The sequence below is a fragment of the Semicossyphus pulcher genome, unplaced genomic scaffold, assembly GCF_022749685.1.
Source record: "Semicossyphus pulcher isolate SPU_LCO1_2020_fin unplaced genomic scaffold, fSemPul1.0.p SCAF_9, whole genome shotgun sequence".
In the NCBI taxonomy this organism is placed as follows: domain Eukaryota; kingdom Metazoa; phylum Chordata; class Actinopteri; order Labriformes; family Labridae; genus Semicossyphus; species Semicossyphus pulcher.
The window spans coordinates 23,446,795-23,590,973 of NW_027211770.1; the positions used below are offsets into that span (position 1 = coordinate 23,446,795).

General features: G+C 41.5%; 1 protein-coding gene across 2 annotated transcripts; it reads left to right on the forward strand.

The window, feature by feature from the left end:
• Positions 1-4,321: 4,321 nt before the first annotated feature.
• On the forward strand, positions 4,322-106,795 carry grik3 (glutamate ionotropic receptor kainate type subunit 3). 2 transcript variants are annotated; one of them, XM_069655532.1, is made up of 17 exons: positions 52,837-52,851; positions 59,988-59,994; positions 61,612-61,785; positions 62,008-62,265; positions 62,359-62,540; positions 66,872-66,925; positions 70,487-70,657; positions 72,399-72,542; positions 76,673-76,780; positions 79,671-79,784; positions 83,022-83,225; positions 90,613-90,836; positions 94,778-94,896; positions 101,631-101,848; positions 105,071-105,296; positions 105,535-105,785; positions 106,510-106,795. In XM_069655532.1, exons 1-17 carry the CDS (start codon positions 52,837-52,839, stop codon positions 106,702-106,704), a joined length of 2,664 nt encoding a protein of 887 aa, XP_069511633.1. In that variant the 3' UTR covers positions 106,705-106,795. The 2 variants fall into 2 exon arrangements, with proteins under 2 accessions (XP_069511632.1, XP_069511633.1); XM_069655531.1 differs by lacking the exons at positions 52,837-52,851; positions 59,988-59,994 and adding an exon at positions 4,322-4,732.
• The last annotated feature ends 37,384 nt before the right edge of the window (positions 106,796-144,179 follow it).

The following is a 144,179-nucleotide window of genomic DNA, read 5'->3' on the forward strand; positions in this document are numbered from 1 at the left end:
AGGCTCAATCGAAGCGCGGCAATTTTTCCAAATAATTATGAACGATCCAGCATCTTGGATTGCACATCTTCTCCAACCAATCATAGGTGTGTAAGCAAGCAGTGAAAGGCCCTATGTGGAAATTGATTGTCTTCTTTCTCCTCTCGCACAATCTTCAAAAAAATAAACAAAATGTGCTGATCAATCCAGTCAACTAAGTACACCTCTCGTCAGTGTCTGCGGCTTCACAAAGGAGGCTCGGTGTTTCTGGAGCCATTAGTTATGACCAACTCGCCAGACGAGGCATCGATCGCCGGGCCGGTTGTAAATGCAACAGCAATCATTTCACAGGGAGAAGAATAGCGCTGACTGTGACTGTCATATATGGATGTGTGACACTGCTTAAAGAGCGTGTACTTAAAGGACTTTTTAATGTACTCAAAGTAGTTATTTCTGCTGTGGGTTGATGCTGTCATTATAAACCCAGAGTCCTTTTATGGCACCACAGACCTCTATGCGACCTCTGCGACCTTGCTGAGGGATATCAAGTATTGTACATACTGTCTGTAGGTTTAAGGTACTTGTACTCTACTTGATACACATTTACATATATATATATATATATTCACATTTGATGCTATTTTTTACCTCTTCTCCACCGCAGAGAAAAACAGATATGTACACACGTATAATTTACCTTATTATCCAGCAGCTGGAGTAAATACTTTTCAGATGAAGATTTCACATTAAACATGAGATTTATAGAAATAGAAACATGCCGTTTCGTTTGTGACCCTAAAGTGGTGAAATGTGTTGTATCCCACCTTATGTTTTACTCCTGAATGATGATTCTATAATTAGTGCTTCCAAATCCCAGAGAAGGCTTCTCCTTTATGTTTGATGGCTGATAAGTTGTTATCATTAAGAAGGAAACACGGCATAAGCTCAAGATATCTCAATGGATTTTTTTGGATGGAGTTTTGTTTTTTTAATTTGTACTTTATATCAATGTGTTTATTATTATGGTTATTAAAATTCATAATTTTGTACCCATGTGTCACATAAAGAAGGGGTGAGGACTTCAAGGCTGGAGAGGCTGACACGATGTATGTATGGAAAGGCCAATATATTGTGTCGTTAACGCTAGCAATAAACGCTAACGTTAATGATCTAATTAGCATGCTAATATAAGCTAAAATTATCAATAAGCGCTAATGTTAGCGATCTAATTAGCAAGCTAATATAAGCTAACATTATCAGTAAACGCTAACGTTAGCAAACTAATTAGCATGCTAATATAAGCTAACATTATCAATAAGCGCTAACCTAATCGATCTAATTAGCATGCTAATATAAGCTAACATTATCAATAAACGCTAATGTTAGCGATCTAATTAGCATGCTTATATAAGCTAACATTATCAATAAACGCTAACGTTAGCAAACTAATTAGCATGCTAATATAAGCTAACATTATCAATAAAACGCTAACGTTACCACAATACGGAACGAGTACTAATAGCAATCGCTGTCTAACATGTCAGCTATGAAATACAGTTTTACCGACTAAATAACTAAATGTCTGAATCTAAGCCTGACCTCATCACTTGACATACGGCTGCTTGGCGCGCTCGAAGACGACATCATTGGACAACGTAGCTTCTCGGAACCTGAAGGCCACCTTAGATTCTCCTACGCGCTTGGAACGGGAGTGGGTATTCAGTGAGTTGCACTGTGCATTCTCACCGCTAGATGTCACTAAGTCTTACACACTGGCCCTTTAATTGAACCTCCATTGTTGATAATAAAACATATGAGCACATTTTTTCTACTATCTACCACACAGTGTAAAGAAGCTGAAGTGCGAGAACTTAAAATATAAATGAACGTCGTTGCCAAATGACTTCATATAATCCTGATTTTGCCCTGCACAGGAAATGTTTTATGTTTGAGTAGGCTGCAGTTATAGCGGCGCCTACGGCCGAAAAACACAAGAAGTGCCCAAGAAAAGTTTCTGAAGCTACACGTAAAAAGAGAGACTTCATTATAGTCCAATTAGAAAGTGACAGAATACCAACATGGCTAACCGCTGGTGTGGCTTACATCATTGTAGAGTGCTAAGGAAGAGAAGATTTGCGCAAATTAATAATGTAATTACTGTCACTGCCAGAAGGGGGAGACAGAAGCTCTGCACTGCAGGCTTACAGTATGCTCCACCTCCACAGCTACAACAGTAAGCGAGTAAAAATAAATTTAATTTTAGATCCCCTTTCAAATTAAGAATATAGCATGTATTGTGTAATTTTTACATTGCTGTATCAGCACTATTTTAGCACTTAAAGAATTAAAACACTTGTTCCAACACGCATCATTCAGACCTCAGCCTTGTCTCGTCTCCATCGTCTCCCTCTGCCAAAGTGCATTTGTGTTTGTTTAATTGCAGGAGATGTTGTAACAAACAGACAGAATGCTAAACTGATGGCTCCATGAAGATTTAATGCTAAGTGCTGTTAGAAACATAAACTAAACACAGTTTGCTTCTGCAGCTGCTCGAGATGTACAAATGACACTGAGATACTCCATCCTCTCATGTCCTGTGTGTGTGTGTGTCACAGTGGGGGGACTCCTCTGCTCCGGGCTCCGACTCCCTCCACTCGTCACCCTCAGGTGATTGAGAGCACAGCCCTCCATCTCTCTATAGAGGGCACCCACAGACCCAGAATGTCTTGTTTGCTCGAGCTGTGTACATTTTGTATTTGAAAGAGCAGCAAGTCAATGAATCTCGATAATGCGAGAGCCGGGCCACATAACTCACGTTGATAGTCCTTACATTGTGCCAAGAGGCGATAAATCTGCTCAGGGAGACATGAATATGCAGTGGCAGTCAGTCTGGCTTGTTCCTTGCGTGCATGCCCCCTGATGCACAGTTTATTCCTCTCCCCCATTCCAAACAGAAAAATAAAACCAATGAGCCGCAGCAACATCTCATCAACACTGTTCTATTAAGCACAAAGGGATGTAGCAGGGCGTTTTTTCAGAAGAAAACTGCAAATCATTTATGTAAAAAAACCCATCATTTTTGTGTTGGTGGCTTATTAGGAATATTAAATCTAAAATATACACTTTTATCATTATCTGTCATGCAAATGGCTTTATATCCTATCTATCTATCTATCTATCTATCTATCTATCTTTTTAGATCTTCTAAAAAGAGTAATAAATTAATCCCCACAGGCTGCTGCTTTCATCTTTCCAAACTTAATTTCAGCCTTTTGATCAGAGAACTTTCATTTTTCTCTTTTAGGCTAAATGCATAACACACTTACTATAATCAGTACCATAAACAGGTGCCTCTTTCAGCCCGGCTTTCCCTCCTCCTCTGCAGTGCTGAGAGACATGAGCAGCCCCCCTTCTCTGTGAGCTTGCATGTGTAACCTGCAGCTTGCATTTGACGGCTCTTTGTAAGGCATGAAAAATGGACAGGCAGATAGGCAGCGAGCAGTTACGGGGCTTTAATGTACTCATTGACACAGACAGAATGTCTCAAATAACAGCGATAAGAAGCCTGCTTTGTCAATGGCCCAATCCCCAGCTGACACTTATTTCCCTCATGCAAATAATTCATCCCATTCACAATCCTGCAGGCAGCCGGGGGTTTCCGTCTCTTTGCTTGAGGCAAGGAAAAAACGGCTTCTTCAGTCTCAGTGCAGTAAATAAGAAATAAATCTGCATGTGTAACATTCCTGACAACACTAAATCCTGAAATCTCATTACATCAAATTCAAAGGAATTCACGGACAGCGTAATGCACGTGTTTACAACAACTGGACAAGTAGATAACCGGGTCATCACTCGGATCCCTCTCACCTCCATAAAATACTTCTTGGACATAGTTGACAAGTGTGCGTAACGACGCGTGCCTCTAGTGGCACCGCGGAAGGAAGCAGGGTCGTCAGACGCACGCAGATGCGCGGCTTTCTGCACTACCTTTCCATCCAGCACAAACTAGAAGGTTTGGAAAATGAACACTGTGTAACAAAGAGCCTTTTTGAACAGATTTGGACCTTCTTCAATAAGCAGCCTCGCGCTATCACCGCGCGCAACTGGAGAGGAGCGTCACGGAGCTGCTTCACAAAGTACCTCTGTGTTGCACGGGCAGTTATCCTGACTGAGGTGATTAAACTGCAGTAAGCATTTTGCACTCATCGTGTAACGCTTTTCTCTGCTTGTCTCGAGTCGTTCGAGGCGACCCAAAGTTCCGCAGGCGCAGTTCTCCTCCTCCACAGCGGCGCGGGAGCCAGGCTCGGCTGTTGCCGTGGTACTCGCCAGTAGACAGATAGCATCGGCGGAAGGAGGGGATACAGAGACTCCTGCAGGCTAATTGTAGCAGCCTGTGTTCGCAGGTGTATCACTGATCCGCCTGTGAGGGGACTGGGGGGCTTCATCCTGATCGAGCTGCTCTCGGACTTGTGAGTAAAAGAAAAAAAAAACAGAGAGAGAGAATGTTGCATCAAGTACAATGAGCGCACATTTGTCGCAGACACCAAAATCCATTTATGCTCCGTCGAATTCAGTTTTGATGAGCAATTCTGAGCCGTCTTTGGAATTTTAAAAAGTGGATCCCGAGACTTTACAACCATGCGAAACACTTGGCTGTCTCCCCGGAGCGCGATTTGGGAATACTGGACCTCGCTGCTTGCATGTCTCTTTTGGATTCAGTACTCTTACGGGATGCCTAATGTTATTCGAATAGGTAAGTTCTCCACATGTACCCTGCATTTACACACACACATACACTCAGATTTGTGTTATAACCTTGAAAGTTGCTGCCTATTCCGTGCGGGTCCTCGTCGCGGGTAGTTTTGGAGCGTAAATGAGCAGTCCCTTTCATTTACCGTCCGCTTCTTCTGGCTCGTGCATGATTTTTCATTTTTCCTTAAACGAGGGGCAACCAGTAAGCAACCAGGTAGCAGTGCATTATTAAAGACGATTGCTTATAACATTGGGGTTGCAGTCTCCACTCAGCGAGCACGCAGTGAAATATTGTGGGTTAGTGTGACCTCTATGCACTCTGCTTTGTCCGCTCCATTTTTTGCAGGCAGCTTGTTGAGTCACCAGGCTCTTGGCCATTCTCAAAGGAAGTTTGAGCTTAAGAGGACAGCCTGGTAAATTAGTATGAATAAGATAACAGAAAGTTTTACGCACTTTTATCAAAGGGAGATAAGAAAAGTTTGATCTGATCTCTGCAAACAAAAAGTGCACAAAATATTTTTTGGGGTTCTAAGTTTCCTTCCTCCGTCCTTAAAACAGCAGCAGCAGCAGCAGCAGGGTTTGTGCAGCCGTTGTCACTTTTCCAATCACTCACTGAGGAACAATGTGAGAATTGTCATTCGGAGGCTGGCGATGTGATGAAACATTTTGCGCCGCCAAGAGACAAGAGCAGAATGAAGATCAATACGCTTTTTGTCACCAGGCAAATCGTTTTTGACATTTTGGCGGAGTGCCATGCAGGACAATTACTCAAAATGGCATTGGCCCACATTAACATACCACTACAACAGCTGGCGTGAAGGCAGGCAGGCAGGGAGGGAGAGCATCTTAATGGCATTGGAGCTTTTTGTCTTGGAGGTATAAATAATGAGAGGTGAAAGTGGATGGATGTAAAAAAAATTGCATATTGTATATTCCAGCAGTCTAACAGGAGTAAAATGGCCTTTCTGAACCAGTTGTCTCCTGTCTGACACATCAGCAAATCACCAACATCCCTCTCTGATTTCTAATTCATAATTCCTGTCAGGCTCAGTGGGTGGTCAGAGAACAGCTACAATAATTCAAATTAAAGTCATTAGACTCGAGCAGGATGGAGAATAATTATTCAGCTTATAACCTTGAATGAACGCTGCCAAGCCTCCTTCATATTTTTCTGTAATTTCTCGCAGACAGAATCAACAGAAAACGCACAGAATGAAGTGTGTGACTGTAGGCCTCAGGACGTCCCCGTGATTGACAGCTGCTCTCCGAGGAGCCGTGACTCCTCTGACATTGCTGTGTATGGACTTTGGTGACGTCTTAAGGAACTGCATAATTCCTTTGAAGCTCTCTTTCTTCTGAAATCGTTTGGTCAAAAGGACGTCGTCTTCTTTTCCTCCCATTTCCTTTTTCTTGTACAGTTGCAGCAGCTCAAATGAAGACTTGAAATAGACCTGACAGGCTTTGTTTTTAAAAAATGTCAAAGTGCTGAGACAAATTTACCTTGAAATGTGCCACAGTTGCACTACTGCTTTTTTTAGAACCTATCATGGCTCACGGTGCGGGGAGCCAGTCTGGTTTTTCCTTGTGTTGTTTCTGAGGTTGGATTCTGACAAGCGGAGAAGAGGGACACGCAGAAAGAGACGGTTGCTGAATTTTCGACTATTCCTAAAAATGAGAAAAAAATAAGAAAATCAAACGGCTTAAGATGATCTTCTAAAGCTGAGCGTTCACACAGAACGGGCATGCGTGTGTACCCGTGTTATATAGTCCTCTTAAAAAGGAGGCCTGTGTGAAAATAACAAGACACATGTTATAATATTGGACAGAATTACACTCAAAATTTCGTCTATTTTATTTTAAATTAACATATTTTAATAGTGGGAAAGCAAGAAGAGAGCGTGTGTATTTATTATGGCAGAAAAAACTGTTGTATCCTCTGTGAGGACGTTGAAATTCACAGTCTGTTGCTTCTTTTAGGGATGAGCGCTTTTTTGAGTGGGTGTGTAGTGCCCGTTTTTCCCCTCCTTTTATTATTTGGTACTTGGTGTGTGTGTGTCACAGCCCCCCTCCTGCTAAAACCAACAGAGGGCTCTCTTATAGTCGGTGCACGGTGGCCGACGTCGCTGCTCAGCACTGGTTCCCAACACAAACAAACCCAGTGAAAAAGAGAAACACAGAGGTGGGCGGCGGTACTCGCTCTCTGTCTGTGCTGTGTCTGCTCCTGGTGAGGTGGCCTGTGCAGCTCTTTCTCCAAGTACACCATCTGGGTAATGGTGGGCATCCAAGGTAGAGTTGTTGCCATTGATTTTAGTGCTTTTTACAGTGCGTTGCTCCAAGTTGAGGCCAGATGGTCGCTCCGTCTCATTCTGCAGCTTTTATTTGTTGGAGGGAATAAAAGCGCACTCTTCCTGTATTTGTCCTCTTACACGCTGTGCTTCTCTTCAGTCTCCCTCCGCCTGCATTTTGTCTTTTTTTCTCCCCTCTCTCTTCCTGACATGTTTTTGCAACCTCTCATCTCGTCTAGGAACCATCTCGGCTGATAATGCAATGTTGGTATAATAAAGAGGAAAGTGCGGGAGGAGGATGTTCTCGTTCGTGTGTTTGCTGACATGAAAATATGTCGTGTTTTAAAAAAAGATGAGCGTGAAGGATGCTGTACTCCATATTAATTTCCCTGCATGCATTGCTTTCTCCTCCATCAGATAGGGATTACCCAAGTTGGGAATGTGATCACATGCATGTATCTACTGATAAAGCATGCAGTAATGACAGATTATTATACATTGCATCTGCAGATTGATGAAACTAATTCATCATTTGTTGCCTCCTTTGCCTCTCACTGAGGTTATTCACTGCCTGACAGGGATTTATTGAATAATCAATTACTTTATCTACCTAATACTTAAAGCACTTAATCAGTGCCAGTTAATCAATCCGCCTCATGATTTCTTGTTGATTTCATTTCCTTACTCGTCGCTCGGCCCCTGCAACACCTGGCCGCAGCTCCGTTGCAGCCAGCCTGCAGACGTGAAGCAGCCCCGACATTTAAATGTAAGCTGACAAGATGTGCAGCACTTGAAGCTGCATGCAGTGTGACCACTCATAAGCTTCAGTGGGATAAATCGGGTTCGTTGGTCACCACTTTCGGTTGAAGTCTGCAAACACAGAGCCACTTCAGAGGCTTGTCTTTATCCCCATACCACCAGCACCAGCAGCAGCAGCAGCAGCAGAGAGAGAGCGACTGAGAAGTTTTCATGTGATTAACTCTTCCAGCGAACTAGAGAGAGAGTGCATTCTCCACTCGCAAGCTCCCGAGATCCTCCTCGCTGGGCCTTTTTTTTTTTTTTTTTTTGCAAATGTCTCATGTGAAATGACTCAGACATATTTCAAGAGAGTGCGAAAAAAGCAGTAATGGTACTTTGCGACTCTACTTTTAACAAAGCCGAACCCAGAAGGGCTGCTTGTATTGAGAATCACCCACAAGAGGATGGTAGAAGAGGAGGACGTTTAAAAAGTCTTTTTGGTGATGAAAAGGAACAATGTTGCATCAAAAGTTGCATCAAATTAAGATGGCCATCAGTTGCTGAGTGCAAATGAATATTTTATTTCCATCTAAATTTAATCTCCCCCCAGAGCGAGGGAGGAAGCAGGGCTGGTGGAGGCTCGGGGTCGGGGAGTTGTCGTGGTGGATGTGAACAAAGGCTGGTAGAGGTCACAGAAGAATTGGATACAGAGGAGATGCTTCTTTCATGTGTAATTCCATTATCTGTTAGTGAAAGCAGAGATTGAAGATTGGAGGAATACAGCGGTTGTGTTACCTGCGCTTGCTCACTCTGCGCCTCCGTCCACGCGCACAAACATGCTCTGAAAAATAAACTGCTTCAGAAACAAGACAGGGGTCTATTTCCTGCTCTCTGCATCTTCAAGTCCACGCACACACAAGCGTGGACACACACTTTATAAAGCCATACTTCATCCACTGTTTTCCAAAACATATGTCTGGTCTCGCTGGGCCTCTTGTACACAATCCAATTCCATTCTCTCTGTCAGCACACTCACGGCCCGTCATTAGCTTCAATCTCGCTGATGAGAAACGGCAGATGTTCGTTTTGTTGAGCAGAGGGCCCCCGTCTCTGAGCGTGCTGTCGTCTGTGATCCTGTGCAGACGCGTTAGAAAGAAGCATTCCACTTCCACAAACAAATACGTGCTCCGGGCCTGCGATGGGTTGTTTTCTTGCTCAAACACAGAGCCTATTTTCAAGTTAAGTCACTAAATCCAGTCAAACTGTATTAAACACACCGTCTGAGTCAGGGTGTATTAAACAAACAGGAGCGTTAATGTCTCAGAGAAGGTGTAATAAATGTGAAATGTGCTCGTAATGTGTCCGATCACTAACGCTAACAAGACTTAAGTGCGTCAAGGAAATGCAGGTACTTAGCTCCTTGTTCAGTCACACATAATAATGATCATCCAATAATCCCAGCCACTAGGGGCTAATAGAGCGGATCTCCCAACCAGTAAGATAATCCTGTGACACAGCAGGGCCCCATCGAGCCCCAGCTAGCTTAGCCTAGCTGCAGCTAACACACCAGATGGTGTTTTCATACTGTACTACAAAGTGGGTGCTCGGCAGTGAAAGGTCTGCTGCAAGCATATGCCTCTGATGCACATTGAAATAAATAAGGTGCTGAGATCCTTCTGCCTGTAAATGTCAGCTTTTTATTTCAAAAATAAATAAATGGACAAACGTCCTGATGTGTAAATGGTGGATATTTTTTTCATTGGTTGTCTTTTTTTACTATTCAGGGATGGAACTGGATCTTAACTGGGGCTTGCAAACAAACATACTCTCTTATTAGTGCTGTAGAAGCAGGAAGACGGTTTGGTTTCACGTGTTCTGCTTCCTCCTTGCACAATGGAGTTTTGCACGTGAGGCTCTAAGCGACAATTTCAGCTGTCTAAATTACACACCTGCAACAGTTTTCACAGGGACTAGCTTTTTGTAGAAAGAAGTTCTAATGGAAACTTTTTGCAGTATACTGTCATTTATTTTGTAATGCTTGAAAAAAGGAAACAATTTAATTAGTCTCTTTTATTTTGGGATGTAGAAGCATATGTCAAAAAGATTATAACTAAAGATATTATTAATTAAGCCGAAAAAAAAGAACAACAAAGGTAACAAAATGCTTCTCTGGATTTAAAATATGAGGATGCAATAGTTCAGTCTATTATAATTTGCACACCTGAATGTGCAACCACACGATATGTCCGGATGTACTTCCAAATCTACAACAATTCTACCTCGTTTATATCAATGCTCATTAGTGAGTCAGATCCATAGGTTCCTTCTTGGCTCATAAGTTCATGAAAATCAGGCCAGTAGTTTTTCTGTAGCCCTGCTGACAGATAGGACCAGAGCTCATACAATATACAAAATTATATTGACAGAAAATCAGTGCAGGAAAAAAAATGATTTAAAAAGTACAGGGAAGGAGCCAGAAAGACAAATGAACAGGCAAGAAGTAAACAACAACAAGTAAGGCTCCTCTAAACGTGTGAAAGGCCTTGAGCGAGGATGCCTTGTTATTTGGTGAGCTGGTGGGAATGTCCTCATAACGTGGCTGCAAAAAGGACATCAAGATATAAAAGAAGAGTCCCAAAAGGAGTTCGACACTGATAAATCAAACCTTGAAAAAAACAATTAGAGATATGTACAAAATAAAAACCCTTTGAACAGCTAAGTCTGCTAACTCCACTAGGGAATGTCCATCAGAAACAACTCCCTGATTGATTCGGTCCACAATCTGCATGAAGGCCCCTCGGGGACTCGATGTCATTACAACGGGACGTGTGCCTTTTTTGGATTTGACAAGAGTTTTGAAATTCATGGCATGTCAATGCTGGCTATTTCCCTGCAAATGTTTCTGTACCAAGGCAATGAATCAAATTTCATGCTCTAGCCATTTGTCTTTATTATGTGCCCTTGTCCTTTCCATTTGACTCTCCCGTCTCAGCCCTCCTCGGGGCTCTGCTGGAAAAGTCAAATAACATCAAAACAGTCGGAGAAGAAAAGCTTGATCGCGGGGCGTTTCGCTCTCAGGGTCGCACTGGCAATAGAAGGCAGTTAATTAGAATGATCTTGTTGGAGGTAATTTGGTGATTATTTTTTACATTTCAGCACGGGGTGCAATTTGTCTTTGCTTTTTTTTTTTTTTCAGACACACTGTATGCTTTGACCAACCACACACACACATTTAAACACACCACAGGCAGAGTACTGCAGCAAAAAGTGTGAGCGAGGAAGAGCGAGGGTGGTTACATGGATGAAGCTAGGGGACTCTTATTTAGCTTGTTAATTAGCTTGAACCTTTTGATCCCAATTTTAAAACCCGCCACGTTGCAACGCCGCCGCCTTTTGTGTGTTGCCCCGAGCCAGATAAAACCCAGCTTTATTCCTGTGCCTTTTCAAACACCACAGCCCGCGTTAGCTTGCCTGCGTTAGCGTCCTCCTTATCTATTCCCAGACGCTGCGTGTAAACTTGGTCACCTCTGACACCTCCGTTACATACTGTTATGCACATGCATTACAATAACCAGACCTTTTCTTCTCAGCGCCCTGAAGCAATCAGGGACTGACAGTGAAGGTATCAGGCGCAATGCACAGGTTTAAATCCTATTTAACTCGTGCTAAGGACAATGAATGGAGGGTAACACCGTTTCACTCTGCCCTTTTAATCAAGCTCTCATTGTTATAAATGTCAGGTCTTGGTTCGGTGATTCCCTCAAATTGCCGTTCCATGACTGTAGTGTGTGTGTGTGTGTGTGTGTGTGTGTGGAGGAAGAGCGAGTGAGAGAGAGAGAGAGATAGAAACAGAGGAAGTGTGAGTGTGTGCATGACAAGGGGATGTATAAGGGGAGCTGGCGTAGAATCCCTGGAGCGTAGGGGTAGAGCAGGAGTTACTAATCAACTGTGAGAGAGTATGCTGGAGAACACTCACCCTCTATTTTCCCCCCAGAGAGGAAGAGAAGGAACAGATAAGACAAACCTCTTCAGGGCCAAAACCGCTACAAATGAATGGCTATCACCAAAAATATCAGCAAGGAAACAAAGATGCTTCTTTTCCCTCCTTTTTTCCTCTACTTCCCCTTTCATCGCCGTAGTAACAAATGCTAGGACGACTGCAGGAAGTGCATAAGACTCGGGGGTTACCTCTCCTGCCCCCGTGCTCATCCCTCCACTGATGGATAGCCAGGAGGTTGAAAGCCAATGTCAATTTAGTTAACACAGCCAATACCCAGAAGATTCCACTCAGCACTCGCGCCGCGTGCGGGCGAGACAATCTGGGATGGTCTCTCCTGTCTCGGAGAATGTTTTACCGGCTGCCGATCTACTGTCCAGGTCGCCCCCAGAGAGCAGTGTGGTTAACCGCGAAAACGCTCCCTCGTGACTCATCTGAAGACAGCTTGTCTGCATGGGACCGGCCTCAGATATACGGAGCAAGACAGAGATTATCATTGACAGGGGAAGGAGGGAAGAAGAGGGGAGGTTGTGGGCGGTTTGAAGCTGGCAGCACATTTTAGTCAAGCTGTTAGTGATGCTTGTATGAATTAGGGGCCTTTAATGTAAAGCCAGAAAAGGTGGGACTGGCCTGCAGGTTAAAAGGTTCCTGTCATAATAGCAGAAGCAGTTGGTGAAGTAGAACGTGATGAAGATTATAGGTCGTTTCATCGAAGCAAAAGCTGTTTTTTGTGACAAATTTCCTATCAGCTCGACTTGATGAAAATGAGGGCTCTGATTGTTTTGTTTATAAATCATGTTTACTTCTGTTTCTTAGCTGCCGGCCTCAAGTGCTTCTTAATTATAGACACCAGTGGGTTTTTGTTCTGCTAATTTCACCTTTTTTGATTGAAAAAGTTGATTTTCTTATACGTTTAGAATTTAGTCAATCTCGAAGATCTCAGTGTTTCGTTCTCTTTGGCGATTAACGGTAATTGCGGGAGCAAACTTCCCAGGTATTCCAAAAGTGTTGCATGTGTGACGTCCACGGTTGGCTCCGGTTGTAACTCTTGATTTTCCTCGCTGACGGTCGCTTTCCTTTTTAGACTGTTTGCCTTCATCTGAGCGTCAAATTTGTTTCTTTTTCTTTGGATTTTCACTTATTTTTGAAGTTGTATCTGTAGTCATCCATCTTTTCTTTGTTTGTTCAGCCATAGTAGATTACTGTTTACTCGCAACACTCGCAGAGACCGGAAAAGCAGCCACTTAGCTCCGCCTACCCTCTCTGGCAGACCAACCACTGCTGGGTGATGGAAAAAGCGTCACTAACTGGGCGCTGCTTGTGATTTTTTTCCACGAAAGTCGCACCAGACACCCAGTCTGTTATACTGCAAATGCAAAGGCTTTCATCAGTGGGCCATAGGCTCCATCACCATTGTGTTACCTCGGCGATAGACAGTGACTTAACAGACATGAAAATCTTTAACATTATCACTTTAATGTCTTTAACTATACATTTAAATGTGTCTTTGTTCTTTATAACATGTGTTTGTATAACATTTGACACTTTAATTTCTTAGTATTAAACATGTTAGTCGATCGATTCAAAAGGCCAAACCTTCAGAAGCAACAAATCCAGAGCGGAAAAAGAAAATGCAGCTACATGTGATCTTCCCCTTTTTAACCCCTCACACCCGGCGCTGTGTTTTTACTCGCCCGGAGACGTAAAGGAGAGTAAAATCCATGAAAGCTGGCTAATTTCTGATAAACACTCGGCAACCTTACGATTTATGCTCCTAATTGCTTCTCACCAAGAGTGAAATAATACCATGAAATTTGCCTGCGCCAAAATAATCTGCAATCAGCAAGTATTATCTGGTTTGATGAAAAGGATCAACTGAAGTAACGCTGCAATAATCATATGCAAATTTAATGAGACATCTGCAGCGTATTAGGCTGATTATTTTCATTGGAAAAGCAAGCAATGTGTGTCCGTCTTGCCTGCAATTTTAGTCAGAAATAGCATTAAACGCAAACATTAGATGCCATCAGGGGTCTTTAAAAACGCATTTACACTATCCACACACATTATTTTAAACATGCAGGGTATTTAACATCTGTAGCAGTAAAATGTGGTGGGAGGTGAGCTTCATCTGTTGTGCTGAATGTTATTTTAGGTTATAAAAAAAGCTTTCAGAGTCAAAACAAGGAAAAGAAAAAGAGCTCTTTGCTGTAATTACATGTCTAGACTTACAAATCTATTAAGAAAATTTAGAGTGCTACAGTTTAGAAATGTCAATATTCTAAATGTCTCGAAAGGTCAATTAGAAATGTCACAAACTGTTAGTTAGGGAGGGGAAGCAGGTTTCCCATGGTGCTAAATACAGACGTCTATATCTATCATGAAGCCATTATCCATCTGACTTACACTTCTGCATATTTTAACCAGTTTTCTCGATCTATATTTTCCTCACACTTTGGTTTCATTTAAACAACCAGATTGCTGTTCATTTTTACGCTACACATCCCCTTTTCCAGCCTGATTTCCATTTACACCAAGGACCTTTTGTTAGCCTGATTGCTACTTGGAGAAATGTATAACCATCAGAACATTGACCACATTTAAAATAATTGGCGTCACGCTGGCATCACAGAATTAATGCTCAGTTAATGTCCTGCTCGGCCTCCCTCTGCACTGTTCACATATGGATCGCCTGTCTGCCAGAGGGGTAATTACTTCCAGTGTGGTTAGGAGCATTGCTACTGTTTAGTATTAGAACACAGGCTACATTACAGAGGACGGAAAAGAGCAATTTCTTAATGGCACAATTTAAAAACAGGACAGGACACTGAAGTGATTGTTTTAAATTCAGTAGTTTATTTATGGACACGATCATAATCAATCAATCTTTTTTTAATTAACATCAGAAAATAGTTTCTACATTGATAAAGATGAACAAAACGAAACAATTATAAAGCTATTTGTTAATTTGCAGCCCTTATTTAAAATAATAATCTCGATAATTTTCATTTAAATAAATATCTGTTAATGTCTGCTAACCCTAACCCAGTTAGTGACACGTCCTCCATCAGCCAGCGGTGGTTGGTCTGCCAGAGAGGGTAGGCGGAACTAAGCGGCTGCTTTTCCGGTCTCTGCAAGTGTTGCGAGTAAACAGTAATCTACTATGACTGAACAAACAAAGAAAAGATCGATGACTACAGATACAACTTCAAAAATAAGTGAAAATCCAAAGTAAAAGAAACAAACTTGACGCTCGGATGAAGACAAACAGTCTAAAAAGGAAAGCGACCGTCCGACCAACCAGAGCCAACCATGGACGTCACACATGCGACACTGTCTGGATATCTGGGAAGTGTGCTCCCGCAATTACCGTTTATCACCAAAGGTAACGCCAAAGAGAAGGAAACTGAGATCTTGGAGATTACCACTTCACACCTCAGTTACATACAGAATCCAGCACAAAGACCTTTTTTGGAAAGTATTATATTGTAAGAATTCTTGGTTGCCCTTTGTTAGATGTGCATATCCCTTGTACCCAGCATGGTGTAACATCTGAGATTTAACCACACAAGCAGGAGGGATGACTTTAGAAAAGGATGATATTATCTTATTTCCTCTATCGTGTCCTCTATCAGTAGGGTTTTTGAGCTGGTTTCCCGGGCTGTAATGATGGCTGGATCCCAAGCCCAGACAGATCAGAGACCTCACGGTCATTGTCAATATTCTGCCTAAGCATCGGAGGACAGTACAAAAAGACAGGATGATCCTGGTGTGTGTGTGTGTGTGTGTGTGTGTGCTTTTTTTAAGTGGAGCCTGTTAGTGTGGTGAACCACATCTGCCACCGTCAGACTTAAAACAAAGGACAGGAGGAGGTATTACCTCCTATTACGTGCAAAGGTGCATCTGTGAAGTCTGAGCACTATCAAGCTGCCGGGCTGTCAGACTTCTGTCTGTTTGTTAATTCATTTTTTGTTTCACATTATACGTATCAAGGCGTTGGGAAAGGAGCCCCCTCCTCCTCGATTCTCATCTCGTTCTTCTCTTACCCATCTTCCCATCCTTGAAACAAGAAATAACCACTTATTTGAAGTCGTGTTCTTTTAAGAGGGTAAAAGATACGCTTTTGTTTGGGTTTCATTCACTTGCTCTTCCTCTTTTCTTCCCAGACAGAAGATGAGACTCTGCTAACATATGCTCATTGTGTTAATCCCCTGGAAGGCTAAAATGAGAACTCCCTTCTTGCACCTTTCCTGACCTATACCCCCTCTGTCTCCTCCACGCGCTGTATTACAAGACTTACATTTCAATTTGCTCGCCCAATCAGACCATCTTCTGAGCTGCTGGTTGGAAGGCAATTGCGCACATTCCTCATGTTTCCAATCCATGTATGGTTATTTAAATACTCAATGGCATGAATAAACCGCCTGCAGAACCGAAAGTTCTCACTTTTTTTCTTTTGTCTCCTTTTTTCACACTTCATTTGATTGCAGCCACCTTTGCCTCCATCCAGTGCTTCCCTGGTCGTCTGTGCACCTTGATTTGAGAGTGGGAGATGGGGGGGTTGGTGGGTGGGAATAGCAGCACATGGAAATGGGCTGGTGATTGCCTTCCTCCCAGCGTGGTGATGGAGGGCTTGAGTGATCGCGCCCCTCAAGCCCCTCCTTGGTGGTTGATTAGCTGTGGAGCCCTGGAGCTCCGGAGTGACACACTGGCTCATCAGACCCCACTCAGCCTGTCAGGGACCCCCTTGATTGCACGGTGCTTCATAATTGTCCCCGATTCTGCTTTCGTGTCCGGCGTGCTGCCATCTCATTTTCGCGTCGGAGAATGCGCAACTCAATGTTCGACTTTTCCTGTTGCTTTTCAAAATGTACACACTTGAAATGTTTCTGCCTGGGATAGATGTGTCGTATAAATCACCCGGGAGACTCTAACAGGAAACAACATAGTGATGCTCAGCTACAGCTTAACTATTCTCAAATTGTGCCATCTCTCTGGGGCCTAAAAATGACCCCTAAGTCACAATGTACAATCGATGGACAATGAAAAGTGACAAGATGTTGACCAAGCAACTACTGTGTGATAATAATGCACATTGTATTCAATGGAAGCCAGGCTGAACTGAATGAGCATCTGCAGAAATGCATGACAACATTTTTGTCACGGAGTGCCTCTTCTTTCCCCGTCTCTCTGTCTGCCAGCTCCAGCTGCAAATGGGCCCAATATAATGTCTTTTTTAGTAAGGCAATTGGAAAAGAATTGCCATCTTGGCATTTATAATCATTGAGTTGGTCGACATGATTGAAAGTTAAAGCAGTCAGAACGAGGACTCTGAGGGCTCTGGCCCAGCTTATTGATTCATATAGCTTATCTGGGTGAACTGCCCGAGGTGTGGAACTCATCAAATCACGCACTGTATTAATTATTTTGAAGTCTAGCCTCTGGTGGACTCCTTAAAGTTGAGGCCTGTGCCCATGCTGTTGCGATCATTCTGTGAAGTCTTTGGTCCTTGTACGCTGCATCGCTGGGTTAGGACCCCAAATGTGGGAATGTGTGATTCAGAGCTTTACTTGTTCCACACACAAACTTTAGGCTCTGCAAAATGACCAGTATGAAAGCTTAAAAGAGGCGCTGACCCTCTCCACAAGTGTCCTAACGATCCGTAGGAGTGTGAAGTTCCTCTACTGCTTCCTCTAAAAATCCACAACAGACTCGTTGCTGAAGCTGCAGTAAAAAAGGCTGTAGGCCTTGAATCGGGTTAAAAGGTCTGCCATCTCTTCCAGGTTGTTGGCGATGTAGCCCACGGAAACTGTATTATGAGCAAACTTGATGTTGGAGCTGTTCCTGATATAACAGTCATGCTTGTAAAAGGTGTACAGCAGGGGGCTGAGTACACAGCCTTGGGGGATACCCATTTTGAGAATCAGGGAGTAAGAGAAAGTGTAACTGCCTGCCATGAAGGCCAGAGTTTTGCCAGTCAAGAAATACAGGCCAATCATGAGATGTTTGGTCCCCGGACTCTTAGTGTCCGTATGCATATGAACTATAGTATGTTTGTAGAGAATTCAGTTGGAAAACTAATGGAAAGCACGTTTCTTGGCTCAGCATAATGGAGGGACTCTGTATCACACGCATCAAACAGAGCCCTGTCTCCGGCACTCTGGTTTTGCTTTCAGGCGGTTCCTCTTTTCGCCTCTGGTGAAAGGCCCAGCAGGTCTTCTATGGTTACACATAACACAAGGCTTTTCCACTCACATGATAATTGAGACGACCTCCAGACACTCAGCTCTGCAGCAACTTTTCACTCAACCGAGACACGCGAAATGACATCTCTGCTTGTTTGTGGCTCCTGGAAGCCATGTGTGCAAGACGCACAGAGCACCTGCTGAGTAAAACTTAGAATGTAAAAGACGAGGTCCATGTTTTGTAAAATAACTTGCCGACTGTTTTTGATGTGTGCAATTGCATTTAACTGCTGGCTGGCTTTTATCTTATTTTCTCCCAAAGAAGTGGTGACTACGGCCACAGGCTTATTCATGATCAGACTTTTAACTCACCAAATAGACTTTTTTCCTGTTGAAAAGCGTTGGGTAGAATCACTCACTGGTGTTTGTTGATGCACTTTCCTAAATTTTAACTACTTTTTCTCATGCCAGAAATAAAAGCGTGGTCTTTGACTGGTCACTATCTTCTGGCTTTGTTTATCTTCTATCTTCTTTGGCACATTGCTTTGGTAACCCATTACAGGGTTGGCGATTGCGCTTGCTACATGTTTACCAGACTTTTAGCACGAAACATGACTTTCCCTTTTATTTTTTGGTGAAAGATTAAAGTGTCAAAGCTCTCGAAAGAAAAAGAACTCTGTGTCGGCCTTGTGGAGGCTGATAGACTTTATAGCTCTGGAGGAGATTTGTATTGAAAAGTAAATCCACCATCATAGTCAGTACAAGCATTTACATAAGAAGTAGAGGTATGTAGCAGATGAGTGGCTTGACGTAACATAACAAATTTGTTCAGTCAGGAACTGAGTCAAGGTGTTCAAAGAGTGTCAAAAGGGAAGCCTCGCAGAAAATGTAAGCTTTGTCGAGGGTCCCTGAAGAGAGCTGTAACCAGGGTAAAAGTGATATGTTGGTTTATACCAGCTCTCCTTGGCTCTGTGTTTGTGTCCTTCGTGAGATAATGAAGAGACAGTAAATGATAGTATTCCTTTCTTGCAGAAACTGGCTCTACTTGAATATTTCCAAATTTTCTTGTAAGGTAATAATCTTGAAGATTTTTATTCAAATAAAGGTCTGTTAAGTTACTATCTATCTCCGAATGAGGTAACACAATGGTGATTGAGCCTATGGCCCACTGATGAAAGCCATAGTAGCTGTATTACAGACTGGGTGTCTGGTGTAACTTTCGCAGAAAAAAATCACAAGCGGCGCCCAGTTAGCATTTTCCATCACCCAGCAGTGGTTGGTCTGCCAGAGAGGGTAGGCGGGGCTAAGCAGCTGTTTATCCGGTCTCTACAAGTGTTGCGAGTAAACAGTAATCTACTATGGCTGAGCAAACAAAGAAAAGATCGATGACTACAGATACAACTTCAACAATAAGTGATAATCCAAAGAAAAATAAATTTGACGCTCAGATGAAGGCAAACTAAAAAGGAAAGCGGAAAATCAAGCGTTACAACCGGAGCCAACCGTGGACGTCACACATGCAACACTGTCTGGATATCTGGGAAGTGTGCTCCTGTAATTATCGTTTATCACCATAGGTGCCGCCAAGATTACCACTTTAAATTATTGAGGTCAAGGTACTGAGTCATGGAGGTCAACTTTGTTTTGCCCTCTTTATACAACACCTCTTTGTGTGACATCTGAATATTCTGTGTGCTATTAAACCATATTAGCTATTTGACCAGGCAAACCTTTGGACACACCTTTGTGAGTTCTTGGCTCCTAATGATTCTGATAAAGACCTTTGTTTCGCTTGCCTTCATTTTGGATTGTCCTCAGGACACTGTCAGAATAGCTCTGTTCGCACAAAGGCAGACACATGTCAAGTGTAGTTAAGAGGTAAAGGTCGAGCTCAGTGTGTTTACAACTGCTGATAAATCTAAACCTCTGCCCATGCTGTTTAAACAGGCAGGCAAATTGAGGGTAAACTTTTACCTTAAGCGTTCTACATCGCGAACTGTTGACCAAAGGGAATGAGGGAGACACATGGGGGACTTCCTGCAAATACAAATAAGTCAAGCAGTGCCTTCTGCACTTGATTACACACCACGACTGAAGAGTAGTGTTCGCAGTGCCTTAGTACATCATCAAGGGTCAGCACACCCTTCTGGTTTGTACTATTGAGGATGGGATTGGATATTGGTTTGACTTTTAAAGAACTTGATTTTAATTAACAAGGTGCTTTTCTGATTCCACTGATTCCCTCTTAAGTAGTAAGTGGTTCATCATCATCAAATAGGTGTTGCTGGAAGCTTAGTGACCAAAGACTGTATAAAAAGATGGACGGCATGACAGCTCCCTAAAAATGAAGCCAAAACATCTCTATCGCCCCCTGTTGACTGGCTGCAGTATAGCTCATAAAGCCCGCCTCCTCCATGTTAACAGATGGGACATGAGTCAAACTACAAAATCAAAATACACGCCAAATAAATGTTTCTCAAACATGGTTTCTGTCATTATAGTTAGTTCTCATCATGCTGATTTACGTCCAAGTGTTCATTTTTCTGACAAGTTTAGTTTGAATTAGTTATTTGATGCTGTAAAAAGGATGATTGACAGCTCTGTTGACAAATTTGGCTCCTGCAGCCGATCTGTTCCCCATTAGCAGAGTAGAGGAGGAACGGCGAGAGGAGACAATCACTACAGTCAGTGAAGTTTACATATCTGTAAATGTCTGCTTCAGACCAACACAAGAAGCTGCTCTGCTGTTAAACATGCTGAGGTGTGGGATCTTTACTTTTTCGGTAATTCAAGTGTGTGTGTGTGTTTTGGTCAGCGGAAGTTGCCACGGCGGCTCTACCCACCGATCTCTACTGTGCAGCTCCAGCTGCAAATGACGTCACTATCGCGACACAGTTATTGTTGGTGACAGAGACTATTGTTGCCTGTGGCTTGTGTCATTTGTGGCTGAACGAATATGAATTAAGAAATTAAGCTCTATCTGTGCTTCTCCTCATTTGAAAGAGGAGGTTCGTATACAATTGAAAGTTACATCATAGCTAATATGATTGCTTGCTCAATATTAGCCTCTCCAGTTGTGTTTGTCCCTTTAAAGGCCACTTCTCTCATGAGGTCTAACAGTTTGTCAGCAGTGAAAATTAGGATGTCATAGTTCACGGAAACATTCAATTCATTCTGTAGAAATTTAATTTCCACTGAAAATGTGTTTAAAATGAATTAGTTCTGTAATATTTGTAATAAAAACTGATAAGCTAAGCCTGAACAGTCGCTGCTCTAACTTTTAATGTAAGCAGGAATAAGTGCAACACGTCCTCAACAAATCCGCTCACTGTGGGTGTTGCTGTTATGTCACTCCAACTATGTGGGTGCTGTTTTATATACGAACTTAAGAGTAAGCAGCCACTAACATTGATGACTAAGGCTACAAGAAGCTGTGACAGCATGTATTGTGTTTGCATTAACATATGCTCATTGCATCAGACCTCATTACAGCTCTGAGCAGAGCAGATGCGAAAAACATCAAGTCTGCGTCTTCAGAAATGTTGCCCGACTGTTGATGGGTTTTTCGGAGGCATTTGGCAGGAATCACAAAATGTCTTGTTATTTATGTCAAACAGTCTGCTCAAAATAAATGTTGCTTGCTTTCGACATATTTTGGCTTCTCTTACCGCTCAGATTAGATTCCAGAAGTATCAGTAATCTGATTCTTGAACCATCGCTGTATGTGCCTTTAATGTTTTCAGAGGTACAAAAAAACCCCTCCTGATGGAACAGGAAGAAACATGACACCTCAGCCCAATGTCCAACCCTGAAGATCCCCCTCTTTTATGCGCTGAATAATACGTAACACCTTGAAAAAGCTGCACACCTCTCTGGTAATGTGTCACCGCTGGAGACAGATACACTCCCCTCAGTTCAAAGTACGGCATGTCATTTTGTTGACAAGCTGTAGCTGGGTGCCTGTGAGCATGCTTGTGCCTGAGAAGACATGTTGTTCCTTATTTTTCTCTCAGAAAAATCAGCATTTAGACAGAGAAAGAGTCAGTGCTGTTCGCTCAGATCACTTAACTGGAGCATTTAGATGAAGCTGGGAATCAAAGGCCGAATAATAATAGAGCTGATGCAATGTGTAAAAACAGAGACGGCTTCTTATGCATGCTGATATTTGAGGAGCAGGTATGAAGCAGTGTAAGGGGCGCTGCAAAGATTATATAGGTGCTTAACGTAAATGAGACCTTACAAACAATGCATTTTGGGTGTGTCTTGTATTACATGCTCATTATGATTTTATATTCTCATAATAATTCTATTCTATGTTTTTCTATCTTTAATATATGCCTTATACATTTGTATACTTCTAGTCTGTATCTCTCACCCACATGAGAATGTATGAAGGCAAGGCAGCTTTATTTGTATCGCACATTTTCTACACTGAGGCAATTCAATGTGCATTACAGAGTGATAAAACATAGTAAAAGACATATAAGGGATAATAAGGATCCCTCAGGTATCTGGAGCAGAACCATGTATGCCGTGTCATGTGGTTAACGTATGCAGGCTCGCTTTCTAAGGCTTTTTGTCTGCTTTGGCTCAGCGCAGAGTCCAGGTTGTGTTTTGGTTCTGAACATGTGTGAATAAACATCCTTAAAGTGATCGCCGAATGAGGTAACACAATGGTGATTGAGCCTATGGCCAGCTGATGAAAGCCTTTGCATTTACAGCATATAGTGTTATTACAGACTGGGTGTCTGTGGCGACATTAACTGGCAAAAACACAAGCTGCGCCCAGTTAGTGACGCGTTTTCCATCACCTAGCAGTGGTTGGTCTGCCAGAGAGGGCATTTTCTGCAATAATATTTGAAAAATAAAATTATATATTATTATTATATTAGTTTGTACAAAAAAATTATATTTTTACTCACTCATTTTTACTCACTCATTTTTACAAACCTATTTTTTTCAGGAGCTATTTACTGTAGGCCTACATGCTCACATTATAAGGGCTTTGTCTGCTTTGTCTCAGTGCAGACTCTGGTTTCTTTTTTGGTTCTGAACTTGTGTGAATAAACAGCCTTAACTGCGCCTTGACCAGAGCAATTGCACCTCCAGCGAATCCAGACAAAAGCATTTCACTTTCAGTTACTTCCTCACAAAACATTCTCAAAGCAGATTTTTGTGGATAATTGGATGCAGACGCAGGCCCGGGCAGCAACTGGTGAACCTAAGAGAATATTTTCTTGAAATGATAGCTGCTGTTGCTGCATCACTCTACAACATGGCATTTTTTAAAGTTGTAATCTCGAAGATCTCAGCTTCATTCTCTTTGGCGGCACCTATGGTGATAAAGGGTAATTGCGGGAGCACACTTCCCAGATATCCAGACAGTGTTGCATGTGTGACGTCCACGGTTGGCTCCGGTTGTAACTCTTGATTTTCCTCGCTGACGGTCGCTTTCCTTTTTAGACTGTTTGCCTTCATCTGAGCGTCGAGTTTCTTTCTTTTTCTTTGGATTTTCACTTATTTTTGAAGTTGTATCTGTAGTCATCGATCTTTTCTTTGTTTGTTCAGCCATAGTAGATTACTGTTTACTCGCAACACTTGCAGAGACCGGAAAAGCAGCCGCTTAGCTCCGCCTACCCTCTCTGGCAGACCAACCACTGCTGGCTGATGCTGGGTACCTCACTCAGCATTCGATAGTGACTTAACAGACATTTATTTAAATGAAAATCTTCGATTATATCTTTAAGGATTGTCACATACTGGTCTTCCTTATGTTCTATGGCTATAATGCTCTTAAAGTTGAATTACTTCCCCCACAAGTCAACAGGAGCATGTATTGTGTCACCACCACAAGCTAGAAGAACATGACATTGTTTCAAAGCACCATTGCTGGTCAAAAACCCCACAGCCTCACAACTCTCACATGCGGTTCAAACAAAACAAAAAATATGTTAAGCACAAAATATTTAGAGGAAGCTCATATTTTTTAACTGCCTTGTTCAAGGGCGTCTGTACTGTGTGTTTTTTGCAAGTGAGATAAGAACTCCCCCGGGCCGAATCAGTGACCTGCTGGTAGAAGATCAGCTCGGCTGACCTCATCTCCCGGCGTTAAGCCACATGAATGTTGAGCAGCAAAGCAGGGCCTTTAGGTGCTGGTGTGCATTATGGCCTTGCCCCTTCCAGGGCTAAAGGTCAACGTTGATGCACATACAGAACGGCCCTACATAGCGTTTTCCAGACAACAGTTTAATTTCATAATCTCTCTGGAGCTTCAGGGAATGTGGGAATCAATAGACGCTGCTGTTGGTACGTGGGCATTGTGATTAACTTGTCCAGAGGAGGAAGATACCGTGGGCTCACTTCAGGTCAGGAAAATATAGAAGCCATTTAGCGAACTTGTTTATATCCACTATCTCTTTCTAAAGCTGAGTCCTACTTTCACCCCTCGTTTAGCAGAAACCCTCCTCTTTTTGTCATTCAGGACATATCCTGCACAGTGTAAACATCACCACCTGAATTTATTTATTATTAAAGTATAATTACTTCCTTTTTTTTTCCAGCCTGCGTGTCTCCACCTAACTCACAATCTGAGGAAATGACCTTCAATTAAATTTCTGCCAGAGTCACATCACTGTATCTCCAAATGTGATCAGTGCAAAGTTTGTTCATATAAAAGGCGAAGTGATACTGCTCTTCACTCTACTTTTCCCTTAATTAACAAAGGGGGGTATGCATTACACCCCCTCTCATATCACCTCATGGTTGTCATGCTCTTTGACAGTGTTTAATTGAAAAAGGGTGTCTGCAAATTTCCTACCGAGTTCATGATCAGCATTGATCATAGAGTGTGTTGATGTGAAGTGAAATTTGTCCAAAAAGTACACACAGCATCACCACGACTGTAATCCATTCATCTTTCATGCCCACACTTGCTTACGCACACACACACACACACACACACATACTCAGATAAGGCATTGGTGATTTTTCCCAGGCTACGTCCGTCCTCACATCAAGCAAGACTTGAGACACATCCCCCCATTATAAGACCTTAATTGGTTCTGTAGTGGCAAATACAACAGCCGCGTTTAATACCTTCCCCACACACACACACCTCAGCGCTGCCAGGCCCCGGCCTCCTTCATAATTTTCTTGTCAGGTAAAGCAGACAGCCTAATGTGAGAGGGCAAGCACAGAGTAAACAGTGGCCAGGTTTAAGATGTAGAACTGTAATGGAGTAATTTCACGTCAGTGTGGCACTGCACATGACTGATTACCAACGCGCCTGCTCAACAGATTCAAAGAGAATCTTCAATTAAGGTGTTAAAACTTTAATTACGAGCATATTTTAACAGCTTAGTTTGTTAAAGTGAAAGTGAGGCTGTTTTTATCCCTCATGCTGTCCTGATGGATGCCCCCATCAATCCTTAAAGCACAGATTGTTTGTACATTACAGGTTAAAGGAGGGTAGGAGGGACAAGTATGAATATGACAACCATGCCCGTATGTACACATTTTGCACACCAATATATCTGCAAAGTGGTTTAACAAACATTTTAATGCGTAGGCTGACTATGCAAAAAACACAACTTATGATTTAGACCAGTAGAGTGGCTTTAGCCCGAGTGGTAGGGCTGTCACTGTAACTGCACGACCGCACTAGCGCTGTTATGTGACGCCAGCGGCAGGGTGGACCCAGTGACCGTCTAATATCATAGACCCAGTGATGTTGCTAGGTACGCATCCTGCGTCTCTGGCGCATTAAAATCTAAAGGGACACAGTAAACTCACTAACCATTCATCCCAGGGAAACACTTTCCCAAACAGAACGAAACACAAAGTCGTTTTAATTGGCGCAGACGAGCCCGTGTGCAGTCTCACGGCATGCTAGTTTAGCCGTTACAGCAAAATCTAGACAGATTTCATTACAACATTTAAGGATATGAACTTAGCAGTGGTTAATAAACTCGACATGCTGTGTTTTCTCACGTCGAAGATGCTTTACCGTCTTTACCGTCTCCAGGGACACGCTGTAGTTAAATAAGCAACCACTGAACCGCAAGGGGGGGTTAGAAAAATTCAGTTCCGTGACAGCCCGACCAAGTGGCACCTCGTCTTGTGAGCTATTTAATTTGACAATTTCTCATTCAAGAGCAGTTTAACTCCACATCCCAGCTTGAATGCAAACATTACATCCAAACTGACAGCGTTACATTATATCCCAAATCTACCCTCTGATATATTTTTGCAATTCCCTCGTAGGTCTGACTTTTCTGTATTTTATCATCTATCTTACAATCATCACTTCATTTTGTGGATCACACACTGACAGACACACCACTGTTTATTTGCACTGACAATTTCTCAAGTGGCTTCTACAAAAATTTGCTATATCACAGTTTATACTGTTAATGTGATTAAATCATGCAGTGTTTACTGTGTTGGAGGATTTAATGGCTGGACGTATTTCAGAGCCACAGGCCCAAACAGACCAGGAGGAAAGTAAATCTAAAGCAGAGCGTTGGCTGGGATTTTGATCAGAACAGGTCAGTAAGATTAAAACTGAGAGCAAAAACAGAATCCAAGATCAAAACAATGGAGCTAATAAGCATGTGGCAGATTTTCATTCCACTGTTTCTTTACATAGGGAAGCATGGGCTCGCTCAGGTGCTCACAGTCTGTGGTTGCTGCTGTACTCAGAAGAGAATTATTAGATTTAATAGTATGTAGGGGAGAGAAAAGCAATGAATAAATAAGAGGTTATACAGCGGTGCAATTCAAATTAGCCTTGGATTCAATTTGTCGATGGAATGGTAATAGTAAGGTCATAGAGAGGAGGCAGAAAATGGTGAGTGATTTACCACAGGCTTGCATCACATCATGCCAACTTGTTTTTCATGCTCTACAAATGCAAGCAAAAGAGCATTTTTTTCTTCTCCTCAACAGTGACGCACTTATCAAATTATTTTTCTCCTTTGTTAATTATTTATTTGATCACTATGCAAGCATTAAATTCAAACGCTGTTTGTGGTAAAAATGGCGAGAGCCGAACATCTGCTCAGTATCATTTCACAAGAAGTGCTTTCCACCCGAGCGGCGGCTCACGTTTCATTTTTCTGGATGTCTGCGTAGCCTTGTGGCTCTCTTCAAAGACCACAAAAAAAAAGTGTGTGAATAAGAAAAGCGCAGTGTAAATGGCCCTCCTAATGACTCTCAGCAGGACTACTTCTTGTATCTTTTATGAGCCAGGAAGAAAGGCGCGCATCATTATACAGTGCCCATCTGAAATCCACCAGCAGCATGATGCTCAACAAAAAGAATCCCCTCCTGGCAAATCGGGCGTAATGGGACACATTAGCGTATCGTTAGCCTGTTAGCGTGCCTGGAGGTCAGACACTCGCTGCCAAATTCCTGCTGCTGGAGAGAAAAAGAGCAGACTCTAGATGTCTGTTCATTCATTTGTGAACAGATAAAACACTAGCCGAGACATGTCTCCAACAGATTGTGAATATTTCTTCAGGATTTAGTCGAGATAGTGATTAATAAATAGATTCACATTCTCCGTGTCAACAACAGACAAGCGAACAGCTCAGCAAACACTGGGAAACATATTCAGAAATGTCTCTCAAACTGGTTCCTGTTGCCTCAGAATAATAGCTTTGTTCCTCGTGCTTAAATGTAGGCACCCGCATAGTCTCTTGGTCTCTGCATTTGTTGGTCTTTAACTCATAATACACTGAATTCTGCATTAGTAGTTAAATCAGGGCAAGTCGCTGGCAACAACATTGCGTCATGAGAGATAACTGGAGCATAATATCTGATGGAATATTTTTTAGCTGCATAAACATGGACTCTGTAATGTGGACATGCTAATGTGTGCTTTGTTTAAAAGGTCACCAGTTTGAGGAGGCTGTAGAAGACGTCCATCACATCAATCAAAACATATCAATCATTTTAAGAGCTGGTGGTGGAGAGTTAAGAATTAATTCTGCAGAAATCTGCCTTTAATTTTGCCTCCTCAGAAGATTATGAGATTCATATCATTGTACTGTAGCGTATAATTTAGCCAAATGGTGGAATTTTATTGTAAGACTGTCAGTAATTTGCGAATGGTACGGTATGGATTGTAAAATTGAGGACAGCTATATCTATAGGAGGGTAGGATGGCGGAAACCACAGCGACAGATGATGTAGATGGTGGGGGAGAAAGAGAAAGATAGATGGTCGCGGTGAAGGGAAGGTTAATAAGGAGAAAGAGAGAAAAAGTAATGAGGGCTGTGACTGTAGCTGTCACCAAGTGTCATCTGTCACTCACTCTATCACTCTCTGTTGATGGGACCGAACCCAAAAATACAATCTAACTCGACTCACCTTCAAAGTGATACGCACCATCAGACGCATCATACTTTGCATTATGGGTAAATGATTTTAGGATAGTAAAACAAATGACCTGCTCGGTCCTGCTAGCGCTGTCATACCTTATAGAGTAGGTGCTGCCGTGATTTCCAAGGAACGGTAAGCAACGTGCCGATGCATCACTGTGCAATCTGGTCAGGGGTGAAAGGTGTGAGAGCTGGGAATTGTCAGTGCTAACAAGTGCAGGGGCTAGTCAGCAAATAATGGGAAAGTCATCTGTGAGAGATGACTATCAATTAAAGGCACTTAAGGCGCTAATGATCAGCAAAGGGTTCCTAATGAGGATATGTGAAGGTGGGATCACATCTCTGGAAGTCAAGTGCAGTGTTAAGATTCCAGCAGTATGCTAAAAGCCGTGAATGCACACGGGCCCACTCATCACACTATCAAGGTCATTAGACGCTGTAATCAACCTCGCTAGCGCCATTTCACTGGGAAACAAAGTTGCATCGCTTTAAAGCAGCAATGTGAAACCATGTGCCGTGGTACAGCAGGTGATTACACTAATTAGTTCCTTCTGTCTGTGAGAATGCATGCTAATGAGTGAAATCGCCCGGTGTAGTGTTTGGTCGGATTGAAAACGTGCACACTCTGCCATTTCCTGTCACACGCTTGCTTGTCCCGGCCTTATAAAGAACAGGAGACAATGAGCTGATCTGAGTCTGTTCTCTTTAGGCTGCATCAGTAGCCACTGGTTGTCAGTTGTTTGCCTTTATGGCCCAAAAACATGTGTAAAATATATTCAAGTGTTGACAAAAGAATTCTACTTTAAATTCTGCGTTAAAGGGCCTGGAGGACAAAACATCACGTAAGACGCAGTTATCTAAATGCACTATTTAAGCAATACACTGTACATTATAATTTTAGATATTGTTCTACGTAGGATGATATCTGCTATGCACAGGTGGTTTTAGGCTTTAAAGCCTTTAAAACAGCCAAATATTCCATGAGTCATTTTTACATAAGCACCGTTAAGTCCTTATGGGATCTGTAGTCATTGAAGGCTATCAAAGCTATTATCCTTTCATCCCTGTTACAGCTCAACAGATCAATATTTTTACATGAAGCGGTAGCTCAAAAGGCTTTTTTTAGTGTTTTCTTACTCAGTGATTTACTTCTAAGGCCATTGCCGATCATACAGCCCAGTCTTTATATTCCATGTTAACTTACTGTAGGCTACCTGCCTAAGAACCAAGCTACGGACGGCTGTGGCTCAGTGGTAGAGTCGGACGTCTCTCAATCGGAAGGTTGGGCGTTCGATCCCTGACTGCTACAGTCACTTCAAAGTGTCCTTGGGCAAGACACTGAACCTCAAATTGCTCCCAGTGGCATAGCCATCGGGTATGAATGGGCATAGATCTGATTGAAGATTGGCACTTAGGCCTTTGCCATCAGTGTATGAAAGGGTGAATGTAAAAGCAGCTTTGAGTGGTCGGAAGACAAGAAAAGCGCTATATAAGTGCAGTCCATTTACCATTTACCACTACGGACTGGCTGGTAAAGACAGTTGGATCCAAAGACTTTTCTCAGAAAGTGGTGGAGACCAAAGCAGAGATTATAGGGGAGTAAATGTTGGGTTTACATAAGTCAGATAGCAAGGGACATGGCAACACATGCTTTGCTCTGTCTTTGCTGGATGTGAAAGGCAGTTGTGTGCACACCACCAATGAAAAAATCCATTTTGGACTGTAAAATGTTTGATATTGGTGACTTCTACTGATATAATCAAAAAGACGGAGCAATAAATACCACTATCATACCTTTGTTGCTATCTATCTACATTTAGTCAATGCTGGTGAAAACTATACTCAGAAATGGGTTGATTGTGTTAACAGTGTATTTGGATTACCCCTCAAATTTACCTCAATATTGTTGCATTTATTGCCTGATTTTTAAGTACCCTTTTCTTTCCTTTTTGTCTCTAACAATGTTGAATCCATAAACACATGTATTTCAGGCAGCTAAAGCAGAATGGTCAGTGTAGGCACAGCGTGAATCGAGCCCAGATATGTCTTTGCTTTAGAGAGAGAACATTGTCTTGGCAGGAAAGAGCATGAGACCACTGACACTGCAAACCCTCCCAGCCCCTCCGGGTATTTGATTATCTCCGTAGCAACCTGCACACTGATGACCCCCATTACCTACCTGGCACACAGGTCAGGCACATATTGCGTCAAATAAAATGTACTTCCTGAAAATCTCACACAAGGCCACAGAAAACTGGAGAGGGTAGAAGAGGGTCCTCGACCACAATGGAACCATCTGTGCATCCCTGGGTTGATTCAATCACGAGCTGCACTGCTACACACTGTATTAAATCTCACAGATGTCTCTGTGGAGATAAGTGATAGTCTTGTAATATTTATTTTCACTTTGGGCCATTGGAAGCGGGTCCTGAATTGCAAATTTGGTTACTCCGCTGTGTCACTGTTCTCTGCTGTTGGTTAGTCTACCAAAACAATCGGTAAGCAAAGGTTCTGTAACATTTCTAATGATACACATCTTCCTTTTGACGGTTATGCATAATGGATTTCAGACATTACAAGACATTGTGGTGGATTTATAGATGCAGTGGGTTGTTTTACTAACGCCTAAGCTGATCCTTCATAGACCTTCCAAATGAGAAGGTTTATTCTCAAACACTGAACCAAACATGAATTGGTCCACTCCCTCTTACTACATGTTTATGCCGAGGAAGTTGCTATAACCCGACAGCAAGATTGTCTGCAACACATAATGGTCCTCTGGTAAATGTTGTCCTGAGTAAAGGGTCATTATACTGATAGAAAACACAGTTCTTCTGTGATGCTGGGGTAATGCCTTTTGGAGTCTTTTTCCAATGTTACAGTTCAGGTGGCTAGATTTAACAGTTAAAGATGACCCCCTGAATTCAAAAGCACTATGATGCCTCTTCTAACTGGAGCACGGAAGCGTTAAATACTGAGAACTGCAAAATGATGACTGACATTTATAGCTTATTATTGTATTGGCAAAACCCTGGATTTTTAAGGCCAATACAGATATTAGCCTTTGAGAGTTTATAAAAGCAAATGAGGATATATCAACTCATATATTTACATAAAGTCATAAAGTTGGAACCAGGCAAATCTCCAAGAACAGGCTTAATTCTCTCTTTGAGATGCGGAGCTCCTTCAGTTACACAGGCTTCCTTCTGATAAATCTAATATGAGGCTAGTTAATGGGGTTAAGTCTGGTTTAATATGATATTGGTACAAACCAGTCTGCTGGCTGCTGCAGATACATACAAACTGTAAGTGTCATGTCACCGCAAATGTATTACTTCAAACTAGAAGCGATATATTGGATGTTGGAACTAGCTACCTAGCCAACAGCCTACAGATATTTAGTCAGGGGCCATGATGAGTACTAAGTGTACATTTCCAAAGTTATGGTGGTCTGCTTGTGTCCAAACCAACTCCAATATATCCAATATGGCATTTCTCAACACCATTTTCTTGTTACTTACTGGCAAACTTATGCTGATACTATATATATATATATATATATATATATGTAGTGCACAATTGACCATTATATTCTACATTCTAATGGATGACATACTGCAAGCTATTTTATCATCTCTCAAGGGTGATATAAATGCTTTGTTTCTATTGGAGCCACCAACACAGAGGAGCTTTGCCAAGTTGACTACAACAGAAATCTCCATGACTCAAACTTTGTTCTAAACACAGAGAATAAAATGCACTAATGGCCTAATTACTCATTAGATTGAACCTTCTGGACCTGCAGTGTTCCATTTGAGAAATTTGGAGCACAGAGGATACTTTGGGATCTGGGGCAACAACATGCTGGCTTCTATTTGGCCAGGCCTGCGACGGCGGTGTCTGTGATCAAGAGCTGATTGTGTCAATGTGAGAAAACTCTCCTCTATTACTTTTTATCTGATGTGTCCACAGGTGTGAGGCTTGGCCATGTGCAGCAGAACTAGGGCACAATAGTGCATTGCATTCCAACATGTTGGTTCTGAGGGTAAAGATTGTAAATCCATAAGAAACTGGCTTCATTTCAGGCAGTTCATTTCAGGAACAGTACTTGTGTTAATGAGAGCGAGCCCCCATGAGAGGAGATGTAGAAAGTGTGTATTTGTGAATGCCAAAAACTGTAATTTCTCATCATTTTAATAGTGGTATTTTTCACCCTGTTTTTCTTGGCTAAGCGGAAGCGTTACCGAGTATTCCTCTGTCTTTTAGCCATGTGGGTGTTTTTGAAAAGAGTGCAAGCTTTCACATATCTTGTCTTTTTTCATTCGAGTGTGATGAGGAACAGTGGAAACATATTGTATATCAGTTAATATGTTTCTCTAATAATAAAATGGCCCTCCACAGTTCACAATGGATGCCGTGTGTGTGTGTCCTGGAACCTCATAGCCGTGTCCCAATCCAGGGGCTGCATCCTTCGAAAAGGCCGTATTTGAAGGCAGATTGCGTCACAGAAGTGTGTCGAAGGCTGTCTCAATCCGAAGGCTCCTTCAGATAAATGCATCCTCCTTTTCCCGGGCCACAAAGGACGTTAGTTTTGCTAGCTAGTTAGCCTGCTAGCTACCTTTTGCTAGTAAGCCCGCTAGCTACCTGTTGTTAAGGGCGGGAACAGCTGGTGACACAAACAGGAAATCCTCCGTAGACCCGACCGCCTCATTTCAGTTCGGCTTCAGCGGTCTATGCATGCTATGAATGACGCATCATCCGTGGACCGCCCCCTTTGAAGGGCACAGCTCTTGTTTTTCATTACGCAGCTCATGTTAACTGGTGAAAGCAGCCGCACAGCCAACATCTGCAGCGACGCACATTTTAGAGATTGGATATTCTCCGATTCCCATCTAACCAATTTCTAATCAATCAGATGAAGCTGTAAGGCCCCGAAGCACCCCCTGCTTAATTGTCTATTTTAATCTAAATGGGACTATAATTTACAAAATGAGCATCATGCTGTGTTTTAGAAACAAGTGACTGAGACCAATTCCTCATTAGGAACATGTACTGAGGTAGTAAATCAGCTAAAAAATATGGTCACTATCTCATGGTTTTCATACAATCTGACCTCTTTTTGCAACCAACAGAGTCAGTCGTTTAGGGCACTTCTGCGAGGGCTTCACTATTGAAACAAGGAGGCTTTGTTCACTTCAGATTCTACGTGCTTGACTTCAATCTGTGAGCCAGATTGACGACGGTATCCTCTGTCTTTGTTGGTGTGACTAAAGCACATTGTAGCTCTGTTTTGTGTTTATTTTGTTTAGTTTAACAACAGCCGGGATTAGCTCTGAGCGTTTGTGCCGGGTTGCATTAGCTTGAAACGATTAAGCTAGATTAGCCTAGCTTGTGTAAGTTAGCAATGATTTATTATGCTTGCCCCTGTATGAATTGTAAGTATTGAATTACAGGCAATGTGAAAAAAAGTAACTGTATATATATGTAAACCTTTTCTACGTATATGTACATTGATGGAGTAAACAGTATGGTGGCCTGCAGGGACATTCAATCGCTAACCAGACCCTGGTGGTACCATACAGAGTTGAGCAAACTGAGCTGCAGTCATGGCCCCCACATCAGGCTCCCAACACTAGTCCCTAGCACCCTCCTACACCTGCCAGGGACAGGCCTTCCTGCGGTTGCCTCTCCTCTTCCTCCTCCCACTGGCAGCAGGGCAGGCGGTAATTAATTTCCACATTTTAACTGGGAGGCAAAACGCTAGCGTCCTGGGACCAAGGCGCGCGCCACCAGCCTACTTTCTGGATTCAAGGGATTAGGATAATTAGCCCCCGGAAGAGTGGGCAGACAGATGGAGAGAGGAGACGGTGGCACCTCGTGGTCGGGGAGGCTGATCCCTCCTGTTCTTTCCTCTAGTTTATGGAAGCAAAAAGCAGTAAACAATAGTTTTCTTACCGAGACTGAATAAAAAAAACTAACGCAAACATCCAGACACAAGCAGATTGCCAAAAACTTTAGCCTCAGGATAATCCATCTGATATGTCTGTTTTTTTTCATACAGCACATAGTTTTGGAAACATTGGAAACAAGAACTTATCATGCGAACTTGTTGCAAAGATACAAGCGAGAATCTGTGTGTGTGAGAGACTGTCTGTGATTTTGTCAGAGTCTGTTTATATGCACAAACGTAAGCAAACCCTGTTATTTCACAAAATGGGCGCCTGTTAATGTGCGAGACGGTCGGGCCGGGCGTTTTGACAGCAGCTCTGCTCCCTACTCTGCTCAGCCTGCAGGATCCCTCAGTCACTTAATGAAAAAGAGAGTGGACTTGTTGCAAGTCACTGATGCAGAAAACAGATTAACTCAGCTGGGCTGTACTCGCCCAATATCATGTACAACAAAAAGCCTCACCTCGAGTGCTGGACATGAGGGGAGAAAGTACAGAGGGAATGAGGAGGGGGGAAGGACGACATTGGTGTGTACTTTTTTAGTGCTCTCTAAAGTAGTTGAAATCTAATTTAACATTTAAAAGTATTTCTTCTAAATAATTTATATCACATGTAGGCCTAATTACGATTAACAATGTCCCCCTGTTTACCCATATGCTCAAAATAATCACCATATGGCAGCATTCATATCCTTAGTAAGTCTCTAAAGCCTGACCTTTGATGGCTGCATACAAACACTTTTTACTCAGGAAAACCACATAAAACACCACTACAATAAAATATGGTTAAGAAAACCTTAATCAAAGCTAGCGCTTATGTTAGCTTAGCATGGCACCTGATCAGCCATAACGACATATCTGATTTAAAACTATTTCAACCTGAGTTTCAATTGATCCCAAGATATTTTGGGGGTCTGGAGAAAGTAAGTGAGTCGACATATTGACTCCCTGAACAAAAACATGTTTGTCCAAAAGTAGTATTTTCTAAAGGGCATTTTGCAATTCCCCATAGATGAACCTTGAGTTCCTGAGCCAGAAACCTCGACAGGTTTCATTATGTAACTGTAGCACCCCAGGAGCCGGTAATGTAGGTCTATTGATGGAAGTTTAAACCTGCAATCATTGATTTTTTTTGTCCACTTGGGGGCAGCGCAACAAGCTGTGCACACAGGATTGACAAACGTGTTAACACACAGCTTTGTCTGGGTCTTTTTCATTATATCGTACTAACAGATGTTGGTTATTTATATCCAAGTGATATACAGAAGAACTGGGTGCCTGTCCGCCCTGCTTCTTACCGGACAACATGCCATGACCAGCCTGAGACAAGCAACATCCTTCCAATCTAGTTTTGGTCTTTTAGATTGCAGGCGGATTCTCTCTGCTTCAAACTGGCCAAATGTCGGCATGTGCATCCATAAAGATTAAGCAGAAAGATTTGGAAACACATCTTCTGCCATTATTCCTTCTTCTCTAAATTTTCGATTTTATAGTTGCTTTGATATTTTCCTTAAGGCGCTTGTCTTACACCATCACCATTTAAAATATTCAGCAGATACTGAGCAATCATCCATCCAGCAAATACTGAGCAACACAAACATCCATTCTTAGTCGTGTTTTTGTCCATCTGACTGATTTTTCTGTCATTATTGGAAACAGAGGTAAAACACCAAACTATCGTGATGTGTTGCTTTTTAACCGCCAAAAGAAAAACATCCATACCACAGCTCTATTCGAAGAATAATCAAAATGGCAGCTGGACTTGGTTGAAGTTCTTGAAGACATTTCACGGCTTAGTTTGCTAATGGTTGTTGATTACAGCCACCATTAACTTATACTTATGACCCACAGAGGCTTTTTTTCCCAATCGTCATCCACCGGTCAGTTGCGATCTGAAGAAGCCTGTCGCATGAGAGGTGAAACATCTCGAAGAAGTTCAACGACGTCCAGTTGCCCTTTTGGATTAAGCTTCAAATGACCGTGACCTGGATGACTGCGAGCCTTCACAGACATACCACATCCCTAAGGTGTTAGGTCAGGTGTGTGCAGCATACAGAGCACAGTTTAAAATGGGTGATGGTGTGATGAGAGTCCCATTTCACATTACATATGTAAAAGTGGTAATCTCGAAGATCTCAGTTTGGTTCTCTTTGGGGGCACCTGTGGCGATAAACAGTAATTGCGGGAGCACACTTCCCAGATATCCAGACAGTGTTGCATGTGTGACGTCCACGGTTGGCTCCGGTTGTAACTCCGGATTTTCCTCTTTCCAACTTTATATACATTGTTTTTAAGATGAGGTTAGGTTCTACTTTAAAATATGAAATAAATGCCCATCACTTGTAACACATAAGGGATGCCCTTGCCTTCGCCTTCTGCCTCTCCTTTAGCATACTGTAGCATCACCACTGACAGTCCTAATGTTACACGCCTCCCTACATGTGTATGCCTAATGATATATAGCGCCGGCTGACAGCTCCGGCCATATCTTCCCTCCCCATGTGTTTTTTGGTGCATTTCACTCCCTCTCCTCACAGGAAGCGCGGGGAAAAATAAGTGACAGTTCGCTCCAGAGACTCCAGCGCAGTGGTGCACTATGTCTGAGGCTGGCATCTGACAGGCCGCAATAGGGGGGCCTGCAATTGTGAACAGGCTTGAGTAGTGAGGGGGGCTGGCAGTGAAGGAGGGGAGAAAGCAGAACAGTGAAGGCTTTTGACAGGTAGACAGCAGGTGTGAGTAAAAAGGATACACTTGTTCCTGCGCGGAGAGGGCCGAGTGTTTCTGATATCTTTTCAGTGGGCTGTTTGTAAAAACTCTTCAGACGTGTGGACTTTGGGTAGCCGTCTGTGTATTCCATTTCATTTAGGGTAGTAAATCCATCTATTCTTCCCGTTCCGGCTGAGGGCTTTGTAGATTTCAAGTTGTAAAATGTCACCGTAAGGGTTTGTTGTTCCGCAGTAATTGTAGCGACCTGCCGCAATAACTCTCTCAGTCTTTCAACTGTATTGGAAAAAATGCAGTGAATGAAAAACTGCCTTTGAGGTCAGATCATTGAAGCTCCTGTTTCCATTCTGTGGACTTGTATAATTAAGAGTTCACTCCGGAGCGAGCAGTTTCACATGAATTAATTCTCGTCCAACTTTGCTCTTAATCAAGTTGACCTTAAGTTTGAATTGAATTCACAAGTACAGCAGCTACTTCAGCGTGAAGAAAAGCTCTTTATTGACAGTCTTGAGAGTGGGATGTCGAACGACTGAAGTGTGAGGTCACGCATTTACTCATTTCTTAATAAATAAATCTTTGATTTGTACAACAATGCCGGACATGTGATCACTTTCCGCTCTGCCTGAAGGAAGTGCTGACCCGCGCGTTTCCCTGTCTTAATTTTGTTGCTCTCACAGGCGAATAAAATCTGCTGTTATTGTCAAATTTCATGCGCTCGGTTCACAGCGGATATTCAGGCTAAATGTGGGTCACCAGGAGGGGAGAGAGGTGGATGCTGAGCCAGCTTAATTGCTTTGTATGTCTTAAGGTTTGAAGGGGAAGCAGGTGGACGTTTCGCCCTTGTGTGCGCAAGATTTAAGACAAATAAAGTTATAAAAAAAATACAAAACAAAAAATGTGATCAATTCTTGCCTGAGCAACATACCAATCATAAATCTCTTCCGAGGAGATGAAGAACATCTAGAGCACATGCATCATTTTCATATCCTCCAGTCTAAACTTAGCTGTTTCCACCTTCTGGGAAATGCATACAGACTGCTTCTTTGTCTTAACAACAACACCTGGCAGAAAGCAGATAAACCCTGTAGATTTTGCACAGCGGACCATGCCTTGAAAGAAGAATAATTATGTCCAAATTACCTGGTAAGCAATCATTTAATTCTCCCCGTCACTTTGAATAAGGATTAATTTGCAGGCAAATATTACACAATGAATTATTGAACAACTCATCTCCCAAGCCAAATTAATCTTGGGGATTGATGGTGTGGATGTAACCTGTGATCGGAGTAACACATTTCATGAATCATTGGTGGCGCGAGATGTATTCACGAGGGCATTAGCGAGTGATGACTTGATTTCAAGTGACTGTCCCCGTTTGATTCGGCGTTATACAAACAAACGGGGGACGTCGGTTCGGTAGTAGACTCCACTGTGATTGCTCAGTCGCTCGGCTTTTTAATTAAGTCTGTTAACAGATTATGACAGAGCCTGAAACATTACGCATAACACGGAATGAGTCACGAGCCGCTCCTTCCTGATTCCTCCAGACAGCTGGAATGATTTAGAGCAGTGTCCTTTAAAAGTTGACAGTCAGGCTCCCTTGATGTTTGAGATCTGGACTCAGTGATGCACAACGGCTACGCAGCTGCACCACTTGATTTCCAGCAGTCCGCCGTGCCCCCTCGGAAAACTGTAACAGGATATTATGGACGAGGTAGAGCGGCTCGTATTCAAGTTCCTTTAAACATCCTACCGCTTCGGGCTGTCTCTGCTTTGAATGGCAAAACAGGTCCTTGACTCCATCCACACACTGGCTTTACAGTGTGTCTGCTTTCACGTTCGAGTGCTGCCGACGGAGTCACTGTTACTAAACTAGTGCCATGTGAAAGTCCTCAAGGAAGCAAGTGTATCAAGGTTGTTTCTCTGTGTGCTAGTCTCTCTCTCCTCGCCACACTGTGTGCTCTCTTTAGACCAGGCGTTATGCTGGATTTGGTCTCTTGATCCCACAAGCTCCACTGAGATTGGCCGGGAGGATTTAGCAGTTGTTTCCTAGCATATGGCCTTTATAATACACTGTTAGATTAGCATTCGAAAACAACTGCACTTTTCTCTCTCTTTCTGATGCAGGCTATAGGGCAAGTCTCAAAGTCTTCCACAATGAATACACATCCAAACGCTTTCAGCAGCCTCTTGCAGAACAGGAAATACAACATTTATTGTATTAAAAAACACGACCTTTAGTGACAGTGCTCCAATACATACGTTTTTCACCGCTACACTATGAGTGGGTTTATATTATGCATGTGCAAGAGTATGCACTCTATGCTAGCATGTTAGCGGCATATTCACATCCAGCCATTGGTGTAATGCAGTTCCATGGACTGACAGTTGGTGCACTTATTGAAGTCATGCACCAGCACCAGTTAAAAAGACAGCAAACGGGGAGCTGGTTTGGCTCGGTTGGTGGAGCAGGCGCCCCGTGTGTGGAGGCTGCAGTCCTTGACGTATTGATTGCAGGTTCGACTCCCGGTCTGCTGATCATTTAGTGCATGTAATTTCCTGTCTCTCTTCAGCTGTCCATTAAAGTAATAATCTTGAAGATTTTCATTGAAATAAATGTCAAATAAATTAAGTCACTATCTCCGAATGAGGTAACACAACGGTGATTGGTTGGTCTGCCAGAGAGGGTTGGCGGAGCTATGCGGCTGCTTTCCTGGTCTCTAAACAGTTATCTACTTTGGCTGAACAAACAAAGAAAAGATGACTACAGATACAACTTCAAAAGTAAGTGAAAATCCAAAGAAAAAGAAACAAATTGGACGCTCAGATGAAGGCGAACAGTCTAAAAAGGAAAGCGACCGTCAGCGAGAAAAATCAAGAGTTACAACTGGAGCCGACCGTGTATGTCACACATGCGACACTGTCTGGATATCTGGGAAGTGTGCTCCCGCAGTTACCATTTATCGTCACAGGTGACGAGAAAGAGAACAAACCAAGATCTATGAGATTATCACCTCAAAGGCAAAAGCCAAAAAATAACCTTTAAAAAGAAAAAAAGACAGCAAACTAGTTAATGTGGAAGTAAAAACATGATTAAAAATCTCACAAAAATCAGCCTCACAAATGTTCAAGGATAAAGTAAATTAATTCTCCAGGGTTTTTAATTTTAACTGAAGGATAAACACACTGTGTTTTGGTGAGAAGCATTTAAGGTAAACATTATTTTTGTTTATTAACAAAAAACTCCCCAGGGGTAGCTTTAAGTTTTATTTTTATTAAACTTTAATGAAGTAAACATGTCAAACTTAGTCTATATTTGTCTTTTTCAAGACAACAATCTTTTCATTACTTTCACAGAGCTGTTGGTGCCTAAACACATCCACAAGACTGTTCATTTAATCTTTAATTTCTGACAATATCAATATTGTGTATTAGATACTCATTTAAAAACAGCTCCTTAATATGTGGATGAACAATGTAATTCAAGCTGCTTTAGGTCGTTACCATACATGTTGCTTATTTGTGTATATTGACATACTTTATAGTCAACAGGGATGAACAGCTTGATTTGTGAATGCTGGTTATTCTGGATTTAGCTACAGCACCTGCTCTCACTGTGTTTTACAGCACATGCATGTCTCTTGTACATTTGCATACGCGTCTGTGACCTCATCCTGCTACTTAAAAGCACTCGTATTTCTTATTCTATCTAATCATTTGAAATATCTCGATTTAGCTCTCATTGGTATTCATCATCAAAATGCATTTTGTATGAACTGGACAAGCTGCAGCCTCCGCAGTTAAATAATGGAGGAGAAACATACCGGGGTTGATAAGTAACAGCAGCTCTAGAACAGCTTGAATGTGAGAAGGGGAAATATGGGATTAAAAACATGACCTTGATTTGACACCAAGCCACGAGCATTGTGGTGGCCAAATGGAAAGTGCAGCGCGTGCAGTTATTTTGAAACCTTTTATTAGCGAGCGGCTCGGACGAAAAGCTGCTAGTCAGGTGGTTTCAGCGGGTAATGAACTTGTCAGCTTGAGCTTTTCGAGTTTGTTGGCTTTGTCGGTTTTTGTTATTATTCAATTCAGCACCTCGGTCGCTCTTCTCCCCCAAATGATTTCTCAAGTCCCTGCTCGGCCGCTTGTTTTGCACAAGGAACACATTTTAGCTTTTCCCATTGGACTCGAGGAATCGAATTGCCTCTCATTCAAAATAAATAATCTGCTCCCATAATGCTCCTACTGTGTATTCCCACAAATGCTAAACAGCCAAAATGCCATTGTAGCAGAGGGATTTTCTATTCTTTCTCAACAGCCCATCAATAGCATTAGGCCTGCCAGATAAAAGCACTGAGACCTGACTGCACAAGGAGCCGAGGTTAGTATGAGGTATGGATTTGCCTCAGTCCTTTTTCACTTCATTTGAGATTTCTTGCCTTTTTCATTTGGCAGAGGAAAAACGCCGAGGGCTCAGGTAGCATGCGTTTCTGTGCAGAGGGTGAGATGAACTTTTTATGATTCCCTGTGCGGCCGTGTGAAGCTAATTCACGGACGAAGAGGAGGAAGAGCGACTGATCATATGATAACATCCCAATTATGTAGCGACATTACCCTTTAACAGGATAACATTTCACACTGAGTGGGTTATTCACAATAAAACCATCACATAATTGCATTAACTGGCCAATAACTTAATTGTCAGTCATGTGGACTAATTGGTGTAATTATGAAAGATGCATGTTTATTCTAAAGAGGTTTGTTTTGTCATTAAATTTAAAGCGTCTCCGGCAATTATTTACATTAACATCTACAAATTTAATTAGTGGATTCATTAACTAACCGCTGTTTAGAGAATCAATAGTTAAAGATATTTATGGACAAACGCCAACTGTCTCTGATGTGAGGTTTTATTTCATTATAACTTGAATTTCTTTCTAATTTTCTGACTGTTAGTTGGACACAAGAAATGTGTTGCTGTTACCTGGGGTTCTAGAGAGTTGTTTCTTTTACGTTCTTGGCAATTGCTGACATTTAAGACAAACAAATAATCAATAAATAACCTGCAGCAATATTAGTTGCAACCCTTTAAATATGACATGTCCTGTTTATGAAAGCAGGGAAATGTTCATCTTATGTCTATAGATTGTAATCCTCCTCCATAACTTCTGTATTATTGTTTTAAAAGCTATAATCTCAAAGATTTTCATTTAAATAAATGTCTATTAAGTCACTATCTATCTATCACCAAGTGAGGTAACACAATGGTGGCCCACTGATGAAAGCCTTTGCATTTTCAGTACATTATTACAGTACAGTATATTATTATTGACTGGGTGTGTGTGGCGACATTCGTGGAAAAAATCACAAGCGGCGCCCAGTTAGTGACGCGTTTTCCATCAGCCAGCAGTGGTTGGTCTGCCAGAGAGGGTAGGCGGAGCTAAGTGGCTGCTTTCCCGGTCTCTAAACAGTAATCTACTATGGCTGAACAAACAAAGAAAAGATGGATGACTACAGATACAACTTCAAAAATAAGTGAAAATCCAAAGAAAAAGAAACAAATTCGACGCTCAGATGAAGTCAAACAGACTAAAAAGGAAAGCGACCGTCAGCGAGGAAAATCAAGAGTTACAAACGTGTGTGCTCCTGCAATTACCGTTTATGGCCATAGGTGCCGCCAAAGAGAACAATCTGAAATCTTCGAGAGTAGCACTTTAAATGAGCACATAGAAAAGGTCAAAAACGCAAGTACAGTGACATTGTTGTAAAATAATAAACATATTATGGTGCGCTGCTTTAGCTCAGGTGAAGTCTCATATACAGAGGCTCAGGTCTCGATGTGGCGGCCCTGGGATCGACTCCTACCCTCCGCCCCCTGCTGCGTGTTAACCCCACTCTCTCTCCCCCTGTTTCTGACTGTCCTCTCACTCTGGAGGTCAATAAAGGCATAAAAGGCCAACATATAAATTAAAAGACAAAAAAATATTATGGAACGAGGTTATCAAAGTGATCATACTCATGTTCCAGTAGTTATAGTAGTAACAATAGTGTTATCACTACACGTTATATCTCTCTCTCTTATATATCTGTCCTACAGTCTTACGCCTGTCTGAAGTCTGACTATAAATCAGTATTCCACCCGTTCAGACAGGTCAGTGTCTCCTCTGTGTGTTTCAGGTGAGCGAGCAGACATGATGCACAGTCTGTTGTGTAGGCGATTCACAAGGTGTGCACATGTTATGTGTTCTCTCAACAACAACGCGTGGGCTGATTGTCAGCGCTCCACGCGGGGCTGCTTTAGCGGGATGCCATGTCCATGTCAAGGATCAAAGCCAACAGTGAAGACAATTTATGCTGTGCAGAGTGTGTGACCATCAGTCGGAGGGCGCGCGGGGCGGGGGGGGGGAGTGGTGTGAGGCGGAAACAAGTTGTTGCTGCAGTGTTCTGGATATGTTGGAGAGAGGACAGTGCAGATGTTTGGACGCTGGTTTTTCAAATTAAAACTCATACGTTCTGTTTAATTTGCAAACTATAGTATAATAGAAATTAACAGATATAGTAGAATATTTTCATTATTTGATTATGCAACACAGTGAAAGGCTTGTTAGGACAGCGTGACCTTGAACTTTCACATTATAATAGCTCTTCATATGTCACAGTAAAAGGTCGTTTTGCATCATGACGTGTTTGGAAAAAAGGCTTTTGAATGATTGCTTCTTGAAAATGAATCTGGCTTCAATTCCAGCTAACTTCAGTGACCTTCAGGCTACATTTTGACATATTATGTTGCATTAAAATATTTTGAATTATGACCTGTAAAGGGATATTTATGCATATGAGGTACATGCTATAAACCGCATGTTACAGCATCTACTTTGAAGGACACGTTCAGCTGACAATCTGATATTTTTAGTGTATAAATAAAGAAAAACAATAAATATTTTCCCACAGCATCCCTCAGGTCGGTATCAGTGCCTGTGTGATGAAATACATACTTAATGGGTTTGTTTAAAATGTCCTAATGGTGTTCTTGGTCTGTGTCCAAAGATACTCAGAGAGGAAATACAGGAATAATTTAGACATTTAACTCCGGGCCGTATATTTTTGTCAAGGGCACCGATCTCATTAGAATTATTCCCTTATCCCTCTGACTGACGTTTCTTTTTGTGCTCTGGCTTTTTGACTCACACGTGTTTCTTTGCTTCCGGTTTCACGGCGATCGATGGGTGCGGGGAGGAGGCGGAGGGTAACTTGGCACCACACGAACAAAGATCAGTGATGAGACTGGTTGCACCTGTCAGAGTTGACCAGATCAGGTAATGAGGAAAGTCCCTCAGGATGTTAACGAAGCCATTAAGCACTCATGTGTGAAACTGCGAGGAAGCCGGCGTGTTAAATCGTAAGGAGCCAAATTAAAATTCCCCGCACACGGCACTGAAATGTAAATATCCTGCCTTTGCAAGGATGAGCCGGCCTCCTTCTCCGTGCTCTAATCGGCTTTGAAAAGACGGTGCAAAGTGCTCGGGAATAATGCTTGTGCTCTGTGATAAAACAGGCGGCTTTTATTATAAACCTACAATAGTCGAGGCATGTTTGAAAAGGAACTAAAATATAAGCTCTGCTCATTTTGTTCTCCACGCCGAGAGTGAATGGCTCTCATTCAGGACGCGACAAGTGTGCAACAGTTTTCTCGCACAATGCCTCTTGTCTTATCGGTTTGCTTTGTCTTATCATCGGCAGGAAAACTCGCTTGTGCGTCTGGAAGCTGTAGATTGATACGTTTATTTCAGAAGTAGGCTTTGAAATAAGATCTGTGTAATTCAGATCCATCTTGCCTCCTCTATTTCATGAAACTACACTGGCCTTGAACGGAGTGTTTACAAGAGAGGCTCCATGTCGGCTGTCAGTCAAACATGCGGATCTACATACAGTCAGGAGGGAGTGTGCTTTGAAACTCATCATTAAGGCCAGTTTTTTTCAGTCAAAGGCTTTTAATGTGACAGATTTTAAAGCAGTGCATTAAAGTGGAAAAAAGTCCTCCAGTAGTAACTCAAATTTAGATTCTATGAATGTCAAAATTCGCTCAGAAGGTATCAGTTAATGTCCCTCGCTTGACTGCTCCCTCACATTCATTGCCCCGCGCTCTCTGCTAATCCTCACGAGTACACGGCCCTCCTACGTGCCCCGAGGGGACTAATCTCCCTCCTCATGCCACCAGAAAAAGTTGGAGAAGGTGGATAAAAATGAGCGCCCGGGGCCTTCAATTTAGATTTGTTGAGATTGGTCTTGTTCCAGAGGTTGTGAACGCTCCCGCAGACACAGTGAATTTCCATTTGAGTGCCTGCTGTCCCAGAAAAGCAGCCAGAGGTGTCCCAAACGACGTGACCCGCACCTTCCTCTCATTTGTCTACATTAACTTTGCATGTGTGGTCCGTCCAGTGATAAGTGGGGCAGGTTTTATATTTAGCCGCGCCTGCAATGACTTTGAAAAACAGGGTGACTCTTGTCTGCAGACCCTCGTCAACCTCTTAAGGCCCTAACATATATTCCAGGTGTATTTATGATTTTGACATTAGTAAAATGCTCTGCAAATATTGGATTTGTGCCTCTTTTGGGCTCCAAACAAGCTCCATGTGGCTTCTCTATCCCACAGTTTGTAAATGCAATGAAAGCCTGGATGATGTGTTTACTGCCTTTTACAAAAGCGAGACAAGAGATCATAAAAAGACACTTACGTCCTGTTTTCATTCCGCCCCTGGCAAAGACAGTCCCTTCTGTGGGTGGGGGCCGATAATGGCACTGTCAAAGAGTTTTATTCCGAGCTGAACTCAAACTCTTGTTCTAATTATGTTACGCATTAAAGCAACTAAGTGGTTGTCAAAACTGCACGGTAATAAGTTGGCCTAAATTAAACAATGCCTTTCCATTTTCGTACGGACTTTGAAGCTGCTCCGAGCGGTAAACACACAGGCCTTGATATTAATTGCACCTTTAGTTGTAAAATCAATGTCAATTACACTGCACTGTTTTTTTTTGTGATCCGGAGTTGTTATCTAACCTTTCACTTTAAAGACCGTACATCCGACTGTGCTGCCTTAACCCTCAGGAGGAGTCAATTTGTGTGCAACAGGTTTGCGACGGTAAAATTAAAAGGTCCTTCCAAAGTGCTGCTAATGAAAACGAAGCCCTGCAGCTCCCCGGGTGACCCGTCACAAACAATATGAACATAAAAGTCTATGTGAGGCCTTGAGGTGGTTGGGGGGGCTGTAACGCTGCAGTGCTGCTGTTTCACTGACACTCGTCACAACATATTGATTGGAACATAAACTTTAACGTTGTAGTTTTTCAAATCGCTCTTCACATTGATTTTTATTTCAGCGACTTTAAACTTTGTAGATCAGCAGTTCTCCTGATTGGAATCAAATAAAAGTCTACATCTATTATGTTGCACATAATTGTGTTGTATAATAATCTTTCTGGAAATACAGAAACACAAGCACATCATCGTAGCGTGGCTGTGTCGCCGGACATATCAGTCTAATGAATGACGCATGTGCTTAACGCTCATGCTCACTCTGAATATAAAGCAATACATGTCTGCTTAGTGAATCACACACTCTGACAATATTCTGCACACTCACACAGGTAATATTGCAGCAGGCCCCAGGTGGTTACAGTACTGGCTTCCTAACAAAACGCCGCAGGTGTGGCACTTCAAAGAGCATCAATGATCTTACAAATCTTTGACATTACCGACTTATTTGCAATACCAGAAGCCTGTTACTCTTACACACTCATTATACATCAGTGTCGCTACATTTACACTTGGTTTCATCCATTTTGCTCACATGGAAATACAGAAACACAAGCACGTCAGCTTAGCGTGGCTGCATATTACCACACGTGCATCAAAAAGACCCCTTAGCTGCCCAAAGTGCCCGTGACTGCCACGTCATTTTAACCTCAAATAAAGCTGCGGTTCATGAATTTATATATCGCATAATGACTTAACAAAAATATGTTCAAAAGAACAAAAATAAAACATGAGAACTTATAAAATGCCAAAATATTGTTCATGCACTTTGAAATTTGAGGAAAGATGTCACAACTCAAAATGTAGCTTAAAGCAAGCCAGTCATGTGATCACTGATTTCAACCTTTGTGTGGGAGAAAAGGAAAGGTAGCTTTGCAATGCATGTTGTTTTCATGTCATACACTGTTTGTGAAATGTGTTAACTTGTATAGTTTTTAGTTGTTTGTATTGTAATGTGTGATTTTCTTGCCCAGGGACCACAGATGTAAATTAGCTATATAGCTAACTCTGGCCGGACAGTTGTGTTTTGCACGGCCCGTCAAATAAACTATAAAACTAAACTTAAAAGCCTCAATAATTTCACCCTCTGTCCCTAGAATATGCAGATAAGAATAGTGGTCTTCCATTGGTAAATGTAGGACTTGCCATATGCTGTCTTATAAAGCTGTTAAAAAAGTAGAGCCAGGTACTTTTTTTTACCCTAGTAGCAAGCTCTGTGCGGTTGCACCCCTGCTGTGGAAACATAGTGGTCTCATTGGAATAAAGGCAGGTGCTGCATGATCAGGGTCTTAAACTCACCGTAGCTGCTGAGATGCTCACAGAAACCTTTTGTACTTTGCTTGCCTCACAAACAGGCAGGGGGGCGGGGCTTCGGAGCCGACTGTGGAAAGGGAACATTGCCATGCGTTTATAAGTGACAACCTATATTTTCAGACCAATCTTTAAACAAACAATACTCAGCTTTCCTGCGAGGACTAGGGTTTGTTTAGTGTCTGCTGGAAGGTTTGTCACTTTGTGTTTTGTTGTTGTGATGATGTGAGTGGGCTGGGGGGTTCAAACATTATATAAAATGTTCTATGCTTCAAGTTTTCTTTTGTTCTGTCGACTGTGGGAAAACCCTCATTTGTCAATAAAGACTTAGTTACTTCTTAAAATAGCTAAAAACACACTGTCATTAGCCTTAAATATAATCATGGTGTGTCACTTTTTATGATGTTACATTGTTGTCGCACAAATGATGTTATGTCATTATAAATGATTTATTTTCCTCTTGTTGGAAATGTTACATCCCTTACATTTGATCCATACGTGCACAGTGCTTAAAGTATGTGCACATACAGTATACTGCACTCTGTGATGCAGTGTTGTTGAGTCTGTTACAAGGTCAACACTGCTATCTCTCAGAGATGTTTAACGAGCTGCGCACTTTTTCTCACATGAACGCTTCTGATGATATTAGTGTATGTGCAGATAGTGAGTGAGGGGATACATGGCCAATGGTAGGATAAGTATGAGTCATCACAGCGGGTTACGTGTGGACGAGTATCTCTGAGGCACAATATGATGTCGCACTGAGGTTAGAGAGATTATTTTAAGTTAATTAGCACGATAAGACTTTTAATCACACTAAATATCTAAGTTGGAAATAGAGGTTAAGAATATATAGTGATGAAAAAAGCTAATGGGATATATTTTTAAAATTAAATTAGATTATGCACTGACATTGATCAAATGCCACCATGCAGTGTGGATATTTTCATTATATTTTTTATTTAGTGAATATTGGGCTGTATGGCGGTGCCGGTGGTGCAGTGGCTAGTGCTTTCGAACCCCTGTTCGGACGTATAGTGAGCCTTTCTGTGTGGAGTTTGCATGTTCGTGCGTGCGTGGGTTTCCTTCTGGGTACTCCGGCTTCCTCCCACAGTCCAAAGACATGCTCATTAGGATCAACGGTGACTCTAAAATTGCCTGAAGGTGTTGCCCTGTGTCAGCCCTGTGATTGACTGGGGATCAGCCCAGGGTGTACCCCACCTCTTGCCCAATGACAGCTTGGATAGCTGCCCCCCTGTGACCCTGAACAGGAGAGCAGTATAGATAATGGATTGATGGATATTACTGCAAAACAAAACATACTCTTTTTTAATTGTATTAAATAGATTTAAAGGTGTTTTAATGCTCTTTGACTAAAAACAATAGACACACATGCAGCAGAGAAACCAGAGAAAAAGGGGGCAGTCATCGTAGCTGGTGAGTAAGCTTGATTGAGGTTCTGATCAAAGCTCAATATTTAGGGAAACAGTATGTAAATGCTTCTCTGTAAGTCCACTTCCCAAACACACAAACACTAGTGAGGAAGCTCCTTCCAAATCTGTTGTCCATGCACAGTGTGCTGCTGGCCACCTTTGTCTCCCACTCAGACGAGGTGCCAGGGCTGCAGGTCTGCATGTTTTCTGCCACCATATGTGGACAAAGAGAGGTGGCAGCGGGTGAGGCGACGGACTGGGGGGAAGGGACGGTGATGGACACAGGTAGCTTGGCACAGCTCGGAGCCCCCGTCCACCTGGCATTAGTTCCCATTGTCCCCGCTCCCCGTTTTCCTGGCACAGCCTGTGATTGAACTGGCGGCGAGGTGAGGATCTGGCACAGGGAGGGTTTTACCTCCGTGATAACAATAGGCCACATACGGGGGAGGTGGCTGTTTGTGTCGTGCATTGTGGAGCGGGATTGTCTAATGGAGGTTCACTGTGCATTGTGCGATGTTTCTGGAAAGGGATTTGTGGTTTGTGAAAGGGCAGCTGAGTCCCACTGGATTGTCCCGCAGTGTCCTCGGACAGTTTGAGGCAGTTTCTCTTTACTAAAGGAGCTAATTGACACACATTTTACAGCACGCAGGGAGAAAGAAATACCCATTATTTTTAGTTTGCTTTAAACAGGGGAAAAAGGTATTTTCATTGCAAGCACGCCCCGACACCCCTAATCATGACCGGGGTGCCCTGTACGGTTGCAGAGCACAGGCTCCCGCCCTGACAGATTATCCGGTGTGAATGTTTGGGAATGATAATGAGATCAAAACACCTCACTAAGCCGGGAAGAGAGGGTGGAGACTGGAGAGGAGGGAGAGGGAGTAAAAAGGAAAAAGCGAGCGGGGGAGCGTGCAGGGGGAGAGAGGGTGAGCGATAGCTGCGATAAATTGCAGAAGCAGAACCACTTGAGCATAAAATTAGATTTTACAAATGTGTTGTTACCTGACAGTCCTCTGACAGAGGAGATATCACAACATTATAGGGCTGCATGAGTACTACTAATCGTATCAAATAAATAAGAATGCCTCTCAGCTGTGATGGAGCCGGATGGAGGTTCGATGTGGACAGCGAGTTAGAGGGAGAAATAACATAATTAAAACAGCCTTTCTCATTATGGACTCAAACATTAGAAGGCCCAAATTCAATTTATATGATAATATATTATGCTCTGTAAGAGCTGTACGCATTACCAGATGTTTTGCTGGGACACTTACAACATTGTCTGTAGGTTTCAGATTTTGAAGAACATCTTTTGGAATTTAAGAATTGTATTTATTTTATGATGCTTCTTTTTACTGTAATTATTTTAAACATTTCTGATGTGATAAAGCTTGAGAGCAGTGCCCTTTAGACTCTTCTGCAGGACAAATGCATGATATGAGGTGGGCTTGAACCTGCACGATATGTCCCTTCCACCACTAGATGTTCCTGCTGCTTTCAATTAGATATATAAGATTGTTTAATGATAGTAATATGTTGCCTTTGGGTTGTGCAATACAGCGCAACTGCTTAAGACCACACTAAGGCCTTTGGTAGTAAGAGGAAATAACATGTGTCCTATGCACGGCCTGTCAAAGTCAGAATGAACACAAACAGTCATTGTACAGTACATAATGGATCGCTATGAGCTAAGAGTATTTGAGGAAACAATTATTAGCCGCGTCGCTGGTGGTTACTAATAAGCTAAATACATCATTAAGACAACAATGAGGACTGAATGAATCAGTCTGAATGACAAAGCTCTAATTCCAGTCGGCTTAGCACGGAGACAGACACTGAGGCGAGCTTTATCTGCGCCATTCTGCAAGAGGAAATGGTGTGTGTGTGTGTGTGTGTGTGTGTGTGTGTGAGGCCCCTGCAGATGTGTTCAAATATGAATAAGTATACAAGGGCTTTATTCCCATTGGTTATAAATCTACAGGGAAAATATAACCTGATGATTATTGGCTGGGATTTACATATATAATGATGGCGATACCAGTGATAGTGCAGTAGTCTTTGCACTAATAATGTCAATAATAATCTGCTGTAAGACACTTTTATATGTGCAGTCTATTAAAATTTGTTTTTTCAAATGTTGAATATTTAATTTAAGAGTGTTTAACTTCCCATCATAGTTGCTTCTTTACACGCTGGGAGTGAACTAAAGCCTGCTTGATGGATGTGCATGTATTTGGCCTACTCGTCGGCATGTCAAGGTATATAGAGGTGATTCCTGTATGTTACAGGGTTCAAGATACAGCAGAATTGTTGCATATAATGGTTCCATTACAAGGTATTTATTAAAGATTACGTTAAGGCTAATGTGTTCGAATCTGAACACAGGGAATCACAAAAGTCAAGATGTTAATGTTTCATGGATTCAATAATCAAACTGTAGTTGAGGGTCAAAAACAGAAACCGACCAAACTCTCTTAATAAAGTTGTAATTAAACTGTATTTTTCTTGCCAGAGCTCTGGTGCAGAATACCTCTGTGGATTCAATGTCAAGGTCATGAACACAAATATTAACCCGCTTCCTTTCTGTGTTAATGGTTCAAATTGTTAATACTGAGGGTCATTTATGAGGCTAATTTGATAAGCTAACGCTCCTATTGTGGTTGGATTTGACCACTATCTCAGGGAAGTAGAGCTCTGTTAAATAAATAAGAGGATTTAGTATCAAGTTTTATCACAAAATAGTTAACCCTTTAGTAAACTGATAAAGTGATTAAACTGACATTCTAACTGATGTATTTCTGTTTGATCATGGTGGAAAATACATTTCATATAATAAAAATAGACTGTTTATTGTGTGACAGAGCTCGATTAACATTTAAGACTGCCAGCACAATATAGCAGTACTGTTGCAATTTATTCCCACAGCCCACTGACATTTGAATGTGTCACTACTGAAGCATAATTACTATACTCGAGAACAATTCCAAATGTTGTCCTACTATGTGTTTACAGATTGATACAACAGTTAGTACTAATATTAAAGGGATTAAACAGGCTCTTATAAGAGCTTAGAGCTTAGTATAATGTCAGTGTTGACTGCAGTGAGAATGAAGAATGCACTTTAGCTGCCATTAAAGGGATAGTTCGGTTTGTTTGAAGTGGGGTTGTACGAGGTACTTATCCATAGTAAGTGTACGACATACAGTGGATGGCGGTCAGCACGGCCCCGGTGTTTAGGAACACATATGCTAGGCTATATGCAGCTGCAGATCGCTTCAGTTCCACATGTAATTTGTCCACTTATAAGGACGTCTCATCTAAAAATCAATAGTGGTATCGATTCGTACGCTATATTTTAATAATTCACTGCGTTTCACTTTTCAGTAAGAACGCCTCTTTATTTGGCACTACTTTGTGTGGACCGCAACACATACATGTTACTACGCCTGCACCGTATGGTGTCAGGTCAGCTGTTTGTGTCAGCGGTTTGTAGAAGAGACAACAAACTAAAGAATATATGGAAAGGACAAAGTTTTTGTCCTTCATGTGTAAAGTGTTAATAAGTGGACAAATTATGTGTGGAATTGACCCGATCTGCAGCAACATTTAGCGTAGCATCCGTGCCTGCACTCTGGCCAGTTCCTAAACACCGGGGCTGTGCTGACCGGCATCCAATGTATGTAGTACACTTACTATTGATAAGTATCTCATACAACCCCACTTCAAACAAACCGAACTATCCCACTACAGCAAACACTATTACTTATGTAACAGCAGGTACGATTACATGCCCCATGTTGTAGTTTTGTCGTGGAAGTCTATAGAATATAACAGCCAAAGAAAATGACAAAAAAGTGTTTATCCTCTCAGTGACCAAACATCAGATTTCGTTACCTAGTTACCAAGTACCCAGTATCAATACACACACACTTTGGCATATCAGTAATACTCAGGGGAGGTCCGTGCTTCCTGTAATTCAGTCCGTCAGAACATTGACCTCAGTTCTTGGTGACGCTTTTGCTCAAAACAACCTCTTCAATCTTTCCTAATATTTTGGTTACCTGATCAACACAGCTTTCTTTCCCACGTGAACATTGTAAGAGCAGACTTCCCAGAACCCAGTAATCACAACACTCTTTCCCAGAATATAATTTGACAATGGCACATTCTTCAGCTTGAAGCATTAATATAATAGAAATGTAAACTTGTCTTAATATGATGTGTATTTGCTGTTGTTTTATGAAGCTAAAGAATCCAGTGTTGTTCCAATGTACCTGTATGGTGCTGCGACACGCACACAAACACTTCCTTATTCAACACTCACGACCTTCACACTGTTAATAGCCCTTTGAGGCGGTTTGCAATTAACACATGTGCAAAGATTAGCAAGTCAGCGCACACGCCTGTCAGTCTCTGTCACCGTTTTTACACCTTTAAACAATATCAACAGTGGAGGCCTTTAAAACCGACAGTCAACACTTGGATTAAGCCCATATACACAAGCTGTCAGGTGGCAGATATAGGTAGTTGTAGGCGTTAGCAAGTGTAGCATGTAAACAGCTACGTGTCTGTAAATGAACCACACGACTATGCATTATATTAAATTATATAAAGCTGTTATTTCTGGGCCGATTGTGGTTAAAATGAACAGCAACTATGAGTCTGTATTATCATGGGGTCTCTTACTGGCTTCTTGGTAATGGTGCCATCAAACCTCTATGTTACATTACATAGTAGAGTCTTGTTGAAGCTGAAGTAGGTATGAGTTGACTTCTTTACATGTGTGTTTGTTCCTCTAGTGGGAGCACATACACATCATTTGCATGGATTTTAAATCATTGGTTTGCAGACTATTCACCGGAGTAATTAATCATCCATTCATCTATGCACGCTCCCTGATTCCGAGTAAGGGTCACGGGCTGATTAGAGCATTAGGAGAAAGACACCCCGAACAGGCGACGGATCCACTCCCAGGCTAACACATCCACAAACACATTCACACATTCGCAGTTTTTCCCGAGCCTTCCTGACCTGCGTGCGTTTGAAACGAGGAGACAAGCTGTGCTGGGGAGGGGTGGGGGGGGGGACCCAAGCGAACATGGGGAGAAGAACCGCAGCTAAGATCAAACCCAGAACCTTCTCGCTGTGCTGTGACTTTGCTAACTAATGAGCCAACATGCTGCCAGACACCAGTAATTAACCAGCGCCGTTAATTTCCTCCCGTGATCCTTATCATCGATTAAATGAAACACATTCCTGGCGTGCTTTCTCTGCTATGTGTGGCGCAAAATGCAGAATTGGCAAACTTAACCACTGGTCTCGGTATTGTATAACAGTTAGTCCCAAGTGCTGTGTTGTTACCCGTAATTACAGAGCAACACATTCTGTCTAAAATTGGCCGCATTTCCCAATGTTGGTGGCGGTTCGTGTGTGTGTGTGTGTGTGTGTGTGTGTGAGCGCTTTGTGCCGGTCATTGTTTGCTGCCATCATTGTGAAAGTGAGTGCTGTTGCACATCCAGGGAGACAGGATGCTATTCACAGGGAGATTGGGAATCCCACCAGTGAAAAGAAAGTACAAAAGAGCAACACTCAGAAATGCAGTGGGCGAGCAAACATGCATCCGAGAGCATAATGAGCTGGTTTTATTGTTTGGGCCTCTGCAATGGTTTGTGTGGCAGGAAGGTTTTAACAAGCTCAATGTATCATATAATGGAGCGCAATAAAAATAAAATATCTATGTTATCCCTCTGCCTATCTGGATCTAATGGGTCTTTATAGTGTTTTTATGCAGGTGCATTTATACCGAACAATTTGGAGCTGTGTAAAAACATCTTAATACAGGATGTCCAGACATATCTGTACCAAAAAATCGGGGTTACCCAAGTTCAGCAGGACAAGAGGGGTAATAGAATCAGATTGTATTTTGTTGTAACTACGAGTGAGGTCAGATTCTTGCTTTGCAAAAAAAGGTCATTGAACTCGCCTCTTTCCTGCACAAATGTCCTGCTCCACAAGGTCAATCGGATCACCGTTTTTTGAGTGCAGCAACAAAAAGCAGCCGACCTTGCCTTTCTTTTAAATAGTGGGCATTTATTTTAAACGCACATTTTGGAGAGTTGCAAAACAAAAGTCGTTCACAGGGCTGGTTAGTGCTGCATGGCCCCTGAGTTCACAGTGAACTGTAAGAAAGACTGCTTTTAGATTCTCCGCACCAAAAGCTTGGAAGAAGTGACAGTGCACCTTAAAGCTCGATACTCTGGTTGCAGTGGGTCGATTGTGTCAGTTGTGATTGTTTTTAACTTCTTTAATTTGTTTTTTATGGTTTTAATTGTATTATATTTATTATGGTAATTTATTGATTGATGTGTTTTTTGTTTTATTGTTCTATTATGTACTCTGGTCTCTCTTGAAAATGAGGGACTTACCTGATTAGATAAAGGTTGTTATTATTATTTTTATTATTATTATTATTGTTGTTGGAAAAAAGACGAATGATGCTTAAATAATAGTGCGTAATAGTGCACATGCGCTGACTGCGCTAGCAGCCTGTTACAGTTGCTCCTGTGTACAATAATCTGACATACTGCATTTATACAGTTAATTCACAATGTTGTGTTGTTGTGCTTAATCTGGCAATTATATTTAATTCTAGCATTCATATTTAAATCAACATAGAGCCCATTTCTCAGCACTTTATCTTTTTCTTATTATTGTAGATATACTGCACATATATTTCCTATATTCATGCTTTTCTCTGTGTCAGAGCAACTGTAACGCATGATTCTGAAATCTGACAATTTTCAGCTTGTGTTTCTGTATTTTGTCTCTCTGGTGTGTGATTATTGTAAGGACAGGGACGGTCTCATTCATATAAACGCCTGTGTTTACAGTACAAACAAATATGCCTTCTTCAATCTTGGATGTAAGCCTAGCAATCAGATAAGAATTGTAGTTGGGGGGAAAAACAGCATGCCAGATCCTACCGTGCAGCCGCCTTGAGATCAAGTTAAATCAAACACTGCTTACGTTCAGTTTAGAGAGAGATCATTCAGATAATGGAGGGGGAAAAAAGCAATCAAGTCCATGCATTCAGACAGAAGCAAACGATCGTACAAAAGTCTGATTTCTAAGTATGTGTGTTGTAAAATAGAACATGGCTCTGTTAAATTTAAATCAGCAATCTTAGTCCAAATTGGACAACCTATAACTTTACATGATGTAAAAGCCATAAAGAAATAAAAAAAGAAGAAGATCTTTCCATCTTCTCTTTGTTTTGGCACTCTGTCACTCAGTTCACACTCCGTGTGACACACTCACACTGAAGTCCGTAAACGCAGCAGATGTTCAAAAGAAGTCTCTTCAGTGGAACCCATACGATTCCAAACCCCACAAACTAAGCTGTCTCGAAGGCAATCTGCCGCTACACAACAGCAGAGGGAGGGTTTACGCTTGTGCTCTTGTGATGTTGTTTGTGGGTACATAACATGTCGGGCTTTCATGCTACAACGTGGATTTGCGCACGGGCATGTAGAGCTGAAAACGTGAAACCTCTGACTCTGAGTCGGCGTGTCTCCGTCAGGACCTTCAGGCTTTGCAGACCAAACTGAACCCACGGCTTCTGTTTCGGGATCAAAAACAGCCTCAAGACTTTCATTTACATGCAGGCAGGAATAGTTTATTGATGTATAATTTATTAGCTTAAATATCTGCACTTTGGTCACATTTGAGTTTTTTAATTCCAAATGAAAATGTAACTCTTTGATATATCTATGCAGTATTCAGTGAGGTGTTCCCTTGTAGTTACCAGGTTAAGTGCCATATGTAAACTGCTTTAGTGCTCTCCTGCTGCTTTGTCAAACTACATGTGCAAACCTATGTCACAATACATGTTAGCAGCATTAGGATGAGGTGTATGAGCTGCAGAAATCTATCAGGCCTCTTAATTTAGCTGCAAAAGCTGGTCAAATCAACAGTGCAGATGTGGAACTCAAACTGACAACCTCAAAGATTTCAGTTTTGTTCTCTTGGGCGCCATCTAATGGTGGGAGGACACTTCCCAATTTAACCAGACGTCTACGGTTGGCTCCCTTTGTTACGGTCGCTTTCCTTTTTAGACTGTTTGCCTTCATCTGAGCGTCCAATTTGTTTCTTTTTCTTTGGATTTTCACTTATTTTTGAAGTTGTATCTGTAGTCATCCATCTTTTCTTTGTTTGTTCAGCCATAGTAGATTACTGTTTACTCGCAACACTTGCAGAGACCGGAAAAGCAGTCGCTTAGCTCCGCCTACCCTCTCTGGCAGACCAACCACTGCTGGGTGATGGAAAATAGCGTGAAATCTGACCGGGATTTATTTGCTTTATATTGCACTTACACAAAACTGCAGCATAACAATTGTGTATTTTATTATATTTTACACTAACACTAAAACTGTGTAATATTTCTCTGAAGTTTGGGTGTTCTGTTTTCACTCTCTGCTGTTAAAGAGAGGGATGTGAGTCGTCCTCTCTTCACAAGCATCAGTCTGTGGCTTTTGAATGCAGCTGATCCAAAGTCCTCAAAGGACAAATTATGGAAACAGCTGCAATTAGTGGCTGATTTATATATTGTGGTCGGACCTCAGAGACTAATTAAAGGCCTTTGTGTTCGTGTCTGTTGGAGACGTGCTAATTTGAAGCCTTTTGACTGAGATTCACAAGACTGAGTGTGAAATTCATACATCTCAATTTGCCATCGCCCACTGCAATAAGGGAGATTAGCTGCAGTTGTATAAACGGGAACTTGTAAACACGCTCCATAATGTTCCAATCTCTACATCATTAGAGTCGTTTCTGCAGGATGCTAAAAGAACTCCTTATTTGATGGAGTTGCAGGAGCTTTTGCACATTAAGCCGTGCCGCTGTGCTCATGGCAGAACTCTGAAAAAGCAAATTATCTGCAGGATTTTCCTCCCGAGGAGCAGGTTCCCCTCTGTTTATTAAATTTGTTAAAGTGCTTCTGAGCAATGCACATTTTATCCTCTTAACAGTCAAATTACTATATACTCCAGCAATTACTTAATGTACTCTAATGAGATTTCCCCATGAAATGGAAGGATTCATTTATTTTAATGTGACGCATTCCACCGGGCGGTTTATGCATCACGTCCCCTCGCGATCCGGGGAGGCTTTGAGTCATAAATAGTCAGACGAGCTCGGCTCTCAGAACCGCCTCTCTGCAGCAGCACAGATATGCGATTCTGTGATCCAGGCAGCACGGTCGGTCTGTTCGGGGGCATCGGCAGGTCACAGGTGCTGTCCTGAAGCTCAGCTCGCTTTAACCAGGTAGGATTAGAGTAATAGTACCAGGCTGACAGGAGGTGTTAGCGCGCTAGGCCATGAGAGTGCAAACCACAAATAACACAACAAAACACTCAAATAAAATCAATCCCTTTGTGCTCTTTAATTTCCATTAGGCTAAATTAAATTAAAGCCTTTGGGTTGATGTTTCGGGGTCTTTTTTTATGGTAATGGTCTGAATATGAATCCAGTAACTGTTTGGTTTGTTTTGGGGACAAAGTGCAGCTAATGCAACGTTTATTTTTCAATCCTCAACTGAAGGCAAGACAAATATTAGAGGGGACGTTACAGGAGAGTTATTATCAAACAACAAAACTAATCAACTTTCAATCAACATTAGTTCATAAACTCCATTTATATTCAAACATTATTATTACAGATACATTTACGTCAATTTGTCATGGCTAAAAGTAGGTAATTTAAAAGCCTGTGTAGACATTATCTGATTGTAGAAATCAAACCAACAAGGTCAAAGTAATAATCTCGAAGATTTTCATGTAAATAAATGTCTGATGAGTCTCTATCTATCGCTGAGTGAGGTAACACAATGGTGATTGAGCCTATGGCCCACTGATGAAAGCATTGGCAGTATAACAGACTGGCTGGCAACTTTCACGGAAAAAATCATTTTCCGCACTCTGCAAGTGTTGCAAGTAAACAGTAATCAACCATGGCTGAACAAACAAAGAAAAGATGGATGACTACAGATACAACTTCAAAAAATAAGTGAAAATCCAAAGAAAAAGAAACAAATTGGACGCTCAGATGAAGGCAAACAGTCTAAAAAGGAAAGCGACCATCAGCGAGGAAAATCAAGAGTTACAACCGGAGCCAACCGTCGACGTCACACATGCAACACTGTCTGGATATCTGGGAAGTGTGCTTCCGCAATTACCGTTTATCGCCAAGAGAAAGAAACTGAGATCTTCGAGATTACATCTTTAAATGATTAAATACTAAAAGAAAAGACAGACAGAATTACTTGTCATGGCAGAATAGGAATATAGATATATTATCAACTCCTAAAGAGAGAAAGAAAATCAGCTGTAACATTTACCAGCAGTAAAAACCGATTATGAAAGTCACTTAGTGAGTAATTTAATGTTTTGTTATTCTGTGATCTCACTGCAGAAAAAAAGTTTCTCAAAGTTTGTCCCTGTGTCTGAAATTATAGCGGTAAAAGTTCAACTTACATAAAGTCATTTTGAACTTTTGATGACAGTGATTTTTTTCCCCCCTGATTTGACGGACGATGGCGGAGACGTCTTGCTTTGTTATTGAAATGTATAATGTGATGAGAGTGGAGGTGGAGGAGCCAGCCTCTCCATAAGCTGATGTTCCTACAGGCATCTTTTCAGCAGCTGTCTAAGCTGTCGTCTTAAAGGCTGCAGCGGAGCCACACAGGGACTTTGTTGTCTCACATTTGACAGAATGTGAGATGTTGTTTCTTTACCAATTACACACAAAGAGAGGAATGCTTTATTATGGGATGCAGAGGCCATGACAGAGGAAAAAACGTACTTATGAATATTCTGTTTGAAAATGAAACTAAAATAACCTGATTTTTGTGCATTTTGGGGCGCCTGCGGCTCAGTGGCAGAGCGGGTCGGCTCTTAGTCAGAAGGTTGGCGGTTTCGATCCCCAGCTTCTGCTGTCTAAAGCCCTTTTTGCACTGCGGTTCCACCTCAGCTCCGCCGTCATGCAGCCTTTGCCATTTTACATTTGACCACGTAAAGCCGCCCCAGTGTGTGTTTTTACTTTGCATTCCGGCGTTACTGAAAAAAAACATGCGCAAGGTGTAAACAAAAAGGGCGTGCTTCAAATACACATATACAGCCTGTTTCGCCCTGCTGTCTTTGCTGGTTACACAGATGCCTCTGTTACTACCTCTGATGCCGGCTCAGAGGCGGAACGACTTCGCCCCATCGTTCCGCCTCCTTGTGTTTCATATAAAAGACGTAACGTAACAGAGGCAGAATAATCCCGCCTCGAGCTGGCAGTGAAAGAAGGGCTAAAATGCTGTAGGCACAGCCATTGATGTGTGAATGTGTGTAAACGTGGTTATTTAGAACTGGATGGGCAGATTGGCACTTTGCAGAGCAGCCTCTGCCATCAGTGTGTGAATGTGTGTGTGAGAGGGTGAATGTGACGCGGAGTGTAAAAGTGCTTTGAGTGGTTTTAAGACTAGAAAAGTGCTTTATATAAGTGCAGTGCATTTACTTTTAAGTGTTGCAACAAACTATGCTGCTTACTTGAGAATGTCTCGCCGCTTTTGCATGATAAAAAAAAATCTGTATTTAAGCTACAGAGGCTGAGATATGTTGAGTTTTAGTACAGTCCACAAACACTTCATCCACAGCATCATTTTAATAAATGTCCACGTCTTCCAAGCTCGAGACCTTCCAGATTGTGACGCAGGATTTCTATCGAGTGTCCGAGGCTATCACTTTGACATCCTCAGGGTTATTTTCTAGGACTATAGAAAGCTCCTTTAAGAGCTGCAGAGGACATTATACATCGGGTTTAACAGGTTGAGTAGTGCTGCTCGTGTAAACAGGTCTATATGTAAGAAATCTGTTTGAGATATAAAGCTTTAATGTCTGATGTGTGGGACAGATGTATCATGAAAACCTCTTCAGTCGGCAAACTACTGAAAAAAGCTTTCTTGCTGTACGCTGAAGGATATAGTGCAGCACGGATGGTCGTATACATATCAAGTGATGCTCTACTTTGATGTGCATAAGACGTGTTTTGTAAGTTCAGAGCAGCAGCAGAAAAAAAAAAATACTTCCCTTTGAATTTTAAGTAAAAGAAGAGTGCACAAGTCCAGTTATGTGCTCCATCAACGTGCTCCTGCGGTGAAATAAAAGACGGTTTTAATGGAGAGACAAGAGCCTGAGATATTCTGCTGCCCTGATGGAGCAGACAGACACACAAACACACACTCCTTAAATCCATTATGGCTTTAGACTTCAAAGCTGATATTGGCTTTTTTCAGCATTCCCCGAAAATGGAGAGGGTTGCTCCGTGTTTGCTGAGCAAATTTAATACCTCGTGTAATGTGCACTGCTCCCCTCGCTGCTCGTCTTAAGTGCAAACGCCTCTCAATATTTTCCTCCCATTTATTCCTACCTGGAACTGTGTTTGTGTTGCTCCTTCCTGCTTGTGATTATGTTTGAGTCCAATTGTTCGGAGGCTTAACGTCTGTGTCTCTTTTGTTTTCCAGGTGGGATCTTCGAACAGACGGAGGGACCTATTCCGCTTGTTAGCGCCGAGGAGCTTTCCTTTAAATTCGCTGTCAATAACATTAATAGAAACAGGACTTTGTTGCCAAACACAACACTAACATATGACATACAGAGGATTAATATCTACGACAGTTTTGAGGCGTCGAGAAAAGGTGAGTGGCTTTGTCTGTGTTTTTTCAAGGATCTAGATTACTGTATGGAGGAACACGGGGATCTGGTCAGTCGAAAAACAGCTGAATATTTGGCTCAGCTTGAGTGTTTTTGGCTCACAGATAAAATCTTGTTTATAAAGGAAGAAAACTTTAGTGTTTTTTCATCATTTCTATAAAGACTGACTAAGAGGCACTAAACTCTCTCCTCTTGCTCTTCTCCAGCTTGCGACCAGCTGTCTTTAGGTGTGGTTGCAATATTCGGGCCCTCACACAGCTCCTCGTCGAATGCGGTGCAGTCCATCTGCAATGCATTGGAGGTGCCGCACATCCAGGTGCGGTGGAAACACCACCCCATGGACAACAGGGACACCTTTTATGCCAATTTATACCCGGATTATTCCTCGCTAAGCTATGCTATCTTGGACCTGGTGCAGTTTCTCAAGTGGAAGACGGCCACTGTGGTATACGACGACAGCACAGGTATGTAATGTCGCCATGCTCTCACAAATACAAACATCAGGAGTCGTCACTATCTCCCTAATTGACTTCATGTGTTCCTCGTCTCTTCTCAAGGTCTCATAAGGCTTCAGGAGCTGATCATGGCCCCGTCCAGGTACAACATCAGGCTAAAGATCCGCCAGCTTCCTCTGGACTCGCAGGACACGAGGCCCCTGCTCAAAGAAATGAAGAGAAGCCGGGAGTTCCGCATCATCTTCGACTGCAGCCACCAAATGGCTGCGCAGGTTCTCAAACAGGTCAGTGAGACTATTACAGAGTGTGGCAGAGGCACTCATGATGTCAGACCTCAGCCTGGACGAGCAAATCTCCAACATCCGCACAGCTTGATTCAGCAGCAGGTTATTCGTATAAGGAAATCTTTGTGTGGCTAGGCTGGAGCAGCTGCAGGGCTGTCAGTAACAAACAAGCAGCGGGGAAATTTTGATGCTGGACGGTTTGACTTGTCTGAAACTGAACAACTGATGTTTGTGAACTTGTGGAGGTTTAATCTATATAAACAGATATCTACAAATAATTAATAATCTGTAGGAAAGTGTTGCAAACTTTCCGGCCTTCATTTAAAGTCTTAATTCCGTTGTCTAATCACTTTGGTTGTCTGCAGGAAAACAGTCCATGTGGAGAGCAAAAAAAGGCAGTGCACTTAGGCCATATTGCGAACCCATAACCTGGATCATCAAACAACAATCTAGCTTTTTATTACACTCTAAAAACAGACATCTGAATATATGTGCAGATAACAATCTGTTCCTTGTCCCTCTCAAGTTGCTAGTCTAAGGAAAGTCTCAGCCCAGGAATACTTAAAAAGAAACTGGCAACTCCATAAGCCCTAAAAAATCGTCCATTACTCCCAGAGTCATTGTTAGATGATAGCCAGCAGTGTTGATTTAGAAACTATTAATGATAAATGTTCGCTAACGATCTTTTCTCCATGACAAAGACGAGACGTTGACGAGCTAAAAATAGATCGCTGATAATAAAAACTCTGAATCCCTGTCCCGGGACCGAAATGTTAGCGGTGGGCTGTCGGACATTCAAAATGTATATTTGACTGTTCGGTACTGTCAGAAGGTGGTTGTGAACTTTCTGTTAACTCAGGCTTTCTGATTCAGGCTCACAGAAAAAGTTGACTCATTAGACTCTTCTTCCGCACACAAATGAGCGATCATCAGCTGTCTGACTGTTTACATGAGAAGCGATGATGAAAAGTAATCTTTAGCTGCTGTGTCCTCATCGTTCTTTTACTGCATGCATCATCTGTTGAATTTAAAGTGGTAATTTTACATGAAGCAAACAGGTACAAACGCGTTTTTGTCGACTAAAACTAGACTGAAACTATAAAGGGTAAAAATGACTAAAATGTGACTAAAAGTAAAAAGAATTTTGTCTGAAGACTGAATCTAAAATAGCTAACACTGATAGCCAGTGGGTTCTGAGAGTAAACAGTGTTCTTACGATCTTAAGCAGAGACAATGTCAGGGGATGATGTCGAGCTGTGACGCACAGCTGTTCCTTATTGCAGGTGTGCTGACTGGATTTGTAGTGTAGACTTAAAAAGTGTGCTGGAGTAATATATAGTTCTTACAGTGAATCTTGGGTCTTTGTGATTTGATGCATCCGGGGTTTATAAGTTAAGATTTGTAACAATAAATCACATACAAAGGACAGAAAGTAAACCTTTGTGGGCGAGTTTGACTTTAACATCTAACAGGAATACGTCTGTTTCATTATCAAACCGTGCATATATATATTGATATAAATGATCGTAAGTCGACACAGAGCTGTCAGCGTGATGCACCGAGCGCAGATTGTGTAGGTGGTCTGATGCTCACAGATGTCAGGAACAGGCTGGTGGATCTCCCCCCTCCGTTCAGTTCGCTGTCAGCTTCTGTTAACATGTTTACTGAATGCATCATCTCCTCCCAAGTTATTTAAATAACTCAGTCCTCCCATGTTACTGAGATCTAAGGTGACACGCGTGTGCTCGTGGCCACTCTGCACAGCTCGCACCGAGGATTGGGCGACCTCTGGAGAGAAGGAGTGAGAGAGGGTTTTCAGGCAGAAACGCTGCAGACAGTTCTCTACCATGGACAGCCTGCGTCAGGGCGCTGAAGCACGAGCAAAGGATGAGAAAGATGAGGAAATAGGTGATGGTTATGAGTGATGTCAAGAATACGACACACACTAAGTGCCATCAAAACTGTTGCATTTCTGACTGCTGCTGCGTACCATTAATATTACACCATAGAACCTGGATGTAGATCTTTGAAAGCTTAAATAGTGCCTTTATAGTCTCGTGACCACTCAAGGCTCTTTTACACTTCACCCTTTCACACACTAATGTAGTCACCACTAGGGCCGCTTGTCAGCTAAGCATTTGCGACCAGCAATGTAGCGTGCAGATGGGGGATCGACTGCTGTGATATGAGAGAAATTAAGAGTGGAGTTAATTTGTACCAACCCCAGTGAGCAAACTAACCTAACAGAGATTAAAGTGTGTATTAATTGCTGTTAAATGTGCACATAGTTTTCTCAAAAAAAAAATTCTGTAAAATATAAAACAGCAACGATCATGAATAATAATAGATTAAAAAGAAGTCCTAAAAGCAACAGCTGACACCTTTAAATTGCTTGTTTTCTCATTGAAATCAAAATTTCCGACAGATAAAAGAAGTCAAAACAAAATATTAGAGGCTTGAAACTAAGAATTTGTAGCATTTACTTCTAAAATTGAAAAATGTAACATTATATTTACCTAAAATAAAAGACAGAACACTCGGCTATGTCCTTCATAATGTAGCACACAAAATGTGTTCCCTTGAGAAATTCTAGGGACAAGGACTTTTTTTATGGAGGGCAAATTTGTAATGAATAACACCTTGGTTTTGAACGGCATGCAGCAGTGATAAAATTTACCAGCTACTGAACTGTAATATTTGAAGTTTTACAGACTGCTCTATTTGAAGTACAAAAAGGTTGCTCCTATCCAGGTCATCAAGTACAAATCAGAAGCATTAAAGTGGTAATCTCGAAGATCTCGTTCTCTTTGGCGGCACCTGTGGTGATAAAGGGTAATTGCAGGAGCACACTTCCCAGATATCCAGACAGTGTTGCATGTGTGACGTCCACGGTTGGTCACATTTGTTTCTTTTTCTTTGGATCTTCACTCATTTTTGAAGTTGTATCTGTAGTCATCGATCTTTTCTTTGTTTGTTCAGGCATAGACAACACTTGCAGAGACCGGAAAAGCAGCCGCTTAGCTCCGCCTATATATCCTTAATAATGTAGCACACAAAATATGTTCCCTTAAGAAATTTTAGCTACAAGAACTTTCTTATAGAAGGTACCTTGGTTTTGGTAGTGAAGTGTCAGAATTTACCAGCTACTGAGCTATAATATTTAAAGGTTTGCAGACTGTTTCATTTAAAGTCGTACAAAAAGGTTGCCCCTACCCAGAACAATAAGTAGACATCAGAGGCATTGAATTCATGAGTTAATGTTAATGCATATGTAGGATGATCTCATGTGACTATTTGAGTGTAGAAATAACACCTCTGAATCGCTGCATTACGCCCTTGGAATATATTGTTTGTCATGTGCAGCCTGTCTTCAGTCTGACAGCCTCACCTGCCTCCAACATGCCTCTGTCAGGTTACATCCCCTGTCTGAGTGGACAGGAGAAAATAGGACACACGTCCCTGGTGTGTCTGTGCGCCTTTTGTTGTCATATGTTTTTTTTAATATTCTAATATGTGCGTTGACCCTGCTACTGCATTGTGGGTAAGATGGATACTGACAGAATTTCTTGCATTGTATAGTGAACGAAACCTGCAGCAGCTAATTGTACATGTCCATACTGTCTATTTTCATGTGGAGCAACGGTTGAATGTAATTCCCTTGATGTAAAGCACTTTAAAGCGCATTTCTTACATGCAAAGTGCTATAAAAATCAAGTTTATCATTTATATTTGCGTAAAAATTACCTTAATGAAAAAAACTCCTTCCCACAATATGAAACATGACACTTAGTTTCAATGTCACGTACTTGTCTTGTTGGAGGAGCGATTTGCCTGCACATAAGCACAGCATCTTATTTACATAACCTTGGCTTTTTTATTCAACAGATGGTACAATTAAACAGGAAGCACAGCCGCCATGAGAATGTGCTGCCTTTCAATGTAGATTGAGTGAAACAAGTGGCGGTGATGGAGTGCGCGGATATGAGGAAAAGATTACCGAGCTCTTCTGATTGAAGGCCCCTCTTCTCTGCTGGGATAACGTCATGTGCCCCCCAGCCATTGCACACCATTTAAATGCATAGAAAGGCATTAAGTACTGTTGCTGTTCTGTTAGTCTGTGGACTACGTCTGGTGCAGAACTCCCAACAAGCAGAAACTTACACACAAATTCAACAGCGGTTTGTTTAATAGGCTCGTTAAATCATGGCTACTTTTTCTTTACTGATGAGCCTGCTGTGCATATCTTTACCTTTGTTTATGTATGATTGTTTAAAAGCAATTCCTCTATTCATTCACATCATTCTCTTCTCTTCTTCTCCCTATCCATGCAGGCCCAGACCATGGGGATGATGACAGAGTATTACCACTATATCTTCACCACTCTGGTAATGTACTATGCTTGTTAATGCAAATAGAGGCTCGTTTGTTCTCGTCTCCCCACCGCTCGAGCTTTTTGATGAATAGTGGCTAATTGCCAATGGGGCTTTGGATCCGGTCCATAATATCAATTTTGTTTGACAAGCTGGAGGCATAATAGAGTCTTCAGCAGGCTGCAGTAAACACTCAGCTTCGTAGTAAAGTCAACACAAGTCTTTGAGGTGGCAGCGAAGAAAACAACAGCTTGAGATTCCAAAGTGAGGGTGACTTCCAAGTTTGAAGAAGACCCCATGTGAGCTCTTCAATATAGGACTCAAAGATAATAAGGCTCACACACCTGGTATACCATAACAGTAGGATTTTGTAATGATAGATGACGTTAACTTATGTGTTATGATTACTGGATGTCTCTACAACTATCAGCTATGTTACTTTGGCCATAGCATTTTGGTAATTAGAAATATATATATATGTATTATTATTATTATTATTATTGTTATAATATGTACTTTAAAGCAGGAGTTCTCAAACTTCCATCAATAAAAAAATGATTATATTTTATGAAATGGGAAACAATATTAAGTTTCACCTATAAGGTCAGTGTTTTACATATATAGCATACAGTTTGTGTACATTTTACACCTGTAATAATGTGACCAAAGATCTTTATTAGGTTCTTCTCCTGTTTCCTCTGCTGTCTGCTGATATTCCATATTTCAGTAATCGTCAGCCAATCCAAATAAAAGAGCAAAAGCAGCAATTAATTGATCCAGCTAACAAGTAACAATTAAAAACACATCAGTAAGCTACATTTTTTTGCACTGGGTTCCTTTTTTACAAAGAACATGGGCACTCTCTTTTATTGATCCTGGATGTCCTGATGCTGTTAGTTTTGCGAGTGCTTCAGATTCACAAAATAGTCCCCAACAACTGGCTTTTAATCCAGTTTGAGTAACACTTGCTAAAAGCTGCAGTGCCCAGCATTTTTCTAGAAATAATTTAGCCATTAAAAAAATAAAATCCAACTCTGTGTTTCCAAGGAAACTGTACACAAATTAATCTTATTAGGGTTCACCACTGCAAAAACGTTAGCAGTCTAATACAACATTTCTACAATATCCAGCTGTCTCAGGGGTTATGGTGTTTAGATGTTGACTCAGCTGCATCATTATTTGGAAGCTGCAGTTTGTGGTGCTGTAGAAATGTATCTTGTTACACTGTTTATATTCTGTTGTCCACCCTATGTGGATCCTCCAAAATGATCAGAGTTAATGAAGAAAAACTGGACATTTTTACACTCACTAATTAAGGATCAACTGCAGTACTGTTGTATAAGACTGCATTCGTATAAGTTAAGCGTTCCTAAACTGAGGGCCACAGACAGGAAAGAGAAGACTAAAATATTTGTTGTTGCTTTGGTGTTTTTGTGGGATTTTTTTGACATTTTTTTTCCACACACACACAAAAGAAAATCACCCGCCTTCTCCTTCAAAATTAAAAATGATTGCAGCTTGTAACCGTTTTGTTTCAGTATCAGCCGTGCTTAATGCAACACGGGTGTGTTTCAGTTTCCCATCTTGAGCGTTTTCAGTTCCCACTCTGCAGCAGGGATCGTGCCTGACTAACACAAGCCGGCCCAGCAGGGAGCCGTTGCTGCTCTTCACCGAGACGTTTGCTGTGTGGTGACAAACAGACTGAATGGGAGTGAATACCAGCATGATCTGTGCTGTTCCTTTCACTCTCGGTTATTGTCTCTGTTTCTGCCTCGCTTGTGCGCGCACACACTCGCTGTCTCTTCGGACCGGGCCGGTCTGTTGTGATAATGTGATATGACACTGAGGTTCAGGCGTGATGTGTGTCATCTTTTCACGCTCAGCGGCGTGGCAAAGGCATCGGTCTGTGCGGCACGTCTATAGCTTTAATGGAGAACGATCCAAAAGTCGCTGGTTTATCTGTTTAAGTGTAACCAGTCTGATCAGATGGAGCAGGAAAATATTTACTGGAGGATTAACTTTCTTTGATGTGATCTTCTGCAACAATATTTCTCACATGACGCCTGGATATCTCTATAGAATCAGAGTGGGGTATCTATCTAATGCTGCAATACGCTGTCATATTGACAGACACACCATTAAGAAGATTATACCTGGCGGCTTGATTTGATCTGAAATGATGAATACTTGTACTCTATACACGGCGATACAATTTCCCCTCGATGGAGCCCACTGATGTCTGTGTTTTATCTTCTGAGGTGAGGGAAATGCTGACTTATTAGAGCGTGAAAAGGCAACAGCAGAGTGGTGTGGGGGTAATAACTTCCTTGTCCTTTGAAATGAGTCTGTCATAGCCCCCGCCTCGCAGTAGCTATCTGTGAGCCACCTAAAGCTGAGAACTTTGTTAATGTTTACCACCCACATAACACTCCTGTATGCACTCCGCGTGTTCTCCCCGGCTCAAGATTTCAGCGTCACGTTGTAGGATTATGCTGATTCCGCTTTGCAGATGTGTGCACAAGGCAGCAAAAAAAGTGAACTTAAAATTGGAACAAGTTGCCTCGCTGACGTCCCAAAATGCCCTGATATAAATGAGGATGTCACAAAAGATGAATTATATTTGTACAAACAATTCTGTCCCAGTTAGTTTGTATTCTTAGCTTCAAAGCTCAGAAACTTGTAACCTGATCTAGTTTTTCCGAGCAATTTTGAATGTCATGAAGAACAACAGAGATTTGCTTTGATCTCTGCTCATAAGAGAGAGAACTGTACTCATTCTGGTGGGAGAGGGAAGAAAATATTTCCGTGACTGGCGGCAACCATTCCTTAGTAAGTGTCTTACACGCTCCCCTTCCCGCAGCACTAACCCCACAGGGTGCTAATGAAATATCTATGTTCATCCAAATGTCTTTTGCAGGCCCCCTGGCCCATTCCACCACGACATGTGTCAACATGTGACTTCACACTTCAGCTACAATGGCTGCCCCAGAAATTACAGCGGCTCAAATTGAATTGCTTTTTGCTTGGAAGTTGCCAAGGGAATGCGAGTGTTGAATTATTTATACGATCCCACAGAACTGATGTTATTCTTTTTTTCTTGTACTTAAATTTTTTTTTCCGAGGTACAAACAATAATTAGGATGTTCCACGAGTAACAAATTTGCACCTTTAAAGATTCTTTAACATAAACATGATTTACAAAGACAAAATGCTGGAAGCTTATTTGTGCGGTATAATTCATTATTATGGAAGTACAACAACAATAACAATTTGTCAATTCTAAAAGGATTTGCCAGCAGAAAGCGACTCTGCCGCCTGAGCCTTTTACATTTCATTTATTAAACAGACCCTGCTTCAGACACAACACTTAAATCTACTGATTTGACATTGAAAACTACTGTATTTCTCCTTCTTCTCACTGTCTGGTCTTAATATAGTATCTCTTTAATCAGCTGCAGCGTCATTGTCTTTTCATCCGAGTAGAAAGCATCCAGGATGAATACTGCAAACAAAGACGCTCAGCTTCTGGCAGACTAAATGAGAATGCGTCCCTTCCTTATTGCTGTCTCTCAATAGGACCTGATGGCCATTAACCTGGAGCCGTATCGCTTCTGTGGTGTCAACATAACCGGCTTCCGTATACTCAACGTGGATAATCCCCAGGTGGCATCCATTGTGGAGAAATGGTCGATGGAGAGGCAGATACCACCTAAAAATGGCTCAGGCCTGCTGGAGGGCATCATGACGGTAGGTTTTATTACTTCTGTGTTGGCTCATTTAAGTCAGGCATCAAAGTGTCAACAAAAAGGGATCCACTTTATTTATCTGTCTGTCTTAACTCTCAATCAAGGCCTTAAAACTGTTTTAACCCTTACTCCTACCAAATCGTTTACCTCAGCAAGTATCAGTAATCTGCACTGACCTCTTTCTCATTTACAACTTTATACAAACTGACTCCTTCAGGATTTGGCTCATGTTTGAATAAAACATAAATACTGTAGCCATTATGTTATCGGAGTTGAGAGGTTCAGCGATGACTAAATGTTTCATAAGGAAGATGCATATTTTAAGTCATTTTAAATGTGGTATGACCATTGGTACCACGCCGGAGTGGTGCCATCCTCACATAAACAACTCTCGTCCTGGGATTGTGTGCAACCCAACGTCCTCTACTTTGTCACGGTTCTTGTGGGCAGTAATGTCTTGCTGATTTAATGGTTGGAAGACCAATATCAGTCAGGCTTTAAAGAACTGGGTTAAAAGATATGGAAATTGGAAGGTAACCATTTAGATATAGAAGGTTTCAAAGAACCTGAGAAATGCCACTTTGTCCAAAAATATCCATGTTTTTTTTCTGGCAAGTTGGTGGGTCATTGGCAAGAACAGCACAATTCCACAGGTTTAATCCATTATGCTTTTAATAGTACAGATGGGGATGATGTAATGGCTTGCAGAACGCTCATTAAGCCCTTTCGCACCAATTATTCCTCCAACCAGCAAGTGTCCCTAATCATTGTTTCTGACCAGGTGCATCCCTTTACAGCCAATCTTTCTCAATGGATAGTTCGTAATGAATGATGCTCCATTGTATCAGTGTGTTCCTCAGAAAACGAGAGGGCTTTGGCTCACTCCAATGGCACACACAGTCACAATATCAAAGTCAATACATCCTGTGTGAGATAAGATAGATGAAGCTGTTCATAGCAGGAGATTCACACTGTTGCACATTTTATAGCTATTATTGACAACAAATTGATGTATAGTCTGAAATAAATGCTCATTATAGTGCAGGTGTTAATAGATGATAAACAGAGTGCTAGGAATAGGTCCCATTTGTGTCACGCTGACAGAAACTAATTGCTAGCTAGTGATGTAGGTCTAACACAGTTATAAATACTGACCCTATTTACCAAATTAAGGAGGAGCCCATTAACTTGAATCTTTCGTAAATGCCAGATGTCCACTAATGTGCAAATCCCCATAATAATGATTTGAAATTACAAATTTGGAACCCCTTTTATCCCCTAATGTAAATTACTAATTCAGCACACGTGCCAAAAGTAAATTTGCAGTAACAGTTGGCTGTTATGGAAAAACACATGCTGACCACAAGCTTTGACACAAGGGATTGTAACCTTTCTGTACCATGTCTAACAGTACGCAGGAAGTAAATACACACTGCGGTTGTCTAAATCTGGGGATGAGGGATGTCAGTTATATAACCAAGACAAAAGAGAACTTAGTTCAATTGTGAATTGAGAAACACCCGAGGTGCATATACAGTTCAAACTCTACAATTAGGAATCCAAGATTTATCTCAAATGCATGAAGCTGCATATAGTCGGCTAGATGATGTCCCAAAAGTCAAAGGAAATTGCTTTAAATACTGAAGATACAAGTGTCATTCTGAAGATTAGATTAATGGTGACCAAACTATTTATGTCTTTGCACACGCTTCAGCTGAAATAATATTCACCCCTTATTCCAGACAGATGCAGCTCTGATCTATGATGCGGTCCACATTGTGTCCGTCTCATACCAGCACGCTCCGCAGATGACGGTGAACTCGCTGCAGTGCCACCGCCACAAACCCTGGAGATTCGGAGGGCGCTTCATGAGCTTCATCAAAGAGGTGACGGTGCACCTTTGGCCTCTTGCTGTTTGATTTAAGTGTTATTGATATTTGAACGTATTTATTGAGGGGGGTGAACAACGCACATTAGGAGTAGAGTGAGGCCCGTGTAGTCGTGTGGGACATAGATATTTACCCAGCAAATCAATCATATCCACATACAAAGCAAAGCAAGCCTTGATAGACACATCAAAGGAGCATTGTTGTCAGCTTTATAAATTCCCTGTTTTCATAGCCTATTTTCCAGAAAGCACGTACTGTAACCTTTTGAAAGCACAACTAGTGTAATCGGCTCTTATTTAATCTAACATGAGAGTCTGACAGTACCTCAGAATACAGAAACAAGCCTGTGGAAAGTGGCAGGTAAAGGGTGTGCGCAGACCCTACTATTTGTTTCTTGCTTTGTTCAAACAACAAATTCATTTGTATTTGTGCTGGGTGTGGTTTAGAAATGCTAAAAAAAAGGCTGGAATTACATTTGTTTTACCCTTTTATAATTACCCGCATTATTGCACAATTAAAACATTAACCTCCTGCATCTACTGCTCCGTACTCGCACAGGCTTCGCCCTCTAACCATGATTCCTCGTCTGTGATAACTGCCCAATAAATTTGCATATACCCACAGAGCAATCTGAATGATGGCGATGGGGGGCTGTCCACATAAAAGGGTAGAGCTAAACCTCTCTCCTTAACCACTTTTCATTAGCAAAATGGATGGCAACTTCTGTTCGTACCCATGCCTTTGTCCATGGTATGTCTCCATGGTTGACCAACCTTGCTCTACCCACTACCCGTGCTAAGAATCCTGGCGGCATTACGATTACTTTCAAGATGATACTGAGACGCATTAGAGTAGAATTGCGAAAAAACTGATGGTCCAGAGTCAAAGTCAGAGTAGGCTACCGATGAGCCTTGGGTTGGCCACCTTCAAATGTCCCAAAAACCATAATCCCTTTATCACACTGTGCTGTAACCTGGCCTTCACTTTACCGCCAATAAGAAAGGCAAGGAAGCAGTGGGTAAGCAGTATCTCTCATGCAGCACGTCCATTGACCTGTGACCTCAACCTATACGTACAGAGAGGGAAGAAGGGACATGTGTGTTGGACTCCTCATGTGGTCCATCCAGTTGATTAGAGAATCCAGGGTGACCCCGAACTCATTCTGTAATGTAAGTTCCCAATCCCCTTCCAGTCTTGGGGACCAGGATGTGAGGAGCTAAGTACGGGGTAACTGATGGCCTGACTTGCAGCCAAGAATCTGTGCTCAAAAGGCAGAAAGTATAACCTTATGTTCCCCCCTAAAGCATCGGCTTTCAAAGAAAGTGTTGGTGAGTGGGAGGTTTGAAAAGGCCACCGCTTGTGGCTCCCCCAAGGGTTTTCTTCCCCAGCAGGAAGTGTCCTTGCAAGAGCAAAGCCTCCTTTTGTAATATGGCACCAAGCTTTTTTTCTTCACTCGTATTCAAAGACAGTCCAAAAATGAGCGGTTAAGCCGACAGTATGCAGTCCTGTTAGGATTCTCTGCCTGTTTCTGTAGAGCTGAGGTAACAATGTGTAACCAAGCAATTCTAATGATGCATCAACAAGAAAAACCTTATTACTGGATCGTTATTGTGAGTGCTGTGTTGTAACCAAAAGCTTTCACCTTTGCTCAGAAAATGTGACTTATCATCCACCATTATGAAATGATTGTTTTCAGCCATTTACATCGTGCTCTGAAATCTGACGCCCTGTATTATAATGTTCCTCAGCTGTACATCCCTGCCTGGCACAACATCCATGAATTCCATTGTTTGTGTTTGAGTTCTAGCAACAATTTGTGCCTGGCTGCCAAATGTGCAAACACAGTATTGTAAATTCCTTTAGCTTTACAATGCACAGCAAACAATGTCTACTGTGTGTGCGGTACATAAGGTCAGTTTAAACAGTTAGCAGTGTAACAAGCTGTACCATTTGTAGGCATGTTAAGTGACATGCTCTGATCATGAGTAAAGCCAATAAAATATGACTACATTGTCCTTTTACAAACACGCTGTAGTGTTTGGTTATACAAACACTTACTCGGGCCTGATTTACACTCTCTTCTAGACAGGCGTCTGATATGTTCTGAAGGTCGAATTGGCCCTTCGGCTGTGATGTGGCTCAGGCATTTATGTCACTCTCTGAATTAGAGCTGTTTGAACATGCCACCCACCTCGGTGGCGATGGGCCAGATGGAATGAGGTGTGAGGGGGTTTGGAAAAGAAGAGCGCCACAAATTTCTCCTTGAAGCTTCAATCCTGCCTCGGAAGCTAAAGGGAGGACAGATGCAAACTATAGCCTATAAGGTTATCACAGTTTGGAATTTAATATTAGCAAGGTGCTGCATCTTGACACACAGGGATCGATTACTCTATTGTACTACTTACTAAAGATTTAGTGCCTGTATCAGACTGTGACTGAATGGAAATGTCAAAAACAAGCAATAAACAATCTGCTCGGATGGATTACAACTGACAAAAGAGTTCATAAACAAGATAAAACACATCTGGGCATAGCGTTTTAGAAAAATTCCCTCCATAATGACCAATCATTCCATATTGTACAGATACCAATACACACAATGACAATGACATTCACATACAGGTACTATGAGTTGAAAAATGGCTACCTCCATTAGCACAAGCGTGAGAAGAACAGGCCTGTAGCCAAACCCGCCATGTGTTTGCTAATAAAACACGTCTGTGGAGGATGTGGGTATCAGGGAATCATAATAAGGGGCAGTTATGTGTTTCCCCCCCTCACGGGGAATCAAGCAAAAGGAGATGCTTGTTAATTAACTCCGCAGTCATGGGGGCGAAATGCGTTGGAGGCGTTGAGATGTAAAATGTAATTTAAAAAAGGAAATGCAACCCGTACGGTTTGCGTTTGTACTTTTGGTGTGTGGGTGTGTGTGTTTGCGTGTGTGGGTGTGAATTAATTTTGCGAAAGATGGAGGATATCGAGTGTGGTCTGTGTATTGTCCAATGTGATTGTGCTTTTGTCTTTGCTTATTTGTTTATTATCGATGTCATATATTGTAATGCTTACAAAATATCTTGGGACTTTTGTACCTTCAAGGCAATAGGTATGACGGAATATACACAACACAATGAGAACGATATCCTAGACACTTACACAACCACCAAGCCCACAAATACATAGTATGTTGAATTATTGGACTGACTGCTTCTGATTGTACAAGGGTTAAGACCAGGGATGCAAGATATTATTGACACGTTATCGGTATCTGCAGCTAGACTTGAAAATGACATACTGGCAGATAGGCCGATAACACAACCCTTTAATTCTGCCTAAATGCTCAATAATTCCATAAAAAAGCTTGACATAGTGCTACGACATTAACTCGGCACGAGTGTGCAAGTGCACTGCCTGCGCAAAGTTATCAACAATTTAAAATAAAGACTAAAAAGTCACAGAAACTCGAGCCAATTGACAAAAGTTAAACAACTTTCACAACATTTAACTAGCAAACAGTTAGCTCACATTCTCGTCATTTTACCGGACTTAACAACATCAAACACGTTGAAAATACACTCGTGACCAAAGCCAACGCTAACAGAGTGTAACATAAACATCAGTTAAAAACTAACTTACATATTCATGGAAGCACACACGATAAAAAGAGTTCATCAACAATCAACGATGTCTCCATAGTAGGTGCTGTAAACTAATCCGGGCATGTCTTCCTCACTTCTTTGTTTCGGGGGGAAGCTGCATTCAGGTGCGCTCAGAAACATGAGTGATCAGACACTTGATCTTTTGTACAACACCTCTTCTGTCAAGGGTGAAGAAGGGCGCAAGATGTCTGCTTTACGGCAGTTTCTGGCCTCTAAAATAACTACTACACGGGAGATTTGATGTTCTCCGCAATTAGGTGGAAAAAACATGTGCCAAATATATCGGTATTGAAATTGGCAATTGGCAAAACGGGTTGGAAAATATTGGCATATCAGATATCGGCAAAAAATCCAATATCATGCATCCCTAGTTTAGACTCAGATAAGTATTCTACATTGCTAATATACATAGGTCTATAAATAAACTATATGTGTTTGAATAGGATTGTAAATATATATAATATCTTTCAGTCACACTGGGATGGACTGACGGGGAGACTGTCGTTCAACAAGACCACAGGCCTACGCACAGACTTCGACCTGGACATCATCAGCCTGAAGGAGGACGGACTTGAAAAGGTACACTTTGTCTCTCCTCAGATGTAATAAAAGCAGAACTGCAATGTGTCATTGCATTAGAACTTCTGTGACGACCAAACCGTGAAAAAAGAATTTAATGGAGTATTGATTTCAGAAATAACTTTCACATTTCCCTCTCGATGCGGAGCAGATAATGCAAATCTGACAGTATCATTTACCTCCTAACAAGGAAGCAAATTGGCTGTTTCAACATAAGCATAAGTTAGTGGATCATAAAGCAAATTGGATTAGGGTACACATTAGGGTGTTAATTGCAGCCTCTCTTAATGATAATTTGAGGTGATGCCCAAAATGCTGTTTGGTGGTAATGAGCTGTATAAACATGTTTGAGAAAAAAGGGAAAACTAAAAGGTTGCTAATGTAGAACTTATTTTATTATACTGGAAGGCAAAGCACCCTCTGGACTATAACAGCTTTTCTCTACTAGAGGGCTTTCATACATTATGAATACATCAAATAGGGATAAGTCCCATTATGACTTCCTCAAGTACTCCCTGAAGGCTCAACACTATATAATAGCAGGCGCTTTCCAGCTGTAACCCCTCTGTTCAAGAATGGAGCTTGTAACACTGCTGCTTTAAATCATTCGCCTCGTCCTTTTTTTACTGGCATCTTGTCTTGCGTGCGGTCAATTAAGTTGAAGCCGAGCCAATCCCGCGACAGTATTTGATGACATATTAGCATCTTCTCATTGTGACGCTGACAAATCCCACGCTCAAGCATGTTAACGTTGATCCCGCAGTGCGCCACGGATTGCTGGATCCCTTTTTTTTCTTTCCTTGTATATCCGTGGAATCGGCTTTAAATGTTTGAGCCGGTTAAGATGTGGACTTTTTTCCAACTAATCCATTGTAATTGAATATTAGCCCAAGTTTGAGCTTGTGCTAGAATTATGGTATAACAGGTTTCGCAAGGGTGACTGACACAGCCGACGTCGGCATGTTTAGGAGACTGAAATGCACGTGATGCTCTGCGTGTGGTTGCATGAGTAAATAACTTTTGAATTAAGTCTTGTGCTAATCATGTTTAATGAATTGAGCTAATTGTAATTGCGTACAATTAGAAGGAATTTTGCAAGGCGGAAAGCATTCAAGATATTTTTAAACGTCTCTCCTGGAGTCCTCTTTGCTTGTGTGACAAGCTGTAACTAATGTGCTTTTCAAATTAGAGCATATGCCTCTCTCTGGATTAGGAAGGGAGGACATTAGCAGAAGTTTTTCATGCTTTTTGTGTGTGTGTGGGTGGGGGGGGGGGCTGGAGTTGTATGTCTTTAAACTGATCCACCTCAAGCACAAACCCCAGTGAATATTAAAACGTGTGTAATAGAGAAAGCAGAAGGGATGGGAGGAGGATTTGGTGGAGGGCCTGACTTGCAAACAGAGATTGTTACCGACAGCCACAGGACTATTTGTGCTAATGATATGTTTCTGAGTGTGTCTCTACAATATGCAGAGCTCTTTGCCTGGGGGCTTCTCGCATGCTTTTATTTGTTCAAATCTCTTGGCTTATCTCACCGACACTGCAGAGAAAAATTACTCTCACAATGTAATCCAACCGGCAACCCCACGCAGGATTGTATCGTCATTCAAATTAACTGTTGCTTGCCTGCAGTGTTTCCATAAGGTTGTTTTATTCCCATTGACACTGCATTTCTTTTTCATGAGGATTGACTCACGGGTCAGAAATTCAAAGCATCAATTAACCTGACTTTACTCCAGTTATTTGTACAAGGGATGCACGATATTATCGGCACGTTATCGGCAGCTGCAGATTATGGTTTGAAAATGACATCGGCATCGGCAGATATGTTGTTTTTCTGCCGATATTTTCTGCTGATAAAACAACGTTTTAATTATGCCTCAATGCTTGACGATTTCCTAAAAAAGCTTGACGTAGTGCTACAACATCAACTTCCTGCGCAAAGTTATTAACAATATACAAATAAAGACTAAAAAGTCACAGAAACTCGAGCCAATGAATAACAACTTTCACTCTTGACTAGCTAACAGTTAGCTCACATTCTTCACAGCGATCACTGAGGTCTCCCTAGTAGGTGCTGTAAACAAGTCCGGGCATGTCTCCCTCACTGTTTTGTTTCGGGAGGATGCTGCATTCAGGTTCGCTCAGAAACGTGAATGATCAGACACATGACCTTTTGTACAACGCCTCTTCGGTCAAGCGTGAAGAAGGGTGCAAGATGTCTGTGTCATGGCAGTTTTTGGCCACTAAAATAAGAGTTGGCATGATATCAATTCCACTGCAGGGGTTACTTGATTTTCTCTGCAATTATGTGTAAAAACATGCGCCTAATAAATCCGTATTGAAATCGGCAATCAGCAGAAAGGGTTGGAAAACATCAGCTTATCGTATATAGGCAGAAAAATCCAACATGGTGCATCCCTACTTTGTACTATGTCAAAGGTACACTTCCTTTAGTGATTGATTGAACTGAAGGGTTTAACAAAAGCTCTTATCTTTCTGTCAACGTTCTCTTGCATCTGTTTTTTATTACTTTTGGCAATGCCTATTTAGAGATGAGGGCAGGTGATGCAGTAGGTTGAGATCTTTTTGAAAATGTCGATCTATATTTATGAGTCCATTGTTTTCACATTATAATCCATCAAATAATTCCAGTTGCTTTCATCTGACCGTCATTTTTACTTTGTCTCAAGACGTACGCCTAACTGCTCTCTGATTTCTAAAAAAAACATGCCGGCCTGCCAATATGAAAGGTGACTCAGCCAATCATCTAATGCTGCAGGAGATGTGTTCAACCTGGCACTAATGTGGGAGACTGGTGGGGGGGGGGTCTGCTGGGGTCACAGCCCACCTACAGAACACTCAGCTACGCACTTTTCATCTTCCGCAGGTGGGGAAGTGGAGTGCGTCCGGAGGTCTTAACATCACAGAAGTGCCGAAGCGAAAAGGGATGAACATCACTGACTCCTTGGCTAACCGCTCACTCGTCGTCACCACCATCCTGGTAGGTCACGTGTAGCCTTGCATTAAGATGTCCTACTCCTCTGGTCGTCTCTGTTTTCCTTCCAGATAATACATTAAAATGCATGTTCCTTGTATAGTCTAAAAAACACCTTTTAAATCCAAAGTAATTGCTAATATGATAGATCTCACAGTCCGTAGGTTCGGTTTTATAAATGACACTTCATTAAACCCAGAGATTGTCCAACTGCAGTTAGACATAGTATACCTGTCCAGCTCTTGTTTTGCTCTGCAAGGGGCTGTAGCAATGCTACTTCTAATGGAGCTCTTTAGCTAAAATTAATATATATTAACTTATCATATAATGTAGGCTATATAAACCTCCATAACCTATGAGCTCATGAACTTAGAACTCAGACTACTTGAGGCCGTACAAGCCACAAATAGACTTCGCCTTCTCCTTAACAGGAGCGATACTAAGCATTCAATCAATTAAATTTAAGGTTTATCTGCAATAACATGCTGCTAACATTAGCATGCCTGACTAGCTAGTAAACTAAATATTAAAAATAAATAATAAATCTAAACTTTGTTTTGTTTGTCCAACAAGCAAAAGGTTTAGCAAAAGAGGTTAAGGGGGTTATGTTAGAAGGGCTCAAAAATCTGATCCTACATTATAGCTCTATGGTGCAATAAACACACATTGCTGTCTTTAGCCTTTTAGCACAATAATGTATGTAGCAACATTGTGCATTTTACGATTGTGCCCCTTTAACATGGCTCGAATTTTTAAAAACAAAGTTAGTGGCAGGAAACATTAAGAGGTCACAGTGGCACACAGCATTCTGACCTCACAGAGCTAACGTTAGCTTAATTAGCTAGCAACTAACTAACAGCCAGAGATAGTTGTCATTTTGGTTTAACATCTGCTTTAAATCAGTAGCCTGTTTATACTGTCTTAATGCACGGACCTGTTGTTTCAAATATCCATCGGCATCATTATAAACTGCATATGTATGCTGTGCAGGAAGCTTGACAAGTTCAGGAACTGCAACTGCAGGGGCAGAGGGTTAGCAACCAGTTAATTATCAGTGACATGTGAGATGTTAAAGTGAGAAGGACTGAAGCAAAAAATAATTCAAATAATAATAAATTGGCAGTGTTATACAATGAACTACTCCTCTGAATGCATTAATTACATGTATGGACAAAAAAAGGACTATCCCACCCACAGCTCCACATCACATTCATTTGTAGATTCCTGCTTACATGTACTTAACACTGTCATGGGTTGCTGGCATCTTGTCGTTCCTGACAACGGCGTCCTCCTGTGCTCTTATTCAGGACAGATACAAGCTACAAGGATAAACACTATCATTATGCCTATATTGAACGACAAGGCTGTAATTATGACAAGTGAGGTCAAGGCGGGACATAATTAATGCCTATCAGGCGCCATCTATGTTAATTCTGTTTCAAAGAGGAGAAATGGAGCAAGGCTTTAAGTGGTGTGATGTTGAACTACTGCACTAAGACATGTTATTATTTGTTGATTTTATGTTTGAGGGTCGTTCATGTAGATTTCTTTCTCACAAAGTAGCTCAAGTGTTTCAGCTGCGATTTAAGTTTCCTAAAATGTTTCAGATATTTTTTTGCCATAAAGTGCATTTGACTGTATCTGACATGTTCTTTGATTCGCCATTTTGTCGGGAATCATTAGTTTAAGACGATAACACTGCCTACATCCCAATTGCAGAAGAGACTTTCAACTTTAATATCAATCTCCCCTCTTAGTGTAATGACATTGCATCAAACTGATTCCAGCGATGCATGAACAAGACGTCTGACAGCTTTATCGTGATAACTTTGTCGAAGAGATTAAGGCACTTAATGTGTTTTCCCACTTACATTAATTGTTTGCACTCCATTGCCTGCGATGTCTCCGCGTAAAGCCCACCTCCCTCCTCTTTCTGTTATGCACGCCCATGCTGCGACTGCGAGGGGAGAACTGGTATAAACACTTTGATTTGAGTCCGAACCTTGGGGAATAGAAAGAATCGGGAGGCTAGAAACAGATGGTAATGACTTTCTCCCTTAACATGCAAACTTTTTGATCAAGTTAATTGGACAACTTGAGCAAAGTTTGTGGCTAAGCACTTTCTCTGTAAATGCTTTGTCATCAAGTATTCATAACTTATCATTTATTTAAAGGGCCATCCTATTGTAATGTCCAAGTGGCTTCATTTCTGCATGGCAAACAATAAAAGATGTTTGTACTTAGTTTCTTATAGGGGAATAAATGATGCCCTGACAGTCTTCTATATCTGTGTCCACATGTCACCATTACGACATTACCATTTCCACCATTTCCCGTGTAAATAAAGAGGATAGCGACTGCCTATTTTATACTCTTTGACCGTTTCTATTTACTTTCAGAAAAAAAAACCCCACACAAAGCACGGGGTCACCTTCACTAGAGAATCAATTACCGTGCTTCTGAGCTCAGTTTGTAAATTATACATCTGGCTATTGCAGGCAATAAATTGCATTACAGCTCTTGCATAAATGGACCAACATGGTTTGAAATCCACAGCGGGATACGCGAGTCTATCTGGAAGGGAAATGGTAACAGGCACTTAATAAAGGAAATCATTTATGAGCCGTTCGGCGTTAGTCATTGTCACTGCAGGCATCAGCTCGGTCGCTCTCCCTCGGAGGTTGGTGTCAATTGATGAAGGCAACAACGTGGGCATGTTCCATTTCACTGCGGCATTCTGTTCCTAATCAAGCTTTTATACAGGCCGAATTATGAGCAGCCAGGCAGGACATTACAGGCCAGTAAAGAGTGTCAGCTACCTGACCATAAAATGAACAGACCCTGTGCACCGGTCAACATACAGCAGTGTGGGGGAGACAGGAGGTTTAGTTAGCTTAACACTGCAGGCACGCTGATTGAATTAACTTTCCTTCTGTGTGCATTGTTTCCACAATGGCGCACACTGGTCATAGCTTTGCAATTTCATTCTCTTACATTACAGTCTTAAATTAGCTCAGGTCTCCTTTTGTTAATACATCAATGTAGGAGAAACCTCAGCCTTCTCTCATAATCTAACACTCCCTGTATCCGCACGCTGAACTTGAATCTGCTGTCACTGCCTGTTAAACGCAACAGCGACTCATCAGCTCAGATCACTTTGCTTCAATTAGATGCACGGGCTGAAACAAATTGAAAAAGCTGACCTCACCATTGCTTTTCATTTGATCTTTTGGGTCCGTGCAGGAGGAGCCATATGTCATGCTTAAGAAGTCTGACAAGGCGCTGGTAGGGAACGACCGCTTCGAAGGATTCTGCATCGACTTGCTCAAAGAGCTGGCCAACATCCTGGGCTTCACGTATGAGATCCGCCTGGTGCCTGATGGGAAATACGGCTCTCAGGACGAGAAGGGCCAGTGGAACGGCATGATCAGGGAACTGATAGAACACGTAAGTCTGACTTCATATTGTATGATTTACATTTTTCCTTAAAGAAGTTTCACATTTGGGGAATTATTCGTATTTGCTTTCTTGGCATCAGATGAGGAGGACGATGTCACTCTGATGTGTGTACGGTAACCCTGTAGCTGTAGTCTGCAGCCAGTTTGTTTAGTCAAAAAGTCCTGTGGGACATTTTCCTATAGAACCCGTTAGGATTCATACATGTCTAAAAATCTAAAAGAAATCCTAATTAAAAAATGTTTGGTTCTGTAAAGTGGTAATCTCTCAGTTTGGTTGTCTTTGGCGGCACCTATGGCGATAAAAGGTAATTGCAGGAGCACACTTCCCAGATATCCAGACAGTGTTGCATGTGTGACGTCCATGGTTGGTTGGTTTTCCTCGCTGACGGTCGCTTTCCTTTTTAGACTGTTTGCCTTCATCTGAGCGTCGAATTTGTTTCTTTTTCTTTGGATTGTCACTTATTTTCCTTGAAGTTGTATCTGTAGTCATCCATCTTTTCTTTGCTTATTCAGCCATAGTAGGTTACTGTTTACTCACAAGAATGGAAAAGCAGCACCAGAAATGCTTTATTTATCCCCAGGGAGAAATTCAGCTGCTTAGCTCCGCCTACCCTCTCTGGCAGACCAACCACTGCTGGCTGATGGAAAACGCGTCACTAACTGGGCGCCGCTTGTGATTTTTTTTCCATGAATGTCGCCACAGACAGCCAGTCTGTAATACTGCAAATGAACGAAAATCTTCAAGATTATTACTTTAAGGATTTTCACAGTCCTATTGGAATTGGATTTTTTTTCTATTGTTACCATTAGAATTCACTACAATTCCTGTAGCCTAAGTTTCTCCTCAAGAACATTTTACAAGAATTACCAGGTCTCTTATTCCAAAAAACTATATAGAAACCCACATGAACTATTATGAATTCTGGGAAAGTAATGCCAAAGCATGGGACATAATGTACTAAAACTGCAGGCTATGGCTAGCAGTTTCCAGGCAACAAGCAGAGGCTACAAGGTAACAATCCCCAGCCAAGGAATAGTGCTGGCATACAACACTATTTGAATTAGCAAATGAGTCATTTTTAGACTTGATCAAACAAGTTAGGCATGACTTATTAATTAGGGATCTTGTTAGCATTAAAAAGAGCCAGGCTAGCTGTTGCACCCTGATTCCTGTCTTTATGCTAAGTTAGCTAATTGACTTCCTGCTCCAGCTATTATTGTACAGACATGAGAGTGGTGTCAATCTATTCAGTAAACTCTCAGCAAGGAAGTAAATGACCATATTTCCCCACATCAGCAGCATCTCTACAATTATGCAGCTTGATTCACTGCAGAAGTGTTTTATATCATCACACGAAGTTACAAAAGCTTGCCATTGAACTGAGTTGCCGGTTATGTCCTCTGCGTGGGCTGTGATAGAGTTATGATTGAGCACAAGTCAGGAAGAGCCCGCAAAGCTGTCAGTTACATTTATGACACAATTATGCCAAGGTTGCCTAAAAGTTACAAGTGTGTTGATGCCATTCGGCGGGACAAGCCGCTTCCTTTAGCTGGATAAACCAAAGATCCAAGATGGGCATGTTATACTTGATATATTGTACAAATTCAGGGGAAAACAAAGGCAATCATCTAACCGAGGCATATAGTGGGCAATCGCAGCCGTCTGTGTCGAACTCAAAGCCACAGCGACCATGAAACAGCCTCCCATCCAAGTGATGGCAATTCTCCGCTGGCATTTCATAAGTGTCCCTGTCAGTGCTCTCTCTTTGTCCTCAGCCCCATCGGGTCAGCGCTGTACTCAGCTGAAAACTTGTAATAGCTTAAGTGGCATTTAGTGCAGGGAATCGTATGGCAGGAGTCAATGGCTTGGTGCTGAAAGGGTTGGGAAAGGTGGGCTCCCACTGCAGCACTTTACTTCTCCATCCAAGCTTTTTGCTACATCCATGTTAATAACAATAACCTTGAGGGGAACAAATGGATTACTAAAGGCAGAGAATGCTGGCACGAAATGGAGATGCATGACTCCAGCATTAAACAGCACGTCGCTCTTTGTATTAGTGCGTTCTTTGGTTTAAAGGGAGAGTGTGCAGGTGGCCACAGAGAGTCTGCTCATTATCTTACATCGAAGAAGAAAAAAAAAAAAGAGTGTTGTTGTTTGTGACATAAGGTTTGCATGTGTTTTGTGAAGATGTAGCATCTGGTGATTGAGACCTCTAGACTGAGCTGGCTGTGAATATGAATGTAAGCTGTTGGACGCACACACATCCACGCACAACAAGCAGCTCCATTTGCGAGTGTTTTATAGAGGCAGTATTATAAATCAGCAGACAAATACAGTCCTAGAAATGCATTATTTTTAGACTATACGTATATTTGTGAGCCGTTTTCCTTTTAGGTCTAATGCCTTAGTAAATAGCAGCAGGAGCGAAGATTAGAATCTCTCCTTATTGCTTTTACTGCTCCTTATCGCATGACCAAGGACGCATGACTTTTCTTTGTGGATTTTTAGTCGGCTCTATTTTTTGGTCTGGTGCGTTTCCTACTTCTGTTGGTTTGGATAAGCTGATCGTGATTCAGCAGACCTGAAACATAAACTTTAAGACAAGCTTAAGAGATCTGACCCTGGAATGATATGAGGGTGCAGTATGGCTGCGGATTTATTAGGAATAAACCTGAAACTACCACGTCTCCTTCACAGAGGTAACAAGGCTGGGCCGTATTTCTTCCTAGCTCTGACAAGAACACAACATATGTGTCATTCAAAATACTGCTTATGAAACATATTGTATGAATTGCATTTACTTGTACAGCATATGCAAAGAGATAAAGAAGGGGAAAAAGGTGGACCTAGAGTTGGTCATAGTTAGATAAGGTCTGAGCTGGTTTTAGTTGATAAAAAGGTGCTGAAACGCAAAGCTTTTGCATCCATGCTCACACAGTGCACCCTCATAAATCATACTTGCATTGTGTCTTTACCTTTTAATATATTTCTGGATGCTTATAATACTATTCGGGGATTTACTCCCGGTGTGTCTGATGCTTCTGAATGACAAAACGCTCTGCTTCCAAGTACGACGATTTATCACCGTGCAACATACCGCCCTTTAATTTCCTCCGTGTAGTAACAAAGCTCTGCAGTGCCAAAGGGCATTGTTTAGAAGGTGCTAAATGATGCAACAGGCCTTGTTAAACTTGATTTAGTCACAATAGATGATCACTTTAATCACGCCGTGATGCAAATGTTAATAGCGTGCTTAACACATCATTTATATCTGTCATGGCAATTAATATTCGCTTGGACAGATATACCGGAAGGTTGTAGCTGGCCCACAGACTCTTCATTGACTAGATTTATGTCTTCTTTTCTCACCTAAGGATTTCTTCTGGTAATTAAGGAGGCATGTGACTGCGAGTCGATGGACAAGTGTGATTTTGATTTTTATCCGGGACAGCAGGGTGAGCTGCTGGTGAGAGCTGCTGACCCAAAGCTGTGAGGGCAAAAGTTCAACCGCCTCAACAGCAAACATGTCTTTTCAGCCTGCCAAAGCTCCCCCCCCTTGAGTAAATCACAGTTGCAGGCCACCGTGCTCTGCATGCTCTGCTTATGCAAAGAAACGGCGTCTTGATTGCATCGCATATGCCTAATCATTAGCCTTTTGTATTATTTTGATGTGAGACTGCATTGTATAAGCTGGCTCAGGCATGGCCCAACTGTTGAGCACGGAAATGTCACACTGTGCATTGATTCCTCCTCACCCTGGGTTATGTAAATGCATGTAAGACTGGGCAATCAGACGTGTCTTATACTCCCTCAGCCTCCCTATAGCTAAAAATGCTGCAGCATATTCTACTGAAGCAAAATCTGCTCTTACAAATGATCAGAAAGGAACAATTTAAAGCTGTTAAATGTAAATCGAGTCTGTATAGCATTGAGGGTAATTGTTGAGGTTTATAAAGCCATTGATATAAGAAATAAGCCACTAAATGTACATCCGAGGATAGAGAATAATTCCAACCTAATGCCTCTGCTATCTTTAATCGTTTTGAAAAATGAAGATAAAGATATAGCTCGTTGGTGCGCTGGTTTAGCTCAGTCAGTAGAGGCGCCGCAGCAGCTGCAGGTTTAACTCCCGCCCTCGGCCCTTTGCTGCAGGTCATTTACAGACTGTATCAAAAGATGGACAACTTGACAGCTCACTATAAGCGAAGCCAAACCCTCTCTATCGCCCCCTGCTGACTGCCTGCAGTATAGGTCATAAAGCCCGCCTCCTCCATGTTAACAGATGGGACATGAGTCAAAATATAAAATCAAAATACACGCCAAATAAATGTTTCTCAAACAAGGTTTCTGTCATTATAGGTAGTTCTTATCATGCTGATTTACATCCAAGTGTTCATTCTTCTGACAAGTTTAGTTTTAATTAGTTATTTGATGCTGCAAAAAAGATGATTGACAGCTCTGTTTACAACTACGGCTCCTGCAGCCGATCTGTTCCGGAAGTTTCCGGAAGATCTCTACTGCGTAACTCTTGCTCCAAATGACGTCACCATCGGGGGCTATTTTTGCCTAAATTTCACAGGGGCTATTTTGGCCTAAATTTCGTACAATGAGAGCAGATGGAGACGCGTCGTCCATCTTTTACAGACATTGGTCATTTCCCACTCTTTTCTCCCCATATTTCCTGTCTCTCTTCAGCTGTCCTATCTAATAATGGAAAAATGGCCCAAAAAATATAAAAAAACAATACATAAATGATGAAAGAAACAGCTTAGTAATGAAGCTAAACATGTTCAGAAATGGATGGGCGATGTAAGTTGTAAATTCTTGAATCCTCCGGCCGCCATCAGGTGAGGAGGTCCGGAGGGAGAACACAACTAAGCCCGCCATCTGCAAACCCAGATAACACTGAGCCATGTGGCACTCAGCAGGGCACTATCAGGTTATCTCGCTTGTGCCCAGTTTGTGTGCCGAAGCAGTGAGCAGAACAAGGACATGCGGCATGTATATTAGCCCACCGTAGGGATGTCTGGAATCACATGCTGGTTGATCTTCCGGCTGAGTGGCAGGTTGGTTCAAAGCTGCAGTTGGCAGCCGAGAACAGAGGGAGCGGTATGTGATGTACAAATCTGAATAGTTTAAGAGAGACAGCAGATGCACGGCAGGATGCACCGGTTTTCCCGTCTTTCCGTCTCTTCAGAGGCCACTGTGTGTTTAGCCACCGTGGGGGTGACTACAGGAGAGCGTAATCTGCAGTGTCGCGCTCAATGTGGGAATGTTTTCTCTAACCTTTGTTTACTGCTATTATCACAGGAAGCTGGGGGAAGAGCTGTCCTAGCCACAGGGAAAGTTAAATTCATGTTAAGAATAGCCTTAGGGTCTAGAAACGGAACACTTATTGTTAAAAATGCTCAACTCAGCTCAATCCCTTTTTTATTTATGTTATTGTGCGTTTCTGAAAGCAGCAGACTCAATTCCGATACACTTAGGTCTTACGCCTTTGCACAAAGTTCCAAAACAAACACGAGATCTCATTTACTCTGTGAAAATGCTGCACCATGAACCGCTGTAGGAACAAGCCCTGTTCCTCTCTCACCGCTCAGTATGTAGGAAGAAAAGAAAGCCTCCCTTTGTGCGTTGTGTCGTTTCTTGGAGGAAAGAGGTATCCAAGCGTGAACCAAGCAGCTGGTTTCATTAACCTCCTGTCCAGCCGTGGTGCAGAGGAGTTGTGGGGGCCGCCAGAGTAAATGGTAACCCTCTGAATATATGCAGTCATACGCATATAATAGGTGACTAAGAGTTATACATCATCGTAGTGACAACAAAAATGGCTTCATATCGTAGATGAAACTTGAACTGATACTTTGAAAATAGGCTGTTTCTCCTTTTTCCAAACGGCATCATGAACGCGACGGTCACATATTTAACCTTCACATTATTAAATATTTATTCATGATTGACGTTTTACATCAGTGGCTTTGCAATTTTACGTTAAATTGAAATGTTATATGGAACCTTTGTAACCTCCTAATACATAATGTATTACACAATATGAAAGGTATGACATGGCCAAGAGTCTACAGCAGCTCTGTGAGACAGTGCTTTTGGGTAAGTGCTAACTACAGCATGCAAACACCCTGTAAACATCTCCATGTGGTGTTCTTCATGTGCTACAAGACATATCAGGGACAACATCAGCAGTCATCTCCATGGCTGGGCCTGTCTGCTTTTAAACTGCAGTGTACCAAGGACAGGCTGAACAACACGTTTTCAGATTGGCAGGTTTGAGACGTCACAAACCTGAGGAGCCAATCCCGTTAATGGACGGGGTGACGCTATGCATATCATTATGTGTAACCTATGGCAACCACTTCAGTGATGTGCGAGCCAGCTGTAACCATCATCGTGATTTTTGCGAACAAACTACTGACTACTCACGTTAACGTTACGACTGCTAATTACAACATTTCAAGCTAGCTAAGTTTCGACAAGTTGCCACTAAACGATGGCAGAGACGTGTTTTGTTTTTGGCTGCAATTTATGAAAGGAGAATAGTGGGCGGGGACTCTCAGGTTCAGGAATTTTTAATGAGGGAGAAGAAGGAGATCCCTCGGGAGGATTTTTATAAGGCAATTTAACGTATTTTGCAGAAAAAACACATCAGACAATTTATTATTTCAAGCAGAGTATTTTATATGTGTCTTAAAACATGACTGGAGCTGGTCTTTAAAATGAAATACGGAAGGCTGTCCTTGCTTAACATCAATTCTCCATGATTTGAGCATCTTCACCATGAAATTGCCAATTAAAGGCTAAATAACAGATGAAGGGCCTTGATTTTTTTCCACTTTTGAATTCTTAAATAGCTAACATATTGATTTTAAGAACATTTTTCGTGTCTACAATCTATGCCTTCTTACAATAGGGTGTAAGGGTGCTTGCTTACTAGCACTAAATAAAAGAAAGTTGACATGAACGCATTTCATTTCACAGTTTTTTGTTATTATAAAACACATTACTGAACTTATTAAAAGTTTAATCCAAAAGGCCACCGGACTTGGTTGGAGTTCTTGAATCTTCTTGACTTCTAAACTGACTGGTGGACAAAGGACCTAGAAATATAAGCCTACTGGACATATTTAAAATTCTGATGTGTGGGTGGAGTAGATTAAAAGTTAAGACCTCACCAAAGTCAATAACATCAATCTAAAGGAAGGCAGTGAAGCATGCATCAAACTTCCGTTTTCTGTCTGGACCGAAAGTGGTGAACCAACAAACAAATTAACAGGCGTAGCAGGATGTGGGCTAAAAAACATATATAATTGCCAATAAGAATTGAGAAAATGATTAATTCCCCGTCTTTTGTTTTCCCCTACAGAGAGCCGACCTGGCAGTGGCTCCTCTTACCATCACCTACATGCGTGAAAAGGTCGTCGACTTCTCCAAGCCCTTCATGAGCATGGGCATCAGCATCATCTATCGCAAACCCAACACCACCAACAGCGGCTTCTTCTCCTTCCTGAACCCCATGACTCCCGACATCTGGGTCTACATCCTCCTGGCCTACCTGGGTGTTAGCTGTGTCCTGTTTGTCATTGCCAGGTAAGCTCACCACATCCAGACTATTCACCTATCAGTCCTTCATACATTTCTCCATGTGGTCCGTCTATAGACATAGTAATTTACTCTGTTATCATTGCGGGCTGAGTGCAGCGGCCAGTTTCTCACACTGTGTTAGCTGCTGGGTAGTGATCATGGCAGTTATGTCTGCATGGGCTCTTAACAGCCAGCAGTGGGAGGAGGAGGAGCAGAAAAAACCTTTCAGTGGGGTTGAAAAGTCCCATTCAGTGTGCAATTTCTTGTTTCCTGTGTGAGGTCTTTGGAATTGCCAATGCAGCTTTAAATGAGGCACCTTTACACTATCATTGAGAGAGAATAAAGACTTGGTGACGCAGAAAATTATAACTTCTCGATCATATTAAGCAGTCCAAAAAGAAAAAGGTACACACACCTGAAAAGCGATTGCACCAGAGGAGACTATTTATAGGTAATCATTAGCATTTGCATAAAAAACATGAAATTCTTAGCATGAAATGATGATGGATGGAGATTATCTGATTGATTGGCTGAAAAGTATCTCACTTTTTTTGGCCTTGCATATGATGAATATCCTGTTAGCACCATTGTCAGCGTTTCCTGCTGCTTCTCATGCAAAGTGGTGCTCGAGGAAGTTCTAGAAAAGCGGGCACTGAAAGCAGTTCTGGGGCTCGAGAGCAAACAGCTGCACTCCTCTATGCTCATGCGTTTAAGTGAGACCAAACAAACTCTGGAGTGGCTTCACATAAGCACAAAATCATCTTAAATTGTTGCATCAGTTTTTTTTTTTAAGGGTTTTTTTTTTTTTTTTTGGAGGCCAGCCTAGATAGCTGAAAAAGCTGCAGCCCTTAAAGTGCATCATGTGAGCATAAAACAGACAGCGGTGGACAATAAGTGGGCTACTTCAGCACAAGTAGGTAATTTTAAATGTTGGACAGAGTTGTCAAGGCATTACCAACAATATTATCCTGAAAGTACTTTGGCTTTCAAAAGCTCTGCTGCACCATTATAATTATGTTTCAAGGTACCTTATATTTATTCTTCCAAAGGGACAATTTAGACTGAAGCTGCAGATAAACAACATGTAATATACACAGTAATGTTGGCTCCCTTATCTTCACATATCAGCCTTTACATTTAGACTAAGAGAAGAGATACTACAGTTTGTCTCTGTCATATAATCCATAACTCTAAAACTGGTGATATGAATATGAAAAAATAAGCTGCTGAATACAGATTATTTGAAGATTTCTGTCGTGTTTTGCAGTGAATAGCTGTGGAGGGTTCTGCATGTGTATGCTTAGCATCACGTAGAAACACCAGGAGCTGGTTCCAGCCTGTACAGGCAACTGAGGATGGATTGAGAATATGGATTTCCATTTTTCTGCAATAAAGCGTGACCTAATTCATATGGTTTTTTGTTCAAATTCTCTGACATTATCAGTTAAGCTCTTGAGTTTACAAGAAAACCTTTTGTCCCAACACCCCCCTGGAAGATTAGGTCGCAGAAGGCGTACATTGAAAATAGTCCCCCCTACTGTTAAATGGCTGATTCCAGCCCCGGTAGCTTGTTCACTCTGCAGACAGCTGTTGTTTAGTATAGGGTTGTTCAGCATGCAGTCTGAAGAAAGCATATGGCTCTGTCTGCCGGGACAACCTTTTTTAAAATTAGCAGGGGTGTTGAACCAGCAATGTTACATTGTCTGTGTAGAAATTGCACTGAAAACTGCGGATTAAGATTCCGCTATTTTCCTCATTTGTGGCCCGTTGAAGTCGAGCACATGTGTAGTTTAAATGTGCAGAAAGCCTCTCATATTTTTCTTCCCTGTCACAAATTATCTGACCATGGCTTTCAAGTGAACATTAAAGGCTGAAAATATTCATTTAAGTGGTAGGCCCGTACCCCATTTGTACAACAGGCAAAGGCTTTTCTCAAGTCTGCAAATGTTATTAAGGCCACATGAGTTGGGAATATTAACGGAAACACTTTAATATTAAAACATTAGCGAGTATATTTTACAGCTGCAATTTTAATGCACAAGAATCAAGAAAAAGGGGAAGCCAGCGCGGGGCAAAAACACCCTCCTGTTGTTGATCAGTGAAGATGATTGCTTAAGTAAGAGGAGAAGTACTTGAACGATGGCTGGAAACGACTCCATTACAGAGCTGCTTCATGATTAACCATCAGTCCCGTCCAAGTGTCTGATTAAAATAGACTGCTGACATATTAGAAAATATTTCTGCAGCATGTAATTACATTGAAGTGTATCTATCTCTTACACATTCCAGCCAATTGAATCTTTATAGATTACTCTCACTATGGTCCTTCAGAGCTGAGGATGTGCACTCGAGGGTTCCCCATTGTGGGCTCCGGCGTTGTGGCCCTTTAAGTCACTTATCTGGTATTAGCTTTTTTGTATTATTAGTTCTTTCCGCTATATCTCATCAAAGTCACAGATATGCCGCATTTCAAGGAGATACTATCTGCAGCCTAACAGATCCAATTCTACTTAGCAGAACTCCCAGAAAAATATATTTCAGAGGGGAAAGTAGTGACATTTAGCACGTTTTATCTCAGCATCTGCCTCAGAGAATAACTTGAGCAATAACGGTGTGCAGCATTTTTAGCAGGTGTCAAACTAAATGGCAGCGATACAGAGGGATGCATGCTTTATGGTTTCATGTGGCTTTAAGGAGTCTCCAGGCCTCACATTCTCAAACATGACATTTTATTCCCTCTGAAAGGTTTTATTTTGGGGCCTAGTCGGTCACCTTAAAGTACGAAGCCTAGAAGGAACAGTTAAGGGGATTTTTTTTAAGGTACGGCTTAAAGGGCCAGTTCGCCGATTTTCAACCTCAGTCCGATCATGCTATTATGGGGAGCTAATGCCATTATGGTAGGAAAAAAATGCAGTTTCGCTCTGTGCCTTTGGAGGACGCTATTCGCTTCTCCAATGGGCCCTGGAAAACCTCTGCAAGCGGAGGCCAGGGAGCTCGCTAAACTACACTTCCTCAATCTAGGACGCCCGCCTCCGATGTCATGTCTCGTTCAAAATTGTCAGGTTTGAAATGTAGACTGCAGACCTGAAGTTTTTTTAGACGATCCACCAGTATATTCTCGTCGTATTGTGGATTCTGTGCCGCTCTGAGCTGTTGCCTGCAGTGAAGCGGTAGTATTTCACTCCAGCGTCTCTCCCTGGGCCGTTCCTTTCAGAGGGAGGGGTGCAATGCACGCTGGGTGTTGTAGGAATGTAGAATGGGCAAACCACGAGCTGTTCGTACGACTTTCTCCACAGCTATGGCGCAAATTTCAAATATTATTGCTTCTATCGATTACAGAGAACACCAGCTTTGACCGACAGTGGCTTTTTCCAGGGGCGGATTGCTCCTTTAACCACGACCAGTTGATTTTAAAAGATTCATTGACATTTCATAGTAGATTCACAAAGGATCAACGGAATACACCAAGTTTAAATGTTGCATTCACAGCGATCAGCCAACCAAAAAGCTGAGCTTAACAGTTATTTCACCGTCGTTGGTGTTACAGCCTTCAGCTGTAAGGTTGTGTTTTGTTTCTACTCCTCTCATCGACCTATTTCATCACAAAAGTTACATTTTGTCAAGGTTGTGTGAAGAGCTTATTCTGCTGCCTGCAAGTGGCCAAAAAACATCAGTCAGTGCTGCTTTAACGACTGCATGAAGAGCTGCTGCTCTGTTTCTCTAATCAATAGTTTTGTTACTCCAAACCAAAGGCAGAACTGTAAAAAAAGAAAGAAAGCTGTAACTCAGAATAGCTCTCAAGCTTTTATGTTCCAGTTTTGGATATTCTTCTCGAGGAGGGAATGGTGCTCAGGGAGGATAAAGATGATACTATTCGTGCATTTTCTCAGATCTCACAGCGGATCAGGTCTCAAAAACAGCTTCCTCACTTCCTGTCTTGTTCCCAGGTTCAGCCCTTACGAATGGTACGACGCCCATCCGTGTAACCCCGGATCAGACGTAGTGGAGAACAACTTCACCCTTCTCAACAGCTTCTGGTTTGGAGTCGGCTCCTTAATGCAACAAGGTAAAGCACTCTACTCTTCTCTGTCAAAAACAATACCATCACACCACCACCCCTTTTCCGGTGCTCTGCTAGTTCCCCACTTTCTGCCTCTTTAACTGACAAGCTCCATGATTTCCATTCTGTGACTGTTTCATAAGACATTTACCTGTCAAGAACAACCGCGCGGCTCAGTCTTACATGACAAAGGAAGAATGTTGTCACCTACCTGCTTTTTAAAAAGGGAAGAGTAGGTGCCAGGCACTTGTCAGAGATTGTCAGCTAAGGATGGAAAACATTGCTGCATTTATTCCCCCATAATGCAGTCGCTGGCCCCGCTGAAGAGCCCTCTGAGTGTTGGGACGTAAAGGGTACGTCTAGGAACATGTCTGACAAATACCAGCTGTCAGCCATGCTCGAAGTGGCTTGTGTGATGTTTTCAGCACTGTAAAGCTCAGCAGTAAGAATGACCCGCAGTAGAGAATCCATACGTTTTCCAATAAATGTCCGCGTTTGATCTTGTTGTATGCTAGCAGCATTTTCCTCCTACAGCCCAAAAACCCAAAATGTATCACTAATCCCTCAGCTGCCGTTTAATTCTACCTTCTGCCTGAAAAACCAAAGGGGATACAAATCAGTTTCCACTTGCTAGGTGTCCCTTAAATGTAAGTAAGCAAATGAAGGCCCTGAGATAACATAATGAAGTCAACTGTGGAGGAAAAAAGACCCAAGTAATAAAATGTTTAACCTCAATGTAACAAGACAAATCAAGGAGGCTTAGTGGGACTCGGCAGTGGATCTTTTGCCCGTAAGGATAGCAAACACATTCAGCAATTCATTAGGCACAGAGGCTCGGCAGCACTCTTGTGAAACTGCATAGCAGCTCTGCCAATTTGCGGGTGCAGGCAGAGGGCTGCGAGTGTAGCACCAGCGAGCCGGGAGGGAGAGGGGAGAGGGAATGAAAACAAAATGAGCTAGTTAGTAGCCCATATTATTGAACTAAACAGGGGGAGAATTCCCCATTATAATTCGTACTGTGCCTCAGTGGTGTCAGTCATTGCCTGAGCTGCAGAGCTTCTTATATTTACAATAGTGAATTGAAGCTGCTGCTGCTAATCAGGTTTTTATTCACTGTACTGAAAAGATCCACATTAGTAAGTGACGTAAAAATGACGTGTGCACGTTTTGTGCTGCAACATGATGAAAAATATCTTGAAAATGATCTCCAATGTTCTATTTGTCTGGGTTTTAAATCGACACAGACCGTCTCTGGCTTCCCGTTCGTGCTACAGTACCTTGTAGCACATGCTGCACGGCGGTATCTGCAGCGAGGTATATTTTGTCTCTGTCACATAAACAGACATCCCCTGCTTGTCTGCCAAACACAGTGACAGCAGCTGAGACGGAAGCCATTTCCTTGACGTGTTTAAAATGCAAATGGACGTGTTTGAGGAGATCCAAAAAAAAAAAAAAAAAACTCTACCAGCTTGTCTGTGGGAGGGAGGTGTCACAGACAACACAAAGAACACAAAATGTGAGGAGGTGCAAAGGCAAACACGTCGAGTACTTCAAATGCTTTCCTGGGGGTCTCAGTAGGCTTTCGCTCACAACAAACATATGTCGCATCATTTCCCCTAAATTAGTTCCCCAGTAAAAAAAATTATCTTTGAAAATATGTTTGATTTATGACTTCACTTGTTCCCAGTTCTTCCATTATCGCTGACATGTTTTTGCTTGATTTTATAAATAAAGTTTTACTCTTAATATTACCAGATGTGGTATTCTCAGGGTAGCAGTTGCTCAGTCTGTAGGGAATTTGCATTGCAAGGGTGCCGGTTCAAGTCAAGCATGGATCACAGAATCAAATGTGGGCTGGTAGATCTAAAGCAGTGGCTTGGGGTGGCCTGGGCCCCCGATGAAATCAGATTGGCCACTCCTGCTGCCACCCTTAAATCCTAAACTATGATTGGCTATTTGTCTTGTCGGAGGCGGGACTTATGTTAAAATTTGGGCTGTATTGCAACAGACTGATAGTAGCTTTCTTTGCATTTTAAATTAGCACATTTCTTTTTGTTCGTACTTTAAATTCTTACTCTTGACAAACAACTTATTTTTGAGTCCTTAAAGAATTAAAGCTCCTGTGAGGAGTTTTTCGATGGTTACGAAACAGACTGAAATTAATTCTGATTACTCTATATGACCTACAAAAGCAAACTAGACCATCAGCGACAAGATTAATTATTCTATATAGTTATTTTGAATGCCTGAAACTGCTGGTGGGGGGTAGGTGTCAGACGAAGTGATTAACTGCATGCTGCCTTTGTTTACATTTTCCAGGACAAACGTTTAGAGTGAGTGATACATATGACTGTTACTTAAGCGTGTACAGGACAAAATCAGCAAAGAGATAAGAGGTTTGGCTTTGTCCACAGGGGGCGCCAAAATCAACACAAACCAAAGGTTCCTAAGCTTTAAGCTTAGAAAATGTACATGTTGCCACTCTGTTGTGTTACTTTTTAAAGTTAAAAAATATACACAGGAATATAACATCTTTTAGATACTTTAATGTTAGTAGTCAAGGTAGATATAATTAGCGGAGATAGAAAGGGTAAATAAATGCCACCCCTGCATAAGTCAGTGCCCCTGTTGGGCCACCCAAGTCAAAAAAAAGTCTTGATCTGCCCCTGCTAACTGCCTGGAGCATCATGTTGCAGCCCCATCAATTTGACAACGTTCCAGCGAAAGCATGGACATAGGTCCCGGTCTGTATTTATGTGTCATAATATTAACAATAGAGTCTAAAAATTGGAGGGACATTATTTGGGTCTTTATAGAAGAATGAATCTTTGGTGACAGATTTTCTCTGCGGTTAAGGAACTGGAGTTGTGGCTTTTTCCCCTCTTGAGATGTAGATCAAGATTTACTTGCAATGGAATAAACATTTCCTTTCACAAGTGTCACTGTTTAAAAGCAATTAAAAAACAGTAAAGCCTCAAGCTCTAAAAGGGAGTTTTTCTGCGATGACTCCACAGGGAGAATGCTAAGTGCAGGTAATCGTCCTCATGGGAAAGACTACTTCTCTCATGTTAAGGTGAGACATTGCTAGTGGGAAGAAACACTCCGGAAAACCGGGGCATTATGTTTAGCACGATGCATTACTGAATCCACCGAGAACGGTGTTTTTCTACCCAGAATGACATTTCAAAAAGCATCATTAGATAAAAAACATTCCGTTCATTTATTCAAAGGAGGATTTCAGTTTCAGAGTGACTGTTATAAATCTCCTCTTCAGAAATGTTTGCCAGGGTTTTAGTAGTGGCTACAGACATAGTGTATCTAATCTATCTATCATACTTTATTTATTATAAATAGTATTCAGAGATGAGATGACCTCACGCAAAAGAAAATAACAGACTATTTGAATTGTTTTAACCTCAATCAACAGTTGGCCTAACACACTGTCAGTTTCCCAGAGTGCTGAATATTAATGCATGCAGAGAAATTGTTGAATCAGAAGAAATGGAACGCTTTAAAACTCCATGTTCTCCTTGATATATAAATTATAAGAGTGGATGAAAAAGCAAATCTAAATGTAGTTAAAAATGCAACAGCACAGATTTTCTCAGACCTCTACTAAGAGAATCTTAAAATTACAAAATTCAAGACTACGTTGTGTTAATATTCAGAAACAAGCTTTCGAAAGCTTTTGAAGCTCGCAAGTGGACCTAGAGTTTCGTTTTTGTCAAAGCACTTATGAATCACCTCCTGAAAATTTCATGTAATTAATTATGACATATAACTGTCACCAATATTTTAACATGGTTAATTTACCCTTAAATGTGCTCCTAAATCTCCTTTTATAAACACAGCAGTGGTATCTATGCAACACAAATACCTCCACTGATTAGCCTACCTACAGAGTCAGTTAAAGGTTAGCATTAGCTTCCCATCCTATGACTAAGCTAAAATAACCAAAGGTTATATTCAAAATACCATTTCCATTTTTTCTCCAGTGTAACCTGACAAAGAAGAAGAAATGGGCTGTTTGTTACTGCAGGATAAGGTTTATAACATATTGGGGATGGGTTGTGGTGAGCTAATGTTAGCTAAGAGGCATTAGCTTATGTAAACTAGCAAACATGAACTACTTTGTATCTTGTTTTCCATGTACAGGAAGTAGAATTTTCTAAGCAGTTTAACTTAAACAAAATTGCACTTCTTGGACTTTGATTGAGGTTTTCTGCCGCGTCATAGTCAGAGTCCATTGACAATTTCTTTTCAATTCACCATCGTTTAAACACCGCCGTATCCCGTACTGCGTTCCGTTTAATGTCGTCTTCAGTTTTGTAGATCTCTCTGTCGTAGCCTTCAGTTTTTGCATCGTTTAACCTTTATTGCTCTCCCCATTGTTTTGTCTCTTTTTTCCCTCTTTAAACAGACCAACGTCAAATTTACCAGACTTATTGCGGCGGATTGATATGATAACAGTTAGTCCTCTGGATTGTGTGATTAGAGCCGCATCCCTAGCAATGGTCCGTTCTTCATAACAACGGTCCGTTATCAAGAAATAACAGACCCCAGAATGCCATAATTACAACCAAGTATTTAACACAGCCGTTTAATAAAGCATTAAACAAATTATAATGTCTCTTTCTCCACGTCACAAATCCCACAATTTTATCAGCAATTCAGTGTTTCATAAGTGTATGCACAGTCTCAGGCAGCTATTTAAGGCATCCATGTGACTGAGCTGTGCAGCAGTCAGTCACTGAGACAAATGTGACGTTTTGGTTACTGAAATAGAATCAGTATCGTCCTCCCTGAAAGGCCATTTATATTTCCTGGTTTACAAGATATGAGTCCTTCCTCAAGGAAATGTATGGCATATTGACACCGTTTTATTTCCCTGGCACCAAATGACTGATCTGCTTTTTGGATTTATTAGAGTGTTCTGATGCAGCGCCATATACTGTTCCCTGCTGACAACAGCACTTTATAGTGTGGAATTCAATTGAGTTACCCGTTGCTTCACATCATTCTTTGTACAACCAGAGAATGCATCAGGATCTTCCCTCTCTGAAGTCACAGTGAATTAAGGGATGCTACTGTCTTCCCGTGTTTGTAACCACGTAGAGTCTTTGTCAAACCACAAAGGACAAATCCAATCAAATTTGGTAGAGGAGGTTAAAGAGCTGACCACTCTGCTCCCCTTCTGTGGGCTTGTTACTCTTTAGAATTGCCCTCATAAATCTTCTCAGTAAAGTAACAGAGTGCACAAAGCACAAGGGTATTTTAAAGGTTGTCAGAGATGAGATATAAAGTTACTTTAACACCAGTCACAGAGCCATTGTAAACATAGTATTACACGGCAGAGGAGCACTCAAAGTCAAGGCTGATGCAGAGGTGTGCTGTCAGTCTGGAGAGCTACTATGTCTTGAGTTTTTCCTATTTCCTTTTTATTCAGACACTTCTTATTAATTTGCAAAATACATTGTTGTGTTTATCCGGTGTATCTGATCTGAACTGTTCAATCAAATCTGTGTGAATTACATTTGATAAGTCAGAGAAAGGACCTTCACTGACTCAGCATTACTTGATAAAAAGAGCCACTACAATGTGATGTGTTTATTTATATCTCTTCAATTTCAACCAATATCTAACATCCTGCATTAGTAGACTGTTAAAACCAAACTGAAATGAGACTGTCTGGTCTACCCTTGCGTCACCAAATGTTGCTCCTGTCGCCTAGCAACAGGTAGCTAGCGGGCCAACTAGCTAGCATAACAAACATCGAGTAAGTTAACCTATTATTTGAAAGATAATTTGTTTCAAGGGCCCTTTAGTTTTCTAAAATGTGTGTAACACTAGCTATTCGATTGAGTTGAAACCAAAAACGTTTACATTTTAAAGTGCATTCCTTGGCCGCGTAAAAGTCCACCATTTCGTTTAAATTGGCAGGAAATGCATCTCGGGATACGTTGGGCCGCGAAGGATGCACCCGATGCATCCTTCGCGGCCGGGGAAATGAAGGACGCATTTGTCAGCCGCATCTGAAGGAGCTTTCGAATTGAGACAGCCTTCGACGCATTTCTTCGACGCAATCGGCCTTCAAATACGTCCTTCAAATACGTCCTTCAAACGCTACAGCCCCTGAATTGGGAGGGGTGGGGTGTAGGTGTGGTTACAGAGATGAACAGCTAATTGCAGAGTATGAATCAGGCTCTTTGAGAGAATGTTTGTATTGTAGAGTAAAGCTGTTTTCATATAATAGTAATAACAGTTAATGCCTCAAATACTGGACTACATCACACAGTGCTAAAAATATTGCAATTATTGGACGGATACTTTGTTTTTAGTTGAAAGCTTTTAATACATGTTATTCAAATTTGAAAGAGTCCTTGAGTTTGATAGAGTACTCAGTGAAAGTTATTGGAGTCTGCTCCAAAGGTTTACGATATACTAAACAAAGTCTTTTATCCCTAATACAGAAGACTAAGGAACATAGAGTTTGTGGTTTTATCTCACTCTTCTGAATTCTCAGCTTTGAGATTGGCTAAACTCCCAAACTGGCTTCATTTCCTGTTTCCTCACTGACGGTACCTTGATCAACACCCAGTGGCCCTGCCAAAAAACATTTGCAGGCTAATTAACAAAAAAATGCATGTGATCATGTTTCTACATTTGTTTCATTCAGCGACAGAGTTGGCAGGTACACTTCTATCTGGTTAATTACCTCTCCCATGTTGTGTTGCTCACAGGCTCAGAACTGATGCCCAAAGCCCTGTCGACCAGGATCATCGGCGGGATCTGGTGGTTCTTCACGCTCATCATCATATCGTCCTATACGGCTAATCTGGCAGCTTTTCTCACTGTGGAGAGGATGGACTCACCCGTGGACTCAGCCGATGACATCGCCAAGCAGACAAAGATAGAGTATGGTGTGGTCAAGGATGGCGCTACCATGACTTTCTTCAAGGTAGTATTCACACAACAAAAACCTTTTATGCTGTTTTACCAATGAAGAAATTTAAAAAATATGTACTTATTTATGACTGATAGTGCTGCGCAGATATAAAATAAAATGTAAAACACACTGAAATTGATCTCACCATGTTTTAACAATGTTATACTGGAGCGGAAGCATGCAGATTACACAGAGCTACAGTAATAATAATGTTGTAAACGGTATTAAGATGTTGAGTTCTTTCATTGACTTTTCAAAAACTTTATTTTTCTAAGTAGTAGGTAGAAACTGTATATATATGGTATATATATATATATAAATATATAATTTTTAGTTCACTCAGATCTTAATTCCCTCAGCTAAGGCAAATTCTTCAGCTTCTCCACTTCTTTACACTGTTTGATGTGTTCCTCCATAATGATTTTTTTATTCCGAAGTTTCAGCGTGTGCCTGCAGGCTCTTTGACTTTATTTCATTATTTTCAGCTTCGCTTTAGATGCTGCTGCTGCTGCTGTGGTGCTGAATAACACATGTAATAGAGTTACAGTTTCTCCGAGTAGGAAAATGAAAACACTGCAAATTCTATTGAAGACAGTCCATAAGTTTATGACATTCAATAGTGGGGAGAGAAATTGATTCTTCTAGGGCGTTTGTCTGGCCTAGTTTTTATGCCCCCCAAAATTTGTAGTAGAGCTCATAAATAGTGTACGCCTCATTGTTGAATCTGCTGAATGCCGTGTCTGCTCAATTCCCCTTTGATTATGTAATTGGGTTCAGGAGTTTTGCTGATATCATGTACATTTAAAACAATAGGGAGGTCTGCTAATTAAAAAAAAAAGTATTAAGTTACAAATGTACTTTTTGAATTGCATCCTGTGAATATAAAATGTCTTGTAATGTTAATAAGCACGCCTGGATCCGACTCAACTCGGTGACATTTTGAAAAGAAATCAACCTCCACTTCCGATGAATAGCTATGTAAATGAAAGTGATTCTACATCATACTGTGTACTTTGATAAATCGTGGCCGTGCTTGTAGCGCCATAAATAGAAGCAGACACAGGTGTTTAATTACCTCATCAGAGTTGCAAGGCTCAAGTGCCCTCTGCTCCCTCTTGCTCTTACAGAAAGGCCTAATGATGTCGACTCAATGAGGCAGAGAAGCATGATAAATACAGAGGAGACCGGGGAGTAGATAAAGGCTTTGCAGATGTATGGAGCCGGATGGATTTGATCCTAGATTTTATGTTGCGGTGGCATACTTAACTGTCTGTGCTTTTGCTCTCCAATCAAATGGGATACAAGTTTTAGACTTGAAAAAGTCCTCTCAACTTGACAAGTCAATAGTACTGTAGTTGTCCCCATATACAAACCTGACATATATAACTCTAAATATGCATCCTGACACCAAAAGACGACAGCCCCTTTCCCACTGGTCAAAAACCTGCTAACACTTGGCGGTGAAAAGTTACAATCAGCATTCAGAGACAGGGCAAATGACTCTGCAGTAGACCCAGGTAATTATCGCCCTTGTTGACGCGCTAATCTCCGCCCCCTTTCCGGCGAGATGCTATGCTCCGTCTGTAACTTCTGCAACTCATTGTCATCTCAGTTACATATTCCCCCCGTCTGCGTCGCGGCAGCGCTCGAACATTGTTCCAAATTTGTCGGACACACTGAAATGAGTAAGAGATACAATAAAGACCTAACCACCGTAATGTCTCCGGCACGTTTCTGACATCAGACGGTGACGCAGCAGAAAAGAGACCGAAAGGAGTATACTCCACTGGCAATGGGAAAAGAGACAATCGGCATCTATAAGCGGGTCTTCTCGGGTCTAAATAACCTGCGTCAACGCGCTAATTTTGGTGGGAAAGGAGTATAATACACCCATCCATCCATTATTCAGGGTTGCGGGTAGCTGGAGCCTATCCCAGCTGTTATTGGGCAAGAGGCGGGGTACACCCTGGACTGTCAATCACAGGGCAATTCTAATACAGCTCAGTGCAAATTCTAGTAGATTGTTAATAAATCCCCCCAGCGAGGGCTGACCAGGTGCTCTGATAGCAAACATGAAGCCAGTATCTAACTACTGTATAAGTCACTGGCATCATGAATAACAAACACATTGCATCAGAAACATAGCCAGAGGTTTGTCGCCACTGTTGGTGAGGATGTTTTCATGCCAGCTGGAAACCGTCTTATGAGGGTCTGTTGTTTTGTTAAATTGCACGCTGTATGAAGGGCATTAAAGGGCGCAAGAACGCAAGCCAACTGTTAGCATAGAAAGTAGCTTGCACCTACTGATAAAAGGTTGAGGGAAATTACTGGATGTGCTTGTATGCCATTTTGCTCTCCTCGCAGAGATAGGGGATCTATAGGGAAGTAGTCTTTATGCAGAGACCTTTGTGTGTTACACGTTGCTGTAATGCAAATAAGCATCATCTGAACTGAGCTAGCATGTGATCCTTCCTGACCTCGCCTCCTCATCTGGGGAGAGAAAACTGCTAAATCTACTGACAAAGATGCCAACTTGGCAACACATGCAGCACTGTACATCCTAATTGGTACTTTTAGGTTTTAATATCACACTATCATATCTCATTTTTCTGCAACCAGGACTGTGCTTCTACTGTAGTTAGACATAATGGAGGGCTTCTTATAATAGCATCTTTGACAATTTGAAATGGCTTATAGTCTTTAGACAGTAATTATCTAGGATTAGACATGGCATAAATGTGACCTGATATAAAATTGCATGAAATACCACATAGCTTGATGCAGGACTAATGGAGAGGCATTCTATTATTGCTGCTTCAGTAGCACTTAAGAGAAGAGATGTGCGCAAAGCTTCAATTTACCGTCCTTTAATCCCATGACAATGGAGATCTGTAGGAGTAATCGCATAAATCTACGTGGTCACCGGCAAAAGGGTCGGTATTTTTAAATGCTGTAAATGGATAAATGTGCCAAATTTGACATTTTATATTCAAGTATCAATAGAATAAAAACTCCCAATAGGTGCCATTCATCAGGGTCACAAAGGGATCAGTAAGGTTAGCCGTATTTTTAGCTTCCACACATTCGCTTTAAATGTTTGAAATCAATTTTGCCCAAGCTGAACCTTTTTTACTGCTGAAAGCATTGTATATTTTCCAACTACTTTTTCTTTACCTGCAGCAGGAGACTGTTGAAAAACGGTTCAAAGGCACTAACTCTTTCCATTCCTCACAGAAATCCAAGGTGTCTACTTTTGAGAAGATGTGGGCCTTTATGAGCAGCAAACCGAGCACTTCTCTGGTGAAGTCTATTGAGGATGGGATCCAGAGGGTGCTGAAGTCTGACTATGCCCTCATTATGGAGTCGACAACGATCGATTACATCACAAGGAGGAACTGCAACCTGACGCAGGTGGGAGGGCTCATCGACAGCAAAGGCTACGGCGTCGGCACTCCCCTCGGTAAGCGCTGCAAATGACCAGAGAGCACATTCAATCTTCAAAGCAATAAAAAATTCAAGATACGTGTTGCCTTTTGAAGGATGAGGGGGAGGGATTGATTTTTAGACAGCGCATCAGCATAAGAAGTGTTTTTTAGCCACTAGTCAGACAGTATGCCACAACGTGTTTATGAACCTTATTATCGCGGCATCCAGCTGGCGTTCCTTCCAAAGTAAAACAGGCCTTATGTTGCTTCCAGGCTCCCCGTACAGGGACAAAATCACCATAGCAATCCTAAGCATCTTGGAGGATGGGCGCCTACACATGCTGAAGGAGAAGTGGTGGAGTGGGAGCAGCTGCTTGGATGAAGAGCGTCGCGAGACAGGCCCCATGGGTATCCAGAACCTGGGTGGTATATTCATTGTGCTGGCATCTGGCCTAGTGCTGTCTGTTTTTGTGGCAATTGCTGAATTCGTCTACAAGCTACGGAAGACTGCAGAACGTGAGCAGGTATATATCCCCATAAATCACATGCAAACATTCTGAATTTCACCACACTCTTTAACATTAATTTAATTACACTCCAGCAGATTTCAGTTTATTTTCCTTCTTCATTTTAGCAAAGAAGTTGCCTTTTTTTAATCATGATACTCATTCCACATAGCCTCCAAACCAAAGCTGCGCTCTATTCATGGCTTTCAGTTCAAACATGCTATAAAAGGATTTGCATGCCGTGGGCTAATCCCTAGGAGTACTTGGCCGTAACACCACAACATTTACTTATTTTAACAGGCATAATTGCAAATTGGAGCATAGAGAATTAATCCATTATTAGTCATTGGAGATGTCAGAATCGCATGAACTCTTCCTGCTGTAAATCACTAATTTGACTCATGCTTAGTGGGTAGTTGCATGCATGCTCAGGCACCATACTTGTTCACTCTTTCTGACACAGCAGCAATAATGAACCGTGTGCAGGCTCCATGTGGTGGTGGTGCGATTTGACATTGCTGACAGCCATGGATTCATGTGCACACACACACACACACGCACACGCACACACACACCAGCAGTAACACAGCATGAATGTTATGTTGGAATGCATTTTGTGCTCTTTAGACTGTCGACACTCTCCGCTGTCAGAACAATTTAAAGCTAAGGCATTTACCCCCCGTCCCTTTTCCCCCCTCTACTCCTTCTTGCTCCCCTCCCCGCTCCCTCCCTTTTCGCCCAGAGGTCTTTGTGCAGTGCCATGGTGGACGAGATCAGACTGTCGTTCACCTGCGAGAGGCGGGTGAAACACAAGGCTCAGCCTCAAGTCATGGTGAAGACGGATGCAGTGATCAACATGCACGCCTACAACGACCGACGACTCCCGGGAAAGGACAACATGAGCTGCAGCACTGGGATGACTCCCGTGTTCCCGTGACACTGTGCTCCCCCCAAGGCAAGAGCCTCCTGAGCAACATGGCGGGAGCGCTGCCAGAGACTAGAGACAATGGCATAGACGGGATCACCAGATTCACCATTAACCACAGTGACTTTGGGACACTTACAAAACATGGGCAACTTAAAATGGCAGCATCAGCCACACAGGTATGACAACATCCACTACCGTTCTGCAAACCACAAGATGTAAAAGAAAATAATCGGGGGAGGTTCTGGGATCCAGTATACTCAATTTATCAGTTTAAGTCTGATGTTTACGTGCGCAACACAAAAACACAAGAAAAAACACATCGTACACGGAATCCTCAATCAGAGAAAAGACTGGAAATTTCATTGGAGAACACGGACCGAGGCAAGAACAAAGGCTTTGTCAAGAATGGCAATAAATGACAGATATACACGGAGGACACGGAGAAGTTTTCATTGGCCAAATTCAATTTATGATATCCAGTTCTTACCTATCCTGTTGATTCACACAAACTTCTGAATGGCCTTTGACACCTGAAAATAATGTTACCTCAAACATATTGTCGAGGCTCGGATGGTCACTGCTGAGTCACCAGCTGCAGGATCTTCTGAAAGCGTCGCTCACAGGGACACAAGTGATAACCTGTCTGAATGCTCATACACAGTGTCTGCAGCATTGTTATTGGTGGGAACCCAAAGGGAGACACAACTGTTCAGTAGTAGGTATACAGTAGGTTTGTTGAAGTTTGTATGTGAAATTGAGCAGATTGATGCAAAGCGGAGCTGGAATGGGGAAGATTCCACCTTTGGAGGGTCGTGTTGGTTTATTTGAGCAGAAGTGATTTTTTTTTTCAACAAATATTTGTACATGATTGAATTTTAATCAGTTAAATTGCCAAAGATCTGACAATTCAACATAATTCTATACTTTACAGTCCGGCCAGCTCCTGCTCACTTAGCTTTTCAGAGGGGTCAATGCAACATCAGTAAGATTTAGGGTTAAATAGGACTATTATGGGATCTTGCTTTCACACATTTTCCCCAACCAGGCAGGGTAATATATATATATATATATTTGAAGTTAATTGTATTTGGCACAGTTATGCCATTTGATTTTATAGTTTTGGGAATCACCCCACCTTAAAATACTGCTATCAACCCTGCAATGTAAAACAATCACTTGGTAATAAATATAAGGGAAAAACTGTTTGAATTAACTTACTTAAAACGCACTCTTGGTCCTGTTTAAAGTGCTAATCTCGAAGATCTCAGTTTGTTCTCTTTGGTGGCACCTAGTTAAACGGTAATAGCAGATATCCAGACAGTGTTGCATGTGTGACGTCCACGGTTGGCTCCGGTTCTAACCAGACTGTTTGCCTTCATCTGAGCGTCGAATTTGTTTCTTTTTCTTTGGATTTTAACTTTTTTTTGAAGTTGTATCTGTAGTTATTGATCTTTTCTTTGTTCAGCCATAGTAGATTACTGTTTACTCGCAACACTTGCAGAGACCGGAAAAGCAGCCGCTTAGCTCCGCCTACCCTCTCTGGCAGACCAACCACTGCTAGCTGATGACGGAGAATGCGTCACTAACTGGGCGCCGCTTGTGATTATTTCCGTTAAAGTCGCACCAGACACCCAGTCTGTAATACTGCAAATGCAAAGGCTTTCATCAGTGGGCCGTAGGTTCAATCACCATTGTGTTACCTCATTTGGCAATAGATAGAGAGATAGATAGATAGATAGATAGATTGATCTTCGAGATTATTACTTTAAATTGTAAAAGTATTTCCAAAAACAATTATAGGAATCTTAAGTAATTTTATGAACCACTTTCACAAGTCTGTGTTCATCTTTAATGGAATGGTTGTATAACTTAACATTTTTTAAAGATGTACATCCAGACTTTGCAGGGGGCATTAGGTCAGGTATTTCTGTTTAGTTGAATAAAGAATTGTAAGTCACAGAGACAAAAGGTAAGAGACTGTGACCTTAAAACTCTTGTGCATTTAATTGTGACATATCCATCAAACTACGTGCTGTCCACATGTGGCTACAGGACCGCTGAATGTCCAAAGTAACTTTGAAACACATTCTTGAACAGTAACTTTATTTTTCAGATGTGATGTCGAGGCTTTTTGGCAGGAAGTGGACTGTTTTTGCAGTATGAGCATTATAAAAACTCTGCAAGGTTTAAAGGTCATGTCAGGTTTGAAAGTCACAATCATTACCTGTCGATTTATGTGGTGTGTGTACACGCTGAAGGATAACGTGGTGAATAGACAGGAGTCCGATGATGATTTTGTGCGTTCATGTCGACTTTAACGCCTAACGAGTAAGTGTACGTCGTCAGCGAGCGTCCTGCCGTGGGAAGATTCGTGTAGTGTGTGAGCTGCTGCCACCTGGGAGCTGAACAAACCTCTGTGAGGTTCACGTTGATGAAACATTGAGACAAAAAAAAAATCTTTTGACGGTTCACGGAAAAAAAGTCCAATCTGTAAAACTTAGCATTGGTTTGGTAGAGATTCACTGTATACTTGTTTATGGATTCCCTTCTGCAAAGTAGAGTATGTAGATAAGATCAGCAGGAGAAAATGTATTTTGCTAAATTTATACAGTTATAAATTTATTCTGTTCACAGTCAAATATGTTATAGATGCTATTTATTTCATTAGAGAGGTCACTTTAACCTACTTCCTCACTTTAGCCCAGTCCAGCCCCAAACCTTGTTTATTTATTCAATAGAAATACATTGTTTTATGGTATATCGATGGGAAAGCGTGTGTAAATCATCTGTTATGATGGCAAATATATTTCTACAAGGTGAACATGAAATGGAAATGAACTTCCCCAACAATCTAGCCGGGGGGGGTAGGGTTTATCTCCTATAACTGGACCTTAACTTCTCTTGAAACCCCAATGAGGACCTGTCTAAAGTATGGCCGCAGCCGATTAGTGGTTATGCTATATAACTGTTACCCTCACGTGTACTGTAGCTTCCCATGCAGGTGAAACAAAGAAACAGGTTTGCTTGTGACTCACCTCTGTAATATGTGAAAATAACTGAAAATTTCATCATCAATTAGTTGGAATTACAACAGGGTTTCTGATTTGGCTGATTCAGTCAGTTTGGTTACTAAATATATACATCTTTTTTTATAAATTAATGTGAATAATAATGTAATTTTACACAAAAATGTATGAAATGTGAGAGAAAAATAATGCAAAATGTAAGCTACATAACCTGTGTTCCATTAGCAGTGTGTGATATGAGTTTTGATTTTCCAGCAGTCACTACGGTACGCCTTTTTACGGATACCTTTCTTTTACGTTGCACAGCTTCTTTCATTTGGCAGAAAACCTTTCAAACAATACGGAAAATACGTTGGTGCCAACCAGGGTTTTCTTTGTGGACATGCAGAATTTCTATGAATATAGTTTTTGTAAGGTTTTGTAAAGAAAAAAAAAAAGATTTTGTTTTCCTAGTAACTGTATGTGTTAAGAGAACATTAGAATAACTGACATCTTAAACATGGGGACATTCAAGAAAATGTTATAGAAAAGCTATCAAATTATTTTCTTTTTAACACATTGTGAATAATTCAATTGTACAGTTTGCTGTATGGGTTATATGAAGTTTTAAATAAAAAAATACAAACTATTCATATCTCTGTCGAGCCACTCATTGATCGGTGATGTGTTAGTTATGTTAGAACATGATTGTAGCATTAAAGTGAAGTTTTTAGAGCTTTTATCTGGAATGGTAAAATGGTAAATGGACTGCACTTATATAGCGCTGTTCTAGTCCGACCACTCAAAGTGCTTTTACACTACATGACACATGCTCCCTTTCACACACTACTGGCAAAGGCTACTATGCCAATCCCCAATCAGGATGTATAGACATTCATTCCCCAGACGCTAATTCGGGAACACTTTGGGGTTCAGTGTCTGGCCTACATGTGACTGTAGCAGTCAGAGATCAAACCCCCAACCGTCTGATTGAGAGACAACCGACTCTACCACTGAGCCACAGCCACCCCATACCGGACAGTATCAACTTTGTATCAACTGTAAGATAATTACCGTAAAGCTGAATTTAACAGAACAATTTTGGGACTGCCAGTTGAATCTACTGACTTAATTTTAAAAAGTATTTTCTAAAGGTCAGATTTTTCTAATTTAATTGATGAAGGCATCAACAACATTCAAGTATTAAGTAACAGAGTAACAAAGAAATGTGGTGGAGTTAAGCGAACAGATCGTTCACGGCCGGACATGTAGGTAATCCAAATGTTGAATGTCCACCATTTAAAAAGGTGCCATTTTATGTTCTTTGTGTACGATGAGACTATTACTTCTATGGCAGCTGGCTCCTAAATTTGGGCGGCAGGGCTTCTGAAGGAGGACAAAAGGGAAAAACATTTCTCCAGAATTGTGTACCCCACCTTTAAGGATGGCTTTAGTGTTTCCAGGTAGCATTAGGAGAGTGCATTTTATACCAAGCATGATTGAATCCAAGAAGTGTATTTAATCTCAGTTATAACTCAGGTACAGCAAAGCAAACAGAATCATTGCTCACAATCTGATGGATAACATATTCAAAGACAGATGAGAAAATAGCTGCCTAGATAGTTAACAAGATACAGGTCGGATACTGACAGTGCATGTGGTATGTCTGCATGCCAAAACAAGAAATAAAGAGACCATTGATGACATCTAAAAATCTCTTATGACTGTTACAGTAGGAAATATTCAGTACCATTAAACCTTTCCAATAGAATGGGCTTGTTTCTCTTACTGTCTCTGACCAGAAGAAAAGGTGTAGCACACTTTCTAAGGGCAGGATTTTTATGTTGGAGTCAATAAATTCAGACAAACAATTAAGCGTGCATGCAACAGCTGCTGCACGGTAAGGCTGCTCAGGCCTTTCGTGTACAACACTAAGAGCAGTGCAGAGCTAGAGAGGGAGAAGGAAACATCAGCTGCTTCAAATGGAGGTCATGCATGGTGTTCAAGCATGAACGAATATGTGTCGTGAGGTGAAGTCGGCAGTCGCCTGTGATAGGCAGAGACTGACCTTGCTGGTGTAAGGATGGCAGACGTGCGCGTTAAAAAAACAGGGGAAACCCCAGGCCATGGCGTTGAGGAGCAGCAGGCGCATAATGAGCAATGGGCAGGGGCCTCGCGCCTAATGGGAAGATTTATTATCTCTCACTATCAATTAATCCCTTCGGACAGACCGGGGCCAGCAGGAGCGCATCAGGAGTATGTAAAAGAGAGAGAGAGGGAGACTGAGGGAGGATGGGAGGCGGCCAGATGAAGAGACAGAGATGTGAAAGGACGTGTGAGAGGTGGAGGGAGCCGGAGCAGAGGGGTGAAATGAGAAGATGGGGTGGGAACGGGAAAAGGCGAAGGAGAATGAGGGGAAGATTTGAAGATAATACCCACAAAATTTGAGAGCTATAGAGAGAGAGAGAAGGGAGTGAATGAGTGAAGAGAAAGTAAAGAAAGAGCTATAGTTGGTTTTAAGATTTGAGTGAGGAGGAAAATGCAGGAGATAGTTGGGATAGAAATAGAAAGATGGAAGAATAATGAGTGATACAACACTAGATGGGAGATTGAGGGAACATTAAACAGACTGCGAGCTCCTCTGTCGCATGCTTTAACATATTAGCTTCATGTTCAGCTTGGACACTGTAGGCTGGACTGGTGGAGCAGTAGTAATCTCTGGAAGTAGGTCAATGAGTGTAGACTGTTTTAAGAAATGAGCTGTTTTGTAAATAAATTGCAGTTTTTAAATGTGTTTTAATGAAAAGAATTATTCCATTCAAAGGCAGTCGTATGTGCCGGAGCTCAATTATGTTAGAGTGCCTTTTAAGAAAAGAGACGTTTTTCTTTTTTTTATGATGGAGAGTCTACGTTTGATTTAATGTTAATGTGCTGCAGCCTAATGTAGAAGCATAAACTATTTATCCAGAGTGGTTTTACATAGTGTTCCGCATGTTGTGAGTAAGGGGAGACATTAGGAACTTGCAGTACCTTTGCGGGCCTCAGTCTCTCATATTTCACTGAGCTACAGGTAAAGCTGCATGGAGAAAGCACAACCTAAATGTGACCTCCAGCGTCTGCAACAGCACAGAGGCCGCCTCGGTCTGTTAATCATGCACGCTGGTTGCAGTTTTTTCACTCCGATGGCACATGTCCAGACCGGTGCACTTTTTGATGACCTTGACAGCGCTGTCAGTGCGTGATGTTCTGCTTGACGCTCCCGGGCGACGTGCCGGAGCCCGGTGGCTGTGCATCATCGACCCATTTGGGGGTGAATGAATACCCGACCCACGCCATGCCCATCTCAGTGGACCCACTGGGTGGGAGACCTATCTGAGCTGAAGCTGCACTAGAGGATTGGCTTGATAGGAGGGCCAGTGTGCGCTGAACCTTATTATGGGCAATGTCATCATCCCAGAAAACTGAATCCCCTGCAGGAAGCGCAGGATATGTAGCTGTAAAGGATACAGCTGAATAAAGAAGGTGAAGGTGGATAACACCTTCCAACAAAAGTATGGAGAGTCTAACAAAGCAGGGTATGATAATATGACTTTTGGTACAAGTCAGATGTCAAGACTGCATTGATACATTTTCTACATGTGCCACGGCTGGATTAGATGAGCAGGTCGATAGCACCGTCCGTCCCAATAACATTAAAAATGATGAATCAATAATGTGTGTGTAATTACAACACACTGTAATGCTCTAATGAAGTGGTAGCACGCTGGGAACACTCATGCATATTCTACCTTCTGTAATGAGCTTGGCATCGCATGTATCGTATTTGCACAGGGAGGCACCATATGGCGCAGCGTCGAAATGAGAGAAAACTATTGTTTATTCCAGACCCCATCTCTTTTATTGCAAATCACTGACACCGCCAGTATCAGAGCTTTATCTTCGCACCATCATATTGAATTATCCATTTGGCTTTAGGTGAAATAGCCTGATAGAGCCCGTGAAATGCCTCGGTGACTTGCTCTTTGAGTTCTCCGTCTTTGACCCTGATAATGACTGGAATGGAGGCTTTTCATGAATATAAATATAGAATTGGATGAAAGGCAATTTTCTCCAGCGTACATAAAAGAACACTCTTGAACATTTAACGTGGAGTAGTGTTTGTCAAGAAGGTGCAGTGCTTTTGCAGTTTAGCATTGCGCCGTGCACTCTGTGGACACTCGATTAGGAACACCTCTTCATTTACGTAAATCACCCTCTCCTCTAGAGAGTGACTAATATGTAAATGAAGACTAAGCATACTGTAAAGCTTACGCTCACTGCTAAAATATATTTTAGAATGCACATGACGCAACACTTACACGTCGTTTACTTTGAAAAACGAACTGTGGTTTTTGCAAGCAAAGAATTCGTGCAGCAGACAAAGCACATGCAATCACCTGCAACGCTGAGGGCACAAACACCTTGTAGATAAGAGGAGTCAGAGAATGATTAGAGTCATTGGAGCTGACAGACAGGCCACAAGCACACAACGGATATCATGGTACAGCAGTAATGTGTAAAGGGCAATTCTAATATACACAATGATCAGTGCAGTATGGTGGAGGCATGTGGAATAACTGCATGAACGATGCAACGATGCGATGTGAACAGTACGACTCCATCTGATGTAAGTACGAAATAAATATGTAAATGACACGCTCTTCCTAAACATTTGCTTTATGATGTGTAGCCTTAAATTACCAATGTTTGCAGTATTGTGCAAATGTACAGGTGTTACTACCAGAAATATCCATATAACAGCTGAATGTCAGGCAACGTTAAACACAGAGAGTCATATACAGAAAGCATAAATGGACAGTTAGAATGCATAATAAATACTTGTAATGTATAGTGCAAGGAATTGTTTTACTACTGTATGCGAAAAACATTTAGTGGTAGGCTTAATTCAACGTAAAAAAATATTCCCTTATATTATATATACTCAATAACTGTATATTCTTATTAAATCTAATACGTTAAAAACAAGGATTTGTTTCATGTATTTAAAAGCAGACGTCCCTCCCAAGCAGTGTTCATTTCGTTACCGAAAATTATGACGAAAATGTTCGGCAACGACCTTTTATCCATAATGAAGACGATACGTTGACGAGCAAAAATAGATTGTTAATAATAAAAATTCTGACAACACATAGGCCCATGTTTTGTTTTTGTTAACGAGACGGGACTTAAATGTGCTCACAGTCATTTGACGCTTCCTCTGCATAAAAAGGAGCGATCACCGGCTGTCTGCTTTAGTCAGACTGTTTGAAAATGAGAAGCGATGATGAAAATATAAAAAGGTTTACTGGTAAAAAACCAACACTGCTGCTGCTGATAAGGCAGGAGAGGAATGTGCAGTATGTGCTGCTGTAAATGCACGGCTTTGTTCTGTGGCTTTACATGCGTAACGTTACATTCCAGAATTTTGTATATAACCTCTGCTGAGGATCTGTATCACCCTCGGAGAACATCATCAGGAAACAATTAATGTAAAGACGGATGAAGGGCCTTTACAACAGACTGAACGTGTATCAGGCTAATTGAATTAGTTTAAAGAGAGAAAACATTGACCAAAAGTAATGACTAAAATGTAATGACTTTCTACTGACTGAAACTGGACTATGATACGATGGATCTAAAGCAGGGTTTCTAACAGGTAGGTCGGCTGGATTTTAGTAGCTCGCAGAGAGGTTCACAGACGCAACGACAATAAATGCACCTTGAAAGCCTCTTTCCACTTTAATTCACTCAAATACACAGATGTCCCACCACCTCCTATACAAGTAATAGGATCGGCCTATCATCTGTCAAAAAAAAACGGTGATGCTCCTGGCAAGTTTGTCAACGTCTGAACCTAGCCAATCACAGCAATGTTGCAGCAACCTCCATCGACAGGTCCGGTCAGTTATGTATGCTAGTTGAGCTAGGAGTTTGCTGCTATTAGCCTGTTTAGCCAGAGTTATGATGGACAGTGAAGGTGGCCACGCCAAGAAACAGCAGAAAACATACTATTTCCACAGGGAGCGTGTGCCTCATCTGTTGTACCAACGTTTAAGTCGACAAAAGAATCAACATGGGGCACCACCAGTGATTACAGTGATGAAATGCAAGTAGCTCTTGGCCACTTTCATTTTTTTCAAAGTATCTCTCAGATAAAAAAAAAAAAGGTTGGAGACCCCTAATCTAAAGCCAGCAAAGCACAGCTGAGACGAGCTGGATTAAAAATACAAACAGCGTGAATGTTTTTACTGAAGTTACAAAATACTGGATGTACCCAACCTTCAAAGACCGACAATGCTTCTAGCATCTTGCTGTGTCCATGCATTGGAGAATTTACTCTGTTCATGACAAAACAGGGACAGCTTTGCATTACTTTCATTGATGCAAACACAAGCAAAATTTGGCGGCACAGTTTGACATGTAAAGTAGTTCTCCAATAAAAGAACACGCTCCTTCTTGGGATGAATCTTCAGTCCGAGTCTTCTTTTTTTATGTTGAGTTACGTGAGTTTCTTTGCATCTAACAGTAAATAGTAGGTTCTGTCTTGGTTCTCGGGAGGTTTATCTAATGCATGGATCACTGTGTGTTTTTTTAAGGTTTGGATTTGTTGTGTGAGGGAGATCTTTCTCATCATCAAACAGGAACTCCAAACCTCTTTGCTCGCCACTACCTGAGGAGATACTGTCAGTGTTTTATCCCAAGGTTTCTCGCAGCCTACAACAAGGCTGTTTGATGTTGGCCCAGGACCAGACTTCACTCAGTTCCAGAGGGGGAAGAAGTTCACCAGCACATGATTTACTATTCTCTATCAAACTTCATCCCTACATTTCCATCCCTTAGCTTGGGAAGCTGCCGATGCACTCTGCATGTAATTCTCACGGAAATTTCAGAAGACCAAGATTGAAGAAAGGCAATGTTTACCATTAATGGTTGGTATTAGCTTTGAATATTACAGCTGGATGGGTTTGCGCTTGGCTTCTCTGCACAGTCTCGTCAGCTGTCAGTCGCAGTAAAAGTACATTTTCAAAATTGGCAAGCAGCAGCCGCCCTGGTCTGGCATATTCACTATAATGACTTGATCATTATGATAACTTTAATGGAGGTTTTCTTTCACTACAAGAGGGTGAGGCCAATTTTACTTCACTATAGCTGAGAGAAAGTAATTATATCAAAGCTAAATTCGAGTATGTCTTCTGCTTTTTTGCCTCCTCAGAAAATATGAAAAACCCCAGTTATTGAAGCAGCCTCTCTTCTCTCACACGACTCTCTTCTATAAGAGGACATTATATGGTCCGTCCACAGGGAAGGTGCTGGAGGGTGTCTGGCTGGCAGGACGAGAGTTTATGGGCTGTGAAGGCCAATTTAAGCAGCCTGCAGATGGAGTCCAAAAAACCGCCACGTCACCTTCCTCCCTTTATCGCTCTCCAATAGAACGTTGAAGGAAAAATAAAAAACTATCACCAGGGAGACAAAACTCCTGTTCAAAACTAGTGGACATTTTGAGTGGTTGTGGCATGTGTTTGTGTACCGTAAAATGCTCATTAATATTAAATAAGGAAGTGACAGTTGGAGAGACTTGGCATAGACTCCTGGCACCTCAAGCGGGATTGCAAGTGATGGCTGGGTGCTTTGTTTAACCCAATATGTGGTGGTTAAGGGAAGAACAGCTGCTTTGGATCTCTTGGCAGAGTCCAAATAATATAGTCAAACTGCAAAAAACGAACCACATGTGAATTTGACACTTTACTCATACATTTTCTCTTCTATTTTAATCATCTTCCTCCTTTTTTTAACCAATCAAAGCCCTTTTTAATTGGTGACAAATGCAACATGTGTTGTGCAGAATATTCAACAGACTCCGGACATCTGAATGACAATGAATTTAATTCCTTCAATGTTATTCATGTATTCATAATTTGTCTTTTAAATGGTATTCTGATGCATATCCGTTCAGCGTTCATCACAAGTCTTTTGGATGTGGCTGCTGTGATAGATCTCTGCAGGCTTCTCCCTTGTTTCAGACAGTTAACCAACACCACATTATGCCACACGCTAAATATGCAGTAGCAAACAAAAGCCACACACTGTAGCTGTAACTTGCATGATTAAAATCTGTCTCTTGCTTTCGGTATTTATGGCAGATTACTTCTGTTGTGCTAGGCTTGTTTTAATATCCACGCAGCAACAAAAATGTTAATGTGTCGCCACTGAAAATAACAATTTATGTCCCCCATTGTTTTTTATTTTTGTGGCTCCTTGTTGCCTGTGTTTATGAGTGAGGCCACATGTAAAGTCATATTTAATTACAGCACATTATTGCTCAATGAGGCTTTGTTAATGCAGGCTTGTGTCTCAGATATAAAAGATAAAGAGATGGCACCTGAGCCAAGCCTCAGTGGGACAGGGCATTACCGTTTTTGGTGATGGAATAACAGAGTAGTTCATTAACAACAGCCACTTTGGAGATATAATGCGAAATCTATACCTATTTATGAAAAAAATTAATTAGTGGATAGAGTTGATTTGTTAAATGAAGGGGATAAAACTAATGCATCAGGAAAGGAAACTGGAGAGCGTCTTACTGGAACTCCTCCAAGCGTTCAAATTATACTTTGCAATAAAAAGCCTCCAGTTCTGAGGGAAGATTTGGGACCCCCACAACGATTCCCCACCATTGAAATTCCTTGCCTTTGACTAAAAGACCGTTAGGAAATGCCGCTTGGCACGAAGCGAGCGGCACGGGCTTCGTTGGCGGTTTGTGCCATTGCATATGGGAAGTCCTTCAAAGTCAGCCGTCGTGCCGCAGGCAGCATTCTAATGAGGTCATCAATAACCTGCAACAGCTGCTCGGAGAGAGAGACCTCATCTGTTAAGCTCGAGCCACCAGTGACTCTGCTGTAACTGAACAAACAGCTCCAAAATAATGAGAGGTGTTCATACAGCACTGCTTTACTATGAACCATTAATTGATAGAACTGCAGCAGATTTGAAGAAGTGACAGCAGTGGCAGTGAATGAGAAGATTATAAAGTCAATCCCCCAGGAAACATCACGTAGTCCGCTGATACTTTGGTAGAATGAGCCTCTCAAAAGAAGGCAACATGTCAGCCTCTACAAAGGATGCAGCCCCACTTTAAGCCAATCAGAGACAAGTAAACAAACTTTGTAGCACCCCCTAAAGGGATGTGGATTTTAATAATGACAAAACTCAGACAAAACTGTAGCAGAATAAACTGTGAAGAAAATGGTTTTACATATTTCACAACTGATGAACTGATTCACAACTCTTATTGTGGAGGGATAAACAGCTCCTGCTCCACATGACCTCTGGGTCACATGATCCACACAAGGCCGTTTATGACAGGAAGGGCCCCTACTCACCATGACAGCTTGTTAATTACATATAGGTATATGCATGGGGTAATGCAAGTCAATGTAACTTGTCATAATAACTGATGTTATAGCCTATACAATTGCCATTTATACCATTCAAACCTGAACTCTTTCTCTCTATATATAGGTAAGTTAAATGTATTGATGTATATCTTTTCACAGACATAATTCACAAAGTGCGTTACACGAACATAATATAATAAACAGAAAAGAAATACGTCACCCTGGTCAAATGTTACTCCAATACAAGTAAAAATTGCTCAGTCAAATTATTACTTAAGTTAAAGTGCTGGTTAAAGTATTTGTTTTTTAAAATACTTCAAAGTATTTTTTTAAAAGAATCTCAATGCATGAGTGCAGTCAACAATAAATGGTTGAATCGTCATCCTTCTCTGCTGTTGCCATCGTTACCACCACTAAATGAACTGCCTGGTCTGAGTGACGTTTGCTCTGCGTCAGCTCTACATGCAACCACATGAGGCACAGGTTCGGCAGCACCACGTAGACGAACAGACAGACGCAAACACAGTTTATTGTCTCTCCAGATTTTAGAAAAGAAAGGAAAATTCATCAGCTGACTTCAGATCAATAGTGGCGAGTAACGAGAACATTCATGGAAATGTAGTGGAGTCAAAAGTACGTAATAAGTTTCCCCTAAATATAACACTCAAGTAAATTTACTTCACTACTGTCCACCCCTGTTAAACACGTTACCTGAAGCCTGCCTAAACAGGTATGTTTTTAACAGATTGTTTAAGGACTCATCAAAAAGGGTGTGGGCAGAGCATTCCATGGATTTGGTTCTATGGCTTCAAAAGCTCAATCCCCACTGACTATAAGCGTGGTGTACAGACAGCGGGTTTTGCGTGGTGTCTGGAAACCTTCTGCAGAAGAGAATTTAAAGCTATTAAATGTGGAGGCATCTAACATGTTTATTTAACGACCTAAATCTAATCCTTGGAAAAGAATGAATGCACGCCATTCACATGTCTCCACAATCTCCCAGGCGTTGACCCCTTGGTGTGACTCATGGACCCAGCTTTCAGCTACCATTGTGCAATGTACATGACCCATGACATCACCAGGTCAATGAAACTAGAGGCCATCTTTGTTTTTGTTACTCTGGAAGCTTTACTCCCTTTTCTCATCTTGTAAACCCTTCGCCTCAGCGGGATCCGCTCTCAAGACGCCCTGTGCCCTTGAACCAAGCTGCATCCAAAGTCGCACCGAATGTGCCGAAGACATCCGGCCAATTATAAAAGGAAGTAACATGACAGAAACACACTGCAAAATGCTCAGCGCCTACATACCTACCATGAACAAAGTTAGGTAAGGAACACCGGCGACGAAGAGTTGTGTGAAGATGTTGTCATCTTTCCGCCTGTGTAGAGAAAGAAACCGCAGATTCTACCCACTTGGGATCGAGAACACACCAGACAAAGCCCAAGAGAGAGAGACGGAATGAGAGAGAGAGATCGTCCCACAGGGTAATTCTTCAATTCCTCTCACCCCATACAGAGCAACTTATTCCTCAGGCCATCTGAACCACCAGGTGAAAACCTCCCCTATCCCGTGGGATTGGGGCTGACGTATATTACTGAACAGAATTCAGTGTTGGGTCAGAAGTAGGACTCCCTTCAATATAGTAATAACTCAAAACTTGTACTTACAATTCACTGTGCATCTGGTGCACTGTGTTCCGCAACCAATAATCAACATCATGTAGGTTATTCTTTGCATTCATTAATTTATTCAAAGTTGTATACGCATTCAGTTTTATGTGCAGTTAGCTTTTATTGAGTTGTCATTGTGCCTTTGTTTTTAGTCACGATAATAATTAATAAATATATTTTGTAAATTACTTTCAGTTGCTTAACTTTCAGTTGCTTCCCTCAAAGTAAATTTGGGCTTAGCACTTTTGACTGATCAGCTGGAGAAATCACAGGCTGATTGTGAGATTATACTGCAGGACAGAGAGTTGAAATAGTTAGCATCACACTTCTCATTTTCCCAACAAAGCTCTTTTTGTCACGAGTAATTCTAGTCTAGTTATGTTTTTGATTTGTATTTCGGGGTTCAGATATTGTTTGCTGTTTTACCTGGTCACTTTGTCTCTTGTCATGACTTCTCATCGTTTAGTTTTGTATTTAGTTTATTCTGTGTTCTTGTCAGTATTTAGTCTTGTTTAGTTTAGTATTTCACTTGTGTCTTTTTGGTTAGATCATTTCCTGTTTGTCACCTTGTCTCTCGTGTTGGTCCACTTCATGCCTTTGTGTTTCCTGCTTGTTTGATTGTGTGCCTTGCCCTGACTGTTTTCACCTGCCCTTCATTGTCTCACCTGTGTCTGATTAGCCTCACTTCCTAAGTTTATTTAGTCTCTGAGCTCCCTTGTCTCTGTGCTGGTTCATTGTCTTTGTCTGTAAAACCAAAGGTATGTCTTCCGTTTTGATCCCTGTGTTTGCCTGTGTATTATTTTCAGTTGGACTTTTGTTTTATTAAATCATAAAAGTCTGCATCTGGGTCCTCTCCTTTTTGGGAACAATGAACCTTGACACTTTTTTGTGATTGATTCTTCTGTCATTCTTCATCTCTACAAAGGTTCGCAAATTTAGTCCTACAACTACTAGTTCATTTGAATGAAATACATTAGCAGCCTCCATTGTGCATCATTTGCAACGGGTAAACGGCCTATGCCCTCATTTGTGGAAGTGTAATTTTCAAAATGTGGTCCTGAAGCAGTGACAGTCATTATTCCAATTTTCCAAATCCCCATTGCGGTACCAGGGATGATGTTTATTTCTTCATTTTTTTTATTCATTTTATTTTAGCAGGAAAAGCCTCATTGAGATTACAAATCTCTTTTACAACAGTGTCCTCGCAAAGACAGGCAGCAGCACATTTAACACAGCTACAGACATATGACAATTACAAACACAGGTCAACATATCTAGAATCACATAGCTGAAAGTCATCAGTCAAAGCATCTACAACCTGATGTATCTTCCTCTAAAGCCAGCAGTTTCCAAGCCACAGGAGCAACGTACCTAAAGCCCCTTTTCCCCCCCAATTCAAGACGCACTTTGGGGACAGATAGCAAAAATAAGTCTTACGAATGGGTCACAGAGCGAAGAATGCAGCTTCCAGCAATATGATGAAAACAATAACACCCTCTTTCGTCGATTTCAGTCAGTAAAATGAATGTATTATATGAAATAACAACCAGAAGCAGACTCCATACCAATATAGCACAGTGTCGGCTTACCCCACATTGAGGCCATAGAGAGGCATGTGCATATCTTACCTATATTGTCTTTTACAAACATTAAAGTCCAACAAGCATATATTAAGAAAGGATTTTATTGTCTTCATGATGGGAATGTCTTTACCTTCTCTCGCTCTGAATAACTGAAAAACAGGGCGTTGCAAGCTTGCGTTTGAGATGTTTGAGATGATTAATGTGTACATACACATTACTGTTGGATTGACGCAGACAGACCAGAAGAAGGATAAACCTGAGCAAGCCCACGACCTTTGCAGTAATTCACCAAGACAAAGAACAGTATACAGACCAGAAGAACGTGGTTTCTTGGTGCGGTTGGGAGCTACATGCAAAAGCCAAAGTGACCTTCACGTTTTCATGTCGGAGGCAAATTTAGACGAACGACTTCTGATCCTCAATTTCCTACCTGGAAACATGTCAGTGTCAAGCTTTTACCGGTCTCACCATGTTGTATAGCATTGGTTTTCATCATCATTGCATGGTTGACCCCTTCTTCCCCTCACCGTTGGAGACAACGCAAGCTCATCTATTTGTGTGACATTTGCAGCGTGGCACCCATAACCTGAAGGACTCTTCTTCTGCGTCTGTAGCTGTCAGAGGAACACGAGCAAAGACAGAAAGCTCTTTTTTTCCTCCCCCCTTCCTCTTTCGCTCTCTTTTCTGGATTAAGCCCAATGAGTTCATTCCTGCTTGGAGAAAGCAGCGCAAAGACACAAAACAGGTGCAACTCTGTTTGCCAGAGACAAAATGTCTGCCAGCCTACTTAGAAATTGTGTCTGAGGAATTTCTAATTCAAGTTTTATGAATGTCTAGGTTGAACTTACAGTCAGAGTACATCCAGGGTAAATCATACGCTTGCCAAAAGTAAAAGTGCTGTGATGCCGCAGGGTTTTTATACTTGTATAAGTTTGCAAATATTTACTGCTAAGAAATGAGAAATTTCCTTCAACACTTTTTGTATCTTTATCCTTAGAGGACTTAAAATGTCAGGAGGTGTACCGAATCATCACAAAATATTGATGCTGGATTTTCTTCTTTACTTGGTTCAATTAATTCTTAGTATGAGTGTGCAACTCTACCAATGCTTCCCAATCAAGCTGGCCAAAATATAGCATCTTCATATGTTTCTATGTCAGGTACAAGGTTAACTGGTGACTCTAAATTGTTGGTAGGTGTGAATTTAAATGGTAAATGGACTGTACTTACATAGCACGTTTCTAGTCTTCCAAGCACTCAAAGCTTTCACACACTGATGGCAAAGGCCTAAGTGCCAATCTCTCATCTGTATCTATACACCTGATTCGAGAGCAATTTGGGGTTCAGTGTCTTGCCCAAGGACACTTCAACATGTGACTATAGCAGTCAGGGATCAAACCCCCAATCTTCCAATTGAGAGACGACCGACTCTCCGACATGTGAGCATGTGTGTCAGCCCTGCGACTGATTGGCGACCAGTCCAGGGTGTACCCCATCTCTCGCCCAAGCCTCCCCGCGACCCTGAACAGGATAAGGGGTATAGATGGGGTGGCTGTCAGTCGACTCTCAGTGGTGGAGTTGGTTGTCTCTCAATCGGAAGGTTGGGGGTTCGATCCCTGACTGCTACAGTCACATGACAAAGTGTCCTTGGGCAAGACGCAGAACCCCAAATTGCTCCCTGTGGCATAGCCACCGGGCATGAATGGGCATAGATCTGGTTGGAGATTGGCACCCATCTCCGGCCTTTTCCACATGTGTGCAGAAAAGCACTGTCATTTACCATTCTCGGTAGTGGATGGATTAATGGTGGATGGTAGTAAAGAGCTGACCTCAAGTAACAACAATATTTGAAATATTGTATTCAAATTGTTCATCAACACATGTAAACAGAAAGCTCAGTTTGTTTAGTTTCAACTGACTTCTTAGCTGTGTAAACATACTTTAATGGTAATTCTGTTATTAGAAATGAGTGTTACCGCAAAAAAAGATACCCTTGCATTATGTCTTATGTGTCCTACTTTCACTTTTTTAGTTCCACATGCTTGTGCCTTACGCCTGCAACTTCTTCGACATGAAGTTTCGTCTGTACCGAAGCAGGTCCCAAATCCTATACCATATATTATGAAGCTGTCAGTGCAGGAAGAGCTGAGCTTTTAAACAAAGTGAGAAGAGCGATTCGATTTGCCATGACTAATGCTAGTTTCAATCACACCCACTGAGAACTCCCACCAGGTTTCTGACTTCCCACCAGGTTTCTGTTTCACAGGTGTTGCACACACCTCTGGACACAAGCACCAAATATAGTCCCAACGAGCCTTTTTCATATCGGACTACTGACTGAATCATGGCTTCACAGAAACAGGGCTGTAGGAGGGTAAGCTGGGATAGTTCTATCTCAATTCAATTCAGTTTCAATTTTATTTCGATTAATTTTCAATAGACAAAACAAAATACAAACATAGAAAATAAAAGCACCATCGAAATGTTTAGTAATGAACCAAAAGGGTGTAGGCAGAAGCTAAAGCTTATTAACACCTACCCCTCTTACCTTACAAAATCATCATCATCACAAAAATAAGGAATGGCAGCAGCAAAGCAGATATATTAGTATTTTCATTTTTGGCCATTACTGGCATTAACATACCCGAATTAACTTGCATTTTCCAAAGTGTATTGCATAATGCAATTGTTCTTATAAAGTTTTGTGATCCTGATTAGTGTACTGCATGTTTTAATCTTTTGAGAACAAGTATTCCACAAGTTCACCCCCCTGACTGCCAGACAATGATTTTTAACATTTGTTTTTGTCTTTACTTTTTCAAACAAAAATGTTCCTCTCAGATTGTATTTACTGACCCTCATTTTAAACAACCTCTGGATACTTAATGGTAATTGTCCATCTTTGGCTTCGTACATAATTTGTATTGTATAGTTATCTACTAAATCTTTAAATTTTAATACCTTTAACTGGATAAATAATGGATTGGTTGGCTCACGATAGGGTTTCTTGCTTAGAATTCGTATGGCTCTCTTTTGCAGTAAGAAAATAGAGTTTGTATTTGTTGTATCTATTAGCTATTTTCATAGTAATTATTTTAGTAAGTTAGATTATTTTATGGCTTTTAAGCGAATTCAAAGCTACTTGTGTTTGCATACGCTCAACTCTACAGCTGTTGCTACATATGGATTCCATTGCCCGTTTTAATCCTGTTACTTTTAAGATCAGACTGGAGGAGCAAGATTTATCCTTGAATGGTGAGTAGGCCTCACTGTGACGTTGAGCAACACGAATAAAAATTCTGATAAGCCCCTTTTTCTCTGTAGCTCTGCCAAGATGGCTCTCACGCAGAGGCAAGTAGGGAGGTGGTGGAAGGATTAGGACGAGGTTATATCCGAGGCTCACTTGCAGTAGGGCACACCAAGGGTGGCGATACAGGTTCAGCAGATGCTGCTGGAGCGTGGCCACAGAGTAATAGATTAGATATGGAGGGCCTAGATAATTATAAGGAAAGCAGCAGCCACAATACAAATATGAAGCCAAAGTGGAGTTAATGAATGAAGCAGGATTTTTAAATTAATGCTGGAGTCTTTTCCTAAAAGGACATAAATCTGACACGAGTGCTACTCTCCAGGTAACAAAATCCATTGTTTGAAGCATTGAAATTCTGCCTCCGTCCATTGTCTCAGTTTTATTACAATGGTTTCCTTGTATTAATGCACCTCATCTGTCAATTAATCACCCTGATTATACATTTATTTACCTAATGGAATCTACTTAGCCCTGCCGGTCCTCTTCAAAATGATGTATCGCTCTTATTGATGGACTGATTTCCGTAAACTGCTTGTGTCCCTCCTAAATGTCCTCACTGTTTCATTTTCACTATCTTGTCACATACGTCTCCTTTATTTAGTCTACACGTTAATTTGTGCATGCAAATTAACAGGCGACAGACCCTTCCACAAAGGATTGGGTTACTGGAGATGACCTCCTGGTTTTGCTGATAAAACGTGTGCATTATATATTTTGGGCATTGGATGAAGGGAGCTGTGCTGTATCCACGGATGCCTACAGGAGGGGAAGTTAGGCAAGAAAGGATACTGGACTCAGATGAGACACTGGACGCATTTGAGTCGGCAAAAAGTGAGCGTAACATTCAGTCTAACCTCTCCTTGTCCTCTCTGTAACTTCAGCAATAGTTAACATCATAATGCAGCTATTTATGGCACCTGTTAAATAAGGCAATATTTCAGGATCGATTTTGCTGCCGCTCGCTCTCCCCTTTGGCACTCTCTTCCAACACACGTTGGATTTGATAACTCAAGCTGTATTGATTTTTCTATAAGCAAAAATAGTCTGCACAGAGGCATAAACAAAAAATATTGGTTATGTCCACATGCTTTTTTAGACGATCAATATTGATATGTTTTGTAGGGTTTGTGTGGGACATTGTAACTTTATATACTGAGGTATATACAATGTATACACATAGGAATCTTATTTTCAATGTATAAATTACCTCTAAAACAAGCAGATATACATGAGAATCCCTCGCAACACACTCCTTCTATCAGGTTATATCAATTTCCAGGGGGGAAAAATGCCATCTGGTTGTCGCATCACAACTTGACATGCTTAAGGCATGACACCGGAAAGAGTGGCTCTCCTCCAAATGCAAGATTGCCTTCTTTGCTATACTTCCTTTTTTTTTTTTTTGATGAGAAAATCTGTTTTCGGAGGGATGAAGCTGATAGAATAGTGAGATGATATACAGGGAGATTGCCGCCCAGACACAAATGGAAATACCTATAGCATGCAACAATTGCAGAAATAGTATTGGTAGAGTAGTGTTTGGAAAGGTCTTGTGGGATGGAAGGAGAGAAAAAAAAAATCTTGGGGGGGAAAATGGAAAGAGAGAGGGGCCATAACATTCAAATGGCAGATTGGGATCTAGATCCCTGAGTTGGGGAGAAAGTGACAGAGACTAATGGATTTCTGTGCCGGGTGTGATTAAGAGGCTGTACTAAACCTGAGATAATGTGCTGATATCTGCTGGGAGCTGCTTGACGCCGGCTGATCGTAATCAGTGGACCCGAGACAGTCGAGAAGCCGTTCACCTCTCTGCAGCACCCTCGCCCTACATGTCCGCTCTGGTTATGTCTGCAGAAACACACCCATCTCCTCTACAGTCGCACACTAATGCAATAATACCCAGATCGCTTGTTTAAAGGTTTAACAATGGCTGAACATGGGTTTCTTATTGAGCATAATAGACATTGTAGTGCACCATCATATGTCGAGTGATAGTGTGGGCAATAATCTATTTATTTCATTGTTTACGGACAGGAACCTGAGACAGTGGTTGGTGAGATGGCAAAGCAAAACTAGAAGTTTCATGCAGCAAACACAGGCCGTGGTGCATTAAACATTGCTGATGTTCTTATGCATGGTCCTTGGGCTTCACTGTGCCGTTGCGCATTTTAATTTTAATCTTAATCAATGTTCCGTGCTCTAATGAGAACACTGGTTTTTACACGCTTGTTGACCTGCCAGATCAGGATGAACCGAATGTGATCAGAGTCCTATTAGCCTTGGGGAGGTAAGCAATCGCCTCTAGCACCTTACCAACAATCCACACTGATGTTGAGAGGCCTCACCGTGCAAGAATTATCACAATGAATATCCGTTTTTTTCTTTTTTTCTAAAGGTTCTTTGATGAACTCGGGAATCCATTTAAAAGGGCAACAAAAGCACTGAGTGGTACTTCAGTGCTGCACCTGTGGAAATATGAGTCTCGTCAATTCTTTCCATACTGTCATTACCACTTAACAGGTCCAGTGGGACTCCTTTACTGCAGAATAACAAGTCCCTGTATCCAAACAGCCATATGTCCTGGGTGTCCCCCGGGGAGCACGCCTCAGGCTGCCCACATCCTGTTTCCTCCCTGTCACTTTCAGGAAGAATGAGCATGACAGATATACATTGTGCCCCCAAGATGGATGTGGATGAGGGATTCTGCTTCCACATGTGGCTAAAAATGCACATTTATTGTGTGAAGTTTGCTGATTAGTGCTGCACGTAATCTTTCTGTTTGAAAGTATAGGAGTCGCTAACGTCTCATGCTTAAAGTGCATCATCAAATAAAACTTTCAGTTGATTGCCATTTAATAGCTTCAGTTTCTAGCTTATCATCTCATCTGAGTTAAACTTGATTGATCAACCTTTGAAATGAAATACGTCTCACGCTGGCTTGATCTGGATCCAGAATGAAAGAGTAAATAGATTAGACCTACACAGGTAGAGAGATCATCTACGCTTCTGTATGAGCAACAGCAAAAAAAACACCTTTTAATACTACTTTACTGCACAGTGTAATGTGCTACTGCATGAATTTAAGAGCAAGCTTGTAATATAACCAACTCCCCGTGTGCTGACACTTACAATATGATTTGGAATTAATTGCATAAATGAGCAGGATAGCTCATTTGTTTATTTTCCCCCTCGTGTTCATTATTGAATTAAACCACACAATCCAATTAGTAGTGTGCATTACCCTTTCTTGCAGTTTGATTAAGCAAGTAAAATATTAAGGCTGATGCTCAGCCAAATTATGTAGCATTACAAATCCTCTAAATCACAGGGCTTTCCATTCATGTGCAAAGAACTTACTCTGCAGGAAGTGTGTGTGAGCGGCGGGCTCAGAGCAAGTACGACTTCATCTGTCAGTAGTTTGGCATTAGCAGTGTAAACGCTGACCTGTCCAAATGTGTCTTGTTTAATACAAATGTCATTCATGTTACTCACCTGTTAAAAACCCAATTTCCCACATAATTAAGAACAGAATTAGAAACAAGAAAATACTTTCCCTCACTGATTGCTGTACAGAGAAGTTATGATTAGACTGAGAACTTCCTTTGTTATTACAGTTCTACTTGTAATATCTTTTCCCTCCTGTTGAATTGTCAGACAAACAAACATTTGAATAGAAATGACCTCAATTTCTTGGGAACATTTCATTTGGCTGGAGAGCGTGTTATACATATTGAGCAACAGCAACATGTCAGGCCTGCCAAGCTGATTCCCATTGAACGTAGCTAGAATGACACCGCTTACAGCCAGCAATGTCTACATTGTGTTTGTGTGCCAGTGTATTTTGGATGTCACTGCAAATATTTTACGCATTGTGGAAACATTTTCTGTATTCGTATTGTTAAAAACTACATTTTTTTTCTTCTCCAAACGGAGAGTTATGACACAGACAGACCATGTTTTCATTGCAAATCAAATGATCACCTGACAAGCAGTCTAAAACACCTTCCACTGCGTCCTAACCCATTACTCTGATGGTCTGTCTGCGGGGGAACATCCCCCGTTGGAATAGTTGAAGGTTATCACTTCTTATTTTCCAGAAAACATGGCAGCTGTCATTTATAATCCACTGACATATTGCAGCAGGCTATGGAGAAATTAAATACCTTCCCAAACCATCTACAGGGGGTGGATAAACCATCGGGAATATAAAGTCTTACCCAATTTTCCCAGTGCATATGACAGATGTCTCTCCTTGCAGGTCAGAGTGAATGTTAAGAGGTTTACTTTGTCTTTTAACCAATCTTTGGAGAGGGTTGGGACATTAACTTGGCAAAGCGTGTGGTCTGTAAACTGGGTGAATGGCTGTGTCATATATCAAATCTCTTGGCAAGAGTCCTGGGTTCAAGACTGTTTGAAAAACCAACAGAGAGTAAGACGCCGGCCTACTGCTCACAGAGCTTCTGACAGAGACAATGAATCAGTCCCGGATGCTCAAAGGAACTCTTGCTTTTAGTTGTACTAGTACTCATCCTGTATCTTCCACTATATTATGAGTATTCATTTAAGATCTTATTCTCTGATGTTGTTCTCGGTATGCAACTGTGTTTCATATGTACAAGCTGCTTTAAACCAAATGCCCCAAGTAGGATTATTAAAGCTGTTTGAATTGAATTGATTTCAGGGCCAACCATTGCCACACATTAAATAATATATTTGTCCAGCAGTGTTGTTGTACTTGGAAGACAGTGTGGTATATTCAACACAAACAACTTGAAAATTCACCCAAATAACTGACGCAAATTCAGGCAAATTCTTAAAAATAGTAGTCCTGCTTTGTCATGGGGGCATCAGTGGGGAAAGTGAGCCTTCGTGAAACAACGGAATAGAAGGGAAGAGCATCTATTTGCAATAATAAAGTGCAAATACAAGCAGCCGCTCCTTAATGGAACTCCCCACTGTATCGCTCATTGCTGAAGCCCCCCAAGGCTCAGCAAGATTGAATACGCCATATGTTTATCTGGAGCTTTTCCCCTTGTAAGTGCCACTGACGGCATGATTTTGGCACTACCCTTGTCCTTCCCATAATGCATCAATCCAAAAGCTCATTTAGACAGTCACTTCCCAGACACAGAACACAAAAAGGGACTGAGGCTCTCATTCTGTTGTTAAATCACAGCTATCCATCCACTTTGTACACTGTACATAATTTATCTGCTCAGGGGGTTCGACTTTGTTGGGCTGTATCTACAGAGCGCCACATACAATAGCTTGAATCAGAAGCTTCACGGGTAAAGAGGAGGTTTGTCCCACCATACAAGAATATGTTCAAAAAGTCCTTCAAACATGCAACGACATAGGTGGACCCACAGGAGTGTTTTCTAAGCCTTCTAAACCTTTGGCCTTTTTGCCTTTCTTGGTAGGATAGCTAAAGATTGACAAGAAATGTGGGAAGAGAGAGCCGGGCTGCATGCACCAAGGGACCGTGAGTTGGACACACGGCCGATGCATCAAGGACTTTGCCTCTGCACACAGGGTGCTGGCACAATCGCCTAGCTAAGCCCGCACAGCAGCAGCAGTGTTTTAAAAGTTTAGTTTTGTTAAAAAATAAGTTCACTACACAGTAAAAAATAGTCAATAATAATTTATAATTTATAATTCATTGTCAGTTTACTAGAAGTTTGTGTAAATGTGATAATTCGATTTGTTTTTTTTGTTGAAGATTATTTTTTATGCTTTTTGCCTTTATTCAATAGAACAGTTGAAGAAAGAGGAAATACGGGGAGTAGAGAGCGGGGGGATGACATGCACCACACGACCGGCAGACCGAGAAGTCAAACCTGCGATCAGTGTGCTGAGGACTATTGCCTCTATACATGGACAGCTCTACCAACAGAGCTAAACCAGCACCCCATAATTCAATATTTTGTGTCTCAAATAATATGAAGTTTCCCAACTTACAAAAATGGTTTAGTTGAAAATAAGAATGTGAGTCAAAAGGATATACAACATGATAAAGTTGACCCGCATCCCACTCCATGAATGAAGCTAAAAAACAGCTCAATTGTAATTAAATGTTAACTTAACTAAAGGATTTAATTACAAGTGAGTTTGACAGGTTTATTTTTGAATCATTACATATTTATCTCAATTCATATTCTCAAATTCAGCCAACTTAAAATATCAAGGCAGCCAGGAAATTAACTTTTTTACTTCAAACAACTATTCTTTTTTTACAGTGTAGCTCTGTTATATATCTTGGTTACAGTATGTATTTGACACAAGTGATGATTCTTTTGGCCCATCTCGCCCACTGACCCCATAATAGATACCGCTCTTATATTTTGTTACCTGATTTCACAATCTACCTCCAAAAGCATATTTAAAGTATAGAAATGTACCTTCTAGGAGAAAAGGTTGTCGTGTCATTGTGCTACAATACGTCAGTAATGCTTCACTACAATGTGCTAATACAGACGGTCTCACCCCTGCTACGCTGTGTGTGTGTATATTGAGCTCTGATTATGATTTGGTGATATCCGTATCTCATCTAACCTTGTAATGATATTCCCTCCTCCCCCCCTGCCTCAGCAGCCCTCCCCTCCCCCCAGCTACCCTGCTGCTGCCGTACGGCCATTTTTAGCCCCATAATTTCCTCGGCAGTAAGCTCCTGATGAGGTTGGTCAGGGATGAAGACTTCTATTAACTCAAATGTTGTACATGAAGGGAATTGCAGACCCATAAAGCAAGGTCTTGTCAGTCTCCCAGGTGAGCTGTAGCATGAAGAGCACAGCCTCCCTCTCCTCCCACTGGCAGATTTGCCTTAAAGTTTCAGTGCTCTAGGGGGGGAGGTAAAAACTTTGGGAAAGCTGCTTGATTTTCCCCTTCACTTCTTCCAGCGTTTATGTCTGCTGTGTGAAACTGACTCTCTCCAAAAAAACAAGCTTCAGTAAACCAGTAATAAAACATGGAGGAGTATTTACAGTACTTCACCTGAGATAACAGGGGTCATAAAGTACTTCATCAAGACATGATTAAAGCACCGTATTCTTTTACTCATAATGTCCCATAAACGACTGTTTGCTTTAAAATGAATATCTTTTTAAACCAAAACAAATAGAGCTTAACTCCATTTTAACTTACTTAGGAGACTTACTTTTTTTAGCCACGTTGTGCTCTAAAAGGTTACCTGTGGGGATTTGGGCCTAGAAGTGCACTATCACATTCATCTACAGGTCGTGGTAACATTGTATAATATACTGCGATAAGCCAACTAAGGCAGAAGAAAAAGACTGCAAGTAAACAGTAAACATGAATGTAAACCATGTTAGTTTTGAAATACTTTTTTTCAAGAGGGGGTATTATGCTGTTTCACATTTTAAAACATCTATATAATGTGACAATGTTGGATGTCCAGACTCAACGTTTAAAGTTTTAAATCTGTAGGTAAAAGTATGTTGCCGTAATCCCCAGGCTTCTCGGCTCAGTCTGCAGGCTGCCAGGTTTCACACAGTTTTTTCTACATGCTGCACTTTGTGACATCACAGGCTTCAGAGAGCTGGCCAATCAGAAGAAAGTGGGCTTTCAGGGGGCGGGGTTTCTTAAAGAGACAGAGCTGACTGAGTCTTTTCAGGCAGAGGCTGTATGAGGGCCCGCACAGAGCACCAGTGTGAGAAAAATGATGAGTTTTTTAACAGTAAATTATGCTAAGCTACTCCACAGGTATCACAGAGTGAAATATGAAGCTTGAAATCACCATAATACCCCCCCTTTAAAATCATCTTTGCAAAGGCTCTATAAGGAGGGAATTTGACTGAAGAGGATTGATCCACTCGAGGTATTTTGGTGAGTAGCACTGAATGTAAACATACATTTTGTTTGTTTACAAGAAAACTCCACAGGACAGCTTTAACTTTACATTTCTTTAGCCTTTTTTTTTAACAGAAAAACAATGTTCACTGTGAACTATTTGCAGCGAATAGCAACCTTCTGCAGAAGAAAACATTTAGATATTTGCAGGCATAAAATCAAGGCTAAAACTAAATCTACATTTATGAACTGTAATCACGTAAAGAGGGGGCACTTACAGACTAACAGAGAAGCAAAAGAGCGGCACAGTTTGACTGAGTCAGTCTTTTCTTTTTGATGAAGTGACACCTTCTCTCGTTCAATCTCTCACTGAACTGATGAGTGTTTGCAGGATATTGCCCTCATATTGCTTGTGTTCTCATTTCCTGAAATACTGGTAGGAGGCGCTGACACTTGTCTGTCTAAATGTCAGGAACACTGACTTTTGATCCTCTATCTGTTTGGTGTTCTTTCTTTCTTATCGACGGACAGAGTTGGAGTAAATCCCCAAGTTTAAAACGCACCTCTAGCTGTTCTGAATTTAATGTTAGGGATGCACGATATTATTGGCATTGGCAGATATGTAAATTTTCTGCCGATACTTTCCGCTGATGAGACAACGCTTTAATGATGCCTAAATGTGCAATGATTCCCTTAAAACACTTGCTGAATGCTACGACATTAACTCGGCGCATGTGCGCGCGCACTGCATGCACCACGCTTCTTCCAGGTGCAGTTTTTGGCCACTACAGTAAGAGTAGGCATGATTTCAACTCCACTACAGGGGAGACTTAATGTTCTCTGCAATTAGGTGGAAAAAAACATGTGCCTAATATCTCGGTATTGAAATCGGCAATCAGCAAAAAAGGTTGGAAAATATTGGCATATCGGATATCTGCAAAAAATCAAATATCGTGCTTCACTATTTAATGTACTTCCTGAAAACCTACGTTATGACACACTCTCTTAATGGCTGCCATTATGCTCATTATGGATGCACATGATAAATTAAACTCAAGGACAGTAATTGAAGGTGCAGTGCAAACAGCAAGGTCATATTTTCCATCATATATGCAAAAAAAAAAAGCATCTGACAGGACTGCATTACACTGGACTTTCACATAACAGATACATCTGGACATGAAGACAGAGGCTGCTTTTGAATTCCTGCAGAAAATCTGTTAAATTAGAGGAAACTAGATGACTGATTCAAAACTCAAAATAACAATGGCAGGGATAAAATGACATTCTGGTGTGAGCTTTGCTGGTTGGTATACTGTGTACAGTTAATAGACGTATTTCTGTATTTTTCTACAGCTGTTATTATGTGCTATGTTTTTTTCCCCCCTATTACTTGGAAAAACCTTCCCCCGGAAGACACAGAAAATCATGTTGGCAGCCGCAACAATTGGATGCAGAAAAATGTAACATATATTTTGCTGGACGGGGCACAGTAAGATGTTGTGCAGACGGCAGAAACAGTGCTGCTGATGGACACATGAAAGCATGTTTGCAGTCCAGAAATGTTGTCGCTGGAAACATGTGGCTGTATTTTTCAGATGGCTGCATGCAGATTAGCGCTGGAAAATAATACAACATGAGCTGGAGAATATGATGCAATAAGTTCATTTAGAATGGCTACCGCCTGAGGGGCTGGTTTGGGATTCAATTCAGCCTTTCATACCTGGGTTAAAAACACATTTATCTATTTAACACTATTTTTACTGGTATTAATATTGCATTAGACTATATCTGTATAATTGAATCCTTGTCTTAATCTAAGTCAATAGTTTAAGTGTGTTATGTAAATTGGTAAATTAAAACAGATGGTGCATAAAAAGCTACGCATCCATTTATTTTCATATCAGGGGTCAAGATATCATAGTAGTGTGGGAGAGGATTACTATATTATACTGTGATATAGTTTTGCTATTGATTTTTCCATCACTCCTCTTGGGAAATGATGTATTTTGTTAAATATACAAGCAAACACTTTTAAATTAAATATTCCTCTGCACCACTGTTGCTTCCAGCTCGACTCGACTTGAACATGTGCAGCTGCATGTCCATGGATATTCCACCCACGTAAGGTACCGAATGAACTCTTATAATTTGGTTGATAACCTCCTCTGTTATGTCAGCAGTATAACATCCCGGTGAGGTGGGATGTAGTGTAAACAACAGTGATTAAAACGTGTTATCTATCCTGCCTTTTGACACTTGTATATCTGAGGCTGGGTTAAGAAGACACACGCTGTCAGGCAATAAATCTTAGTTATTTCCCAAGGTCTAACCATGTTTACTCTTAGAGCCGCCGTCAGTGTGTGGAGAATAATATCTCAGCCGGTCAAATCAGGGTTCGGGAATGTGTCAGTAACCTTTCTGTCAAAACAGGTGTTCTTTTATATCTGGAGATTCTGCAGCAACTTCTCCACTATCAGCTAATGCTGGAAAAATACTGTCAGCGTTGATTTATGAGGGCTGTAAAGCCGAGGACAACAAGGAAACATAACTCTTATCATGATATAGCATGTAGAATAGTAAGTGATATGGAATTATTACTGATTATGAGGATTGTATAATAATAATAATTTAAAATTGACGTGGTTGCTCCTTTGCTACCCAAACAGGTGTAGGAGAATAAAGTTTTAACAGAACAGCCAGGAAAGAAAAAAATACGACTTATAGATTCAATGAGTTTAATGCAAAAAAACATAACAAACATATACGTGCTTGCTTTTATACTCGCCTGGTGACAGTAATATCATGGCTCGTTAGTTAGCTACCGTATAGACATGACCAGATTCTCATCACACACAGACACGCACACGTTTTTGCCAGGCCAGCGCGACCCAGGGCCGATCCAATATCCAATGATAGGCCATTTATCTAGATAAGCTTAATGATTGAAATTCCCCCAGCGCAGTACGTAAAGCACTGTTTGTAACGATACAGAACACATGAAGTTTCACATGTCACATCATGTCAAATACTTCCGGCGCCGTGTGTGTGGCAGCCAGTTACGGCAGCTCCGTCCTGCTTTCGGTGTTTTTTAGTGTTTTTTTGAGTATTTTGTGGGGTTTTTTATTTAAAAAATGACTTAAAAATGTTTTACTTGTTTGTGCACAAGGAAAATATGTTCATAGTGTGAATAGGTTATTATTTTGTTACTGTTATTACTTATATTGTCATAGTTTTTAATCTTTTTATTGCCACCTGCTTTGTGTCTTCTTTATTACTTGTGTACTTCATTTAATTTGCCTGTTTTTATGAGCTGCTGTAAAAAGTAAACTTCCCCTATGGGGGATTAAAAAAGCTTATGTTATGTGGAATAGGCTGGTTTGCACATGTTGGATGTGTACTGTTCACATAGGAAACATGTGGTTTGGAACTTTTTTCTGGTGTGATGTGTAAATACCATGTGAATTCCAGTTGTTCACATGTGCCGCAGATTTTGCACACATGGAAAACATGTGAAATTCGTGTGGTTTTTCAAATAACGTTTTTGACAGTTCAACTTCATTGAAATGTTTACCGATATATGAGGATTGTAAAATTGTGCAGGCAATGTATGGACTACGCCTCATGTGAAAGTGGTTGCTCCCAAGCCTCAGAGAAAAAAACACTTGAATTTCACATGTGCAAATACACATGATTTTTTGTTAAAGTTGTTGTTGTTTTTGGCCTTTTTTCGTTTATAAGATAGGACTGTGAAGATTGACAGGAAATATGGGGAGGAGAGAGCGGGGTGGACACGCACCACAGGGCCACGAGTTGGAGATGAACCTGCGGTCGATGCATCAAGACTGCTCTACCAACTGAGCTAAATTAATTATTAAAAATCCTGTTTTGCAAATGTGAAGCACATACCCACTTTCAACATTGTCTTGGTATGATGTGTGAATTCCAGTTTTCCACATGAGCTGCACATTTTGCAACATTTGGAAAACAATGGGAATTCATGTGGTTTTTCTGTCAGGGCGTTTGTAGAATAGGCTGAATTTTGGGCAATCAATCTTTAATGTGAAGTGAATGGACAAAAAAAAAACTAACAAGGGTCGTCAGAAAAGAGAAAGAGAGTGCACACATTAACAGATCTCTGGTTGTGAAACAGAAAAAGTGCAAACCACGCCCTTTATCCGAAGTCAGGAAACTGAGCAGAGGTCGTGGTTTACAGTGCCGTCATCTACAAATATGTTTTTGACATGATTACATTTCCATTGTGGTGGATTTCATTGTTCATTTAGAACTATACTATAGGGAATCCTGCCTTCTACCTGTTTAGGTTCCAACTATGAAGGTGCCTGCCTGCACTTTAATGTGAGTCGGGGTAATGGCCTGTTTAATCTGGCCTCAGAGCTGGGATGAATATTATGATTAAGAATATGACAGTGCCACTTACACACCTTGAGAAAGTGATGATTGTACACGTGTTGGTTGTCGCCTTGCGTTAAATGGTTGTTTCATCACTGTCAACGCCAGATGCCGAGATCCCCCCCTCCTGCCAGGCCGAGCTGCTGCAGAGGAGCCGCGTCACAACAGACTACCCTGACAAGAGGAGAAAGCGTTCATTGGTGTGCATTATTCTGTAAAGAGTATCAATCCAGCCGTGTGTGTTTATACAGGAGATACTGTATCATGCTCGACAACAAGTGTCCCCCTGATATCTGGCTCAATTTGTTGTCACAAAAATGCCTCGGACAAGAAAGAAACCCATTTACCAGCAGATCCCCAGCTGGAAATGTAACACTTGCTGTAATTCATCACCTGTTTCAAGGGAGGTGCACTGCTGTCGGCCATTAGGACCACTGAGGGTTTAACCACAGCCGGGCAATGAGTTGTAGTCATAAACTACTAGAGTGTAATCGCGTGGATCTGTGCGAGCAGGTTGTGCACTCGGTGATCGAGCACCCGGACTTCAGTGAACCTCCGAGCCGGCCGGCGTTGGCTCATGTGGACGTCATGCCGCTGAAGAGCGATATAAATATAGATTGTTCTGCTCTCACTGGGGCAAAATCCATAACCATGACCTGGGAGGCTTTGATCTCTGGCTAACATATGGCCAAGGCCGGTTTTGTTTGCTGAAGGTAAACAGGACAATCCATAAAAGAAACGTAACCTCTATGGATTAAACAAGTACACTTGTGCTTCTGAAAAGGTTTGTGTGAGGGAGGGGACTTTGTAGATGTTCAACACAGCAGACACAAGTGTGTTTGTATTTGACTTCTGTCCTGCTTGTTTGGGGAGTTAACACTGTGTTTCACTTCAGTAACTCCTAAAGAAGATCACAGCCATCTCCCCAACACTGCTACAGCAAAATGTGTAAAATATAGCCTTAAAATAAGAAGATTCCAAACAGACCAGTAAGGCATCCATTCTTTGCATCATCACATTTTACATATGAAAATAATGTTAAGTTTGTTAGCTGTTAGCATGCAGATGTCTGTTTATAGAGATTTATAAGAAGCTAAATCGTCGTCAGATAGCTGCTGATGGGAGCCAGGATGTCATTAGGGCACATTATGTTCTGCCTGCTTTTGCTCTCCACACCAACTGTTTTTCCTGCATACGCCGCAGCCTGCTGATACCTGATTGGTCAATATTACTCTGACTACAGGCATACTACAAAAGGACTTGCCATCCTGGTAATCCACGTCCCTGCCTACAGGTTCTGTAAATAGAGAATACATTAGATGTAAAACATGGTTAAAACGTGCGGGTGGCCCGGGGAGGTTGCAAAGTGGCTTTAAGGGATAATTGTTTGCATAATCTTATTTGAAATGATATAAAATATAAACAATAATAACCTCGAGAATCATTTACACACTTTACGTAGCCTTTATTTTGTACATGTTCAAGGGGTTTGAAGTAACTGAAGATACCTCAGGAAATGACATCATCAGATGAGAATATGTCAAAAGCTTGAGCATAGAAAAAATAAAAGCTTCAGGAGTTTTTTATTTTATTTAGATACATTTTGAACTCTTCTGGTTTGATATGTTTTGTCTTTTTTTAGCAAAGTCTGATGAAAATAAAACAAATTCTGGGGATACAAATCATTTGACTCTTAGAATAAAGCAACAGTATATTGTAGTTTTTTGTGTATTTGTGTGTCTGTACTTTGAGAAACAATGAAAGCCCAAAGTCAGATTACCTGTATGTGTACACATGCCTCGCCAATATAGCTGATTCTGAAATTGCATCAAAGCAAGCTAAAATAAAGATGTTTGCCCAAATTTTAGCTCTACGTTAGCTTTCATTGCAGCTTGAGTAAGGTAGTTTGGTTATCCAGATTAACTGAAAGCGGTTGTAAACACTCGGCCCAGGGAGGTTCACTGACTTGTACAAACAAGCCCCTTTTGTCCAGTAGACTGAACTCCCAGTGAACGCTGACATGATGATGGAGGGAGTCCGGATGGGGGCCTTGTCAGCGAGCCACATCACCGTCCTACTGAGCAGCGTCGCAGCGGATGAGGGTGCCACCGCTCTGTCCGTTAACATAGAAAAAATGAGCGCGAGGTAAGCTGGGGACTGTAAAACAGGGTCAGCGGGGGACTCCCCCGCGTCTCGTCCCGCACCGAGAGAACGAGAGGAGACACACAAGCCCGGCTTTTAGAGAGGACGCACCCACAGAGCGAGCCGTGAATGGAGCTCTGTCAATTTGCCAAAGTAGCTTGGGTGATTAACATTTGAACTGTGGCACATCAAGAGCCCCCTGTGGATGAATGGTCATTCTATCAGGCTCATTAGGGGAAACCTATTCAAGGATGCCAAGCACAAATTGCCCAGGCCCAACTGTCAAGCCCGGGTAGAGAATGACAATGGGCCACCCAAAGTAAACACTGGCTGCTCGTAGATCGCTCAAATCCTCCAGTAAACAACATTCACAGCCAAGATAAGCAATGAGCTTCTTAAACTGATGGAGTGTGTCATAATAATAACCTGTGTAGCACCATGGTGAATCGCTTCAATGTGGTCTGCTCCTCTGAGTAAATTGCATCATGGGACAGGCAGCCTGGTGGCCAATCAAGCAGCTAGAGACATAAACACACAAATCCTTTCAGACATTCTCTCATAACAAACTACTCTTTAACACACAAACATATTTTATCTCAGCTCAAATATGTTGTTTTCATGGACATATATAATTTGTAGTGTAAAACTCCAACATGCAACTGCAACATGGTTCCAGATGATAACAAGAAAACAGCAAGTAGCCAGACTGACAGATTTGTTGAGACATAGCAGCATCTCGCCACACTGTTTTTTTTTTCTCTTCCTCTTCCTTTCCTGCCGTCTGCACACCCCTCATCAACAATTTATGGACTTTCCTCGCGCATACACTGAAGCAAACAGAGGCTAAGAAAACAAACATCTACATGGAAAGCCAGTTTCACAAAAGCAGCAATTACATTAAGAAATACAAACAGCTCAAACACAGGAAATCTGTAATAATCGCGCTCTTATGCTGCATGTCTGAACTTGCTTTACTAGGATATACTTGATATTCTCGCTTCATATTTATTGCTGCATTGCACCAAAAAAGCCTGTAATTCATGCTGCTTATTGGAGGCTATTGTTGAGTTTCATCCATTAAAGTGTTCCGTGTGCCATTGTTGTACCCTTATATTTCATTTGTGAACATTAGTATGCACAGTTTTGGGTATGCATTGCACATACGTAGTAAATATGCTGCCAAATGGCTGCAAAAGCATGCCGCTAGTATGACTCTGCATGCATATGTGCTGCTGTTTGCTGAAAATATGATTACAGCTTGTAAATCTTAGCAGTGCACAACATAAGGGGATTGATCATTTGTTGTATTGTGCATGAATTAATTCATAGGGGTATTTCATTTAAACAAATAATAACGTTACAAGGCACCGTTTTTCTCTCCTTTTAGCAGTAATTTGCTGCTATTATAGAAGCATTTCTCTTCCAAGTCCTTCGTGGGACTGCAGTCGTTTTGGCACGAAAATGTTCACGGTTACTGATTGCTCTCCCATATTTGTTTTTTTCCCCCCGTCGTCTCTTCTCTCTTCAGTTAAAAATCAGCGTGATCTCATTTGATAGACGTGTTTACCCAAGCTCTGGATGGAATTCATTAGCCGTAATTAAGCGTTTACTTGATCAGGAGGGTAAAAAAAAGGATTATGTGAAGTCAGATTAAAGGGAGCTGAGTGAAACCAACGAAGAGATTATCAAGCGCTGCCAGGCAAGCAGGCTGCCTTTGGAGTTGGGCCGTCTCTGATCGCTATCTCGTTAGTGCTTTATGCGTCAAGCGCAAGCTAATGCCTAAAACAAGCTCGGCTTTATCCAGATTCTTCTGCAGGAGCAAAACTCTGGAGATGTTTTATTGACCGACCGGTGGAGTCGATGCTGTGAGTCAGAGATGAGGTGTGAAAGAGAGGAGCGGCCAATCAGACATGTGTTGGAATTTTATAAATGAGGAGGATTTCAAAATAAAGTGTCAAAACATTACAAAGAGATTTGTAGTGACGATGTTCCATCCCTTTATAGATCATTGATTTAGATGATCTCTGTCGTTTTAGATCATTTGAAGCTGCTGTGAGAAACTTTCTGTTTGTGTTGATTTTGGCGCCCCCTGTGGACAAAGCCGTACCTCTTATCTGTGCTGATTTAGTCCTGTACATGCTTAAGCGGTGGTTTTGACCAAAAAATCTCATCCTGCTTTCTGTAACAGTCACGTGTATCACTCACTTTGAATTATTGCCCTGGAAAATGTAAACAAAGGCAGCATGCAGTTAATCGCTTCGTCTGACACCTACCCCCTCGCCAGCAGTTTCAGGCATTTAAAATAACTACATAGAAATAATCAATCTTGTTGCTGATGGTCTGCTTTACTTTTGTAGCTCATATGGAGTCATCAGGATTAATTTCAGTCTGTTTCATAACCAGTGAAAAACTCCTCACAGGAGCTTTAAAGCTCAATTTATTGTCATGTTGGCCTCCTGAGGCCATCAGATCAACTTGGACACATGGTCACCATAAAATGGATATCTCAAACATGTTAGCAAACAGCTGCCTATTAATTCATCCAGCAGAGATGAAGCAAAATTAGCATTTATTTTGAGACATGTTTCAGGCCACCTGGCACACATTCGTCCTCTCCCCTTTAAGCTTTGTTTTGGTCTCCACCGACTCTTCAGGGAAAAAACAGGCTCTTTATCTGCTCCGTTACGTTCTCCAGCTCAGCCACTTAGTTTGTCCGTCTGCTTTTGGGTTTTACTGGAAAGATCCGTCTGCATCAAAATAAAAAAGAGGTGTAGAAGAAGTGAGAGTTAGCTTAAACCATTGCAAGGCCATAAAGTAGAGCTGTACTTTTTTGGTTTGTCACTAAGAGCAACTCCTTAAAAGACATTGTATGCATTCTTAATATACTGTAAAACTTATTGCAGATTATTGCAGCTGTATATAAACATTTCCAAAAAACACCTACAAATATGAGTCTATCACTGTTTTTTTACAGCCATTTAAAGGCTGTAAAGCTTAATCCAAAAGGCAACTGGACTTGGTTGAAGGTTTTGAAGAAGTTTCACGTCCCATCCGAAAGGCTTCTTCAGTTCTAAACTGACTGGTGGACAGAGCTAGAAATATAAGTCTCAAAGCTAGCTGTTTTAGATGCAGTCCTCAGCTGAGAGTCGTTGTGCGCAGTAATGCTGAACGGGGCAAAAGAGTCTGCTTGAATTTAAAGTTAAGAAAGTTTTCAGAGTGGACAACACCAAAACTGGAATATATTTATTTCTACAAAATATCTTTTAAACTTTCAAGCTAAAAAATCGCTCCAAGATCTTGCAACATCTCTGTACAAACATTATTCTGTAAAGGCAGTAGTCAAAAATCAGTTGACCTTATTTGTATTATGGTGGAAGCAGAAGTTTCTATTCTGCAGATCTGAAAACCTTGTGAATATCAGAACGATGACAGCTGACTCTGAATCCATCTGTAAGTGGATAAAAGTGTTTGTGATGCGAGTGATCTAACCCTCAATCCTCTCACATGAAGGCTTCTGCTTTTTCTGTAGGTTATGATGGACAACATGTAGCTGTCAGCAGATGAATGATTCCTCTTACATCGCCTTTGCACATCCCATCCCTCCAATTATTTCCCCACCACAGATCTCAGAGGAGTTTATAGAAGAAATCAGTGAGAGAAAAGGACACTGACATGCCCCTCCTCAACATGATCCTATGTGCAGTGATTAATGTTAAAGTGTGATTTCAGTCTAACATTACTGACCTGTTGATTTGAGGTCTGTAAAGCAGAGGCTGTCAGAGCTCTGCTGGATCGCACAGAGGAGCCTGTAATGAGGCCTGTGAGAGATGCCAAGTGGTTGGAAAGCGAAGCATACCTGCTGCTGGCTCCGGCTCATGACAGCATGGAGAGCCAGCTTTCAGGATTACCGGCGTTTAAAGGGAAAAGAAGAAGATGAGTTTAAAGTTGGCTGGATGCTAGACGTTCAAACTTTGATTTCTTATTTAGATAGATATTTTTATTAAATCAAATATCACATTATGTTTTATAACAGAGGGCTTAAAATATCTGATAAGTTAAAGATGAGACCCGTGTGCTTCATTAGGAGAACTGGGTGATGTTTTTATGTCATGGCATCAAAA

Coding starts and splice junctions, on each gene's coding strand:
- grik3 (XM_069655531.1), top strand. CDS start 4,618: ATGCGAAACACTTGGCTGTCTCCCCGGAGCGCGATTTGGGAATACTGG. Junction 62,541..66,871: donor CTGCGCAGGTTCTCAAACAG/GTCAGTGAGACT, acceptor CTATCCATGCAG/GCCCAGACCATGGGGATGAT. Junction 83,226..90,612: donor TCAGGGAACTGATAGAACAC/GTAAGTCTGACT, acceptor TTTCCCCTACAG/AGAGCCGACCTGGCAGTGGC.